A 129,513-nucleotide genomic window follows, 5' to 3' on the forward strand; every position below is an offset into this window, starting at 1 on the left:
ATATTTTGTTCGTTTAATACCAGTTTCACTCACATTTACATAATTTTACTTAGGAAATAATGCTCTGAATGGTGTTTCATGTTGACTCTATTTCTAATAATTCTTTTTTTTCCCTTAGAAACATCCTAATATTTACACATTTCTGTTAATGATCTATTATTTAAAAATCACACAATACTAATAGTGAAAACTTGAGTAGCTACTGTTCATTTAAGGATGAAACAAACTACTTACAAAAACACTGAAACTCTAGGTATTATTTAGGAAAAGGAATATTGCTTTAATACTGATTTTTAAACTCTATGGTAGCTGCACTACATTTCATATGTGCTTACCAGAGGGGAAAAAAAAAAAAATCAGGACACTAGCGCATCTCACAAACACTGAAAATGTAGGTCTGTAAGGGTCTACCACAGGATCAAGTGCACGTCTGTAGCATCTATAAGATCTTGTTCGTCCCTGAGGGCGCTTTTATCACACTTGTGTCTGAGAGCCAGCCTCAGAGTGCTTTATTTCACATTTAGTTTACGAGTACACACCCTTGTGGGGGCTCTACGGTCTCCATCACCTCGCAATCCAGGAAAGGGGCTTCAGGTGCGGGTTGTGCCGAAGGGCTCTCTGCTTTGCCTGGAGGGAGAGGCGGTTGGGCAGGACTCCATGCATACAGGGGCTCTGTAGGGAGGGATGGGGTGTAGTTTGTTTGATTGTCTGGCGCTGGAGGCCAGTCTGGGAAGCGGGCTGACTTGGTGCCGTACGTCAGGGACGAGCTGCCGGGCTCCAGAAAAGGGGTTAGGGTTTGGGTCCGTGTGAAGGGAGGGCTGGACAGGGGACTGCTGCTGTTCTGGGGGTCTCTGCAGTCCAGGGGAGGGGCGTAACCATCCTCTGCCAGCTGCATCTGGTGGAAGTAGGCCTGTACATGAGACTGCTTCTGGAGATAGAGCCTCTTCTGCTGCAGTCTGCACATAGGATTACAAATGAAAACGTGTCATAACTGAAATTCTTTAGGACAACTTCAGGACATCTATGAATGCAGTTGCTCCTCACCTGTGCTCCTGGAGTTGTTGCTCTAAAGTGCGTGGTGCAGCCTCTTTACAAAACATCTGCCCACTTCCAAGACCACTTGCCAACTGACTGGCCCTCTGGAAAAAAACCCAAAAACAAAACATAATTTTTTAAACATCTAGTTTAGTCATGAAACTCTAGATGGCACAGGCTAATACATTGCTTCATTGGCCTTTGCTGATTCTGCAGCCAGTGAGATTGCTCAACATTTAAATAGTCTGGTTCAGTGTTTGCTGTAATCTGGTCTTGCAGCATGCTATTAGAGTTCCTATGAATCCCTCCACCTTCCCCAGCTCCACCTGTCTAGATCTGCTACAGGATTTATCCATGCCTATTAATGCAGCAGCAGCATATCTTACATGCTCACATTAGCATGAATATTTATATGTATACCAATACGCTGATTACAACTAAAACTTTACATTTACATGCAAACCAATAGCCCCACAACTGAATGACATGAAGTTTTTTGTCTGTTTCTATTAGTTTATTCAATAATACATTAAAGATGTTATTCATGTTTTTAATTTCTGAAAATTCATAATTGAAAAAATCATAATGAAGAAAAAAACCCTAAAAAGAATGAAATTCTTGAAAAGAAAACCTCAAATAATTTGACAATCTTACATTATCATTTATTAGAAAAAAATATTTTAACAAATCTGCTTCATTCCTTTTTAATATTTGGAAAATGTTTGTCTGCATGACCAAAGTCATGTGGTCTAACCAACATGCAGAATCAAGTTCAGGTATTAAAATGTCATGTGGTGCAACTTCCCATAAACTTAATAAATATTTTTAAAGAACTCTCTATCTTAAAATAACTTAAAATATAAAAAAAACTTAAAATTCAGATATGCATGTTCACAAATATTCATAATGTATGGAAAATAAGCTATTACATTTTACTTGACATTTTTAAAATAATTAAATTTAAACTTTTCTTAAAAATGGTATACGTTTTTCAAAACCGTAATAAACCAACATGAACACAAAGATTACATTTCTAAAAGCTTGGCACATAATTTAAACCAGATTTTTAAAAGTTTTTCCTTTTGTTTATAGCGGACACTCTTATATGTAATTGACCGACCTGCAGTCGCTGAGCGAGGTACTGCGTCTCCAAACTCTGTCTCCTGGATAGCAAATAAGGGTGCATTTTGCCAGTGAATGATGACGTATCTTTTCCACTTAGACACTGGCGTCCTTCTCCCTGAAATTATTAAAGAATATGTTCTATATCAGCATAAATCAATGAGAACTGTCATCTTCCAAGTCAAACAATAAAAAATGAAAACAAAAGACACTTCAATATTCTATACTTTTCAAACTTTTTTTGAAAATAGTGGAACTATACTCCCATTCCGGCGTAATAATCAAGGAAATTTGCTGTCGTACCATGGGTGCAGCAGGCGCAATGATATTACGCAGCGCCTCTCACAATTGTCTCCATGGTTGCTGCTGCACCCATGTTACGACAGCAAAGTTCCTTGATTATTACGCCGGAATGAGAGTATAGTTCCAAGCCATATCGGCCTAGAAAATTGCAACTTTTCATTTCCCGTCGGTCTTAGTACACGATGTAACTACAGAAGAGTCAAGTTTTAAATAGGAAAAATATCGAAACTCTGGTCATTTTTTGGAGCGAGATGCTATTGGTCTCATCAGATTCAATGAACTATGCTAAAAGTGGTACCGCCAGACCCGGAGATCGGCTGAATGGATTCGAAAACGGTAAAACTCAACTGTTTAACTCCAGGGGAGTTGGAAAATAAACCTATTTTCAAAAAAAGTGGAGTGTTCATTTAAATTCAAAGGCAAAATACTTATATTTCAAAATGAAAAAATGGAAAACAAACTGAAAACAGCACAGATTACTGTCTGACCTGGTGGCTGAATGGATAGTCCTGTGGACTGATGGTGGGCTGACCGCCGCCTCCACCATCTCCTAACACTATCTGGGCTTTGTTCAGTTCCAGGAAGCCCTTGGTCCTTGCCAGGTTCTGAAGGTGCTGTCTGAATGCCACTAAACCTGTTAAACCATGGGTTCAATAAATACAACAGACTTTAGAGTCAGATGATCTGGTGGAGATATTCCTGCTGTACGGGTGGTCTGACTCATAGACTTGACTACTGCTATAATTAGTACAGAAGTGAATCACTGAGGTTATTTTCTGCTTTTAAAAGTAGTCATTATTCATAGAAGGTCAGATATCAGTCAGAATGAGGGTTATTTTATCCACTCACAATAAATGTTCCAAAACACTGATTATGACAAATACATGCCTACAGACAGTAAAGTGGTGGGCATGCTAGATTTTGTGCTTCATTCACACACATAGAAGAATGAATACAGTAGCCGATTTTTCTCTGTTTTGCTGTGTACTAAAGTGAAAAGAAATTTAACCAATACAGGGTCTAGAGTCTCAAGGATAACTTCTTGGCTGAAAATCACATGTGAAAGACACGTTTTTTTTTTTCTTTTTCACCCTAGTGAGAAAGAAGTACACTTTGCATACTTTCATTCTTATTACGAAAATAATATGCTTTAAAAGAATACTTGCGTACTAACTGAATGTAATGTTTTCTGACACTCAATTGCATGTTAATTGCAATTAAATGAAAATGTATTATAGTTAACATTTTTATTAAATGCAATTAGCTGAATTTAAGAGTGCTTTTTTGACCAACTTAAGTAGAACTTCTATTAAAATATGGTTAAAGTGTACTGCTGAATGTACTGACAAGCATTTGTGGTAAACTAAAATCTACTTTAATGTCATTTCTATTGAAACGTGTCATGTATTTAAATATATTTTTCATTTTACATTTGTCATGAAGATGCAAATATAGTACATTTAAAACATATTAAATGGTAATATTGAATAACAAACCACAGTTTACTTAACTTAAGTGTACTTAAATGTGTTGAGAAAGAGTTATGATAGTGTGCTCTCTTTAAGTATACTTAATTGGCCTTTTATTTCATTAATATTATGTATTAGCTCTAAGTATCTACAGTTATATACTATTAAGTTCATATCCTGTTGCCCATATGCTGTCCTGTTCTCCAAAGTAATTTCGCAAGCAGAAATGTAGTGTGCCCACTCCTTTGAGTTTGAGAGAAAGGTGATGGATGAAAAGCGAAATGAAAAATGATGTGCGCAAGAGAACACAAATCATCCTGACCTTGTGTGAGAGATGTGTCTGAAGCCCTTCGCCCCTCTCTGAAACTGACTAGTGAGTGATTATGAGCGTCCCGCCCCTCTGTGTTGAGCGGCTGCAGGGTGGGTTCGGGGGGCTTCATGCCGAGGAAGACCGGAGCTGTGAAGCTGGCAGGTGTAGTGCTTAATGCGTCCTTTAGAGCTGGATTCTCTTCAGGCAAGCTGAAGTCACTTTGTGTTGAACCCATGCTGTACTCTGAGTCCATGCTGCCGAGCGACGGGTTCAGACCTGTGGAGAGTAACTGAAGTTAAATCAAGTATATGGATGTAACAGTACTTATTAAAATGATTGGCAAGACTCAAAATGGAAGTTGAAGGCGACTTTGAAGAGCACATAAATCTTAGTTACAGAGAACTTTGAGAACTGCAACATAATGCATGGTTCACTTTACAATGTAAAAACAATAATCCAAGCCTCACTGACCACATTCCAGTCCAGACATAAACATAAACACATCTGTTTACCTGTGAATTCTCTGAATATGCACTTCACCTTACTGACTAGACTGCATTTTTATTTTGTCCTTTTGGTTATACTTTATCCTTTTTGTCTTAATCAATATTAAAGCTTTAATTCTTTCTTTTTATCTCTATACTGTAACTCTTTATTATGTAAAGCACTTTAAATTTGCTTTATAAATAAACACTGATGTAAATGTTCATGAGCAAAATCAAACTGTCTACCAAAAAAGGTTGAAAATTAAAAACTGAACTCAAAAAAATGAGATCGATATGAATGCAGATGAACCTGTTTGAATCATTCGCTTAGTGAGGTCTGATCGCGCTCTGACAGCGGCAGTGATGTCTCGCTCTCATTGAAGTATATGCGCGAGACATCACTGCCGCTGTCAGAGCGCGATCAGACCTCACTAAGCGAATGCTGAACGCGGTTGGACATTGTGGTGTATTAGAGTTAAAAAATAATATAAATACTGTTCGGTTTCTCGCACAAACCGATTGTTTCGTGTCTTATGACATCAATGTGTCGTCACGAGCCGCAGGGTTTAATTTGGACTTGTCTATGCAAGTTTTATTTACTCTTATAGTAGAAGTTCTCATTCACTCCTATTATTTGACTGACAGACGGCAACGGTTGGAGTTAAAAATCATCATTTGTGTTCTACTGAAGAAACAAAGTCACCTACATCTTGGATGCGCTGGGGGTAAGCAGATAAACATCAAATTTTCATTTTTGGGTGAACTATCCCTTTAATACTTGTTATTCCACAAACTAAGATGCATTCAATTTAATTAAAAGTGATTTAAAGTGATTAAAAGTGAAAGTGACTTTTGTATTGTAACAAAATAATTCTATTTCAAACAAGAAAATGCTGTTCTATTGAATTTTCTAATTGTCATAGAATCCTAAAAAAACAAAAAACGTATTGATAATAATAAGAGATGTTTCTTGAACACCAAATCAGAATATTAGAATGATTTCTAAAGTATCATGTGATACTGAAGACTGGAGTAATGATGCTGAAATGTATAATTACATTTTAAAATACATTAAAATACAAAACAGTTATTTTAAATTGTAATAATTTTTCACAATACTACTATTTTTACTGTATTTTTGATGAAATAAAGTCAAATAAAAAAAAAAAAACAGACCCCAAACATTTCAACAGTATTATATATATATCTTTAAGACACTAAATCAATATGTGTCTAGACTATAATTGCATTACCTCAACATACAGAACAAAATGCAGTGCTAACCTGTGATGGGCAGCACAGCAGGTTGGTTGGTGACCTCAGACAGTGTATGCCGGCGCTGACTGAAACGAGCTGTATGAAAGGCGGCTAGGGGCACAGCGTTCTCCTCCTCTGCCTCAATGCCCTCATCAATGGACGTCTCCATGACGTTGCTAGGCAGCGAGCCGCTGACTTTGCGGACAACGACTGGAGGGAGTGGGTCCAGTAAGCAGCCATCCACCTGAGATATAAATACACACACCGTGGGCAAAACTATTTTGGGCTGAAACAGCTCAGCACTCTTTAGGACATTTTCACTTTGCTGTTTTCAGATCTGACAACTGAAATCAAATCTGAAACGCAATAGATGTGACTTCTAGCTGCTCTCCAAGAGGCAAATAAGAATGCTTTGAAATTGATATGAAGTGAAGTTTATCTGTGAATAACAATTTAAAGTTGACTGAAATGGAAATCTATTTTTTAAATGCATTTTATAGCTCTTATTATGAACAATACATCAATTCATTGGTTCCATTTTTTTGACCTTATAATTTTTAATCAAAATGTCAATCTTCCACTGAAATGACAGACTTCTCTCTAGTGATGCATGCAGGACTACTCCAATGTCTATTTGTCTGCATAAACCCCGTCCCTTTCTTACAATCAACTGTAAGGTCACATTCACATCTGCCTCTATCCAGTCAAGTCCCCATCCTACATTTATTTATTTTTCAATAATCCATTTCATTTGGATGCACGTCACAATACAGAAGATCTGTTACTACTTCCATTACATCTCAAGTGTCATTGGGCCCTATTTCAATGATCTAAGCGCATGGTCTAAAGGCAGGAACACATCAAGCCGACGCCGACGAACTAGTGGTGACGAAACAGACTGCGGGGTTGGCTCACGTGGGTCCAAAGTTGCCCTGACACACCAAAGCGACGCTTGACAGCCGACGGCCAAGTAGCACGTCCGTTCTGCGCCTCCGTAAGATGAAATGCCTTTCCGTACCAGCAGGTGGCAGTATCTGAACAACCAATCAGGGTGCGAAAGCGAACTATGGTCGCAAGTTCCGTCGTTACCAATAGAGTTCAATGGGACTTACGACCATGGTTCACCAACGATGCTTTCGGGAAACGCACCCCAGAATGATCAGATGGCCCGACGGACCGACGAGCACCAACTTCAGCCGACGGTGCGGAACACACTGAGAAAACTTAGTCGGCCGACGAACAAAAACTGCCCGACGGCCGACCGTAGGCTTGGTGTGTTCCTGCCTTTAAGCACACGGCGCACTTAGGGCTTGTCCAAATCCACTTTTGCTACTTTAAGCAGGGCTCAACGCTAAGGATTTTTTGTACTGGCCCGGTCGGGCCAGTGGTTCAAATTTTTATTTGCCCCGCCAAAATTTTCACTGGTCCCACAACAAAAAATTTATAAAAGTAAAAGACAAGAAAATGGGCCTATAAAATAAGCATAGTTATTGTTTTCGTTGTCTTTGTTACACTTAACCTCAATAAAGAGGGTTATGACACCAAAAGCTACTAGATTAACTTAAATTTTAAATATTGTTAGTCAAATAAACAGTAAGCAATAATCAAACAAATAATCAAATTACGAGTAATAGCACAAATAAATAATCACAGCAGAACAAACATATACATGAAATAAATGGTGCTTTTCAAGTTTTTCATGTAGGTTTAAACAGGAGATTTTCAGGTACAGAAATTGTAATCTAATGTATAGCTAACTATATAACTATAGATTAAACTTTATTAAAGTTAATCAGTCAAGAGCAGTTACAGATGCATAAAAATGTTTTTAATGTCAAAAATATAAAACGTTAAATACTATTTGAAATTATAAAAAAAAAAAATGTGAAAAGACACTTTAAATGTGAAATAAAACCTGCCAGTAGGTGGCAGCGAATCACTGTTAATGAGCGAATCATTGAGATTCAACCGATTCATTCAAACAGCTGATTCATTCAGGAAGTGTTGCTCAGAGATGCAAAACAATTCTGGAACTTTGGAACTATTTTTGTTGGCGAAATACAGCGAAACAGACGATTTGGTGTCTAAAATGTAAATCACTTGATATTAACTTCTTGTTCATTAAACTGTACACTGAATAAAATCAATATCACATTTGTAATCATGCTAATATATGGAGAAAAATGGCGCTCTGTGTGTAATATTGGTTAACCATATTAAATGATATAAATATGAAATATATACAGGGGCATTTTTGCCTCTTATCTTGAATTCTGGGCCATTCTAAAGGCATTTTAATAGACTAAATCACGCAGTGAATGCGTACACTCTATATATGCAAGCGCACTAGTCTAACCTACTAGACTACATCACGTAGTGCATGCGTGCACTCAATGGGTGTATTTTTGTTTGTTTTGTGTAAAGTGAGGGACATACTCGATAATATCAGATCGTTAAATCAACAAGTACGATATCATAGATGATATATATCGCACACCCAACAACACTGGCCCGATCGGGCAAGTAACAGTTTCGTCTACTGTCCCCGGGCCATCGGGCAGTCCTTATTGTCGAGCCCTGTTAAGGATGGGAAAAATGGTCTAAAAAAGTTGTCCCTATTCTCTTAATGAGTAATGGGTGCGTTTTGGGCGTAACGTGCAATCAACCAATTGTCTCATCTCCAATTACCTTTACAAGCCAGTTGCGCTCATGCCATGGTGGATTTGCTATTTACATGGCGGAATTTGCAAGCAGAAAAACTGAACGCTTCTCTAGTGAGGAAATGGATCTGCTCGTGCAGAGCATGTGTACCTATAGGTGCATATTACTAGCACGCTCTTTAAATAACAAAACAAAACTTGCGGCATTGACTTTAGACCAGGTTTCCATTGGTCAAAGGTGCAGTCTATTTCAGTTGCCTCAAAATAGTAACACGCCAACAATGCACCTGAAGACACCTCGTTTTCAGACCAGCACGCCCATGGGCGCACAAATGGGTGCAAATGCATTTGCTATTTAAACAATATGGCACAGGAAGTGAAAGTGATAACTGCGTCAGGCTGAAACTAGCAAAAAACACTTGTGTCGCGCCTGGTGCCACATTGCACCGGGTGTATGATAGGGCCCATTGAGTTAACTATTACTTTAATAATAACAATTAAAAATATAGCTGCAAGCAGCAGTTATCGGGGTAATGCAAGCATGGCTGGGAGCTTCAGGGCAACTGCAACAATTAAAGACATTTTAAGATCATTTTAGTCAAAATGGCTGAAAAATCATAATATGATTAAATTGCTTATCACTTTTGACCAATAGGTGGCACTGTTAGCAAATTGATGTTGTGTGGTCAGTGTGAGCAGACAATGACGCATACAAAGTTTGGTTTCAATGTGGCAAAGTGTTGCAGTGTTAAAATGATCTGAGCCAATTTTGGTGAAAATCAGACAAAATGAGTTCGAAAAAGTAGGTTTCTCAGAAAATTCAAGATGGTGGATAAATTATCATAATGAAAGATGATGTCATAGAGTGCAATCGAATTGAGCCAAGGTATCAGAGGAAAAAATAACTTTGTTTCTAACCCTTACGGTTCAAAGGTTATTAGCGCAAACATGAGTGAAAATTTGGACAGTTGGTGGCGCTAGAGGGATTGAGTTAGAAACTCCAAAATTGCTGTGGTTAAAGTTCAGACTCTCCTCTATCAGTGTGCCAAATTTCATAACTTTCCTGTAAGCATTTCTATGAACTGCCATAGACTTAAAAGTGGAAGAAGAAGAAGCGGAAGGATAATAATAAGAACACTAACGATTACAATAGGTACAAAAGTGTATTTCTATTACTGGCCGATATTGCTTAAAATCAGTCTAATATTATTTTTTTCCTTAAATATCAACAATTACCATATATTTGTAGAGCAGATAGACATCAGTTATTTTATTCTACCTCCTCTTTTGCTCATAACACTGATCCTCTTAGACCAAGGGTTTCTTTATTGCCTGCTACAGACTGTGCGATTTTAGCAATCATAAGATCATTACAAATCACACTGTATGATATGGATCTAATAAACTTGGGTACGACATGTACATAGACTGTAAAATGAGGACACCTATTGAATCGTATATGCTACAACGCAAGTTAGTATAGAAGAATAAAACGGCATCAGCATTCGCTAGTGGCAAACAAATAGTGCAAGATGAATTACACTTTGGCAATTGTGGTTTTTATGTGCGCTGAAAAAAAGATGAGGAAGCGAAAGAGGAAAATATGGACGAGGTCATGGCTAGAGAAAAGAGGCCAACTTGCCTTGCCAATTTTGCAAATGGACCTTGACGTAAGAAGTTTTAGTTCCATGTCGCGTTGATTAATATGCCATTTCACGTTGCATTTTTATTGGCTAGTCAGTAGACGTAGGTCATAGCAGCAAACGCACTATGAGATGATCACTGTCAGAAAAGTATCGCAGGCTATCTTTGATCGCAAGACCGTAACAACAGCCGATTTTTGAAAATCTCTCACTGTACGACATAGGACCAAAATGCATGTTACGCCTCTTTTGTAAACGCTGTGATAGACTATGTCTGTGTCATCACTGTTTCATTTTTTCAAAATTATGTAATGCTGCTGTCAAATGCCCACAGGCAACCAGCAGCGTTCCTGAATTACAATAAGCCAGTTGAAATAAGTTTGTGAGAGCGTGACCTCAACATGTTTGAAGAGATCCCTAGATTGCCATCTGTTCAGCTCCACAGGTGCCGAGGCTAAATGAATGACTTATCACGCGTCCTCTTCTTCATAAACAAACATTTACATCTGTTCATTTGGCATTTGCTTTAACTACAACTCGCAGTCCATTCAAGGACTACTTTTATAAGTGTGTTTGTTCCCTGGGAATTAAACTCTTGACCTTGGCATTGCAAGCACTGGTTGAGGTACAGGAGCAAACAGAAAAAGACCTTTTGGAGGCCAAATTGGTATGTATATGGCAGAGTCCCCACAGGATGAGTCAACGCTGCACGTCAATTAAAGAAACAGTAGCTATGGAGATTGCCTTGCGACAGCCAAGGTGACAAATGTTGTAGTCACGCTTCTCACGAGTGGAGTGAGCACCCAGCACTGATCACATGGGTGGCCCATCACTGGCACATCAGGGGCATTAACAAAAACAGGGCTGTGGTGTTGTGTAACAGCAGGCTGCAAATAGAGGGATGTGCATCTGAAATGCAGTCTATATGTTTCCTCATGATCAATAAGGGTGGGCAGCATGATCAAAATCTTATATCATGGTATGATTACGTAAGTTATTTTTGCTGGAAATGTATTGAAAAATGGTTTATGTTTTAAATAATCATAACAATAATTAAATACTAACATGTTTGAAAATTCAACTTTTTTAAGACAAGTGCTTCATCTCATTTGATTAAAAATAGTTTAAATGATCATAATAACTACAATTTAATAATAATAGGAAGAATTTAATATTTGATTTTTTAAGACAATTGCTTCATCTCATTTTATTAAAAATAGTTATGTATTAAATAATAATAATCATAATTTTGGACAATGCAGTGAATTCAAGTTTTTAAAAAAGAAAAGTACTTAATCTCATTTTATTAAAAAAAAATAGTTTATTACTATATAATTTGGTCACACTTTAGTTTAGTCTAATTCTCACTATTAACTAACTATTAACTGTGACTTTTGCCCCAGTAAACTCCTAATTACTGCTTATTAGTAAAGTAAAGTTAGTAAAGTAGTTGTTAAGTTTAGCCATTGGGTAGCATTAAGGGATGTAGAATATGGCCATTCGGAATAAGGCAATAATATCTGTTTTATATGTACTAACAAAGCCAATATCCTAGTAATATGTATGCTAATAAGCAACTAGTTAATAGTGAGAATTGGACCCTAAACTAAAGTGTTTCCTATAATTTTTGTATTATATTATACAGCATTAAATTAATAATAACTAAATTAATTAATTAAAATATAATTATAAAACAATATTAGTAAAAAAGCGAATAGGCTTAGTTGCATCACAGCCACAAACCATGATTTGTGGCTCTGTCTCAGGTGATCAGGGGGAGGGGCATTCTCTTTCTAGAGAGCATTTGATTGGACAAAAAACTAGTGCAACATGGTTAATTAAAAAATATTGTCACTTTTTCCCAGAAGAGAAATTGAATTTTAAACATATCTGCATATGTTTACTTTAAGCAGTACACTAGTACTGCTAGTACTCAAAGCTACAAGACGTGGACTAATTGATTGAAACTCATTAATTTCATGTGGTCTTATAATACCCTTTAAATGACATATTGTTTCTTGTCTTGAATTGTTTTGAACACATCCCTTTCTATATTTTCACATTTCTTCATTGCACCTACGTGCACTCTGATAGCCAGGCAATCAATAATGTATCGGTGGGCGGAATGACCAAAATCTAATTTCACAATATGAGACATTTTATATACATCACAATATAGTTATTTTTCTTACTTCATTATATTTTTGTTATTTAAAATAAGTACAAAGAAGCAAACAATAGGACAAATACAAGAGAACAAAGGTACAGTAGGTTTATTTAACCTGTAGTAAAAAATACTACAGAAATCGAATGATCAAATGTAAAAATAAAACGCTGCATATTCTTCACTGTAGAGCTTAAATATAAATTGATTCTTATTATATTTTATAGTATCTATTTTTATATATCTTATATTAAAGATACAAAAGTTATTCAGTCAAGATCACTGAGTGATTTTCAGGTCTTTTGTTCTTTGATTAATGACACAATCTGTGTCTCATTTCGGAGGCTGCGTCCTCTGGAGGTCGCATACGTCATCAAGGATGTCTTATTTAAGAAAACTAACCGTAATAAAATTGACTGTTATTCTTTGTGAGGTGTAAAATACTGTAATTTCTTTCTTACTTTGAAATCTAATGGTTAAAGGTGCTAAAGAGGATGTTTTGTTTTATACATTTTTGCAATATTACTTGAAACTGTCTTTACTAACTGATAAAAGACTATTTATTAGGTGCACTGAAAGGAATAATATTAATATACATCATCTGTGCACGAGGTAGGGCCTTAAAAACATCAGCCAATCGTTTACGCGATCATCGCGTAAACGATTGGCCCTCTGGCCTGTCAATCACTGCCATTACGTTCCTTGTGAAAGACGTGCGCGGATTGGCCCTCTGGCTTGTCAATCACTGCCATGACATTCCTTGTGCGAGACGTGCGCGGCTGTGCGCTCCAGTAACTTTCCACACTCCACAGGCGCCGCATGCAATGTTTTTGTCAGAAGACAGGAGTAACAACTGCAGATTATGAGTTACCTGCAGTGAGTCTGACATAATGAATCCACTAACACGACACAGCGAATGCCGGTGGTAAACACTCGTGTTCCAATACTCGTGCACAAGTTTTGGGAGGCGTTCCCTCAAAATGAGCTGTGAAGGAGGGGGGTTGTTCTTACGCATGCACTCATTTCAAAAACTCAGTAACAGTCTTTGGTTTCTCAGTCGACGAAAAGATCCTCTTTAGCATCTTTAATTTTCTTAAATGAGACCGCCTCGATGACGTATGCAGCCTTCAAATGCGACCTCCGGAGGGCGCAGCCTTCGAAATGAAACACAGCTACAGACAGCAGCAGGTATATTAGGCTGCTGTCACTTTAAGACCTCATGCACGTATCAAATATACTGACAAACATCTGGTTTTCACCCAGCTGTCTGAGAGGTGGCTTTCTGTGCATGCACAAGTAGCAAGTAACACAAGTACTGTTTTTTTCCACTGCTTATTGCACATAATAGCATCATGCACATCTCTTTATTTTCTCATTCATGTATGCTTCTTAATCACTCTAAGGGTGTTCACACATGTAGTTCGGTTCTCTTGGTTCTTTTGGGCTGGGCCAAAAAAGAACATACACTTCCTGGTTTGCTTAATGTTCACACTGCCATTTTTTGATGTATGATTAGCGATGGAACTTACCAAACATCCAAAACAATGCTGTGTTCTGAGCTAAATGCGCTCATTTTTGTGTACATATGATGGTATTTTCACCAGATGAGAACTCACAAAGAGCTTATTAAATAGGTAAAGAGTCAAAACAGTGATGGGAATTCTTTCGTTGCACACAAAGATCTGCTGCAAGGAGATGGCATTTCCGACGCCTGTACCAAACAGCACTGGGCAACGTAGCTCCTATGACAAGAAAAACCAGGTATGCTTGAGCATTCTGTCCTTTTTAGTCGCATCTTGTGACCTTTTTTTTTTATGTTATGTTTTAAATTCATCTATTTGATTATGAAAAGAGAAAAACATGAGTAAGATAGAATACATCATAAGATGCGCAATATATCGGGAGACATAGAGTGAGTCATGATTTTGACCACTTCATTAAGTTTTGTTTTGTAGAAAGCCTTTCTTTAAAGTGAATTTCATTTTGTAAAAATTGTATCTTAATTTTAATCAATGTTTCATCAACCAATTGCCTGGATTTTATAAATAAGAAGCAAATATAGCAGAAAATATAATCATGACATGGAGGCGTCGGCGCGATCACTTGCACGTGAACTGGAGCGTCTTATAGTTAAATGAACCGAAACTCAGCGACTGCTTCCCTCACAGACATGAGAAATATATCTATAGAAAGCTTGAAATGTCCAACAAAATAATTTTTTTTTTTTTTTTAAATAATTTTTAAACAAAATAATTCAAAATGAAAAGAAATATGCTACTCTGATTATGTAATGAATGATTGAATCCGAATGAAATGTGCATTCTCTATCTAAGCGCGTCCACTATGCGGAGATGATAAGAGTCAGCAATGTCAACATCATCTGTGCAGCCGGCTTAAATGAACAACTACTAGTCCACTAGAAAAAACTTCTTTCACATATTTTTGATCCAGCATGTCACAAAGAATATTCTGGTTGAGCTCACGCTCTGCTCGCATGCTCTGACACAGACGCACACACATAGAGAGCATCGTACATTATTAGGCTATCAGTTTAAAATTATATTTGTGTATGACTAACCTGTACTATTTCTTTACAACAAAACGCTTTGCAGGTCTATCATCTCTAGTCACACACCAATCATCATCAGTAAGCATGTGTCCCGCCCCAACACACACACCAGAGAAAAAACTTTGCAGGTCCTATATGGCTGAGAGAGAGCTACTCAGATGAAAACCGCTTCAGTGAGCTCAATTATAGTAACAAGGCACTTTTTTGTCTGTAACGGTAACGCAGTTGTAACGGGGGAAAAAGTAATTTGTTTGATTACTCGTTACTGAAAAAGTAACGCCGTTTATTTATAATGCCATTATTCCCATCACTGGTTTAGATGTCTTTGGTCAGTGTTGCATTCATATTTCAGTCGAACTGCACCAGAGTTAGTTTGTAAGCAGACTAAGACTCACCTTTTCAGCAGTTTCGGTCCACTTATTTGGTGTGCCCTAGGGTTGGGATGGTAGCGTTCATACTTATTCACATGAACCGCAGTAACAGAGCAATGACACCAGGGTTCGTTTTATTCAAACCGAACCAAACCAAGTGTGAATATGCCCTAAAGTGTCAATAACTTTAAGTTGTATTGTGCTACACAAATATATTAACATACCGCAATATAAACGATATAGCAAAATCGCTGCCACAATGTATATTGTCATACCGCCCAGCCCTGCTACCACTGTATAAATGGTCCAGCAAAATCTCTGCCGATTGACATATTCCAGGTGTCACGAAGTGCATACTGTTATATTGCCTAGTCCCAGATATCATATAAATTCCCTTGCCTCTGTCTGAGTCATTCATTTATGAATGAGAAGCAAAGAGCGCTTGAGATAACTACACTGACGCAAAGCCCCAGTGGTGACACCAGCCGCTGAAATCATAAAGAGCGTTTTTTATTATTTAATATATATACGCAGGTGTTATTTTAAGGCTGAAATGCTGCTCAGATACTGCGGGTGAGTAATGAGGAAGAGATCAGGCTGACACGCAGGCAGAGGAACTTCACACGCTGCAGACAAAAGCTCTTATTGCCGTCATACAGCAGCGCCGATGAGTAACGCTGCTATTTAAAACAAGCAGGCAGAGCTTACGAAATATAGCCTCAAGCTCGAAAGGAGGATGAGAGATTTCTCTCTGTGCAAGAAGAATCCATTTAATAACCTTTTTTCACTCTTTGTTTTGGTGCTCACTTCAGTTGAAACATAACTGACCTTGGGAGTGGCCACGTCTTCCTCCATGAGCGTCTGATCTGGGGAAGCAGGGGTTTGTGGGAAGGTAAATGTGTCTGTGGTGGACTGCAGCAGAACAGGTGAACGCAGGTGACGTGCTGCCTGCGGAGGGACGCACGCTTGGGAGGGAACCGCCATGGTCTGTAAAATACCAATAAATATCACGGTATTGTTATTATGATGGTTCTACCTTTGTTACATGGACATGTACTTTTCAAAGTAGTCTTAGACTTTGTATATGTCTAAGTACCGTGGTATTACCATCTAATACTGCTAAAAGGTCTCAGCATTTACAAGCAACGCATTAAACCTTAAAAGCTTGTTTCTGTGGTTTACGGTCACAGAGGTTAAACTGAAAAAAGGATGGCTGGATTACAGATTTTGTTTCTCGTGATTCCAATATTTACATTTTTATACCAACGCCATTTCAATATGTCTGGGAAGACTTCACAGATGGGGTTACCTTGACAACAGTCTGCTCTGCGACGGTGCTAGGGCGGCGCTGGCTGGCGTGCAAACGCTGTTCCACAGGGAAACTGCTGCGATGCGCTTTCAACCGCTCCACAAGCAGGTAGTAGATAGCAGCAAAGTGGTTATAGCTTTTGTTCTGGAGAGACTGTGACAGGAAAGGCGAGAGTTTTTGAAGAGCAATACAGACAAGGAATAAGAACACTGGAAATGTCACATTTCTATCAGTATGGTTTGAAAATATTCTGAAATGCTCTTCTTTGGAGAAATCAAATTTGCAATTCAGAGGAGAATTTATTTTTAGAAAGGAAAACAATAAATGATAAAAAAAAAACACTACTAGAGTTCAGAATTGAAGAATAGGCTCAGGATTGTGGATTGAATTAAATTGGCCTCACTCATAGGAATTTGAATTGGAATAAAAACAAATTTAAGCACAAGTTTTGTGGCAAAACAAAGAATAATATCATTGTTTTTGATTATAGATGTTTTAAGTACAATCATTTTTTTCAAAATGTGTAATACAGTAAAAAATAAGAAATTTTAATTTTAAAAATAACAGATTTTAATTTTGACATGCAGCAACAACTACGTCTTCATAAATGTAATAAAAATAAATACTGAAATTGAAATTTTAATCTAATGATCAAAGAATATACTGAGCAAATCAGAGAATTTCAGGAAAAGAGTGATATTCTATAATGGCTTATAAAATGAGAAATTTATTTTATTAAATAAAATGAAATGTATATGAAATTAAATACTGTAATAAATACATTTCTGTAGCTGGCTATTTCAAACATCATTTAAAGTTTCTGAAAATAGCCCACATGATTTGCACATGAAAATTCTTTGAAATTTCATTCAAATTCAATTAGATTTTTTTTTATTTAATAGTGTTGTAAAACCAATTACTCACATCTAACATAAAACACCCTTTATTGCCAAAAGTGGGACACCTGCCTTTATGTGCACATGAACTTTAATGACATCTCATTCTTAATCTGTAGCGTTTATTATGGAGTTGGCCCACCCTTTGCAGCTATAACAGCTTCAACTCTTCTGGGAAGGCTTTCCAAAAGGTTTAGGAGTGTGTTTATGAGAATTTTTGACCATTCTTGTAGAAAAGCATTTGTTAGGTAGTGATGGCAGTGATGTTGGTGTGAAGGCCTGGCTCGCAGTCTCCGCTCTAATTCATCCCAAAGGTGTTCTATCGGGTTGAGGTCAGGCCAGTCAAGTTCCTCCACACACTCACTCATCCATGTCTTTATGGACCTTGCTTTGTGCACTGGTGCGCAGTCATGTTGGAACAGGAAGAGGCCATCCCCAAACTGCTCCCACAAGCATGAAATTGTCCAAAATGTCTTGGTATGCTGAAGCATTAAGAGTTCCTTTCACTGGAACTAAGGGGTCAAGCCCAACCCCTGAAAAACAACCCCACACCATAATCCCCCCTCCAACAAACTTTACACTTGGCACAATGCAGTCAGGCAAGTACCGTTCTCCTGGCAACCGAACCCAGACTCGTCCATCGGATTGCCAGACAGAGAAGCATGAGTCGTCATTCCAGAGAACACGTCTCCACTGCTCTAGAGTCCAGTGACATTACACCACTGCATCCAATGCTCTGCGTTGCACTTGGATGCAGCTGCTCGGCCATGGAAACCCATTCCATGAAGCTCTCTACACACTGTTCTTGAGCTAATCTGACGGCCACACAAACTTTGGAGTTCTGTAGATATTGACTGTGCAGAAATTTGGCGACTCCTGCACACTGTGCTCCTCAGCATGCACTGACCCTGCTCTGTGATTTTACGTGGCCTACCACTTCATGGCTGAGTTGATGTTGTTCCCAATTGCTTCCACTTTGTTATATCACTGGAATATTTAGTAATGAGGAAATTTCATGAATGGACTTATTGCACAGGTGGCAACCTATCACGGTACCATGCTTGAATTCACTGAGCTCCTGAAAGCGACCCATTCTTTCACAAATGTTTGTAGAAGCAGTATGCATGCATAGGTGCTTGATTTTATACACCTGTGGCCATGGAAGTAATTGGAACACCTGAATTCAATGATTTGGAGGGGTGTACTTTTGGCAATATAGTGTATCATATATCATATTTATAATTTAAAATATATGTATTTTCAAACTTTTATGTTTTTATCACGGTTCTATATCCCGTTTAGTAAACACATAAACACATTCCAAACCCCGACCAAGTAAAAGCTGATCAACTGACCTCAATAGTCTTCTGCTGGTCGATGCCTAGGCTGTGCATGAGTCGGAGCACCTGCTCACTGTGCTCACCCAAGCCTGATTTGCTCTCGCAGAGCAAACCCTGTCTGTACAGCACAGGCCGCTGGGACGGGACCTCCTGCACCATCCAGCGATGTTCTTTGATCTGACTCAGGGACAAACGCCTGGCTGGATCTAGAACCAACATCTTCCTGATCAGGTGCTCACAGTCTGAAACAGTATATATTAAATACAATGAGCTCAAAAGAGACGTTGCAGCCTTCTGAAACTTTATCTTCTGGTGTAAGCAACAATGAACTGATTACGTAGCATGTAATCCCCAACACTGTTTTTCAGTATTGATTCCAGATAATATAGACATTGTTTGATAAATGGTTAATAAATACCTACTGTATCCATGCCAACTCATACATGCAAGAACAGTCATATGATTGTGTTACTGTTTCTTCCTCACCCTCACTCATGAAGTAGGGGATGCGGAAACGACCCTCCAGGACCCTCTGTCTGAGGACAGGAAGGCTAGGGCCGTCAAATGGAAGAGTGCCACACACTAACACGTACAATACCACCCCCATACTCTGCATGACACACACATACACGGAAAATCAATAAATAAACATAAATCTCTGTCTAGGATCTAGCACAAAGGACCACCCACACACAATACAGGAAATAATAATTATGTTTTCAATCAATTAAATTACCATTAGTTGTTGACGCAGTTCTCTGTACTGACTGAGAGGACACAAATCAACAAATGGCAAGAATTTTGTCAGCTGTCTACATATTAGTTGCCCCCTTTTATGGTATTACCAAGCTTTTTTGAATATGATATTAGGTAATACCATGGTTTTGTGGATATGTATCATAATAATTTCATGCTGTTTTTTGTAGAACCATGTCAAGTTAAATCAAAGATTTTTATAGTGCTTTTATTAATACACACCACAAAGCAGCTTTAGAGAAAGTCATGGTGTTAATGTTTATAATATCTTAATATTTTCATGCCCTATAAGTCAAATTCAGCAGATTAGAGCTGGGCGATAATATAATTTACATTTTTCGGCAATACAAGCAATAAAGCAGTTGAGATTTGCTATATAGTATACATTGCTGCTGAAAACAAACAAACAGACAAACAAAACAGCCTAAGCTTGTTGGCTGTTTTCCAGCCTGGTCATAACTGGTTTAGCAGGCTGGTTTTGAGGGGTTTTGACCACTTTAGATGGTCAGCCTGGTAGCTGACCAACCAGCTAAAATCAGATTTACACCAGCTACATCCATCTTAAACCAGCTAAGACCAGACAACCAGCTTAGTCTGCTTTTAGGTTTTTTTTTTCCAGCTGGGGCTTTACATGTTTATACTGTAACCATGTAAATGACATGGTACATGAATATGGTACTCAATCCTATACCATTACTATGGTATATATCAAATTACTATAGTATTTCCATCTGATACAGTCAATCTACTGCCAGGCTCTTACCCAGATGTCCAGTTGTGGACCCTCATACTGTTGCCCCTCAAACACCTCTGGAGCCGCATATGGAGGGCTTCCACACCAAGTGGTCAGAGGTTCCCCAGGACGGAAGAAGTTTCCAAAGCCAAAATCTGTAGCAGATTTGGAGAAAAAAAAGGTCAATGCTAGCCCTCAGATTAGTATATTCATTCTGCTTGGAAGACTTAAGGTACATAAGCAAAATTTTACATGCAAAAAAAATCTGTTGTCTATTGTCAATAATGTAGCGATGTATGGAGCACAACTCGGACAGAAGTCACTTTCAAACCAAGCAGTTTTCTATTGGTCAGCACTGCAAATCTGCAGTCAATATTCTGATCATATTTTTTTCCAAGCACATTTGACCAATTCCAAACCACATCAATCTAAATAACTATTATTAATTTAGTATATAATCATTTATAAGTGATATATTAAGGGGGCTGATTGTTAAAATAATAATAATAATAATATGTATATATATATATATATACATACATATTCAGATAAAACCATCAGGAAGCCTTTAGTCTCCAGTGCCACCATTTTGAACTGCAACCTACTTGGAGTCTCCAGAAGAACAAGAAAAAGATGTCAGGTTCTCAGAGACTACGCTAAGGTAAAGAATCATGACACTATGTGTCTTTTATTCTAAACATTTTTTTTATTTTTTTTTACCTCTGAAAGAAAATCTGCTTAATGCAGTTAATATCTTTTCTTCTCAATCTGCATTTTGTGACCCTGCTGTCTCATTGATGTCTCATCCAATGGTCACACATACCTTTATTTTGCAATTTCTGTAACACTGCATGTTAAATTTGTAGCACGTTATAGCATGTTAAATTTGTCACTATTTGAGGGTGAGCAAAAACGCTTTTTTTATGTGTCCCTTTAAATGCATATGAGCTGCTGCTCTCAAAAGGGGGCGGAGTTTCAGGAGCTCATGTTAGCACTTAGCAGCGCCTCACATTACCTCATGCAGACTCACTGAAAAGGGTTTATGTAAATTCTAGGGTTAGTGATGTCACCAACCCGGGAAGAGGCTTGTTGTAGTCCTTAAACAGAGAATTCTTTCAAAGAAAATATCTCCGTTTGCATTGAACTTTCAGGGCTGTAACTTTGCAGATACTGTTTATGCTCAAGCAGCAACATTACACACTATCTTAAGTTAAAAAAGTGAAATCGCAATTAACCACCCCTTTAAACAAACCTTAATATAAAGCATTTTTCACTTCCAGCCCTCGTTAACAATTATATATCACTTATAATTGATTATATACAAAATTAATAGTAGTTATTTAGATTGATTTGGTTTGGAATTGGTAAAATGTGCTTGGAAAAAAAATATGATCAGAATATCGACTTGCATAATAATTATGCATGCACTGTATTTGTGGAAATCTTTTGTCCTCACGGGAAATTCCCAGTTGCATGGATTTCTATTGAAATGACTGGATTTCACAAAGGAAAGTTCGCAGAACAGTAGTAAATGTGATCGCACCTTTATATGTATAGTCAAATTAATGCATCCATTTTTTTTTAATCATAGAACTGTCACTTGACTTGTTGAACAGCACAAATAGTTTAAGACCCTATCTAAGTCACAATGAAACTACACGTCTTTGTCAAGCTTCCCCAAATAATTTTTACACTTTACACCAAACATTATAGGCAGCTGACTCATTGACATGCTGCTTTATAAGCCAGTGGCTTCTTAGGCGGCATTTGCGTTTGAAGGTACCTAACAAAATTGATTTAGTTCAGGTTTCTGAGGCAGAATATCGGTCTAATGATCTACAACAAAATAGAGAGAGCATTTTTGATAACCAAGCAAATATTTAATCATCACGATACTCATTTTTAGCAAGAAATTAAGGAAGTTAAGAGCCTGGTTGGTTTGGGATGAGCTATTCACCAAAGTTTGATACTTGGGGTTAAACTTCAAATCCCTAGCGCTAAGCAAGAAATGGTGTTATGCAGCCAATATGGAAACTACATTTAATCTGACAGATCTGGTCACTGGTGCAAACTAATATATGACACAAGTAATTGTACATATAAACTGTCCAGATGGCTGAAGAGATTCCTGGCTGTGTGTCAGCTCGGGGAGGGTCTGTGTCTACTCACAGACTACCAGCGGTGACGCATTTCCCCTGATCTTTACTCCTGGCAGATAATGGACAGGTTCAATTGTGTAATGTAATCTATATAATTTAAAGATTAATTGATGTACGTCACCGCTGATTGACGTAGAGTAATGATTGCATGGGGGCGGGAAGAATGAACTCTGAAGGCGGACATAATACAGGATATTGAACACATAATACAGAAATCAAATTCTAAAAGTAAAGAAGACAAAAGCTGTTGATTAGTTTGAGACTGTTTCAGAAAATAATGTAATGTGGACTTTTAGTTTGTAGTTTTGTCTAGTTCCTGTCAGGGATGGGCAAACTGGAGGGCCACTGTCCTGCAGAGTTTTGCTTCAACCTTAATCAAACACACCTGAACCAGCTGATCAATGTCTTTAGGATTACAAGAAGGCTACAGTCAGGTGAGTTTTTTAAGGGTTGGAGCTAAACTGTGGCCCTTTAGGACTGAGTTTGCCCATCCCTGCCCTAAATAGAACCTGGCTGTTTCTTAATTCAAAGAACACAAAGAACGGGCTTGCGTTCTTGTGGAGACCAGTCTTGCCAGGCAACCTTAAAAGAGCAAACACTTACGGACACGAGGATACAGAACGCATCCTTGTGAGAACTGAGATGTGCTGTGATCTTGTTGCTCAACTGATGCATTAAGAGCCAGGGGGTGAAAACATTTTGAATTTGAAGATCAAGGAATATTGTTCTTAATTTGTCTTCTGGCAAACATTTAAGTGTCTTCTGTTGCTTCTGAAGGGCAGCACTAAATGAAAAAAAAAGATATTTCAACAAAAAAGAAAAATGTGGACATCTTCATCCTGTTCAAAAGTTTTCACCCCCCAGATCTTAATGCATCGTGTTTCCTTCTGGAGCATCAGTGAATGTTTGAACCTTTTTTAATAGTTGTGTTTGAGTCGCTCTATTGTCCACAGTGTGAAAAGATGGATCTCAAAGTCATACAGTCACTGCTAGAAAGGGTTCAAATATGCAAAAAATGCTTGAAAATTGAAGAATCTGCAGGATCTGGAGGATTGTTCTGAAGAACAGAGTTCAGTTTAACTGCTCAGAACAAACAAGGGACTCATGAACAACCATCACAAAACAAAAAACAGTCGTGGATCATCCAGGTAACTGGGTGATTCTCACGAAACCATTAAAACACCACGGCACTAATGATTTTAAATATAAAATGTGTAATATAGTAATATTAAAAAGCATCAGGATAAAGACAATACTGTTCTCTACCTTGCACAATGTGTGATTTCAACATAAGAATTTATTATTTTTCAATTTTATTGCATTTTCTGCTGAAATTCTCATTACCGCAATGCGTCCGGCTGTGTTTGAACGTGTGTTATGTTGTAATTTAAACAAATTAACATAAAATAATTTAGAAAAAAATAATTGGATGTTTTACTAGATTATTTCAGATGACAGAAAAACAATTTACTGAATATTCATGTATAATAATAAAGAAGAAAAATTAGGAAAATGATGTGTCCATGCCAGATGTTCTCATCCTCCGCAACACTTTTTGAGGACTGTTTAAGCGCAGAATACAGAATTTAAATAGAGTTTGATTTTGAGTAGCCAAGCACATGGGCCAGTTACTTCAAGATGGCTACCAGGTAAGATCATCTCTTTATATCTCTCCAGTAAAATGTTAAATATTCTCTTGACAGAATGTTTACACGACATTTCGATTATCATTACCGAAACGGGTAGTTTTCTACATTTCGAAAATTGTTAGATTTACAATTTTTTATGAAAATGTGCTTTATTAAAGTCTAATTATATGCACTGAGTAAAAAAATAGCAAAGCCTTCATGGAGCCTCTATTATTAGCAAAACATACTGAGGTACCTCATCCTCCGCAACACCATTCTCATATACCGCAACCATTTAACGGCAGTTGCGGTAAAGAGAACTTCTGTTTCGGAAATGAGAATTCTTGAAGAAGCAAATGAAGTTCAAGAAAATCTTCAAGATGCTGCCCCAAAAGAACAGCCATTCTTGACTCAGCAGGTAAAAGTCCCAGTAAAAAAAAAAAAAAATCCAGTTTCCAATTTTGTCAAATCTATTTTAAAGTTTGACCGAACTTTCAAATGTAGAGGTCAACATTAAAAAGACGTAAATTTATAGTTAATTTAGTAGGAGCAACTTATATTATTAAAATATTAAAAAGCAAGAACTTAAAATGTCAGGTTTTATGGTCAGGTGCAACTAATAGGCTGCTGAACATGCTCAGATTGATCATGGATGATGCTCCTGAATAACTTTTTTTTTTTTTTTGGTCAAAATATTCAGAGTTATGATGACATGTTTTTTTTTATAATTCATTGTAACAGTTGTGTTTTGTTTCAAGTCACTATTAGAGTGAATAAGGTTATTTTCAGTTAAGTTTCCATTTCAATAAGTATAAATAACTGTATGGTGGTCTACACAAGGTAGAGTAACTAAGGAAGTTTCACATCATTTGTATTAAAGGGTTACTTCAGGATTTAGCATTAAACTTTGTATTAGTAGAATACCACCAGTATTTTCGAATTACCGTGCTTTCCCCCTTCATATCAGCCCGAGATGAGAGATTTATGCATTTTTATTCTGTAAAAAAGCCTCCGATGACGCAAAAATCGTCATTTTGCGTCATCGGAGGCTTTTTTGGCCAGAGGCTTAAAACTACAGCCAGTAATAGCAAGTAGTTCGGCATTTTTTCGCCACGCCCATAACATATGCGTTTGAGGTTACTCACGGACATAGATCAAAGATTTTATCAAAAGTGGGTGTCAGTTATATTTTTAACATTATTTTGTTATAGTCTGCACTACATCAGTGGTTCATCTCGCAAATTCATCGGTCTCTGCAGTCATCTCAACCAATACAGCAACAGGCTTTTGTGGTAAGTTAGCATAAACAGATAAATAGACTAACTCAGTTTTACAGAACAGTGGCTTTACTTTGATAACAGTCAACTTATATGCAACTTATATGTAATTGTCTATCTAACGTTACTTTGCTAAGTTTGCAGTTTCACTGCTACCTACAACACTACATATAGGGCAGGCTACTGTGTTATCAGAAATAAGAGTCTAGTATCAGCGAGTCTTACCTCTAGGCGAATACGCTTAGGCCGTGTGTCCACCAGAGCGTTTTTAGATGGTTTTAGGCGCTCTGCTTAAAACGTCCGTCTGTGAGCGCGCTGTGAGCCGTGAGAGCGCTTCTGCAGCGCAGCGTTTTTTTCCGTTGAGACGCTTTGTTGCTATGATACGGAATATCCATGGCACTGTTTACTTGTAAATGATTTTGCAGGAATTTGTTTCAGCCTTAGGCCGTGTGTCAATTTAGCACAATTTCGCTGTAAATGTATGAACTAACTCACGATTGTGACCGATAGGCGTGGTTTGGGCGTGGCCTCGCAAGGGCAGCGAAAGAAGTGCATTCTGGGAGTTGTTGTCTTTCATCCACATTAGTCAAAAATACATTTTCTGCCTTTTCTCAGTCTAGAAAGCTCCAAATTCAAAAATAATTTCACATTTCTACTACATAAATGACCAATTTTAAATACACATTCATCTTTCCAGGGGTGAAGTACTCCTTTAATGTAAGATTACTGAACTTAAACATTATTTTCAAAGCCAAACAACAGTTAAGTTAAAATAACTGTATAATTATAATTTTAATGTAATTAAGTTCAACTAACACAATATACACTATTCTCAAAAGTTCTAAAGCTCTTTTTTTAGTTTTTTTAGTTTCCAACTTGTATAAATATATCAATTTTTTTTACAGCGTAATGACATCAACTTAACTCCCCCCAAAAATGAGATATAGACACCAAGAGAAATAAAAACATCTACCCCAAAAGAATCACCCAAAACGAAGAAAAATAACACTATCAAAATTAAGGGCAAAGTTGCACAACACAGAAGAGAAGCTTCTGGACATGACTAAAGATACTTTAAACCTAAGGAAAAGACAGAATAGAGATCAGAGAATATTACCCAACAGCCAGAGAAGATTAATGCGCAGAATTGTTAGCCGCTTCTTCCAAACCTCTAAAAGCTTCGTTCGTCAGAACATAAATTAAGATATTTTGGATGAAAACCGGGAGGTTTGTGACTGTCCCATTGACTGCCAAGTAAATAACACTGTCAAAGCCCAGATGAAGTATGAAAGACATCGTCAAAATAGTCCATCTGCCATCAGTGGTTCAATCTGCTTCCTGGAAGCGCGTTCATGACTTCACAAGCAGACCACGACACATGCGTACAGATCACGCACAGCGTCTTCCAGCGTTCTCTGTCTGTACACTGGCCTCTACGTTAGCAGGTCACGGTGCATGCATCGTGCATGATCTGAGGCACGCTCGTCTGGCATGTTTGGTCTGTACGCATGTGTCGTGGACTGCTTGTGAACTCATGAACGTGCTTCCAGGAAGTGTCACAGAGGAGAAGAAAAAGTTTAATAAAGTCAATATTTTATTTTATTTGTGCACAAAAAAAGTGTTCTTGCCGCTTCATACAATTCAGATTGAACCACTGATGGCAGATGGACTATTTTGAGGATGTCTTTCATACTTTTCTGGGCCTTGACAGTGTTAATTACTTGGCAGTCAATGGAACAATTACAAGCCTCACGGTTTTCATCCAAAATATCTTAAATTGTGTTCTGAAGACGAACAAAGCTTTTACAGGTTTGGAATGACATGGGGGTAAGTGATTAATGACAATTTTCATTTTGGGGTGGAGTAACTTTAAGTATGAGTATGGTCGGAACTAAAAAGAGGCAGTTATGTGGGTCCATTGAGGTAATTACCTGCAAACTCTAAAAGAGAGAAGTTTAAGATTAAAAGATATGTTATTTATCTGTTATTTGATATTAGTATGTCCATATTTAATATCTTTAATATTTAATATATTTAAATCAAAATTACTGTTTGTTTCTCTTTAAGCTGACATCAACAAAAGCAGGCCTTATCTACATGAGAGAAGTGTCCTACTTTTGTGATTTTGCCTGTGGATGTTTCAGTCCAAAAGAGTTTGACTTCTGAGACAGTGGCTACATTTACATGCACCCAAATAATCCATTTGTAATCGGATTGACGGCTCAATCAGATTGAAAAACGTTCATGTAAACACTTAATCGATCCAATTGAACTCGATCCGAATGAAATTTCGATCGGATTGGAACTTTAGTTGTAAAGATGTATGCCAACAGACAGTAGCGTATATATCCCTTTATCATAATATTGGAAATCTTTCCGTTTTAAAACAAGAAGGGGAGCCAATGGATATCACACACAAGAAGCAACGTGCAAACTTTGCGCAAGAGTTATGCCGATGAAAAAGTCTCAACCTCGGTCAGTATTCACTACAGAAGGTGAAAGTAAACAGTGACGGAGCTGTCTGACGCTGCATTAACAGAACATATTCTCTCAGAGACGAATTTCAACATAATATGCTGATAACAGTATATAACTGTATTCCATTATTTCTCTTGTGGCCGTACATATAGGCTAGTGAAAAAAATGAGAATAATAGCATTTAGTGTTAAACAGGTTGTTTTTTTTAAAGTCGGTGCTTGAAAGTAAAGCTGCGCTCAATTTTCATTGATGACTGCAGTGTTAGGAAATATTATAGCCTACACTCTTAATATTTTTAATTATACAACGAATTATAGGTCTATAATAGACCTAAAAAAAATGTTTAAAACATTTTCAAAGATAGCAAATAGCCTAATCTTTTATTATCCTCACAGCACGTCTAATATTAATTTAATAATAAAAGAAGCCAAACCAAATAGTTATAGTAATAGACTAGAAGAATGTAACAGGCCTACATTAATTGGAAATACCAAATCCTCTTAATATTGCCAAGATTTGATGCTTTTGACAATTTATCTGGCTATCGTTGATACATAATCATCGTCTGTTGACGCAACCCTGGTTACCGCTTGCCTGGCAAGTCCAGAATGATATATCTTCTACAAGATATATCAGTCTGGTCAGTCCGCCCTCCGTCGCACCTCGAGTCAACTCCAAACCATACCGTGCAATCAGATTTGTTTATTTCAGTGACAGCTTCACTCTAGTGCGGCGAAAGTCCCTTCAATATCAACAAAGATTGTGCACGGGAGACCCGAGAGTTTGTTCTATTCAGCCGTGAATTCAGTTTTAAATGACCAAAAACACATTAATTATTTACTTTTCGCTGTTGACTCTCTTGTTGCTTTGCCAACGTCATATCCACCCTTCTCTGATTGGTTTTCTCCGCTTCCTGTTTGCTCGGATTTGCTCCGCCCTAGAAATTGAATTGATTCAATGGCCGACCAGACTCATCCGCTGGTACAGTGGTGAGGCTGGATTTTCCAGGCAAGGTTACCACAAATGTGATTGATATGACGACACACACGCAGAGCGCATGCTCAAACGTTTTAATCGGAATGTATATAAAACATGTATAAACGGATATTTGAATCAGATTACAATGTTTAGAGTACATGTAAACAGATCTGCAACTTGTTTTTTTGTTTTGAAACAACCACTAATCTACATTGAAAATAAAACTGTTTTGAACTTGAATGCATGATTGTGCAAATATTATGTTTTTTCTACTTTAAAATTAGTTTTTAACAAAATCTTAGACAAGAATACGTATTATCATTACCGAAATAATTAACCTCATTTCCGAAACCTATGTATCATTACCGCAACAGATGTTCATTAAATGTTAATTTAATTAATAGGAACATAGTACTTTGATTTTAAATGCATGTGCAGAATCTACAAATTATGTTCTTTCATATTTGTTATGTTATTTTGAAAATACGTCAGGTTTCATCGAAATATTTTAAAAAAATGGTTGTAAATTGTGGAAGGTGTTGCGGTAATGAGAGAAATTAATCAAAATAAAAAAAACTGTTAAACTAAAAATAAATATTATTTCAGAATTTCAAGTAACTGTGCATGACTGTTAATAATCCATTTTTAAAAATGTGAAAATATATTAGCTTTTCTAACAGTGTTGATGTTTTCAGACTGTTGCGGTAATGAGATTTTTTAGGACTTATTTTCGAAATTATGTTAAAAAAAGTGTTAAATGATAAGTAAAAGTTTTTAAATTAATTTTCACAAATACTCCAGACTTTGTTTCTAATGTCTGGAAAAAAAAAAGTAAATTTAAGCATTTTTTACATTTTCATGCTTGACATTTTTAAAATCAAGTTTTCGTGAGAATCACCCAACTACATACATTAAGAATCAGTGGTTCACATACTTTTCAACAGGGTTATTTTAATAAATTCAGCTATTCTTTTGTCTTGTGGACTATATGAAAACATCTTTTATGTAAAATATCTCACTCAGGACAGTACTAAATAAAAAGTAACATGCATTTTGTATGATCTCTGTTATTCTGTTAAAATTTTTCACATTTTCACAGATTCTGCAAGGTGTTCCCAAACTTTTGCATAACACTGTAGATTGTAATTTAGGCAAGATTGCAAAATGCAAAATGTTACAGTTCCTATAAGGCAAATCAGTTCACTCGCCGGCCATCTTGGTAATGCCCGCAGGCAGCCATTTTCTTTGTAGGTAAAGGCCATTGTCCCAGATGGAAACCTACGCCCTCACAATCTTCCTCCGAGTCCACACTCTGCACTTTCGGTCTTGTGGACTTACAACGGCTGCCGGGTACGTGTCTCTTTTAAGTCCACAAGACCGTAGGGTGTCACATTCATCATTTTAGGTTTCAGAAGGGTGCTCGCGAGCGCCCCATTTACGGCTGCTATGCATCCTCGATGCGCACTTTATGTGAGCTACGCAGAGTACTTTACCCAGCAGTCAAAGCGGCCTTACGTCATGAAAGTGCGGACTCAGAGGAAGACCGTCAGGGTTTAGGGTGCCATTTGGGACCGGGCCTTTGACTGCCGGGTAGAAGTATGCCACGGAGCTCGCCTAATCACACCAATAAGACACATTTAACTGCTACTTTTTCTTTTTTATTATACAAATTTGTAATTAAAATGTTTTAAATTATATAGCTGATCCAAGATGAAGAAAAAAACATATAGAGACTGGTTAATGGTTTAATTGAGTTCACCCTATCTGCAAACTACTGAAATTTTGAAAATGCTTCAGCACAGATATAACGCAATGAAGCCTTGTTTACTAAAATCATGTGACTTTGTATGCTTGATACATGTTTTGAACCACTAATTTAAGACAAAATATTCACAAAGGTTTTAAAGCTTCACAAGTTTCGAAAGCGGCCATCGCATATTGCGAAATCTTCAAAACTATTTGTTGAGATTACATATCAATAACATTTTCAAGCTGTCTCCATTGATCTACAGACAATGTTTCTACAAGTAAGGTTTTAGAAGAGATATCAACAGTATCTAAAACTGTGCTCAGCTTTGCCAAGATATCAGTCTTCAATGAAATGTTGGGTTTCAATATTATGAACTCAAACATTTCCTATAACTTCTTCCCAGACCAAATTATCTAAGATATGCTGTTCAAATTCATTTTATTTCTCTGCTCTTACTGTGTTAATGATTGTCTCAGTTTCTAAGAAAACTTTGGAGAGACATCAGAGAAAAAGTTGATATGCCATTGAAACATAACTGTGAACTCCAGCAATATCTGCAATAAAATTTCCCTTTGAAAAATAAAACAATCCTTTTAGAAATTATTCTGAAGAATGGAGGTGTGTTTTAAAAAGCCTCAGTTGTGATGAGAAGCACTTCACTTCTGTTATCTAAGTGCATGAGTGACACAATGGCAACGCCCTATAATGCATTTTCTGTCTCTCTCTTAGCTTGGTATGACATAAATACAGACAAACGATCTGGCACAAGGATCCATTCTCTGCAGTGACTGGTACTTATGGAGCACAGCATGTTGGAAGCCTCTCTGTCATCCTCCACCCCACCAGCGTCTTTGTACCGCAGTCATTACTTTACATCTCAACACTTCGACTGCATGCTTGAAAAGGACAAAACAAAAGTTGACTGTTTGCAGTGCAAATGCATGATGTCAGATCAGCCCAAAGTATAGTTCACTTACAGTGCGCGTGACTTGAATTTCCTCATCAGAAGAGTATGTGCGTACTGTGCGCGCACCGCTGGATTTTTGTAACCGCGTGTATTTGTACATTGTACAAGTATACATACGCATTTTTTTTTTTTTTGCAGTAATTAGTTTATCCACAAGGTGGCAACTGTGCCCTGGGGGCGTCGATTCACAAGGTAGTCAAAGAAAAACTGCATAAACAGAACAGACAGGAACACATGCAATCTACAGCGACAATGGAGGCCTACATAGACATTGAGATTGTGGAAAGAGGTTAGAAAGTACCCTCATTTGTACAACACTAGCATGAAAGAATACAAAGATGTTTACATGGGTTGTAACTCATGGCGAGAGATTGCTCAAAACTGCGCATGTGTCGACTGCCTGTGTAGTCAAATGAAGTATACTTTCCAAGGCTGTGTGTTCAACTGTGCAGTATACCAAGGGCTTAACTCTGAAACGGCAAGGCTTTTGGGTTGATCCCGGTCAACAGTTGTGAGAATTTACCAACTGTGGTCCGAGGAGGACAAACCACAAACTGGCAGTGGGGTGTTGGAAGCCCAAGGATCATTGATGCACAAGGACAACAAAGGTCTACCGTGGCACAAGTCACACAAAATTTAAATGATGGTTATGGGAGGACTGTCACAACAAACAATGCATTGCATATCTGCAGACCAATCAGTGCCTTTGATCACCCTTGTCAATCATTGAAAGCGCCTACAATGGGCACAGAAGCATCGTAACTGGACCTTGAGGAGGTGGAAGAAGGTCACCTGGTCCGATGAGTCCCGTTTTCTTTTACATCACGTGGATGGCCATGTACATGTGCACCGTTTACCTGTTGAAGTGGTGGCATCATGCACTGTGGGATGACGACGAGCCGGTGGAGGTAGTGTGATGCTCTGGGCAATGTTCTGCTAGGTCGTAAATGTGGCACATGCCACCTACCTAAACATTGTTGCAGACCAGGTACACCTCTTCATGACAATGGTGTTACCTGGTGGAATTGGCCTCTTTCAGGAGGATAATGCACCCTGCCACACTGTACACATTGTTCAGGAATGGTTTGAGGAACATGATGAAGAGTTCAAGGTGTTGCCCTTCCAAATCCAATCCAACTGAGCATCTGTGGGATGTGTTGGACCAACAAGACCATGGCGGCTCCACCTCGCAACCTACAGGACTTGAAGGATCTGCGGCTAATGTATACAGACATCACAGGACACCCTCAGGGGTCTTCTAGAATCCATGCCATGGCGCTGTTTTTGCAGCACACGGAGGACCAACAGCACAATAGGCAGTTGGTCATAATGTTTTTGGCTCATCAGTGCATATATGAATGCACATGCAATATATACAACATTGTTGAAACTTAATTCATTTTTTGCACAAAATTGACTCAAAATGTGACACTTTTGTCAACAGGTCAATCATTCACAGTTAAAGATGCAGTATGTAAGAATTCTGTCCGCTAGAGGTCGCTAGAGGCCTATTCAAAACAAAGGCGTAGCTTGATGACGCCAAGTTTGAGAGGGGAATCTTGGGACATGTGATCTCCATCTCAAAGGACGGTGCAAAAGAATAGGGATAGGACTTGGGAAGAAATCATGTTCATGGGTGCGATTATTAACGTTACTGTAGTATGAAGCAGAGCAGGACCGAGTGTTGTGGGAGCTGAACGAGGCCGCTGGAGCGATTGCGCAACACACGCCTCACGAGCAGCAGAACTTTTATTATGCCGCAGTCGCCGGTGCCGCTTTAGCTTTTCCGGTCGTGAGTATGAGGTAACACAGCTCTGTTTATCATATTAGACACATTTGAGAGTATTGAAAATGATGTTATAACGTTACTCTGTGCGTTCGCTCGGCAGCTGCTGTGAGACACTTGTTTGAGACACACTGCAGTAAGATGGATCGATTTTAGAATATCATATTAAATGCTGTGTTGATAAATGGCATGTAATTAATTTTAAAACGTATTGTATGATGGAGAAAATTCTGTATTACTGTTACTAAAAATAAAGCTGCATCTGATTATGCTATGTTAGCTACTTGACAAAATGGTGTTTTTCTCTGAGGAATGGTAAAGCATGGTACTCGCAAAACATCAAGAAAATTAGATTTAAACAATAAGACTAAACGTGTTGAGCTATATAACAACAATTAGTTTTCTGTCTATAAATATATCAAAACAGTAGTTCCCTTGTCTATTAAAATGTGTAAAGCGTCTTTGGTGTTCCCATGGTTTCTACAAAATAAAACCGGAAACCGAGGGTAACGCGGGTATGACGCAATTGACAGGCGACTCCTCACACGTCCCGGAGCCTTGGTTAAAATTGCAAATTTCTCACAATTTACAAATAGTTGGAAACATTTGGGATATTATAAGTACTCAAGTGAACAAAATATATAACACTGGCCTAGTGGTTTTTGGATATTTTAAAAATCTTACATATTGCACCTTTAATGAGTGATAAAGATAATCAAAATGACTAACTACTGGCCATTTAATAATCTGGTCGATATATCTCCCACTAGTATGCATCACACTTCCTCAGATACTCCAAACATCTAATAGTATTCACAAAAACTATTATGTAATATAATAGATTTATTTCCCAGGGCAAGTTCACCATAGCTTTGCAGTGTACAAACAGGGTTATGTGAACAGTGTACTGGATGAACTGCAAGAGTTGTGGTCATTTTAACGGTGCACGTCTGTGTTTGAGGAATGAACTAAATTCAGTTTGAACTGATGTCACTGAGTAAATATGTGATCCTCTGATAGACTTTGGCTGGCATTATGTATGTGTGTGTGTGTGTGTTTGTGTACTTTGAGAAAAAGATCTGATTTGACTTGTGGAATGCACAAAAGCCAGTGAGGAACAGGCAATTACACCTTTTTATTCTTAGATAAAGCAGAAAATCTTCAGGAAATTGAAGTAGCTGTATTCAGCTTTAAGCACAAATTAAATAAATGTAAAAGCATAAAAAATGTAATGTCTCATTACTTACTTCTAAGTACTTAATGCACTAAAACCGTTACTTAAAATAAACATTAACAGAAATAAAATTAAAATATTGAAAAACCTTTAAATTATTTTATTTCAGCTAGTTGCCAGGGAAACATTTCTCATGTTCATTTAGTTTAACTTGATGTACTAAAATAACTACAACTAAAACTGAAATAAAAATTAATAAAAACTATGATTAACTAAGATTAATGTTAAGATTATGTTAACTAACAAATTGAACCTTATTGTAAAGTGTTACCACAAAAACTAATATAAATGACAAAACACACAACAATAATACTAAAATTTAAAACGAATACTGAAAATATAAGAATAAAAAAAATAATTCAAAATATTAATAAAAACAATAATAGTATCACATATATGACAGGGTATAGTATATATGAGCTACTTGACATGAATAGCATATTATTTAACTTTCATTCACACATCATTCTTTTTGCCCAATCTAACTTTTTCATCTTGCACAACATGTGCTTAATCATTGCTAATGTTTTCCCTTGAAATTCAAGGTAAAACTTGAAAAGTGCTATTTCTGCGCCACTACCTGCACCGAACGGATTTCCTATCCAAAACACTCCAACCGCCCCCACAGCCACTAAACAGCTTATTACAGATAGTCCCGCCCCAAACTAACGCTATTGGTTGAGCCAGAAGTTGACATTTCAGACTGCTCAAACAAACAGAGCAATGTTTTGACAGAGACAGAGCTTACACTCTTCACAGAAGTCAACAAATTACTTGCTTCAGCATATTAAACAGGGATAGAGGAACAAATTTCAACATCAAGAAACGTTTAAAAGTGCAGTAAGAGACTTCTGAGAAACGTTGTTGAAAGTGGATCGAACCGAGAACCTCCACACACTTGTTGCCAATCAGCAGTAGGGGGCGTATACAGAGAGTGTGAGCAAGAGGGAGATTTGAAGAAAGACTGTAGAAAGAGTGATGATGAGAGACATTACAAAAGAGAAATGGTCAGAGGAATATCACTGGAAAAAGAGGGTTATGATCAGGCAAGAGCTTTAGGACCCGCGTTAACATTAGAAAAGCTTTCCAGCGCTGGAGAGACCCAAGCGGGAAGGCCTGAAAACAGACACAGAGGTTGTGTTGTTTCTGCTCCATACATGAGTAACATTTTGCTATGTTTCACAGAACAAAGATATGCTGTTGTTGTAATGTTAGCTATAGTAACAGGACGGTTTTGAGTGACATTGTTTGTCTGGAGCTGGTGTGCTGCTGGCGACTAACAACAAATGCTTGCTTGTATATACTCTTGTGTACTGTTTGTCATGTATTGTTCTTCCTTGTCGTTCGTTCATCATCTTCGCATTATTTTGCTTTGCCTTAGCTATGATAAAGAGACATCCACTCTTGCATTGCGTGTTTTTGCATTTTGAGGGCAGATCATTGATGGGAGGGGTGTGTTTGTTTGGGTTGATTTCAGACATCAACAGTATTTCTCAGAAATCCCTTACTGCACCTTTAAAGGGATAGTTCACCCAAAAATGAAAATTTGATGTTTATCTGCTTACCCCCAGGGCATCCAAGATGTAGGTGACTTTGTTTCTTCAGTAGAACACAAATGATGATTTTTAACTCCAACCGTTGATGTCTGTCAGTCTTATAATGTGAGTCAATGGTCACACAATTTATAAGAGTCAATAAACATGCACAAACAAATCCAAATTAAACCCTGCGGCTCGTGTCGTCACGAGCCGCAGGGTTTAATTTGGACTTGTCTATGCAAGTTTTATTTAGTCTTATAGTAGAAGTTCCCATCCACTCGCATTATTTGGCTGACAGACGGCAACAGTTGGAGTTAAAAATCATCATTTGTGTTTAAAGTCTGTTAGTATCACTGACACCTATCACAACACAAGGAAAGGTAGATCTCTTACCTGCTATCTTCATATTCATGTGAGCGTCCAGTAACAAGTTCTCAGCCTTCAGGTCTCTGTGAACAATATTGCGTTCGTGGCAGTACTCCACCGCTGAAAGGATCTGCCAGAACTTCCTCCTCGCATCCATCTCGCTGAGCCGCCCGCGGCTGGCCAGGTAGTCTGTGTTGCCAGACAGGGATCAGGTGTTATTGGGTCGTCATCTGCACATCCAGGCAACATGTCACAGTCATGAATTTTTCATGAAAATGGTATGCAGATTGTGACAATGAGCAGGGAAAGGGCAGGGAAACATCTGTTTAACTGTACTGGTCATAGTAGTCCTGATTAAATGCTGTATTGAACTTGACAAAAAGACAGCAGCAAACAAAATCTGTTTGAAGCTGAACAGCTGGGGCTCATCACACTCATTTGAAATCAATTGAAATGTAAAAGTAGTTTACTTCAAAATTAAATTATTAGTATTTCACCTTGAGATCTGCTTATAATCTTAGTAATGTTTGTTTAAAAAAAAAAATCTGAAAATTAAAAACATGCTCATTACATAAGCGTATTTAAGTCAGTGTATATATGAATTGCATTTTTAATATATGTGACCCATGCTGGCAAAATGAGTCGAAACGCGCACAGGCTAATTTCGAGCTACAGGCATAACAAGTGAAAAATGTCAATATTGGTCGAAATTGAGGTTTTCACAAAAATAAGTTCATTAAGCCCTCATCTAGTGATCCCAATGCTCCAAATAGCAATTAAACATCTAAAAGTATCTTTATTTGTACGTTTTCTGAGAGAAGTACCTTTCCTTTGACTATGAAAAATGTAGTTTTTCTCTGCTCGCTTCTCGACTACTGTAGAAGTTTGGTATCGTTGTAAAGCGCAACATTCCAACTTTGTGAATATTCATCATAGCGACCCAGCTAACCAAAATACGTGACTGTTACGTAACTGCAGCGTAATTTGGTGACCAAACTTTTGCCGTGGCGACGTAACTAGTTAAGTTGTGGCAACCAGAAAAGTTAGTTAGTAACTGTATTCGTACTTTTTGGTAATTTCATGACTTACTAACTGACAACGTAACTATGACGTCGGGCTGGACAGCATCGACATTTCTCCAGATTTCTCATCAGTTATAGCAACAAAGTTCAACAACTGCGTCAGATTGGTTAAGTAACATTACAGTCTTTTGTTAATATTTATACCTCTGTGATAATATGGTATCTTATGGTATCCTTAATCGTCTGAAATGTATGCTAGCAAAATGTTACGCTAGCATATATGTTTTTAATGATACAGAGTGCAAAACGTCATGAATGCTTTTATTTTATGTTTCGCTGTAGGCTATATCCTATGTTAGCTGGGGAATTCTAGATGGCATGAGATCTTTACTCACGCTGACTGACAGATCCGAAGCGTGCGAACAAAGACGTCTGACAGCGCGTGCCGATACACACATAGGCCTAAGTGATTTTGTTTTGGAACCTTCGGAAAACTTTAACTTGATTCTATCGACTTCAGACAGGTGTAGCTCAGTCATGTTTTGTCAGATTCCAACAAATTATATATCATTTTGAAGGTGTTTTAATGGAGAATGTGAAAATTACAATAACTCATTTGTGACAATTGGCTCATTGTGGCTCATTTGCTAACACGAGTCACATATTTTTGAATAAAATAATAATACAGAATTTAATTTTAGTCTAATTTTTAGTAATTTTATTAACTATGTGCTTTTGTCTTTTTTATTAAATTATTTTTTAAAATATTTCTATTTACCTTTCATTTCAATTAATGCGAACCATTTTGAACAGTTAATAAAAACAACTGGTTCGAAAGATTAAGGGAAATTGCATTCCTCATGCAAAAAAACCTTTAATAACATGTTATTTTCTCATGTCCTCTTTCATGCATCACAGGTGTTTGTGTAATAATACCTTTTGCCATGTCAGAGTGACGTGAATATGCAACCACCAGCTTTTCATGAATTTCAAATCCAACGAAAACAACCTGAAGCAAGCAGCATATATTCATTCCCTTCTAAAATGAAAGGCCAGCCTGTCATCCACAGCCGACCACACATTCAAAACAGGACCTGACTGTCAGCCATGCCTGCTTCAGATGCGAGCCGAGCACTGATAAAACAGCAGTCCTCTGAGTTAATCAGTCGACAAGGGCATGGAGATGCCAGTTGCATGCGTATGCATGTGTGCGTCATACGGCTCATGTGTTAGGGACATGTAGGAGACTTCAAAGGGTGCGCTGTGCATGTGAATGCGAGGCAGTGTGCAGTACGAGTGGGATGGTACGATACTGAGTTGACAGATGGCTTCACATCCCTATGGATTGACTATATGACAACGTGTAATTTGCACTCAACAGGTAGGATAAGGGAATTGAACATCTAATCTATATCATGCCCACACGTGATATTTAAACCCTTCTTGCAACAAAAATGGAACTCCCTTCCAACATCCAGAATGGAGGGAAATATGAAAGAAAATGACTGGTGAGCAGATCAAACATTAAAAAGCTAAGATAAAGTGAAATATATAGATATGATTCAAGTGAAAAGGAGGCGAGCAAACAGCTGACAAAAGTTCACTTAATCACTTCATTGGATGAATCGGTTATGGTAATCACTACATTTCTGTAGAATTTTATGTAAAGAGAATAGTGATAAAGAGCAACTTGATGGTCATTAACCTCCTCTCAGGTACAAAACCCTCAAAAACAGCAGATATAAAAATATCTCTACAATTACAATGAAAATTGACATCCTGAGAAAGTCAAAAAATACAGGGGTATTCAAGTTTCATAAGGGCCAGGCTCTAAATATACATCCAAGCAAAAGCCCAAACAATCAAATGTCCAAATTATGAAATTAATTAAGACTTGTGCAGTCACTGTAAATGTTCAGGTTGGCAGCAATAAGACATTGTAAAACAAAAAACAAACAAACAAATAAAAAAAACCCAATAAATCCTAGATAGTCTCTTAAAGATTTCAAATTTAAATTGTAAAATGCACATTTTCTTTGTACAGTATATAATGTATGTTGCTTCAAATCCCCCATTTCTCCATGTGGAGAAAAAGAACATGTTTGTAATTGTATTAATTTATGATAAACGATTCATAATCGGGGTGGAGATAATCTTGTGTTAAGAACTGGAGAGCAGTCCTAGTGACCTTTGATCTAAATCATAAATAAGTAGGGGTGTGACGAGACGGGTATCTCACGAGACGAGATGAGACTCGAGACTGAGTTCACGAGACGAGACGAGACAAGATTTTTTACACACTATTTTTAAGAAATCCTCAATGGCGAAATACGTGACTAGAAAAAATATTCTGCAGGTGTATTTGGAATGTTTTAGCTAATCATCTTGTAATGAATGTCATTTCAGTTCTACTTTCTGAGTATGAGTTATCATATGCAGTAAAAAACAATACTCAAGCACTGTAAAAGGTTTTGCCACAAACTCAACTGATTGACTTCTCTTCTGTATGATTTCAGTCTCTTCAGGCCTTACTGTACATGATTTATGAGCTTCTACAACTTTTGACCTCCTAACTGAACTCCTTTCCACAAACTGATCATAGAAATAAAAACAGTATAAATAAAAATGGTAACACTTTACAATAAGGTCTCATTTATTAACATTAATGTGTTAACCAACATCAACTAACAATGAGCAATATATTTGCTACAGTATTTATAAATCTTTATGTTAGTTAATAAAAATAGTCATTCATTGTTAGTTCATGATAGTTCACAGTGTATTAACTAATGTTAACAAATGAAACCTTATTGTTTGTGCTTAATAAGATTAAGAGAAAACTCTTATTCATTTTTATGGTAACACTTTACAATAAGTGCAACCATAATCGCTCTCTCTCAATATTCAAAGAGCAAATAAGACCAAATTGTTCTTTGATACAGAGCTGAGAGATGGTTACAACTACACTGCCCAGCCTAAAATAGCTTTCATATTGAGAGATATTTGCGTTCACCAGGGAGCCGTTTTCAAAATGCGGGGTATTGAAATCGTGTTTGAATGCGCGCTCCCGTTTACTTTCACTTTCAGCGATCACGCGTAACTCTGTAAATATGGAGCGGCGGCGACCGTTATCCAACTGAATTAAGTGTTTTTTATTTAAATACAAAGCAAAACGACAGTGGAGGCGTAATGTAAACGTAGCTGTGGCATAATTCTTTCCTAATCATCCTAACACTCTGTCATGGCAACATCACGAGACTACTTTTCGCCTCGACAAGAAATCTCGTCACATTTTAGTCTCGTCACACCCCTATAAATAAGTGACTAAATATTTAGCATTCAAATCAACTTGCAGTACACCTTTAAAGCTGCTGTAGGTAACTTTTGTAAAAAATTTTTTTTTACATATTTGTTAAACCTGACATTATGTCCTGACAGTAGAATATGAGACAGATAATCTGTGAAAAAATCAAGCTCCTCTGGCTCCTCCCAGTGGTCCTATTGCCATTTGCAGAAATGCACCGCTCCCGGTAAGAAACAACCAATCAGAGCCAGGAGGAGTGTCTTAGCAGTGTCAATCAATCAAGCTCGCGTGCGCGCTGATCTCACCCCTCCCATACACAGCGCCAGCGCATACAGGCTTCAAGATTACCGGTGTGCCGCAGCTTTGCTTATGGCGGAAAAACAATCCAAACTGTCAATTCCTCGAGTGGCACCTGCTCATAAAATAAAGACGGGTAAACGGAAAAAGACAGATGACGATGATAAAAAGGCCAAAAAGAAAGAATTAGATAGAGCCCGAAATAAAACGAGGGTAAATATCGGAGCGGCTTTTCCGAGGTGGAGGGAGCTATGTGTCCTGAACGGATTAAAAACCGATGCAGAGTCAGCCACATTTCTGCTTGACAAGTAAGTATCCCCGCTTGATTTGTTTAATTTAAGAACTACACAACTAAGATAATTTCAAAACAGGACTGACAAATTATGTATGGCATGGTTTCTTGTAGATTTCAGGTTTCAGGTTTCTTTTAGTTTCAGGGTGGTCCTTTGCATATAACATCGTTTTATTTCGCCATAAGCAAAGCTGCGGCACACCGGTAATCTTGAATTTGACGCCTGTACACTGTGCATGACAGGAGTGTGATCAGCGCGCACGCGAGCTTGATTGATTGACACTGCTAAGACACTCCTCCTGGCTCTGATTGGTTGTTTCTTACCGGGAGCGGTGTATTTCTGCAAATGGCAATAGGACCACTGGTAGGAGCCAGAGGAGCTTGACTTTTTCACAGATTATCTGTCTCATATTCTACTGTCAGGACATAATGTCAGGTTTAACAAATATGTAAAAAATATTTTTTTACAAAAGTTACCTACAGCAGCTTTAATGGACAACGTTTGACCACATCATTCATATGGGCAAACTCTTATATAAAGTGCAAAGTTGCATTGTTACTTAATTTAGCTTGTTATTTTTCTAGTCATTTTGTATTTTTAATCTAATTTTACATAAAATTAGTTCACTTTATTACAAATGACCTCAAGATTTACTCACTCTCAAGCCTAGGTGTATATGTATTTCTTCTTTCTGATGAACACAATCAGAGTTATATTAATAAATATCCTGACGCATCCAAGCTTTATAATGGCTGTGAATGGGGCCAATGAGATTGAAGCTCAAGAAAGTGCATCCATTTGTCATAAACGTACTCCACACGGCTCCAGGGGATAATAAAGGCCTTCGAAGGGATGCGCTTGTGTAAGAAAAATATCCATATTTAAAGCTGCAGTCTGCGATTTTTGGCCCTCTAGCGATTAATAAACAGAACTGCACGCATCTTGCGGAAGAACATTGTTGCCGGAGCTACTTTTCTCCGTGTATGTCTATGGCAAGTCACGAAGTTACTGTGATACTCTGCGGCGGGTCCTACCAGTCCGGTCTGAAATAGTCCAAATATAAACGCTTATAATAAATGTACCATAATGATTCAGGGTAAGACAAAAACACAGTTTGGAAAATGGATTCATGTTGTACATTCTCATTATATAATTTTTGTAAATTTTGAATACAAAAAAAGTTGCGGACAGCAGCTTTAACAAGTTATGAAGTAAAATATCTAGCTTCCGTTAGACTGCCTTTCATATTCAACTTACAAAAAAAGCATAACTGACATTGCCTTTTTTTCACAAGTTGAATACGGAAGGCATAGGACATTGCGCTTTCACTTACAATTTCTTCGTAAGTTGAATACGGAAGGCGGTCTGGCGGAAGCTATATATTTTACTTTATAACTTGTTAAATATTGATATATTTTTATAGGTTAAGCTTACGGCAACTTTAACTTAATGTTGCTAAACTGAATGTACAAAGCAAACTGTTAACTGAAATATCCACAATATTAAAAACACTGAAATAAGAGTGCAAGGTTTATCAGTCAAACAAATTCGTGTGAAATTTGTGTTCGTTACTTTAGCAACAGTAGATTCCTGTTCTCGTTTTCTTCCAGACTCATCATTGGTTCAATTCATTTTGTGAATGTGATTCGCACACTGCCTGTAATACATTATGCATGTACTCTGATTACTAAAGCTGATGGGATCACATTGATTTCCATAGTATGGAAAAAAAAAAAAAAAAAAAAAATACAATGGAAGTCAATGGGGTCCCATCAACTATTTGATTACCCATATTCTTCAAAATATGTTCTTTTGTGTTCAGCAGAAGAAAGAAATTCATACAGGTTTGGAATGACATGCGGTTGAGTAAACGATGACAGCATTTTCATTTTTGGGTCAACAATAAGTTGACTAAACTGCCTCCTTGTCGTCATTACTTACCTTTAACTTATGACATTACAGAATTGATTAACTGAAGTCAATATAAGCCAAAAACCTTAATGTCAATCCCTGAATGATGCTTTTTTTCATTTATTAATGTATGCTTGTATAGATAGGCCTATTTTATCACAGAAATCTAAACTGTACACTCTAAAAACTAATTCAGGGGACCTTTAGGCATTACTTAAATATATATATTGTTATGAAATAAAAAATCAAGTTCTGAAATGCTGTTAGACTTTTTACTTGTAATTGTTATTTTATTGAGCTTGGATGACACACAAATTATGCCTATTGATTCGATATACTATCATGACTTGTCATAGTTTAACATTTTCAGTTAATCAAAAATGTATTAAATTTTAAGTTCTGTTAATGTAAAATACAATCTGATGACGTGTAAACGTGTTTCATTGTTTTGAGTTGTATGAACACTTCTTTTAATTTAGACGAACTTAAGTTAAGTGAAACTGGGCTGGGATTTATATTTCCCATCATGCTTTGCCCATGGCACTTGAAAGGGAGAGTAAATGCTAAAATTAAGTGTTATATAATGTTTTTAGCACAAAATTAATGGTAAGGGAGATTTAGCAGTAATTAGTGTTTTGTTATGCTAATTTAGAAGAGTTTCTGTTAATGTGGGTTTTTGGAGATTTACCATCATGGTGACAAGCGGTGCTTGGTAAGTTCATGTTACTTAGAAATGCGTTCTATTGTGGCAAAAAAACGTCTTCACCTTACTTAAAACATTATGTTGGATCAACTCAAAATATTGCTTTGAATTAATGTAATTCTCCCAATTGGCTTAAGTTAAAATTCTAGTGGAAAACGTTACCATATTTTTTGTTGTTGTTGAACCAATGTTTTATTTTTTAGAGTGTAACGCTTTTGGTTGCATATAAAATTATGTTATAAGTTATGAGTGAGTTCCTACCTATAGCTGTAAATGGTCACCATGATATTACCAAGTAAGACATGTTCTTGGATCAAAATATATAGGGTGGGGAGCTACTTATTTTGCTATCCTGACGATTCACAGTGATTAACTACTGGGAAACAGTATTCCACACCATAAGCGCCAAATTATGTTTCTGCCGGTGGGTGCCCACGCTCCATACAATCAATTATACTTGGTGTTTTTCAATGCAATGGTGCACTTATGAATTCAAATGCGTGATCTGTCGCATTAGCATACTGCACATTTTGGCAAATGTAATATTCTATTGTAATCCACATACATAGAAAATGTACATACTGTACACTGCGGAAAGAGTATGCTATTGTAAACATAGTCACTGCACAGTTTTACTGCTGACTCTCACGGTATCTGCGCTAAGAACAAAGTACACTTGCCGTCAAATACAAGAAGTAGGCTATATTAACACAAAAACTGAAGACGTGCTGACAAAGTCACAAGGATGTCTCTGTAAATTATTATCGTATTCCTCTTTTTTGGCAGCAGCTGTCATATCATATTCTCTCTTTTGCTTTGTCAAACGCAACCTTTTACCCCTTAATGAGGCTATAAATCTCATTCACTGTCTTTCAAGTATGACTGTAGCATTACTGCATGGGGCTGTTATGGGTGAGATGATTGTTTCTTTGGTCACGTAGCTCTCATCTAAAACACCAGGACCTTTTTCCATTACAGGTGACACTGCTAATCATCACAGGACAAAAAATAGCTTCAGCTCAGCTCATCCATTAGCTTTAAGTGAGTGAATCAGTTTATAGATGGATGAAATATGCAGAAATGTGGTTTGACCATCTCAATCCACTGCAGGCAAGCATTCACTGCACATGCAATACTTAACAGTGTGGGGTGAATTTATGGATCACAATGAAATAACGTTTGTCTGCACATACAATGAAACGGACGCACTCACCAAATATCTCTCCATTTCTGGCATATTCTGTGACTAGATAGAGCATGTTTTTGGTCTCCATGACCTAATGAAAGAGAAGAGACGTGATTCTTATCCATTGCATGAATGTGGAATGTTAAGGCAATGCAATATTAATATCACAAAAAAACCCTGAAATCACAAGAGAACAAGAGACGGACAGCATTTTCACCTGTCACTAGTGTTCACACTTGGCTTCAAGTGAGAAAACAATTCTACATCCTTTTTTGTGTGTGATGCAAAGGAGGAGAAACAAACGTCATGATGGTGACAAGTGATTCACACTTAGTCAATAATATGTTATGGCTATTATTTTGGATATATAGGTGTAATATTCAAGTAAGCTATCTTTCTCTACATTGCTGTCCTATCTCTGAGAGCACTAGTACCACAGCATTAACATTGCTTTTGGACATATACCATGGCAGTGCCATGATAATTGGAGTACCATGTAAATATTGTCAAGAAGTTTTAAACATTTATGTTCATGATGAGGTTAAAAATAAATAAAAATAATGAAATGTTCTAGACAAATACAATATATACAATACCAAATAATACTATAAATACAATAATGTAAAAATTTTAATTTTTTTTTGTAAAATCCAAAAATGTAAAAGTTGTGTAAATTAAATAATTTATCTATCTGATAGATTATTATTATTGATAGATTTTTATTTATTATTATTTATAATAATATTAATAATGATTATTATTATTATTATTATTATTATCCACTGGGGTTGTTTTATAGTTTTGTTGATGTTATTTATTTTATAGATTATTACTATTTTTTAATTATTTTTATTTAATATTATTATTAATCAAAAATGTAAAAAAAATACTCTATAAAATAAATAATAATGTCAACAACACGTAAAAATAACACCAGTAAATAATAATAATATATATAATATATAATATATTATTATTATTATTGGTACTAGAAATACTAAGAATAAGTAATTGTGTCCAAAACATTGACTAGTAATGAATATTAAAAATATATTACAGTAATAATTATTATTAAATAAAAAATAATAACACATAATAATACTTAATAAAATAATAATGTCAACACTATAAAAATAAAACCAATAAAAAAAATAAAAAATATTATAATAATAATAATAATACAAACCAGATTGCAAAAAAGTTGGGACATGCAATAATTTAATGAATCTCATAAACTTATATTTTATTCACAATAGAATATAGATAACATATCAAATGTTGAAAGTGAGACAATTTGAAATGTCATGCCAAATATTGGCTCATTTTGGATTTCATGAGAGCTACACATTCCAAAAAAGTTGGGACAGGTAGTAAGAAGAGGCCGGAAAAGTTAAATGTACATATAAGGAACAGCTGGAGGACCAATTTGCAACTTATTAGGTCAATTGGCAACATGATTGGGTATAAAAAGAGCCTCTCAGAGTGGCAGTGTCTCTCAGAAGTCAAGATGGGCAGAGGATCACCAATTCCCCCAATGCTGCGGCGAAAAATAGTGGAGCAATATCAGAAAGGAGTTTCTCAGAGAAAAATTGCAAAGAGTTTGAAGTTATCATCATCTACAGTGCATAATATCATCCACAGATTCAGAGAATCTGGAACAATCTCTGTGCGTAAGGGTCAAGGCCGGAAAACCATACTGGATGCCCGTGATCTTCGGGCCCTTAGACGGCACTGCATCACATACAGGAATGCTACTGTAATGGAAATCACAACATGGGCTCAGGAATACTTCCAGAAAACATTGTCGGTGAACACAATCCACCATGCCATTTGCCGTTGCCGGCTAAAACTCTATAGGTCAAAAAAGAAGCCATATCTAAACATGATCCAGAAGCGCAGGCGTTTTCTCTGGGCCAAGGCTCATTTAAAATGGACTGTGGCAAAGTGGAAAACTGTTCTGTGGTCAGACGAATCAAAATTTGAAGTTCTTTTTGGAAAACTGGGACGCCATGTCATTCGGACTAAAGAGGACAAAGACAAGTTGTTATCAGCGCTCAGTTCAGAAGCCTGCATCTCTGATGGTATGGGGTTGCATGAGTGCGTGTGGCATGGGCAGCTTACACATCTGGAAAGGCACCATCAATGCTGAAAGGTATATCCAAGTTCTAGAACAACATATGCTCCCATCCAGACGTCGTCTCTTTCAGGGAAGACCTTGCATTTTCAAAGATGACAATGCCAGACCACATACTGCATCAATTACAACATCATGGCTGCGTAGAAGAAGGATCCGGGTACTGAAATGGCCATCATAAAGAGGAAGATGCGACAAAGAAGACCTAAGACAGTCGAGCAACTAGAAGCCTGTATTAGACAAGAATGGGACAACATTCCTATTCCTAAACTTGAGCAGCTTGTCTCCTCAGTCCCCAGATGTTTGCAGACTGTTATAAAAAGAAGAGGGGATGCCACACAGTGGTAAACATGGCCTTGTCCCAACTTTTTTGAGATGTGTTGATGCCATGAAATTTAAAATCAATCAGAATCAGGTTTGTAATAATAATAATAATAATGATAATAATTATATATATAGTCAAACCAAAAAGTATTCAAACATTTTTGATATTTTTTATATATTTTCTAGTGGGTGCAGGACACTATAATTCATTTATGTAAGTTAAGATAGTGAATTAAAGTAAACTGTGACATATTATACCCAAAAATTCTTCATACAGTGGACTACCTGGAAAACTGATAAAAATTTGGAACCAAAAATTATTCACTTTGACCTTACCATGTCTTGCTTATGTGTTATCTGACATAATTAAGATTCATTTTTCTGACACAGTTTAACTCTGAGATATTGTTATATTTTTTTAAACTATAGTGAATAAACTGTAATTATGAATGAAATGTTCAAGGTGAATACATTTTGGTTTGACTGTATGTATATATATATATATATATATATATATATATATATATATATATATATATATAAGGGAATGTTTCTTCATTTCATAGCACTTTTTTTGCCTGGTTGTGAGGTCTAGTGTTGGACTAATGACCATGTGGGCATTTGGTAGATTTCTATAGGTTACTGATATTCCCAGTTGCATCTGCCAAAGGAACAGTGAGCAGTGAACAGTGAATTTTTTTTAGAAAGCTCTATGTACAATACCAGACAGACAAATCACAATATGACCACTGCTCCTAGATTGGACTGCTGCTGCTGCTGCTGTATTTGTGTTGTGTAACAGCACAGGCAGCTGTTGATACTGCATCAGCATCCAGGCTCAGAGTGACCTAAAAATCTTACATAACATAACAACAAGACTAACCCTATAAAGCTCCCAGCTGAAACCACTGGATTCAACAGGCCTTATTCTCTAGAAAAACAGCAGTCTCATGGAACAAATGCTAATACAGGTAAGAAACAAAAATCACTGGGCAGCTGATGGGTTATCACAAATATGCAGATGAATGATCATGCAGTACCTGGTACAGCTTGATGATGTGAGGATGGTCCAGCAGCTTCATGATTTCCACTTCCCTGTAGATCTTCTCTAGGTTCACTGCATCTAGCTGGGTCTTGTCTATAATCTTAATGGCCACCTGCAATTCAGCAAATGTAAATGTTATGTATAGTGGGCTTTTATTTTGACGCCACTGACGCATGAATTATTTATGGTTTCTAGAAAAATAAAGGATTATTCACTGAGCTGCACTGCAATAATAAACAACAATACAAAGAAACATTACTAATTTTAGACCTATAGATTTCTAAAAAAATCAAAAGACCTCTAAGGCATACAGTATGCCATTCATGTATATGACTTTATAACTGTAATAAAGTTTTTTTTTTTTTTTTTTTGGCAGATTTCAATCTAACATAAAATCATTTTGCTCACAGATTGCTTCCTGTCTCATGTCTTTACAGCACCTTTAAAAAATTATGCAACTGCAACTGGATATACAGCTGTTCCACTTTTGCTTCTATGGGAGAAATGGTGGGAAGCTGCATGACTTGTTTGGTTTTATCTGAACTGATCTTGACTGTCACTCTTAAACTCAAGTTCAGAGTAAACTGACCCTGGCACAGCAACAATGTAATACTAATGTAAACTGATAACAGAGACATAAGGGCAGATCCAGTTATTTACAGAAAATAAACATTAAGCAATGCACAGTTTCATTTATTTAAAGTACTTTATCCAGGTAAACAACAACCCGAACATGCAAAATATGTTTTTATACTTATGATTTGCCACTATGCCCTAGATATCAAAGGTCACAGTTGTTTTTTTTTTTGGATCTATTAAGTTATTCAAAAATATATTTAAAAATGTAATTAAAATAAAATATTACTTAAATACACGTTTTCTGTAATGAATATGCTTTTTATATGATTTTTTAATTCATTTATTTTAAAGTCAAAAGGTCTAGGTGATGAAACTGTTTAATTTAATAGTCATTAAAAGGTTTCAAATTCTTGAAATATTATTAAAAGTAGTTTGGTAGTGAAGAAATGTAGTTTTGAAATATTAATATTTGTAATAATAAAGTCAGTGTGGTGTAACCAATATGCAGGAAGCCATACTGTTGTGTGACAAAAATCAGAGGACCCTATTAGAGCCTTTTTATATTAACTTTATATACATATATATATATATATATATATATATATATATATATTTTTTTTTTTTTTTTTTTTTTTTTTTTTTTTTGAAGCCGTGTTTTGTTCCAGTTAAACAGAGTTACCCAAAGAAAAGTTCTTGATATGTATTAGTCACACACTCACACAAACACACACACACACACACACACACACACACACACACACTCGTCAAATGTTGGTTACACTTTATTTTAAGGTGTCATTGTTACAGTGTAATTATATATTATATTATATATTATATATTATTATATAATTAACAACATGTACTTAGTATAGGGTTAGGGTAGGATAGTTGAGGGTTAGTTGCATGTACGTATGCATAAATTTCTGTATATGGTAAGGTATGTAACAAGGAAACTAAGTGTTACCCAATTATTTTAGTTTTTGGTTACACCACTTGACATGGTAGAAGTCATTACATTTTTATTTTGTACAACATGGTATAAACGTAGATCAAAACTGTATGAAACCAACACGAGTATCAACATATTAGCGCTTGGCACATGTTTGTCAAAAACAGCATTTAAAAAAAAAAATTCTTTATTTCTCATCTCGCAGATCCCATGTCACAGACCCAAACACAGCTCACAAAATATTTAGGTTTAACAATTACAGGCTACTCTTTCCCTTTCTTTCATTAACGATAAAAGTGAACATGCAAGTTGTTTCGATTGCGCAGAAAGCGCAAGTACACTGAAACCCTAGTGTGTGTGCGTATATCAGGCTACTCACCTCAGATTTTGTGATGCGATGTCTCGCCAGCTTCACAACTGCAAAATTGCCTTTTCCCAGCGTGCGCTCAATATCATAAAATCCCACGCGAACCGGAGCCCGCTGCGACGGCTTTTGGTCCTGGGCGGCCATGACCATAGTTTTCTGGTGAACTACTGGATAAAGAGGTGTGTGGATGATTTGGCCACCTTCACCTGCTCTTACAAATCAACTGAAGTGGCGGGTATGATTATGCTTCTAATGCCAAAGCTAAAATGCAAATGGGGCATATGGGTGCCAAAGGCTCCTGCACATTTCTTCGTTTCCAGATAAGGGCTCTACATGACTGAAATGAGAGCGCATTCCACTCTGATGCTCGGCATGAGGAATGATGTTCTGGCGCTCGACATGCATTGACGTCAGTGCTGAAGGGATTTTATAAAGGGGCGGATCTCACAAAGCGGCTTCAATGTCCGCGACCAGCATGTCACCAAGACAACCTTATCCACTGTGTATACGTCAATCAGCGGGTATTGCAATCTCTACAAACACTTCAACTCAGTTACGTACATTTGACCTTCAAAATTATTTAAATGCATTTTATTGTTTAGCATATATTTATTAAAATGATCCTGCACACTTCTTCAAACAGTTGTGCCGACGAGTAGGCTACGCATTTTAATTCATTTGTGCTGCATACGTTTTTCATAGAGGACTGATTTTGCTCAATACGTGCAAAAATAACTGTCATAGATATAAATAAATAAATAAATTTCACAGGGATAGAGAGCTCTCTCTCTATGTGTGCTTGAAATGCAGCTGACATCATGATATAGGCTATTGCTTCTTATTTAGAGTTTGTGTTGTTCAACACAAAGATGTCGACAAAGATATAGTATTAGTATTTAATTTAAATAAATATGTTTGTACATTTTTTAAAACATCTGTAGATATGTGCTGCTGGACTCTGAGCATGTTGTCAGAGAGCGACCCCTGCTGTCAAAAACGGTTTCTGCTATTACAGGTGCATCACAATAAATTAGAATATCATGAAAAAGTTATTTTCTTTCTGTAATTTAATTCAAAAAGTAAAACTTAAATTTATTCTAGATTTATTAGACAAAGTAAAATATTTCCAGACTTTTTTGTTTTCATTTTGATGATTACAGCTTGCTGCTCATCAAAATCAAAAAATCAGTATCTCAAATTATTAGAATATTTAATTTCAAGTTCTATTAAATTACCATTCTCAGGGTATAAATACTGGGTTTAGGTCAGTAATCCCAACAGCAGTCATGGGGAAGTCTGCTGACTTGACAGTTGTCCAGAAGACGATCATCAAGACCCTCTACAATGAGGGTAAGCCACAGAGGGTCATTGCTGAAAGAGCTGGCTGTTCGCAGAGTGCTGTGCCAAAGCAGGAAAGTTGACTGGAATGAAAAAGTCTGGTAGGAAAAGGTGTACAAGTGAAAGGAATGACCGCAGGCTTGAGAAGATTGTCAGGCGAACCCGATTTAAGAACTTAGGAGAGCTTCAAAAGGAGTGGACTGAAGCTGGAGTCAGTGCATCAAGAGCCACCGCACACAGACGTCTTCAGGAAATGGGCTACAACTGTCACATTCCACTTCTGAACCAAAGACAACGTCAGAAGCGTCTTACCTGGGCTAAGGAGAAAAAGAACTGGACTGTGGCTCAGTGATCCAAAGTCCTCTTTTCAGATGAAAGTAAATTTTGCATTTCATTTGGAAATCAGGGTCCCAGAGTCTGGAGCAGGAGTGGAGAGGCACAGAAACCATGAAACCAGAAGTCCAGTGTGAAGTTTCCACAGTCAGTGATGATTTGGGCTGCCATGTCATCTGCTGGTGTTGGTCCACTGTGTTTTCTGAAGTCCACAGTCAACGCAGCCATCTACCAGGAAATTTTAGAGCACTCCATGCTTCCTTCTGCTGACAAGCTTTATGGAGACGCTGATTTCATTTTCCAGCAGGATTTGGCACCTGCCCACACTGCCAAAGGTACCAAAAGCTGGTTCAATGGCCATGGTGTTACTGTGCTTGATTGACTGTGCTGACCTGAACCCCATAGAGAATCAAGAGGAAGATGAGAGACACCAGACCCAACAATGCAGATGACCTGAAGCAACCTGGGCTTCCATTACACCTGAGCAGTGCCACAGGCTGATCGCCTCCATGCCACGCCGCACTGATGCAGTATTTCATGCAAAAGGAGACCCAACCAAATATTGAGTGCATAGAAATGAACATACTTTTCAGAAGCCTGACATTTCTGTTTAAAGTATCTTTTTTTTTAAATTGATCTTATGAAGTATTCTAATTTTTTGAGATAGTGAATTGGTGAGTTTTTGTTAAATGTGAGCCAAAGTCATCACAATTAAAAGAACCAAAGACTTAAAGTACTTCAGTCTGTGTGCGCTGAATTTATTTAATACACGAGTTCCATAATTTGAGTTGAATTACTGAAATAAATGAACTTTTCCACGACATTCTAATTTACTGAGATGCACCTGTATGTTCTCTTATTACTACACATGTAACTATGACTGGTGATAAATTTGCCGAAATGTGAAAGTAAATATATTTAATTTCAATTTCATTCATTTGTTTTTGTTTATTAAGGCTTCATTAACATCACTGCATATACACATTCCAATATTTGCATATAAGAAACTTGAAGGCTGTTTGATCATTCATTATTTCACAGGAAAAGACAGTCTGCAAAAGATTGTCACAGTGTAATTAATTACTGAGCCCGATACAGCACATCCAGTAAAAGCAGCATAACATGGTCATGCGAATCAATCAGTGGGAGCAAACAAGCTATTGCATATCCAAGCCATCTCTGTCTGATTTGTTGAGCAGCTTTTGTTTGTACCACCTTAGCGTTCATCCGTCAGAGTTTGGCTTTAAAGATGCATTAAAAGTACACAAAAAGTGTTATTTTCGCATGTGTCACAGGAGCTTATGAAAACTAGAATATGAATAAACGAGAAAAAGGTAAACTACAGTACTGTGAAAAAGCCTTAGGCACGTCAGTATTTTCACCCCCCAAAAAAGGTTTTAAGCCATTTATTTATATCTTTTGCTGTAGTGTGTCAATAGGAAATATCCGTTCACATTTCCAAACATTCATTTTGCCATTAATTGTAATAATCCAGTGAGATTTTTTAATACACAGAGTCTGAGAACATGGAGATCAGAGCTCACAGTGATTACATGAGGAAACAGATGAAACTGAGACAAACTAAATCCAGGAGAACCGTGGCCGTGTCTCTAAGATGCTTGAAGAAACCTGCCTGCAAAGATAAAGTACTGTGAAGAGTTTTAGGCACTTTGCATTTAAAACAGCTCTTGTCCAGGTACACTTGGGCATCATTTTTCAGGTAGCTTTGGAGGCAGGTTTCTTAAATATCTTGGAGACACGGCCACAGTTCTTCTGGATTTGGTTTGTCTCAGTTTCATCTGTTTCTTCATGTAATCACAGACGGATTTGATGATGGTGAGCTCTGATCTCCATGTGGAGCACCGGCTGTTATCAGTCTTATTGTGTATTCAAAAATCTCACTGGATTATTACAATTAATGGCAAAATGAATGTTTGGAAATGTGAACGGATATTTCCTATTGACACACTACAGCAAAAGATATAAATAACTGGCTTAAAACCTTTTTTGGGGGGTGAAAATACTGACGTGCTAAGACTTTTGCACAGTACTGTACGTCTGATAATCATGACCCGTAAACTTCAGATGTTCTTGCACTGAAACTCTGGTAGAGAGTAAATTGATGGTAGCCTAGCCTAAATCTGCAGATTTCTGTGAATTCATTTATCTCATTCATTCAATACATTTTGGAAATGTAAAGCATGATACTGACACAGTCCAGTGAGTCCACACATATCCAAGCTCCTTTTGAGCTCTAGCGCAAACCTGATCTGATTACCTATCCACTTTTTTGCAACGTGGAAGTATGATATTTTTTTAAATGTGCGAGACTTCCGGTTAACTGGATAAATAACAAAGTGCAGTAAACGGTAAAACTGTTTGAGCTACAAACCAATGTGTTTATGATTATATGATAACTATAAAACATTATCCGTATATCGTATTATTATCCTTATATTGTAATCATTACGAGCACAAGTTTTAGACTAACACGTTTAACTGAATATATGACGTTAAAGGGTTAGTTCACCCAAAAATGAAAATAATGTAATTTATTACTCACCCTCATGTCGTTCTACACCCATAAGAACTTCTTTCACCTTCGGAACACAAATTAAGATATTTTGATTAAATCCGATGGCTCTGTGAGGCCTCTATAGACAGCAATGCCATTGTAACTTGACGAGAATAACGTTACTGTGTGTGCCAAAAAAACGAATCCCGAATCACTGATTTGATTCGTAAAGCTCCGAAGCAGTGTTTTGAAATCGGCCCATCACTATATTGTTGAAAAGTCGTTATTTTGGTTTTTTTGGCGCACAAAAAGTATTCTCGTCGCTTTATAATATTAAGGTAGAACCATTGAACTCAAATGAACTGTTTTAAATATGTTTTTAGTACCTTTATGGATCTTGAGATTTACAATGGCATTGTCCATAAAGTCCTCACTGAGCCATCGGATTTAATCAAAATATCTTAATTTGTGTTCCAAAGATGAACAAAGGTCTTACGGGTGTAGAACGACATGAGGGTGAGAAATTAATTACATTATTTTCATTTTTGGATGAACTAACCCTTTAATGAACCACATGTAGTCTACTATTTTATAGCTGTATATACTGCCATACTGATACACTCATCTCTGGCTGATAACAGAAAACATTCTAAATAGCAACACTGAAACAAGCACTTTCTATAAAGCTGTTTTGAAACAAAGTGTATTGTGAAAAGCAAACTTGGAAGATTTTGTAGAGGTAAAATTACTGGAAGGGAATGACACCGGAAGCCTTGCACATTCAAGTTTCAAATGACCACACTCATTCTTACATTAAATATCGATAATATTGGATATCTGGCACCAAGGAAATACTTGGGCAAGACATCAACAGCTATTATCATTCTTAACAAGAGAATACAGAGTTAAATGCTAATGTTCATCTTTCATATCAGTAGCCATATAACTCATCCATCCATCCCTGGTCTCTGTAGTATCTCCCGCTTCCACGGCCTTGGAGCGTGTCATACATATCGTTGGTCACAAAGCCGCTCTCAGTGCTGGCCAGTGTCACAAAACCACTTTCAGTGTCCCTGCCTGCCAGGTTGTCATAATCTCCAGGTGGAGTGTCTGGAGAAGAACCCAGGAAGGAAGTGTTCTTGATGTCAGGCCGTGTGCCGGCCAGGTCTGATTCATGCTGCCTTCGGATGACGTTATAGACGTCAGGGCTCGGGCTGTTGCATCTTTCTCCAGCGGCCCAGTATCCTGGATCCTTTGGAGGGGTCTCAGTCTGTTCTTTCTTCCTGCATGCATAGATTATGTTATTTGCTATCAAATTTAAAATGGCTTTCATCAGTGTAGTGAGTGGTGAAACAACACACCTCTTTGTGAACAGCTTAAAGCAGAAAACTCCCGTTGTCACAATCAGCAGCAGTAGAAGTGGTATGGTTGGCAGCACAATGTATGCGATATTGAGAGCATTGTCTGAAAGATATGCAACAACAGGATATTGGTTAATATGAAAAGTATACAGCCTATATACACTACTATTCAAGAGAGAAGTCTCCTCTTATGCTCACACTCAAAAAATCAATGTACTGTATTAATTTAACAGAATTTTCAGTATTTATTTTTTATAGGTGTTTTACCTGTACTTAGAATTTTGCATTTCATTGCGTTGTGTTTTAGGGTTAACGGAAATGATTTAGAGTTACAGTGTGTGTGTGTGTGTGTGTGTGTGTGTATATATAAACCCGATTCCAAAAAAGTTGGGACACTGTACAAATTGTGAATAAAAAAGGAATGCAATAATTTACAAATCTCATAAACTTATATTTTATTCACAATAGAATATAGATAACATATCAAATGTTATAAGTGAGACATTTTGAAATGTCATGCCAAATATTGGCTCATTTTGGATTTCATGAGAGCTACACATTCCAAAAAAGTTGGAACAGGTAGCAATAAGAGGCCGGAAAAGTCAAATGTGCATATAAGGAACAGCTGGAGGACCAATTTGCAACTTATTAGGTCAATTGGCAACATGATTGGGTATAAAAAGAGCCTCTCAGAGTGGCAGTGTTTCTCAGAAGTCAAGATGGGCAGAGGATCACCAATTCCCCCAATGCTGCGGCGAAAAATAGTGGAGCAATATCAGAAAGAGTTTCTCAAAGAAAAATTGCAAAGAGTTTGAAGTTATCATCATCTACAGTGCATAGTATCATCCAAAGATTCAGAGAATCTGGAACAATCTCTGTGCGTAAGGGTCAAGGCCAGAAAACCATACTGGATGCCCGTGATCTTCGGGCCCTTAGACGGCACTGCATCACATACAGCAATGCTACTGTAATGGAAATCACAACATGGGCTCAGGAATACTTCCAGAAAACATTGTCGGTGAACACAATCCACCGTGCCATTCGCTGTTGCTGGCTAAAACTCTATAGGTCAAAAAAGAAGCCATATCTAAACATGATCCAGAAGCGCAGGCGTTTTCTCTGGGCCAAGGCTCATTTAAAATGGACTGTGGCAAAGTGGAAAACTGTTCTGTGGTCAGACGAATCAAAATGTGAAGTTCTTTTTGGAAAACTGGGATGCCATGTCATCCGGACTAAAGAGGACAAGGACAACCCAAGTTGTTATCAGCGCTCAGTTCAGAAGCCTGCATCTCTGATGGTATGGGGTTGCATGAGTGCGTGTGGCATGGGCAGCTTACACATCTGGAAAGGCACCATCAATGCTGAAAGGTATATCCAAGTTCTAGAACAACATATGCTCCCATCCAGACGTCATCTCTTTCAGGGAAGACCTTGCATTTTCCAACATGACAATGCCAGACCACATACTGCATCAATTACAACATCATGGTTGCGTAGAAGGAGGATCCGGGTACTGAAATGGCCAGCCTGCAGTCCAGATCTTTCACCCATAGAAAACATTTGGCGCATCATAAAGAGGAAGATGCGACAAAGAAGACCTAAGACAGTCGAGCAACTAGAAGCCTGTATTAGACAAGAATGGGACAACATTCCTATTCCTAAACTTGAGCAACTTGTCTCCTCAGTCCCCAGACATTTGCAGACTGTTATAAAAAGAAGAGGGGATGCCACACAGTGGTAAACATGGCCTTGTCCCAACTTTTTTGAGATGTGTTGATGCCATGAAATTTAAAATCAACTTATTTTTTCCCTTAAAATGATACATTTTCTCAGTTTAAACATTTGATATGTCATCTATGTTGTATTCTGAATAAAATATTGAAATTTGAAACTTCCACATCATTGCATTCTGTTTTTATTCACAATTTGTACAGTGTCCCAATTTTTTTTTACAGTGGGTACGGAAAGTATTCAGACCCCCTTAAATTTTTTACTCTTTGTTATATTGCTAAATATAAATTATATTGTCATATGCTAAAATCATTTAAGTTAACTTTTTCCTCATTAATGTACACACAGCACCCCATATTGACAGAAAAACACAGAATTGTTGACATTTTTGCAGATTTATTAAAAAAGAAAAACTGAAATATCACATGGTCCTAAGTATTCAGACCCTTTGCTCAGCACCCTTTTGATCTAATATAGCCATGAGTCTTTTTGGGAAAGATGCAACAAGTTTTTCACACCTGGATTTGGGGATCCTCTGCCATTCCTCCTTGCAGATCCTCTCCAGTTCTGTCAGGTTAGATGGTAAACGTTGGTGGACAGCCATTTTTAGGTCTCTCCAGAGATGCTCAATAGAGTTTAAGTCAGGGCTCTGGCTGGGCCATTCAAGAACAGTCACGGAGTTGTTGTGAAGCCACTCCTTCGTTATTTTAGCTGTGTGCTTAGGGTCATTGTCTTGTTGGAAGGTAAACCTTCAGCCCAGACAGAGGTCCTGAGCACTCTGGAGAAGGTTTTCGTCCAGGATATCCCTGTACTTGGCCGCATTCATCTTTCCCTTGATTGCAACCAGTCGTCCTGTCCCTGCAGCTGAAAAACACCCCCACAGCATGATGCTGCCACCACCATGCTTCACTGTTGGGACTGTATTGGACAGGTGATGAGCAGTGCCTGGTTTTCTCCACACATACCGCTTAGAATTAAGGCCAAAAAGTTCTATCTTGGTCTCATCAGACCAGAGAATCTTATTTCTCACAATCTTGGAGTCCTTCAGGTGGGATTTCGTGTGTCTTGCACTGAGGAGAGGCTTCCGTCGGGCCACTCTGCCATAAAGCCCTGACTGGTGGAGGGCTGCAGTGATGGTTGACTTTCTACAACTTTCTCCCATCTCCTGACTGCATCTCTGGAGCTCAGCCACAGTGATCTTTGGGTTCTTCTTTACCTCTCTCACCAAGGCTCTTCTCCCCCGATAGCTCAGTTTGGTTGGACAGCCAGCTCTAGGAAGGGTTCTGGTCGTCTCAAACGTCTTCTATTTAAGGATTATGGAGGCCACTGTGCTCTTAGGAACCTTAAGTGCAGCAGAATTTTTTTGTAACCTTGGCCAGATCTGTGCCTTGCCACAATTCTGTCTCTGAGCTCTTCAGGCAGTTCCTTTGACCTCATGATTCTCATTTGCTCTGACATGCACTGTGAGCTGTAAGGTCTTATATAGACAGATGTGTGGCTTTCCTAATCAAGTCCAATCAGTATAATCAAACACAGCTGGACTCAAATGAAGGTGTAGAACCATCTCAAGGATGATCAGAAGAAATGGACAGCACCTGAGTTAAATATATAAGTGACACAGCAAAGGGTCTGAATACTTAGGACCATGTGATATTTCAGTTTTTCTTTTTTAATAAATCTGCAAAAATGTCAACAATTCTGTGTTTTTCTGTCAATATGGGGTGCTGTGTGTACATTAATGAGGAAAAAAAATGAACTTAAATGATTTTAGCAAATGGCTGCAATATAACAAAGAGTGAAAAATTTAAGGGGGTCTGAATACTTTCCATACCCACTGTGTATATATATATATACATTTTTATATTTTATATTTTTATATACAATATTTATTAATATATATATATATATATATATATATATATATATTTAGATCTATTTATATATTTATTAATTATATATATATATATATATATATATATATATATATATATATATATATATATATATATATACAATTTATTTCTGTAACCCCTTAACTGTCACTCCCATTTTTGGGTAATGGACCCTAACTTAAATTGTTTTAAATCTTGAATACTTGAGCACAGACTTAAGTTTAAGCGGAATCTTGATGGGCAAAACCAAACCAAACAAAGTTCTTGTGCCTCATGCAAGAATATTTTAACTTTCATTGACATATTTGATTCTCTGGTTGTCTCCGAAATATGTTTGCCTTTATGAACATTTTGAAGCATCAAAGTTTTGATTGGACTTCTGTGGGACAAAAAAATATCAGGTTACATTAAAATTTATTCATTTGTGTTTTGAAGATGAATGACCGGTTTGGAATGCCATGAGGGTGAGTAAATGATGACAGAATTTTTATTTTAGTTCTTTCGAAACCGTACAACTATGTTCATACCATGTTTAACTGAAAAAAATCCCAGTCTTTTGGACCCACTGTATTTAGGTATCTATGTCTTCAACCATGTCTGTGAGAAAAAGATTCACCTGGAGGTTGAGATACGACCACCCTCATGCCATCATCCTTCTCTGTGACAGAGGGGTCTCTGGGTATTCTGGGTGTTGGAAGAGCATCTGTAATATACGAGAATTAGGTTTTTGTGTATTATCTGGTGTAAGTTGAAAACAAAGAACAAACATACAAATAAACCAATAATTACAGACTTTCTCATATTTCACAAATGGTGTATTAAAATGAATCCATCCAACATTTAGGCCAGTGGTTCTCAAACTTTTTGACTCCAAGGCCCCTCTTTGTTCAAGACAATATTTGAAAGTCTTCCTGTCTAAGCTGATATGTACTTTTTCCCCATACTATGCAAGTCAATGGTGCCCCACAACTGTTTGGTTACAAACATTTTTCAAAATAGCTTCCTTTGTGTTCAGCAGAACAAAGAAATGTATAAAGGTTTGGAACAACTTGAGGGTTAGTATTTGATGGCAGAATTTTCATTTTTGGATGAACTATTCCTTTAAGTGCATACCGAATGTAATGTAAATCTACAATTAGTTTTGTTTTAAAATATACTCTTAAAATTTGAAGTACACAACAAGTGATATTTAATACAATTAAGAGCAGTTCTTCTTCACAAGGGTATGTTAACATAACTACATTTAAATAATGTTAAGACTTATTGAGGCCCCCTACTGGTTGAGAACCACTACATCAGCCATCTTTATTTTAGAAAAAAGAAAACAAAATAATTTGTACTAATCATGCAGAGGCTCTATATTAATATACAAATTAATACATTTTTAAAAATATCTCAAGCTTACCTTTAAATGTTTCATTTTCTGCAGGGACTGGTGCTGGAGGTTTATCTGAAACATCACATGATGACCATGTTATCACATACTGAACAGGGGTACGTTTCCCAAAGCAACTATTGTCACAAGTTCTGTCGCTACCAACAGAGTTTAACGAAACTTGCGATCATAGTTGGCTAATGATGCTTTTGGGAAACGCACAGTTCTTCTTGTGCTAGCTCTAATCAAAAATTGCTACTAGATCTGAAAATAATGCTACGAATATTAACTTTAAAATAAATTTCTACATTTTCTGAAGAATGGTAAATAGGACATAGGACATCTAGGATATTCTGTTCTCCAGATATGTGGACTCCTCTTCAGTGTGTAAGCGAATGGGATTTTTACGTTTTCTTATTGTTCACCAGATGGAAATCATAAGCCTGTTTGTTTTGGACAATAATAGCATGTCTCTCTTTACAAAGCTGCACTGTATTCAGTGTGTCATTCATGTCTGTAGCATAAACAGTTCTGGATGAGTTACGTGCAAGTTTAATGCTTAGTGTTAGGTGTCTGTTCAAATCACCAAACCTAAGTACTCTATAAGCAATATCATTAGTAAAATTAATTGACTGAGAAATCAATTGAATAAAATACGCCTTCCCAACCTTTGGTGTACTTGCAGATAAAGTTGTTTTTGGTTTCGCAATTGTCGTCATTCCACTGAAACATGTAAGGACCACCCTGACCCGGAGGAGCAGAGGGCTGATGATACATCACTACACACACCTCAAACCCACAAGAAGGCTCATCCCAGTGCCAGTTCCTGTCACACACACAAAACAATGAGGAAAAGGACCTACATAGGAAACGTGTAAGAAAACCATCAAATGTAGCTCTCGTCACACCTGAAGGTTGCTTGGCTTCCATCCAGCCAGTAGTATTGAGATGGGCAGTCTCCGTTTAACTCCTCATATTCTTGATCCCTACGAAGCCCGATCCAAAAGTCTCCATCCGATGCTTTCAGTTCATCGATGAAATTTTCAATCAGTTTTTGCTCAGTCTTTGACTCAATACTGAGAAGGTCTCCACCATCACTCCTGCAGGCTCGACTCGCATCTTCAAAGTTGAGTTTACGTCGACTGTCCTGAAAGTAGGCGATTTTATAGCAAGGCTTCTCAGTGCCACGCTTGCATATCTGTTGGCCTTGAGAGACACATTATAGACTTTAGAAAAGGAGTGTAAATATATTTAAATATATTGATTCATCCTGTGTACTTTTACTTAGAACACTTAAATGGATAGTTGACCCAAAAATGCAAATTCTGTCATCATTTACTCACCCTCAAGTTGTTCCAAACCTGTATGAATTTCTTTCTTCTGCTATAACATTCATATCTTCTTTTGTGTTTAGCAGAAGAAAGAAATTCATGCAGGTTTGGAACAACTTGAGGGTGAGTAAATGATGACAGAATTTTCATTATTGGGTGAACTATCCCTTTAAGATAAACAATTCTTTATTTAGAAAATGAAACAAAAACAAATGTGTTGTGATTAGGGGTGCGTCTCAGTCAGCTCCCTAGTTCAGTAGTCAGGGCCCTGATCAGGGAGTTGGCCATTTTGAAGGCAGTCTCAATTGCAAAATCCAACCAGTGCACTCAAACGTTTGCTCCCTAAAAAGTCCCACAATTCACTGTGAAAACCATGGAGCATTGATGCTCTTGGCAGAAGTTCTTAAAGTAAAATTCTGAAGTGCAAAACAAATCACGTGAGACAACTTACCACACATAATGCAAATACAAAATATAAACCTTTATTTAATTATATTTCAGCATAAACACGCATCGCTAAGAAGTTATTAAACATAACATAGCTAACATTTATTTATTTATGGCTGAAATGTTGCATGTATATGTAGCAAAGTATGTACTTTAAATAGCATTAAAAAATAACGTCGGAAAGATATCAGTGCCTGAATTCATGTACACCATATATGATTCACAACCTAGGAAGCTTAGGGAGCTGATTGAGATGCACACCATATCTCAGAAAGTACATGCAATACTTTTATGCTAATCTAAACCTTAAGAGATGTACATTACTGTACTCATGTAGGGATTTAGGCTACTGTACATGAAGTCACAGGGGCAAACCCATGGTGTAATGCTTTTTTAAAGTTACAACAGCAAAACCTTCAGCTAGGTGTAAATTTTTTTTAAAAAGAATAGAATTATGATATTTTGATTAATATCTTTACGTTACATTGGCTTCCTGTTTTATTTGCATAAATATGGAAATGTATATAAAAATTGTTTGCTTCACTTGATGAATTTATAATAATAAAGAAAAACAAGCCACATTTTGAAGCACTGAAAAGTGAGACTGTACTTCAAGTGCACTGTCAGTAAAATGTCAGTCAGATGTTAAAATGGCAATCTTTTTTCTCCAGAACACACATTTTCAGTTATGCGTTTGATTATTTTTCTAAAAAGCAATGGTTTTTGAATGTAAAAAAAAATTGGTTTTTCAATGTAAAAAAAAAGAGAAAAAAAGAAAGAATAAAAATAAATAAACCCTTAACATCCTGTAGCATCCTGAAACTAAGATTTTTTTTTTTTCCCAGATAAAGTACAAGTACCTTTTTCATGGCTAAAAATAAAAATGAAATGTAATTATGTTTCTGTTATGATTACATCTCGCTCTATGGATGGCATATAAATATACAGAAATGAGCTGAGATGGAGCTATCATTTAATTTAGAGAAAGCCATTAGTGTCTGCGGCAGAACATACCTCTGGGCTCGTAAATGTCTGCGCCGCAGGGAGAATGGACAACACATCGGGTTTACAAGTGGTGAACAGAGAAAACAGCCACTGTTAAAGCATCATCTAAAGAAGTCACTCACTCCCTATATTCAAGCATAATTAAAATGAATTAAACAGGAAACGAACGAGTCTGATTGTTAAGTGAGCGAAAACAACAAAAACAAAGTTCATGAAAAGCCTTTTAAAATAAAGAACAGTTTCTATAGTTTTTATTTTTTATATATAGGCTAAAGGTTGTAAAAGGGCACAAGTAATATTTCAAATTGTTACTTATTCAATTTAGCAAGCGTTTCCTCCAAATATTACATATTGACTTTAATATTTAAAAATAGGAAACATTTTCGTTCTTTAATGTGTAACTCACCGCCCAGAAGCTTTGACGCGCACGCGGAGACGCTGAATAAAAGCAACACGCAGCCACATTTTCTCATCAGATCCATTTTATCACCTTTGATCAAACTTCCATGGGTATTAAAAGTAATTTCACAAAGGCGATGGAATTCCAATAAAATAAAAAATAAGCATCCAACACGGCTTCATACAGTAGAAAACTAGTCACCTGTCCCGTTATCCGCTGAAATCTTTGTGAACATCCAGAGAGGCGGTTCACAGTGAGACGAAGGGCGCGTGACTGAACGAACACACACAGACGATCATAACACGTCATCAACTGACAGTAACTAACACTCCAGGGGCTTTTATTTGTATAGATATGAACAAATTACATAACAGTTTACAAGTAGCCTAAAAACAAAACATCTTATATGATATAGCCTACACATATGCTCCAGGTGCATTTCTTTTGTCTACTATGGTAAAAAGACACATTATGGTGTCCATGGTGTTTAATTTCATCAATATGTTTACTGGAGCTTCTGAACTTCTTTCTGGTCCTCATCCGCTGGTGATGAAAGTGTCTTTGGAGCCAATCTTAAAAAACAAAAAATGAAAAGAAAAAAAAAAAAACACAGATGATTTCAAGTTTTTCAAAACTGAAATTGGTTTAGGTAACACTTTATTTTACAGTGCCCTTGTTACACGTTAAATGCACTTACTATAGTAAAACATTATGCATAATTACATGCAACTGACCCTAAAACAAAGCCTATTCCTCACCCTAAAGTACATGTTGTTAATTAATATTACTCAGTAATTAAATGTATAATTACACTGTAGCATACTTTAAAATAAAATGTAACCTTAGTTTATTATATTAAAACATAATTTGATATTATTTTAGACAAAATACCTAATGCATTGATGCAAGCAAACAAGTTCATCTCAGCATTATCATAATATGTGTCGTGCTGCACATTTAACTTCCCATCTGCCACACAGGCTAATGAAAGTCTTCCTACATGACATAAAGTAAAGGATTTTGCAATGATGTATTTATCAGAAAGGGAATTGTTTTGGATAATAGGACAGGTAATCAATGTCGGTTTCAGCTGTCTACAGAGCAGAGTAGAAAAGATCAGACAGATTTCAGATCAATATCTAAGCCTCAATATAAGCTTAAGTTGGTTTTCCAATAACCCTTCATCACTGGGTCTGGAAATCAATTTTAGTAGGCTAAGAATCCATATAATAATGAAAATGTTAGAAACTGTCAGTAATTCCCCTCTGTCTCTCAAGCTGACATACCATTTTCTCCCTTACCAGTTTACATGTTTAAATAATACTTGGGGGTGAGGCCCTATGTGGTTTCTCTTTTATAATTGGATGTGATCTACAGCAGCAGCATCAGCAGTGAAACAGCTCCTCGTATGCTGTCCGCAGCAGTAAATTACTATTAAGCACACGATTACTCTATTGAATGCAGTAATACATTGCATTGCACAATCACCTTTAATTATAAAATGTTTATTGTGCTGGTATCCCGATGTAACAGTGATAGATACAGTGAAAAATAATTTGCTAGATGAAATTATAATCAGGTACAGTATGTTAATCTCTGACAGAGAAAAGATAACATTTTTTAGAGGTATACCTTTTTTCTACTGGGTTGCCTTTTCTTTGTTTGTGTTGGTAGGAAATCATCTCCTTCTGTTGAATATACAGCAAACCTGTATTAATTCTGGATGTCATTAAAAACAAGGCACTTCGAAATGATACTCACACACACTTGATGAGTCTCCAGAAAACATTCAACGCATGTTTTTATATTTTCAAAAAAAAAAAAAAAAAAAAAAAATTATATATATATATATATATATATATATATATATATATATATATTTTTTTTTAATAATTTATAAACTTTTTCCTCATAGAGACCAAAATGTTGTCCCCCTGACGTCAACGTTTGTTTGATCAAAAAATACAGTAAAAAACGATCAGTTTTGATCTATTTAATTCATCATTGCTGAATAAAAGTCTTAATGAACAGTACTAGTAATGTTTATTCTTTTTGGGGGGCTGGGATGTGATGTTATCCATCTCAGTTTAGATGTATAATGTATATTTTTCAAGTTAGAAAGTTAAGAGCCATTCCTCTTCCAGAACAGTGGCCAGGTAATAATAATAATATTATTATTATTATTATTATTATTATTATTAATAATAATAATGTTTAATTTATATAGCGCCTTTCCCAAGCTCAAAGACACGTTACAAAAGCAGTAACATAATAGACAGTTGATTCACATAATCATAAACAGTCATTTCATATAATCAATTAATCAGTTAAGTGTACAGTAGACATTTGACCAGTCTAGAGATAGAAATGATTGCAGTTGCATATCATTGTACAATTACATACAGAAAACAGAGATACATAACATGGTATTAAGTAACAACAGAAAAAGGATAGTGTCAATAAGTAACAAACAAAGAATAGTAGATGCAACATAAACACACGGAACAAAAATACTCAGCTGGTAGTATAGGATTAGGATAGTGTCTGTCTAAGAACCTGTTATGACTGATAGTATTGGGTAAACAAGAAGGTTTTGAGTTGTGATTTAAATACAGAGAGTGAGGTTATTGTCCTTATAGTGCCAGTGGTAGAGAGTTCCATAGTTTTAGGTGCAATGACGGAAAACGACCTGCCGCCCATTGAAGATAGATGAAATCTAGGTACAGTAAGAAGTTCACCCCCTGAAGATCGAAGTGGTCAAGGCGGAATGTAAGGAGACAGTAGATCAGAGAGATAAGGAGGAGCAAGGCCATTGAGTGATTTAAAGGCAAGCAGAAGAATTTTGTAAGTAAAGCGAAGATGACACAGGTAGCCAATGGAGGTTAAATAAGATGGGGGTAATATGAGCAGATCATTTAGTGTGGGTTATGCTGCGTTCCAGGCAGGTTTTTGAGCCCGTAAGTCACAACTTCAAATCACGACTCACGACTTTGTAGCGTTCCAAGAAAGTCATGCCAAACTGCATAAAAGTGTAAACAAACCAGCATGGTGGACTGTATGGGGCTTATGCTCATTAACAATTATTTCTATCGCCAAAGGTGCTTACTCCTTGCTTATTTGAGGGAAACAGAGGAGGAAAATGGCACATAAGGCAAGAGAAGCTGTTATTCCTTTTATTTTATGTTATTTTACCGTGCACTTGCTTAAACACCGCATCCGTAGGGGCTGCCATTGTTGTTTCGCGGGCTATGTGACGTCAGAACCCGTAACTGGGAATACATCGATCTAGTACGAGTTCACGGGTGGGAAGTCACGGGTTTGACTGCTGTTCCAGTGCACTTTCACGGGTAGAAGGTTGGAAAAACACGGGTTACGGGTTGCCTGGAACACGGTATTAGGGTGCAGCAGAGTTTTGGATGTATTGTGTGGCAAGGGGGGCATGGTTCAGCGAGGTCTGTGACTGGAGAGAGAGTCAATAGACAAGTGGTGAGTATAAGAGGGTCAAGTACAAATGACAAACACCTGTGTCTTGTTTCAGTAATTGGTGTTAAGAGACCATATAACCACCTGGGAAAGGAAGAGGAGGAGAGGGACTGGCTGCAGACCTGTGGTGCTGGACTGTTCATTGAGAGCTCTGGAGAGCGGGACGTTTGATTTCAAAGGACTGAGTTTGACAGCGCAAGTAGCGCGGATTTATGTTCTGTTTTGGATTATTGTTTATTGGAAATAAAAACCACGAGTCTCAGTCAAAGCCGACCCTGTCTTCTTCCTTCATTTTATTTTAATCGTGTTACATATTGTAAACAAGAGATGAAGTGCAATGGTAATCCAGCAAAAAGAGCATTACAGTAGTCGAGGTGTGATGTAATAAAAGTATGCACTAATGATTCAGCATCTTTTGGGGAAAAATAAGAACGAAGTTGGGCTAAACGGCGAAGCTGGAAAAATGCATCTTTAGAAAGTTTACTAATTTAAACATCCAGAGTCAGTGAAGGATCCAGAGTAATGCCTACATTTCTGACAGTAGCAGAGTAGTAGCATCAAGGTTGAAACTGGGAACATTTACTACATTTTTTGTTTGAGATGGGGGGCCAGTAATTAAAGTTTCTTTTTTGCTCAAAAAATTGGAATTTAGCTAGGCCTTTAGCTCATTAACACAGGTAGATAGTGATGTGGTCTGGTGAGTAGAATCTGGTCGGCAAGCAGTATATGCTATGTGATGCTGGTGGAGGAGAACATTTTCTTACTTGCTCCTCCAAAATACCCAAAAGTGTCTCCAAAGTATTTAGATCTGGTGACTGTGCAGGCCATGGGAGCTGTTCAACTTCACTTTCAAGTTAATCAAACTATTCTGTCACAAGTCTTGCTGTTTGTATTGGTGCTTTATCATGCTGATAAACGGCACCGCCTTCAGACTACAATGTTTGAATCATTAGGTGCAAATGGTCCTCCAGAATGATTCGGTAGTCCTTAGCAGTGACACACCCATCGAGCACAGTAGAGAATGCCATGATATGCAGCCCAACCATCACTGATCCACCCCTGTGTTTCACTCTGGGCACACAACATTCTGGGTGTTAAGCCTCTTTGGGGCTTCTCCACACCGTAACTCCCATGGATGTGGGAAAGACAGTGATGGTGGACTCATCAGAGAACAATACATGTTTCACATTGTCCACAGCCCAAGATTTGCACTGTTGGCACCAATGAAACAAACATTTTGCATTGGCATGAGTGGCCAAAGGTTTGGCTATTGCAGCCTAACCATGAATATTTATTCTGTGGAGCTCTCGACAAACAGTTTTGGTGGAAACAGAAGAGTCGAGCTGCACATTTAATTCTGCAGTGATTTAGGCAGCTGTGGTTTTATGTTTTTTTGGATACAATTTGGGTAAGAACCTAGACATCCCTTTCAGACAGCTTCCCCTTGTGTCGAAAGTTACTCCGGTTGAATGTGGTTTGTCCAATGTAGTGGTATGCCAATATTGCCCTGGATACCATCGCTCTTCATACACCACAAACACTTGCTGTCCTGGTCACAGATGAGCCAGCAAGACATGCAACAACAATTTGTCCTCTTTTGAACTCTGATATGTTGCCCATTATGTTGTGTGGATTGCAATATTTTATGTACTATGCTATCGCTCTGCTGCTTCACACTCTGACTGATTGGCCACTAGGCCATGCATATACAGTATCTTACAGAAATGAGTACACCCCAAAGTGAAAATGTCCAATTAGCCATTTTCTCTCCCCGGTGTCATGTGACTCGTTAGTGTTACAAGGTCTCAGGTGTGAATGAGGAGCAGGTGTGTTAAATTAGGTGTTATCACTCTCACACTCTCATACTTGTCACTGGAAGTACAACATGGCACCTCATGGCAAATAACTGTTGCTCTACATAAAGATGGCGTAGGCTATAAGAAGATTGCCAAGACCCTGAAACTGAGCTGCAGCACGGTGGCCAAGAACATACAGTGGTTTAAAAGGACAGGTCCCACTCAGAACAAGCCTCGCCATGGTCGATCAAAGAAGTTGAGTGCACATGCTCAGCGTCATATCCAGAGGTTGTGTTTGGGAAATAGACATATGAGTGCTGCCAGCATTGCTGCAGAGGTTGAAGGAGTGGGGGGTCAGCCTATCAGTGCTCAGACCATACGCCGCACACTGCATCAAATTGGTCTGCATGGCTGTCATCCCAGGAGAAGGTCCTCTTCTAAAGATGATGCACAAGAACAAACATTTTACTGAAGACAAACAAGCAGACTAAGGACATGGCTTACTGGAACCATGTCCTGTGGTCTGATGAGACCAAGATAAACTTATTTGGTTCAGAAGCGTGTGTGGTGGCAACCAGGTCATGGTCTGGGGCTGCATGAGTGCTGCCTGCACTGGGGAGATACAGTTCATTGAGGGAACCATGAATGCCAACATGTACTGTGACATACTGAAGCAGAGCATGATCCCCTCCCTTCGGAGACTGGGCCGCAGGGCAGTATTCCAACATGATAACAACCCCAAACACACCTCCAAGACGACCACTGCCTTGCTAAAGAAGCTGAGGGTATCTAAACCCTATTGAGCATCTGTGGGGCATCCTCAAACAGAAGGTGGAGGAGCACAAGGTCTCTAACATCCACCGGCTCCGTGATGTCGTCATGGAGGAGTGGAAGAGGACTCCAGTGGCAACCTGTGAAGCTCTGGTGAACTCAATGCCCAAGAGGGTTAAGGCAGTGCTGGAAAATAATGGTGGCCACACAAAATTTTGACACTTTGGGCCCAATTTGGAATTTTTGACTTAGGGGTGTACTCACTTTTGTGGCCAGTGGTTTAGACATTAATGGCTGTGTGTTGAGTTATTTTGAGGGGACATTAAATTTACACTGTTATACAAGTTGTACACTCACTACTTTACATTGTAGCAAAGTGTCATTTCTTCAGTGTTGTCACATGAAAAGATGTGAGGGGTGTACTCACTTCTGTGAGATACTGTATAGGCATGAAACCTTCAACACTATTGGCTAGTGTTTCAGTTTCATTTTTCCAACCCATTGTACATACATAGACTGGCCATTCTAAAAACAACTGACTTCAGTTCAACTTATATTAGCAAACTAGGTTTGTAAGGTACTCAGCAGGGGCTGGATAAAGCACCACTACCCCATAATAATCAGGCTGCTCCCCAGAGAGACATCAAAGTCTTGAGGAAGCCCACCCCCTCCTTTACTCTCCTCCTCTATAGGGGAGGATGCCCTAAGAAATGCTGAGGCTCTAGGGAAAAAGTGCTGAGGAAGGGAGAGAGAGCACTCTAATGAATGGGAGAGAAATAAAACACTTGGCTGTCTGAGGAACCCTGTCCTGCAGCATCCAAATATGCAATGGCTGTGTTAGCAGAGAACCTGAGATGAGGTTAAGGCTGATACAAACTGAACTGAGAGACCTGAGGGGATGCTTTAATTTAATGGGGCCAAGCACTTTATTATTCTTACCTTAATTCGCTCATTCCTCTGCTTTTTCAGAAGGGCAATAATCTGGTCTCGTTTCTTGGCCTAACACAAATATGAAATATGAATGAGATTTATTGCCAAGCATGTTTACACACACAAACATGTCTTGGTGGCAGAAGAAGCTTCCATTGTACACTGCATAACAATTACTGCAGTTATTTATCAACACCTACATTGATGCCCATCAGTAAAAGATGGTCCGTGATACATGTAATTGTGTCGAGTATAACAGCACTCCTGAATATGCAGCAGCTGTCTGAGTATATTCCAGCCGACAGCTGCACTTACTAAACAAGCCTCATAATTTTGATTTAATGCCCATAGTTTCTGGCTGCACTTTAATGTCATTAAATCCATTACATGCTTGTACTCTGTAACTATTTTTCAAGCCAGTGTCACTTTATGGCAGGTTAGTCAGTTATAGTAATGTAATGTAATGTAATGTCTTTGTTGATTATTATCAGCCAATGTAAACATCTGTCATTTTGCAGTCTGCTAAAACATAATTTTCCACATTGAAGTAAACACTACAATCAACATATGGATTGACATTAACTTTTTTGCTCACCAGCCACTGTGGCTAGTGGTTTTCCAAAGTGTCTAGCCACTCAGCATTTTCACTTGCCACAATTTTGACTGATACCATGGGGAAAAACTGCCATAAAGAAATTTTTAATATTATCTCATAATTTGGCAGCAGGTCTATTAGGGTGGGGGGTGAAAATACTGACGTGCCTAAGACATTTGCACAGTAGTGTGTGTGTGTGTGTGTGTATATATATTTATTATATTTCTGTAACCCCTTAACTGTCATTCCCATTTTTGGGGAATGGACCCCAACTTAAATTGTTTTAAATCTTGAATACTTTAGCACAGACTTAAGTTTGGTCTCCTTATAAAGGGGACACTTGGTAGATTATTTTAGAAGTGAACATAACATAAGGACACTTCCATTTCGATATAGCCTATGGTTTGTGTGACCTGAACCATTTATTTCCATAATGTTCATACAATTTATGAAACTAACATCCTATTCAGATGTAGTATGGGCAGAATGGCAGTATTTGGTTTGAATTCAACCTTTAACAAACATAAAAGACATGCAAAAAGAACAAGATTTTTCATTTTCATTGCTATTTGAAAATAAATGTCTGAACATGACTTATGAGTCTGAAAATATTGTTGCGAATCAATAAATTATTGTTCCTCTGTCATTTGTCTTGGAAATCAGAAAATAGTGTATAGTTTGTCAATATTATTTTAAGTTTAGACTAAGATATTATTGTTTTAAGTATATAATTGCAAACGTTCTGCTAGTGCGACAGTTAAGGAGTTACAGAATTTTTGAATTCAGCCTCAAATGCTTCTTTGACAGTGCAAAGCCAGATTTTACGTATATGTATAACCCTTTGATGAGTGATGGGAATAAGGTTGATTAGCTAAGAGCAATCTAATAAAATGGATCTGTCCTCCAGAGGGCCATCCATCTTGGGGTTTCCGGGTTGATTACTCACAGAGTGAATGTAGACATTACAGAAAGGGCACTGCCCACTGAACTGCTCTACATGCTATCTTCAGATGCAAGGAGATGAATGACGGACCAAATTGTGAAGAACACATTAAACACCAGTTTATATAGAATATGGAAGGCTAGAGTATACAGCACATGGTAGAGTTGTTACAAATGATTCCTTTATATAGACGGTCACATGTAATTACTTACTCAGACGTTACGCTGAAGCTTAAGATCATGCTGGAAAACATGATCATCAGGTTTTAAGCAAACTTGTGGAATTAATGCACACCGATTCTTGTTGAACATAACTATTTTGCGAGTTGGCAGTTTTGTATAAAATTGTACAATGTGAATTGTAGTAAAACGTTTGATTTTTAGACAGAAAGTAAGCATGAACATCTACACTAACACATAAGCAGATCATATGAAAATCTATGAAAGAGATGAATTCATATGAATTAACCACCAATTCGCCAAAACATAAAAAAAACTTTTTTTTATGAATTGCCATGAGATTGTGTTGGCAGCTTGAGTGCTGCTTTCATTAGGGGGGACATAAGAATTAAGGGTTTTTACTTTGATTTTTCGCGGACAGACAACAACATTGTCAAAATGATCCCTGTTCACACGGATCCGCAAAAACGATTAAAAATGCTGTATTATGCTGCCAGGCCAGTAGTTGGCGATGTCACTTTGTAAAGAAAAACTACGCACCTATAGACTGAACACATAATACACATGCGCATGATGTCTCAGTTTTCACAAATTTGCGTTTTTGTAGTTACATGGAGACGGTATCTTTTCAAAAACTTGCACTTTGAATCCCATTTTCAAAAGTTTGCATTTTCAGGCCCCCAAAATGCAGTTGTCGTGTAAATGAATGACCAAAATGCATAACATTTTAAGTTTTTAGCTGAAAACGATGTTGTGTAAAGGCCCCAGTATTCTTCAAACAAAGTTCTTTTTCGTTCTTTGTTTAGGGGTAAAACGAAGTTCAAAATGCATGACCAGCGATATACTGTAAACGAACATCTGACACCGCCCACACTGATGAGAGCGACGGTTAGATGAATATGTAAATACGTGCTGCACTTTCTTCTCAGTAACAAAATAAACAACAAAAATGAGAAAACTGCAAGCATTTTTATAGAAAGCATAAGAAAAGCATCTGATCATAACAACATTGGTATGTTAGCACGAGTAGCGCTCCAGTCACGTCACGTCTTCATATAGCACTTTATTTAATAGATTGCTTAAAATCAAGCAGCTTTACAGTATCAAACATGGAAAACAGTGTTAGTGCTTCATTTTTTTACAAGCACAACTTCATTTAGTACTATAAAGCAGCTATCCAGTGTGTTCATGTTTTCACCTGTGGAGATCTTACCTCGACGAACTCAAACACACGAAATGAGTCAAAGATGTGGTCCACGTGAGTGAAGGCGGAGTCTCAGCGCACACCTCCTATTACGTTAATGTCACTGACCAATGGTAGTACGAAGGTGTTTTGCAGCTGCAGCGAACTTTTCCTGAAAGTTTGCTTTGGCAAGCCGTTTTGAACTTCCAAAAAGAACTTCGTTTTGGCCTGATTTTGTTTGAAATTATGTCACATCAGATCGTTCTTTGATTTCGTTTGAAGTATACCGGGGCCTTAAATGGCCCCTAAAGCCCTGGATACACTGCAAGATCATTACTTTATCACACTGTGCGACATGGATCTACTAAACTTGGGTACGACATGCATGTAGACTGTATGATGACGACACCTAATGACTCGTAGGCTACGATGCAAGTTTCTATAGCATAAAACGTCATCAGCATGTGCTAATGGTAAACAAAAATACCATGTTGAATCACACTTTGGCAGTTGTAGTTTTTATGTGTGCTGAAAAAAAGGAAGCAGCTGAAGAAGAAGGGAAAAGAGCTTGAGGTAAGCAGTTTTAAGTTTTAGCGCCACGTCGCTTTGATTTCATGTCACGTTTTTATTGGCTGGTCAGTAGACGTAGGTCGTAGCAGCAAACACACTGGCCCTCATTTATCAAACGATCGTACACCATAAAACTGTGCGTACGCTCATTTCCATGCAAAATTTGGCATTTATCAATATGAGCGTGAGCGGTGACTACGCTCAAATCTCATGTCAGGTCTCAGCTCGTGTACGCACATTTTTGAGTCAGAACTGAAAACATTTAGTTTATTTTCCTGACCGTCAATCACTCACTAACCGATCATTAACCATTAAATGAAACGGTTAAAATGTCAAATTAAAATTAAATTAGAATAGATGAGTGTCTTAAAATACCACAAATGTGGTTTTTGTTTTTTGTTTCCAGGGATTTCGCTTTGGATGCGCAAATGGCAACAACAGAACATAAGGATTCACACATCATACACCTGCAATGCAGAGAAAAACAGAATAATATAGCCTACAAGGAATAAAAAAAAAGGACTACACAAAATATATTTAACTGAAATAATTAACAGATTAACAAAACAAAAGAGAACAACTGTGCATCAAGTATAGGGCTAGTACAGGCTACGCTCATTTGATGCATTGTATTCGTTTTCTTTATTTAATTAAAATGTTTATCTTTATTTTATTAAATCCAAGTGATCGCGCGGGCGCCTCACTCACACGCAAGCGCAACATATCGTTTCAAACGTTGCTAATTTTACATTTTAGCCATTTATCAGCAAACTAAAATGCAGACAAAGTTAATACTCCTCAGTTTAATGGTCTGCTATCCAGTAGGCGTGCGCAACGCCCAACCAAACACATTTTTGCGCATGTGAAGGATGATGTTTTCATGTGATTACTTACTTTTCATGGCCGGGTTACGTTTCTCTGTGTCTTAAACTATAGGCTTCAAAAATTGGGGTGTGATATTTAAATTACGATTGTTTTCAGCTGCCACATTTATCAACACCCGTTCATTCATGCGACAGAATTGGCCGCATGCGAAAGTTTAATGAATCACACGTGAGCATTGTTGTTCAGATGTATGCTGGTTTCTACGTTCGTTTGATAAATGAGGGCCAGTGTGCATTGATCATGCTGATTTTCTGACACTGTCAGAAAACTATCGTAGGCTATCTTTGGTCGCAAGACCGGGAAAACAGCCATCTTTGAACCTTTCTCACTGTACGACATAGGACCACCGATTAAGAACCACGATCACAGAAATCGCCACGATTGTTTCACGATGGCAATCTTTTGTCTGGAACAGCCAAAAATTGTAAAGTGTATCCTGGGCTTAAGACATTTTTTCAATTCGACATTCCATATACTGATAATATAATTTGCAATTTAAAATAATTATTAAAAATAAGAAAAAAATAATGTACATTTTACCCCAAAATTGTGATAAAAACAAAATTTGTGGACTTACATGCATTACATGTCATTTACCATTGAAGAACTAAAATGTCTCTTCTCTAATTTCAGCTTTGTGTCACAGTAATGATCTTCTTCTATGAATAAATTCAGAATATCATATTTGGACATTTTGCATAACCACATAATAATGACCAAAGTTTTAAATAAATCTTAATGCACATCAGGTTCTGTGGCAAATGCGGTTTCCTTCTGTCTGTAAAGCAAAACAAGTTTCTTGTCCCAGCATTGCCCCCCAAAAGGAACAAATCAATGCTTCCTTATTCTTGTACGCAGTTGAATTGATCTGCAAGACCAATGATTTCCTGCTAATCCGATTAGTAGATGTGGTTAGTGCAGTGTTGGGAGAGAAAGTAGCTATGTGGAGAGATTCATCACTGCACAAATGTAGGGCTTAAGAGCGTCTAAGCAGGCTCTTAAGGATTCTGCCTGCTGGATAGCATTACAACTGACTCCTCTGCGAGAAAATTTACACGAGTCAGACAGCGATGGAAACCTTTAAATTAAATCTGCAAACTTATTGGATACCTCTGTTTGAAAGCTCAGAAAAGAGTACAATCAATCAGCATAACTCCCTGGTAATACGAAGCACAACATATCAGGTGCTTCAACAGCATAAATGGTGCAAGGATGCATTACTGTACAACATCAAAATTTAAGGTTATGGGTGTGTTCAAATTCCTAGCATTAAAGTATCAGCACTGGTAATAGTGAAGCTTGCTGTAGCACCATTAAAATCTCTACTTTTATACTAATTTTATTAAAATCTCAACTTTTAAAGTTCTATTTTATGTTGTTATCTTAAATTATCTGTGATGCTCCTCAGATAGACTACTCGTTCTGCTAATGCGGTGTGCTGAGCACTACTTTAAAACTGCAAAACCTGCCAGATCCACACTTAGAAACCCTGCTGATCTCAAATCATCTTTCATCAGAGATCTATAACTGGCCTCCACAGGCTGGCTCATTAGCTTTTTATGCAGCAATGCACTGTCTAGAATTAAAGATCACAGCAAAGGGAGAATCAAGACAAGCTGGGGGAAACTAGTCCACAAACCTGATCACATGTGTATTTTCAACAAACTGAATAAAACAGCTGTTTTTTGTGATGTAAAACAAAAAAAAAATTATATCAAATATTCTGTATTTTAACAGAATCATGTAAAAATGAAAACCTATGCAATGCCACTAAAAACCAAAGTGAAACATCCTCACAATTTAACAGATCTGGAAGGTTTTTGCAAAGAAGAATGGGAAAATATTCCCAAGTCAAGATGTGCCAAGCTGATAGTCTCTTTGGACAGGAGTCTGAGTGCTGAAATAAAACCAAAGGGTGCTTCAACTCTATTAGTTCAGGGGTGTGCACACTTATGCAGAAAGCTATTCCAAGATTCTTATTTTTATCTTTTTTTTTTTCTCTGTCACTTTGGTTTTCAGTGGTATTGCAAAGGTTGTAATTTTTAACAGGGGTCTGTAGACTTTTTACAGTATATTCACCTTATTTTTCAGGTAAGAGTGGGCACGGGCATTTGTAAATTTAATGTGTCTTGCTTCCGGTGTCATTCGCTTCCAGTTATTTTTAGTTGTATAAAACAGCTCGATTTGCTGCTTGATATTGCAAACTGGTATTTCTTGCAGTATTATTTTAATGTATTGTCTTAATTATAAACACGCTGGTTTGTAGTGCAAACAGTTTTACACTTTCATATTCTTCTTGTTATTTCCCTATAGCAGCTAATAAATTGGAAGTCTCACACATTCACAGAAAACACTCTTCTTCCGCATTGAAAAATAAGGTGGCTAGATGTGTAGTGTACTGAGCTTGTGGACCTGCCCCTCACATCTGTGTTGCAACTACCTTAAGGAAATGTCATATTGGAGCTGTGGTGCAATGGTCAGCACATGTGCTATCAACATGTACAGCAAGTGCCACTGTCTTCATGAAAAAAATATTTTTTTTTTTTTTTCCTTCTCCAAAACACGTTGGCCACAATTATTGGCACCCCTAGAATTTTTTAGGAGTAAAATATCTCTGAAGTATATTCCCATTCATATTTACATTTTTTTAGCTCACCAGGGTGATCATGAACATGAAATTGTTCAGCCATGACTTCCTGTTCCACAGGAGTATAAACATGAGGAAACACAAAGGCCAAATTCCCTTAATTATTCATCACAATGAGTAAAACCAAAGAATATAGTTATGATGTGCAGAAAAAGATTGTTGAGCTTCACAAAATAGAAAGTGGCTGTAAGAAAATACCTAAAGCATTGAAAATCCCCATTTCCACTATCAGGGCAATAATTAAGAAGTTCCAATAAACTAAAGATGTCACAAATCTGCCTGGAAGACGATATGTGTTTAATCGTCCTAATGCACAGTGAGGAGGAGAGCGGCCAAAGACTCTCCAAGGATCACAGCTGGAGAATTGCAGAGATTAGTTGAGTCTTGACTCTCAGAAAGCCTAAAAAAAATATCAAAAGGACCTACATCCCCACAAGTTGTTCGGGAGGGTTTCAAGAAAAATCCTCTGCTCTCATCCAGAAACAATCTCCAGCATATTCAGTTGTCAGACAAGACTGGAACTTCAAACGGGACCGGCTTCTATGGTCAGATGAAACTAAAAAAGAGCTTTTTGGCAGCAAACCCACCAGATGGGTTTGGTGCACACATGGATAAAAAGTGCCCCATGCCCACGGTTAAATATACTGCTGGATCTTTAATGTTGTGGGCCTATTTTTGTGCTGGAGGTCCTAAACATCTTCAGATACATGGCATCATGGATTCTATCAAATACCAACAGATAAAAAATCAAAACCTGACCGCTTCTGCTAGAAATCTTATAATGGGCTGTGGTTGGATCATCCATCGGGACAATGATCCAAAATAAACATCAAAACCAGCACAAAAATGTGTAACTGAGCACAAAATGAAGCTTCTGCCATGGCCATCCCAGTCCCCAAATCTGAACCCTAAAGAAAATGAGTGGAGTGAACTGAAGAGAAGAAGCACCAACATGGAGCTGGAATCTGAAGGATCTGGAGAGATTCTGCATGAAGGAATGATCTCTGATCTCTTGTCAGGTGTTCTTCAAACTCATCAGGCATTATAGAAGAAGACTCAGAGCTGTTCTCTTGGCAAAAGGAGAATTGAATAAAAGGGTGCCAATAATTGGGGCCAACAGGTTTTGGAGAAAAACATTTATTTCATGTGATTTCCCCCCCCACTTTCAATTCTTTTCCTTCAATGAAAGGTTAGATTTTTGCTAATTTTATAAATTAAAGATCAAAAGGATAAACAATGCAGATTTATTTTTTACAGTCATCTATGATCATATTTATCAAGGGTGCCAACAATTTTGTCCATGACTGATATATATATATATATATATAAAATGTTAGGTGACGGGTAGGTTTAGGTATAGAGTAGGGAAGGACGATAGTAAATTGAGTCAACATTTAGTCTCATATAAAAGATTTTGTCCTTGTGGGGTTCTATATATAGTGTTTACATAGAATACATTTACATATAATCACTATCTATGTGTGTATATTTCTGCTGAGGGTAAAAAGGGTTGTATGGTAGAATTCAGCAGAATAAAACACAGTATTTTTATTCAAAACAGTTTAATGAAGCTGGTTTGTTAACATCAAACTCATGAGCAGTGCCACTGAGGCCTCACCATCTCCATGTATTTCTGTCTCTCCTCTTGCTTTTGCTTCATATAAACATCCTGCTGGATTTCATCATCCCTCTCTACCAAGAAAACAAACAGGTCAAAACAGATTACATTTAATAATAACACAATACAATACACTTATGATTAATATAGGCTACTATACTTACTTGACCATGACTCTTGCTTTGAGGCAGCATCTGTGGCTACAAATAAAATAACAGAAGATCATTCTTCTTTATCTTATTTTATTTAAATTCCTTTCATGCTCCAACACAAATTTGGAACAATATTTGGAGCAGTGGTCTCAAACTCAATTCCTGGGGCCTGTACCATGAAAGTAACTTGACTTTTAGCGGTGTTCATGATAATTACTTAGAATGATTTTATGATTTATATATGATTTATATTATATTTATCAATTATATATATACACACACACACATATATATATATATATATATATATATATATATATATATATATATATATATATATATATATATATATATAGTATTATTAATCCATTACACAAGCGATTTTAGTTTAATAATTTTAGTTATGTTACCAACAAAGCCGGATTGGAGTGGTTTGGTTTTGTCAACTCGAAACTAATCCTATAACCCTGAGTTTGTTCAACTACCATCATGGTACAGGCCCCTGGAGGGCCACAGCTCTGCACAGTTTTGCTCCAACCCTAATCAAACACCTTATCTAGCTAATCAAGGTCTTCAGGATTACTAGAAACTTCCAAGCAGGTGTGAGCTGGAGCTGGTTGGAGCTAAACTCTTCAGAGCTGTGGCCCTCCAGGAACTGACTACAATTTACAGTTTACGACAAAATATAGGCTACTTTTAAGCACATTGCCTCTAATGGTCCAATTAGAAAAAGCACTGCAAGCACAACATTAAAGGTTTTTATGCGTTTCACATCTCATTCATACAAGTTTGCAATGCACTTAAAGACAATTGGCACGTATAAAATACATTTACTGAACGTTACACTTACAGTGCGGGGTCTTCGCAACTTTTAACCGCTGCCTGATGTCAGCAGAAACGAGACGAGACTCTATTGGAGGCTGTAAGGAAAGGGAGTTCCAGAAAACCTTCGCATATGACACATCTTCTTGCGACGCTCCATCAAACACTGTATACAGTTTTTCGATTTCTGCAAGACTGTCTAAAACCTCTTCGTCAAGTTCTTCAGTCATTAGCGAGCTTTCTGTTCTAGCCATTGGTAACCAGCCATGTGAGGATGTGTTACGGTTGCCGTGGTGACTAAACGCTCACTAGTAAACGGAAGTGCGGGAATTATAGTAAGGAAAGAAGACAGGCAACGCTGCAAAATATTCATAGTTTTAAAAGTAATAAAATAAAAATAAAAAATATTAAAGAAAACGTTCTCTTTTAACAGTAAGTTTAAGTTAGGCGAGACAATTTAACAGACAATAATGTTTTTATGTAATTACTTAGCCTAATTGTAGAATGTAGCTAGAACTTGATGCACAATTTGTTTTGAGTAAAACGTATGAATGATCAAATAGTTTGCAATGATTTTGCAAAAAATAATTTTAAGAATAATTAATAAGAAAATTAATAAGAATAATTTTGCAAATCTGTATTATACCCAACAAGACAATAGCTAGCCTACTCGTTATTGTGTAGCCTACATGTTTTTGTAAGAACTGAATTATAATATAAGATGAAAAACAGTAAAATGGCGTTTCATTCTAGTTGTTTCTTATTATTATTGTAATCTATGTTTGTTATCTTGATAGTGTTTTGTCTTTATGTAAGTGTGCACTGTCTAGCCTACATGTTTATAACCCACAGTTCATAGAAAGCAATTTTGAAATGTATATAGCCTAGCCCATGCGGCCTGTACCACCTGTACTTTTATTATCAAGGACAAGCCAAGGTTATATTATATTTTAAGGTACAAATCATAATTAAGCAGTATAAAGATATATTAAATTAATGTGACATATAGGCCTACAGTTAAGTGTAAATGCAGGCACCAAAATAAAAACACTTTTTACAGTAAATATCTGCCCATCACTGCAATTTCTTAAATGTAAATTTAAAATTAACTGTAATTTTAAAATTATTATTATTATTATTTTTGCGGAGGAAGATTTTTTTGAACTCAAAAGTTGTCAGCTGACAAATTCAAATGTTACTGAAAAAAATATTTATAGAAAAACAAAGCAATAGCCTACCGCTAACTCTAATCTAATCAATAGACAAATTAGAACAAAGTGTGATATGTTTCACTTTATTTTCAGATGAATGTCACTGCAAAGATCACATATAAAACACAGCAAAAACAAATTGTTGTTTTACAACTGGTCTTCACCTGGTAGTGAGGTTAGTGATTACTAGCTATAAGGATTGTAATCAACTAACTACACTGCCTGATGACCACACAGTATAGTCTCTGGCAGGGTCCATTTCCATCACTGCTTTATCCTAATGTCTCCTGCAGAACCTCATGCAGAGTCATGCAGACCTGCATCTCACAAAAGCTGTACTTTAAATTACAAATAGACCAATATGATACATAAACACTGTCAAATAATTCTATCAGCTCTGTGTTTCCTTGTAGGTCGTTGTGTTGGCAGTATGGTTAGTGATTGTAGATTATATAAAACAATCAGCTAACAACACTGCCTACAAACCAACCCCAACAGGTTAATATATCAGCACATTATTCTGTTTGTAGGCTACTGCATGTAAACCTAAAGGGAAAAGAAACAGCAAAGTCAGCAAAACAAATAATAAATTGAAATAGGCCTGTAGGCTAAAACTATAATTTATGCTACATACCCAAAATCGAAGAAACAAATAATATCCACTGATTAGTAAGATATAACAAATATTAGTCTTTCAGTGAGAAGTCACCTGACGGAATGCTTCTGCACTCTCAGGTTTGTGTTCATCTGCTGTTGTTACGACCCTGCTGACGTCACATCTCCAGGTGGGGTTCAATGTGAATATCTCTTTTTAAATTATAGGTAACTTTACCTGCCAAATAAATCGATTTATAACTAGCTGCACAAAAAGTGAGTCAGTCTTACCTGAAGAATCTCACCGGGAGCTCTCTCTCTCTGTGTTATCATCTTTCAAAGTGCCCCTGCTTTGGATTCCAGCACACGCCGTCTGTATTTATAGCCAGAGCTGATATTGTGTGTTTAAATTCAGCGCCCTCCGAGGCGGGAGCCGCTTGAGCGCGAACTACGGCGCTCACCGCTGCGGATACTGGCGCCCGTTCTCCCAGTCAAATACAGAGATGCGCGCCGTACAAAACCAGTGGAATGTACTTAATTAACTTAAACAATATAATAAAACATCTTTTCAGGTGATTGATTGCGCACTCCCCCAAACCCTGACGTGAATTGTAATTTGTATTAATCTAATTTAGCTATTCACAGCATAGACAGCATAGGCCTAGTCTTTGTAATTTTCAGTGAATTAAAACGATATTTCACAGATAAACATACCGTTCACTATAGGCTGTACAATATTAAGGTCCAATATTAGCCTTTTTTTTTTTTTTTTGAAAGATGCAGTGATCGACACCCAGACTGGCCGACTAGGCTATCTCACAGCATATCATTCTTATAATTTAGTAATAATAATACTACTAATAATAATAATAATAAATTCTCCCACCAACTAGCCTAACATTGCCTAGGTCGCTAGCCTTAGGCTGTTTGCTTGTTTCCAAGTAATAGCGACTTTGAATGTGCATTCATCTGTATTTCTTAACGGCTTCAAAGCTTATGCAATCATATTGTAGAGTCTGAATGATCTGTTTATTATCCACAGTAATATAAGTATACATTGCTCAGTCGTTACCTGTTATCATTCCTTAGGTTGAAAGAACAAAAGTCAAGCGTAACGAGGCTTGGAGACAACAAACTGCCTCTGAGGCTCATATCTATGTAAACACTGAAAACTAGCTATGTTGTTAGCGGTTGTGAGGCAATGCTATACACAGTGTTTAGTGGACAATGGCTCTCTGGACTAGGTTACCAGAGAGACCATTTAGTCCACGTGAAGACAGGTCTAGGCTTGCCCACAAGGACTAAGTTAAAAAAAAAAAAATATCACCACGTCCTTGCAGGCCCAAACTGTTTCTAAGGAACAAGTTTGCTCAACTGTTCTGTGAAGCTAATCAAATCTCTTCTGTATGTTCTTTATATGATCAACATCTTACTAAATTAAGAATGGGTCTGTCTAAAAACAACCCGTTATCATGGTAATAAATGGGAGCACAGGCAAAAATTGATTCACACACATTTACAATAGGCTACCTATTTGTATATTGGTTCAACATGGCATTAAATTTAGGTGACATATAAGTTTAATTTCTTTGGTAGTTCACACAATGATTAGGAAAAGTTCCTCTTTGTTGAAATTAAGACTAGTGATTAGTAAAGACATCATTTTGAACATTATTAGTTCCTCCCACAATTTGATACACCTGTTAAATCTAATTACAGATCAGCACATCCTGAGACATTAAAAAGCTGACTGATGTTGAAAGAGTTTGAAATTCTAAGTTGTGGAGCCTAATGTGACTTTGCATAGCTGAAGCGAAACACCAGCGTGGCCAACTTATAAATTGTTTGTAATATAAAGCAAGTTTATTTGCTTGTATTTTTTTTTTATAATAGTGTACTTTTAAGATTTTTAAAAATCAAAACCAAGTTAATTAGCTTGTCTTATTGACCCACCATCTCAAGATTTGACAATGAAGGAAGAGATTGCAGCAACAGTGTTTTTTATTGCAAGACTAGCAAAGAAACATGGTAAACTGGATCGCGTTCGGAGGGAGAAATTTGCTGTGGAACTAACTTCAGTGCTCTTTGAGAGCTACAAAAGTCATTGGTACCCAGAAAAACCAACCAAAGGACAAGCTTTTAGGTGAGTAACCTAATTTTAGCTTAACTTCTGAAATTTAAGTATAAGTGGACATTAAGTGTTTGGAGTAATCAAGGGATTTTTTTTTTTTTTTCTTAGGTGTTTAAGGATGAACAAAGCTCAAATGAGAGACCCAGTTATTGAACGTGCTTGTTGCCAGAGTGACATTGTTTATGAAGATCTTGGATTACCAAAGGAAATGACCATTTGGGTTGATCCAGGAGAGGTGTCATGCCGGTAGTGCTAAATTTGCTGGCCTATCACTGAAGTGCATAATCTAGAGTCGTTTTGATGACTTTATTGTACCACCGCAGTACTTCCAAAAGTGAAACTGTTGTTCATTCTCTTAAAGGTATGGTGAAAAGTCAACCCCATTTTGTGTTACTCAGTTTGAGGGTCAAAAGAGAGATGGGGAGTTCTCCCGTAGGATAAATAATGCTGTGGAAAGGGCTTCATCGGATTACCACTCTGGAACCTCCTCTGATGAGGAGGGAGGAAACACCAGCATGAGCAGTACCATGAGCAGCACCGCGAGTAGCAGCAATAGCAGCAGTCTTTCCGTTCCAGAGCCCAAATGCATTCCGACAGTCTCCAATCCAAACAGTGTATACCAGGTAACCAAGTCCTAATAACCACTTGTCAGTCCCTTAGAATGTCTCTAACACTACTTGTTGTGCTCTTAAACTTGCACTGCTTTAATTGCTGCTGTTTTCCATCTATAGTTCAGTGAGTTTGGGCAGCCCCCTCCCATGCAAAACTGGGGGACATACCCTAAAAGAAAACAATATGTTGCTGATGGCTACCAGCAGCATTCTTCAGGAGGACCATACCCACCTCATAAGAGTTTTAAGGGCTACAGGCCCTCCTATGCTTTCTCTGGCCCAAGGGTCGATCGATATCACTGGGTCAGCAAGAACCGCTCTTAGACTTTCATTTTAAAACCAAAGTGTATCATTTTGTTGTTCAGCTATGCAGGCATATGTGAGTTATTGAATAACTTAAATGTAATGATTTAATAATTTATGGAGTCATGTGGCAATGCCATGAATGCACTTTTAAAGTTAATTTTATTAAATGGTTTTTGTGGAGTGGAAAAGACTTTCTAAATAAAATCTATTTTAATAAAACTTGCTTGTGGAAGTGCTTGAAGTTTATGCTGATGCCACTAGATGGTGGCAAATATACACCATACTTTTTGGCAAAGCAGAATTTCTTCTCGCTTGTTCAATTCCCCACTTTTACGTTAACAACTGTTGGTGTTGACTAATACTAAATGAGATGGCTTGTTACTCTGGTTTAAAAACCCTAAGTTCTTTTCCCTTCAGATTTAACTACATTGTGTACTGAATCTCTCCAATATCTAAATGAATTTTGTGTTGTACGATGTCAAATCAGTAGGATGTAAAGTGGGAAATGTTTTGCTAATCTTTCTCCTGGGTGTATGTTTCCAAACTTTACGTGCACTAGCAGTAGTCCTTCTGTTAAAGTAAAATGGGGTGTGGTAGCCTACTAGTTTCAGTCCCCCTGTAGCCTATGTTTTCAAGACTCCTCTAAAAGCCCTAATGAATTCCTGATGCCTGAGAGATTTAAATATTTACACTTGTCTACAATCCAAATCCTGTAGCATGAAATGTTTTGACTGGAACTGACTCAAATGTCTCTCAGATTGCGCCTTCATTGCTCATGTGAAAAAGCACTGATTTGCCTCATTCTGGGCTTTTGTCTTCAATCTCTATTAACTGCCACCAAGTGGAAAACTTACTAAAAGTAGTGTGTGTGGGCATTACTTGATTATTGCATCTGCATGTAAACATGGTTTGTTAGACTCTTAACTGCACATCAGGGGTGCCTGCATGATTCAGATTAAATTTAATCAAAGGTTGCTGGGTCACAGCAGCTATTTTTTTAGTTGTCACATATCTTTGCTACACTGTAAACACTGTACTTAACTATAGAAGTTAGACATAAGTTCTCAGTTGTAATTTTATCTCATCTCTTTAATCATTGACAATTTGGTGTAATAGCTGTTCAACAGCAGGCTATATAAATAAAATCCACAAAAATGAAAGACATTGGCGAGCAAACAAAAAAAATGTAGAAAGTGTGCTCCACCATGCTCGTGTTTTATAACGCCTGGTGACGTACACAATCTTTGTGTAGTTTGTGAGTGGTGCTTGGCTCTCTTCGTGAGAGATGGGAATCAAGCCTCTGTGCCTTGCAGTTCCGGCCCCACATCTGTTGATTCATCGTGATTGGCTGCGTTTGCAGATGTATTTATTGGAGGAGCTTGAAGGGGTTTCCTTTGCTTCTCTCGCTAGCTCCGTGGCTCTCATGGCTGATCCAGAAGCCCGCTCGGCAGCTTCTTCAGGATTGACTGAGTCCATTTTACTCGCCTCTAGTTCCTCCTCCAATCATTGCCCTATATATGATGAGCTTGTGGAGCTTATGACTTGTGCTATGGCCAGACTGTGCCTAGACAGGTCTAGCCCGAGACAGGAAGTCACTCTAGATGAGGGATTCCTGCTGGATCATAAACACCCAGCTCCAGTGAGCCTTTCTTTTCTCCTGAAACTGCACACTGAGGTGTCAGGCTTGTGGAGGAATCTGTATTCATCCCACATAGTTCTCTCTAATTTGAGTTACGTGAATGTGGAGGGGCTATGTGAGCAGGGATATGGGAAGATGTCCCTGGTTAAAGATAATCTGGCCAGATATTTCTCCCTGGGGTCGTCTTCCTCATTGAAGGCTCCCTTTTTGCCCTCAAAACAATGCCAAACAACATAGAGGCTGGTGGGCAAAGCATATGTGGCAGATAAAGCTGGCGGTGCCCTGCACACCATGACCAACCTCTTTAATGACCTGGATCAGGGTAAGGGATTGTCCCCTGAAGAGGTTGTGCCCCCTCAGAATTTTGAGCCAAATGGATTTTGAATGCAGCTTCCAAAAGACAAAAATTAATTATTTTTTTGTACATTTGATACGATAACACAGGTGTGATAAGAACATTCAGTGCGGCATGTCATCAAATGCTAAATTCAAATATGCGTTCGCTCTTTGGCTGGCACTGAACCAGAGGTGGACGTGCTCACCTGTCATGAATCACATCCACAGCTGTTCAGTTTTCAACCATATAATTATTTTATTTTTCCGATATTTAAATACACATAGTACTAGCAAAAAAAAAAAAAAAAAAGTTTGTAAAATACACACATGATGTCTAAGTGGCAATGTTTAATCTTTTCAAATAGCTATAATTTTGTGACATGTTTTATATTAGATACACACTGTGCACGTAATTATAAAGTTAACTCAATTCTTTTCCTAGTTCATCGGCCACTTACTTACAAGTCTTTTTGGAGAAGTGGATAAATGTATGCCTAGCATACCTATAATGCCATGTCTAACGTAACTCCTTCCTTCCCACTAGATGGCGCTGTTCGCCATAGGTTGAGTTAAACTACCTTCGAAAAAACTTTATTTGTTATGCTTCATAGCATCAAGCGCGCAAAGCACAACAGCCATGTTCCCGTTCTGCACAGCAGAGAGATTGCGTGCTCCAATTGCATTTGTTTCCAGTTAGTTGTGTAAAGTCCCCTGAGAAGCTTTGCTTGTAAGTTTATCGCTTATAATTGTTATTTAATTGTGATAGTTGAACATACAGTCTAGGCAGACTTTCCTGACTCTCTCCTACAGGAGCATCAATAAAGATTGAGCTGGACTAGGACCTGGGACCATGAGCAGCACAGCGAGTAGCAGCAATAGCAGCACTCTTTCCGTTCCAGAGCCCGAATGCATTCCGACAGTCTCCAATCCAAACAGTGTATACCAGGTAACCAAGTCCTAATAACCACTTGTCAGTCCCTTAGAATGTCTTTAACACTACTTGTTGCGCTCTTAAACTTGCACTGTTTTAATTGCTGCTGTTTTCCATCTATAGTTCAGTGAGTTTAGGCAGCCCCCTCCCATGCAAAACTGGGGGACATACCCTAAAAGAAAACCATACGTTGCTGATGGCTACCAGCAGCATTCTTCAGGAGGACCATACCCACCTCATAAGAGTTTTAAGGGCTACAGGCCCTCCTATGCTTTCTCTGGCCCAAGGGTGGATCGATATCACTGGGTCAGCAAGAACCGCTCTTAGACTTTCATTTTAAAACCAAAGTGTATCATTTTGTTGATCAGCTATGCAGGCATATGTGAGTGTTATTGAATAACTTAAATGTAATGATTTAATAATTTATGGAGTCATGTGGCAATGCCATGAATGCACTTTTAAAGTTAATTTTATTAAATGGTTTTTGTGGAGTTGAAAAGACTTTCTAAATAAAATCTATTTTAATAAAACTTGCTTATGTGGAAGTGCTTGAAGTTTATGCTGATGCCACTAGATGCATCATAGCATCATGCACGCAAAGCACAACAGCCATGTTCCCATTCTGCACAGCAGAGAGATTGCGTGCTCCAATTGCATCTGTTTCCAGTTAGTTGTGTAAAGTCACCTGAGAAGCTTTGCTTGTAAGTTTATCGCTTATAATTGTTATTTGATTGCGATAGTTGAACATACAGTCTAGGCAGACTTTCCTGACTCTCTCCTACGGGAGCATCAATAAAGATTGAGCTGGACTAGGACCTGCTCTCAGTTGTTGCCCTCTCTGGGTTTATTGTAGCTTTAAACATGCATATCAATATGGTTAATTTTAAGTTCCCCCCAGTTATTAGCTGCAGGGGGGTTTAAAACAATTCCTGTACAGATATCGTTATGAGTAAATAAGACCTTAAGGGGGTGAGAGCTGGTATATCCAGGCTCTCACTCTCACTGGTTGCTTCCCCAATAATTAGACTGCACCTTAAAACAAGGGGGTAAGCTCCCCTTTTCAGGGTAGATTAGATATATTCCTTTTTTGAGTAGAACTTGGCACATGAGAACTGAAGCGTACTAAGTCGCAAGAAGCAGCCCTCTCTCTCATCTGTTGTTCTCCCCAGTCCATTGGATTGGGTATTGAAGCAGAGCTATGCTCCTTATGAATGTCTGCAAGGTTGAGATTGACAGATAAGGTCTGTCACACTCCCCAGTTCATTGAATGGGGGGTTAAATCAGTGTTTTCCTCCCTGGCACGTATAACTATGAGTATAGAGCCTGACAGATGGAGATGTAGGGGGTTGCACCCATTCTCTCACCAGTCATCTTCCTCAGCTTTTGGATCTTAAAGCGTGGTTAATCTGGCTATAGGCTCCCCTTCTAGGGTTGAATAATATACTCATTGTTTATATGCAAGGACCAGACAGATAAGAGGTGATATGATCTAAGCCATGTCAATGACACTTTGAGGATGCCTTTGCTTGATTGAGTCTGAAGCACATGTGTCAACTAGTCTAATGGCGAGACGGAACTTCACAGGCGGAACTTCACTGTGTTCCTCATGGTTCCGGCTCCACTGCTGCTGAGGCAACATGGAAGCTGAGATCATGGAGTTCGCAGATGGATCTCTCAGAGTGGTTAGAGACAGGCACCGCTCTTTCTCTGCTTTAGCCAGGGGAATCCAGCACTCTCTGGCTGGTATCGGAAGCCCGCTCTGAGGCTTCTTCTGCCCAGGGGGAGAGCCAGGTGCTTCATTTATCCGGCTCTGAGGAGATGGATGTGCTGAGCATCAAGGAGGAAACGCCACCTCAGCATGTGAGGAGCTGGTGGAGGTTATTTCTCATGCTGTGTCAAAGTTAAACATTGATTGGCCAACTGAGAAACAAGACGCTCGTCTGAAAAGCAAACTGGACAAGCGCTGTTTGTCATCAAGCACTACACCCCCACCATGGGGCCTTCCTTTCTTCCCAGTTCTGCATAATGAGTTCCAAATGTATCTTGATGGATCCTGCAATATTATAGAAAAAGGTTACAAAATCCAGTTTGGTTCTCGTCCACCACGATTCAACGGGGTGCTACACATGGTAATATATCTCGAGTAGGCGCTGGTGATGGAACAAGAAGTAAAGTACCTGCTAGCGAAAGTAGCTATAGAATGGGTTCCTCCACCTGACAGAGATGTCGGTACTTCAGCCGGTATTTCATTGTTCCCAAAAAGGATGGAGGGTTGCGTTCTACAGTATATTAGATCTTTGTCTTCTGAATCGTTCAGTCAAGAAGCCCAAGTTCAAAATGTTGACTTTGAAGCAGATTGTGACTCAAATCAGATTTGAGGACTGGTTCGTCATGATAGACCTAAAGGATGCATACTTCCATGTCTGCATACTTCCATGTCTCCATCCTTCCACAACACAGGAAGTTCCTAAGGTTTGATTTTGGGGGTGAAGCATACCCATATCGGGTTCTTCTCTTCGGCCTAGCTCTATCCCCCCGCACGTTTACGAAATGCACCTCTGGTGCTGTTCAGACTGCAAGGAATTCATATTCTGAACTACAGAGATGACTGGCGTAATCTAGCTGAGTTGGAGCAGATGGCGTTTTGGCATCGATGTCGTTCTCACTAATGTAAAAAAGCTGGGGGTTGAGACTGACAGACAAGAAGAGTGTACTTTCTCCAATTCAGAGGACCACTTTTCTCGGTGTGGTGTGGAATTCAGTGACTATTCAGGCTGTCCTCTTGCCTGCTCGTGTAGCTGCAATCATCACAGTCGTAAGAGACAAAGCTAGGCCAGTCACTCACTGTGAAACAGTTTCAGAGACTGTTGGGTCTGATGGCAGCTGCGTCCAATGTGATACCTTTTGGCCTGCTGTACATGAGACCCTTTCAGTGGTGGCTCAAGACCAAGGGGTTTTCCTCGAGGGACAACCCACTTCGTATGATCAAGATCATGCGCCTTGATTATGTGGTGGAAACCTTGGTTCTTGTCCCAGGGTCCTGTGTTAGAAGCTCATTGTCATCATGTCACTCTCACGACAGATGGTTCTCTCACGGGATGGGGAGCAGTAATGGTTGGCCACTTAGGTAAGGGTCTGTGGAGGAGTCATCATATTTCGTAGCGCCTAAATTGCCTGGAGATGATGGCAGTGAAGGACTTCCTAAGAGACCTAAGAGGCCATCATCTGCTTGTTCGCATAGACAACACATCTCAAACAACATGTCGAATCGGCCGAAAAAAAAGCAGATGAGGACCAACTTTAGCCGACGGTGCAGAACAAACTGAAAAAACTGCCCGATGGCCGACTATCGGCTTGGTGTGTTCCGGGTTTTATGCTGAAAAAAATTGTCATTGGATCAAAGTAAAAAAAAAAAAAATTGCTAAAAATTTTTTTCTACTTAAACTTGTTAAAAGTAATCAATTTATACATTAAAAAAACAAATCAAGTTTGAACAAACCTGAATGGGTCCATCTTGGTTTTCAGACATGCATACTGGAACGCAACTCCCAGCTCCGACATCTGACTTCTGAGTTAATTTAACAAACCATTATTTGGTAAATGTGTTTCCATTGTAGATTATGTGCATGTCTTCTTCTGTCTCAATTTAGCACATATGATTTTATGCACATTTTTAAAATGTATGCACATATTTCCATCCAGCATTTTTTATGTGATATCCCAAAATTTGTATAACAATAAGTGGATGGAAACATGGTATGACCCATTTCAGATGTGGCCAAAATGACAACATTAGTGGTTACATATAAATATATTTAAAAGTTTGATTAAAATTACTACTAGAGACAATTCAGTAGTCACTGGATATTGATAGGGAATATAATGAAAATATAATGAAATACTTTCAATTTATATGATGCTTGCAAAAATTATATTTCACCAAAATATAAAATACATGGATGTATTTGAACTGCTGTAAGTGAAGAAAGATTTTTGGATGGCCTTTTGGCGTCTACTTGCTGGGAATTAACTATACACTAAACAGAAACCAAATTTTGACCCCTTGTTGTGGCCCAACATTGTAACATCGACTCAACCAATGGCGTGACTTGGGGCGGAACTTGCCAGAAAGAGTTTTCAGTCTATCCAAAGCAGGACAAACGGTCATTGTTTTTTTCATTTCTCTGCTTCAGATTTATCAGGCATGCTTGCAATATGTGGTCTTGCTTTCTGCACATACATATAGGTGGAGGCTGCAGATTTAGCCTGGTAAAAAGTATGTGCTGCATTGCATGTTTATGTGGTGACCTGAGGTCAAATCTACTGGAGTCATTTCCCAATCCTACATCCCCCTCATCATCCACCTCCCCCCATCCCTTCCAGTCTACTCTCTCGCTATCTTTGACAATAAGAAAGAGGCCAAAAAATCTAACACATCCAACATGGTTTTAGGTTAACTTTCTGTATCATTGTCATGGTATAACAAGAGCTTTCCAGTGACAGTTGTTATTAAGTTCAGTGATGGTTTAACCTTAAAGACATAATTTTTTAATTTAACATGCTAACTTCTGTTTTGAGACAGTTTTAACTTGTCTTACATATGTTTACTACAATAGAATATCAGAAATATGTTTTCAAGACTTGTAAAAACAAACTAAACAAATTAATTTTTTTAGTCCTATATGTATTTTTTTAATTTAAAAATAGACTAGTGCTAGTGTCTAACGAGTGATTTACTGTGTAATTAACTTTCTCGCAGTTTTTTGTTTAGAATTTTCAAGTGACCCGATCTTCATTGCTGTTATCATACATTTAAATTGAACAAAAAAATCAAATACTCAAAATCATGCTTTCTTCATTATAATTCACATTGCTTGTAACAGAGAAAAAAAAAATCACTTCATACACACTGGCGCTGTGCCAAATCCTGCTCGGAAATATGACTCGCATTTCCTGAAATGGGCCTCATTGTTGAAAAACTATAAGAACAAAAACCCATACATCTATCCAAACATCAAGTGTGTAAAGCAAAACACAAGTTAAATTTATTCAGATTCACCCAAAAAAACAGCATTCAAAATCCATCCAATACATTGATGCACTTAGTACATGATTTATTTAAAACAATAGTCACATTGAGCTGAAATGAGAGCTGGAACATGACAGTTTATCACACATTCTCTGACACATTCAGCTGTACTTGTACTTTGTTTAATTTTTCATTTTAAATCAATTGGCCTTGGTTTACTGAGCAGATAATAATACTAAATGTACTTATTTATCATTTTACCTGTAATACATTTTGCAAAACAAGCTCCGTTTCAGACATGCATATGCTTATGTGTGGGATCCTAAGCCTAACTTTGGTAACCAGGATTTGTTTTCTCCCATGTTAAATATTAGACAAATACATATAGAAATAAAACAATTATACCTAAAGCAATAGATTGGGGAAAAAAAGTACGAAAAAAAATTGAATTGCAGAGATGTGAAAATGAGCATTGTAGAACAGTGCAGACATCATTGTGCAACATGAAAACATTATCCTCCTGTAGTGGAAAGAAACATTGCATTGTCTTCAGTTTAGTAATCAGACAGTCTTTTGGGGACTGATATTTCTGAGCCTGGTGATGGTGGATTGTTAAGTGGTGTATCATTCAGAAGAAAGGAGTGTTCAAAATCAGAGCTGCTGTAACGCTGTTCCATTGACTCAGAAAGAGGGAGGGACTCGGGCAGGAATTTCAACCAAGGGGGCCCCAAAACAGACAGCTGCCAGGGTTCTCTGCTTGTAATTAACAGAACATTCTAGTCCAGTTTTCAAAGAAAGAGAGGAACTTGCTTTGTTTACAGTTTTTTTTTTTTTAATTCACTTTGGTACTATTTTTACAAGGTGTACATTTTCAAAGCTTTTAGTGTAAAAATCCAAACTGATGACACTTGTAACACAGCTAGTCATTCTTTCAAAACCTGATGGGAATATAATAGGGGGAGTGCGGGGCACAAACTAATGCGGGGTTAGTTGTAAAATGCATAGTTTAAATACTTCCACACACGCTAGCATGAAGAAACTTAACATATTTACTAGTTGCCATATCGACAATATATAGAGAAAAAATTGTGCCAAAATTCTGAAATATTTGGAAGATATCACTGAACATTTATTTAACAATGGCAAAAGTAAATTTCTTACTTAAGCTAATTTTTCATCTATATTTTTGGTTTATTTAAAATTAGACAAATCTGATATTATTTAAACTCCAATCTGTTGTTTAGCAGTTTGGGTAGTTCTTTAATGCTTCTCTAACTAGCAGAAGACACTAACCAGGTTTAAAGTCCAGTTGCACAGATAGGGTTTGTTTTAACACTGTGTTACAATGTGCCCCGCTATTAGAACTATACTATTCTATACAGTTACGATACAACTGGCATAATCAACTTTTATGAATGTCTGTTGAGAAACCATGGAAAAAAGGTGAATAAAGACTGAGAGGAAGAACCTGAACATTCAGAAAATATTATTTCAAGAAATGTACAGCATTTGTACTGTCTCGTTCTGTGAGAGTGTTCGCTGTCAAACCACAAAATTATTTAAATTTGAATTTCTAAAAAAATGCCATTATTTTATATGAAAAAAAAATGTCATTATTGACAAAATATTTTAGATTGCCATGTACATATTTTTTAAATTAAATCAGATAACATTTTTAGTTGTCATATGGTCATGTTACAATGTGCCCCACCTATGGGGCATGTTGTCACATTTCCTTTCCCTTTCGGGAAAAATAAAGAAAAAAGTATACACTGTCAAAAAGCGTTAGGTTGTGCCCCGCTCTTCCCTACACTTCTATTCAAAAGTTTGGTGTCACTTTTTTTGTTGTTTTTAGAAATTTTATTCAGTGTTACATCCAAGGACGTAGTAATAATTTGTTTTTGTTGTTATTCATGTGAGGAGTGTTACTGGAATCTGTACCTCTCCCTGTGCTTGCTTCCCTGATACAATAACAGTGCTCACCTGTTTCCAATCATCTATGCAGGCCCTGTCCGCGCACTGATTGGTGCATGCCCCAGGGACCTCAAGATAATGATGCAGAGAGCACTGGAGAAGGCAAGACCACACAGCATTTGAGATTTTCCACCCGCCAATCCCAGACAATTTAGCGATCCTTGTTAGTGTGTTGGATTACAACGTATGTGGCACAATGTGCATTTTTCTGTTGAAGAAATCTGTTTATTTGAAAGTTTTGGGTAATGTTAGAGTTTTCTCCTGTTTAGTGGTTAATCAGGGAGTGAGGAAAGTTACCTGATGTTGGATTTTCTTTCTTCTTTCTTTCTTTTTCTTTCTTTCTTTCTTATTTTTTTCTATTTTAACACTGTAAAAAAAATCCCGTTGTTTCTACGGAAAAATACCGGCAGCTGTGGTTACCAGAACAATACTGTAAAAATGACATCAAACCGTAAACATACTTACGGAGTTACATGTGAATTTTACATTTTAAATATGTATATTTAACATTGGATTTCAGTACACTGTAAAAAAAATCCCAGTAAAATTTACGGAAAAATAACATATTTCATTTATTTAACTGATATAATGTTAATTTACCAACCTAATGAAGTACTAATATCTGTTTTGTATCTTTATAATACACTGACAGTCACCAAACACAGTGGTGATGAGTCACATGATGAATCAAAGTTCATCACAAGCAGATTTTCCACAAGCTGAGGAGGACAACACTAACATATAGAAGGTGCACACAGTGTCATTCACACACACACTAAACACCATCATGGTAACACACAACAATTTTAAAAATGCAATAAACATTAATTTAACAACATTAGATGTAACATAAAACCCTAATGTACATAACTGATTAGAAAAAAATGAGAAAAACTAAGAAGAAACAGAGTTATTTCAACAAAAATATATCAAATGTGAAGTGTCACGCAGGGAATTGTGGGAATGTCAATTTACGGTTTTTCACTAAATTTTACAATGAATTGTTATTTTTCACTTTCAAAAACTGTGAATTTAACGGTATTTTACCGTAAAATTACATTAAATGTACCGTTAGATCTATTACAGTTATTCACCGTATATAGTACGGAAACTTTCTGTAAACCAATTAACAGTTTTTCACCGCAGCATTTTTACAGTCTTTTACTGTTAAAATCACGGTAATTTTTTACAGTGAATGTTTATTCCCCTGTTTGTTTGGATCCTCCTCCCGAGGTAATGTTTTATTTTATAAAAACGTTATTTTTATACCATTTCAGTTGTTATATATGAAAATAAAAGGCAGACACGCCACTTTGAACTCAAACCTCAATGTTTGGTTTTACACTTTATATCGATGGTCCACTTTAGACATTCTACTAACTATAAGTAACTTTGCAACTACATGTCGACTAAAGCCGGGTTCACACTGTGCGATTTTGGCCACGATTGGGTCATCTGCGACAAATTTTGAGAATCCTAAAAGATTCCTATAATCCTAGGCTAAAATCTGTAGTCTTTGATCGCTAGTTTGACATGTTCACAGACAGCCGATTAATGACCGTTGCGATCAGATTTTACCTCTGACGAAATTCTGGCAGTGTCAGTAGATTTGGCACACAGTCCTGCAGTGTGACTACTCCTACGACGAAAGTCAAATTGTCTTTGTTTTTCAAGATCAAAATTAACGCTAAAGATGTCTTTGTTAGCCGCCGAACGTGTGTGGGTTGATGATGTAAAACTCCGGACGAGTTTTCATGCGCGCGTCCGTTTTTAATGCGTCTTGACTGTCGTACAGTCTGACATGCGGCTGAGATCCCGCAGTGTGACATGAGGATCATGAACGTACAGTCTGACAAGCAACAATCCTAAAGGACTACTATAAATCGCAGTGTGCACCCGGCTTAACTCATTAATTTGCAACTGAATGTCAACTCTTTGTTACAATGGATTCTGTTCTTGTGTTTGTTGTGGGTGGGTTTGCATGTGTTTTAGTTCTGTTTCATATGTTTGTGTTCATTTCCATGGTTTCTCATTGATTTGATTATGATTTGCACCTGTTGTGCATTTTTTTTGATTAGTTTGCTTTGGTATTTAAGCCCTGTGCTAGTTCAGTGCCTGTTCTCGTCATATTTTGCCAGTTGTTCTGTTCATGGTTTGGTTTTGTTTGTTAGTTTGAAGTTTAATAAATCATTACTGCCAGCAATTAGATCCTGCTCATCTCATCTTTGCACATGACACTTTCACTAGAGTATTAGTAGGCTTTTAGGTTATCTTTAGTAGTATACATTGACATGTACTTGCAAAGTTATTTATACACTGTAAAAAGTAATACGCTATATCTACTCCACAAAATTTTGGAAACAGATTACAAGCAATATTTTTAATTAGATTCAACAAACAGAATTGAGTTAGAATTAATCAAATTAATTCCTTAAATGTCAACCATTTAAAATTAGTAAAATTTAAGTAAAATTTAAACAAAAACATCTGAATAACAGACAGACATCAAAGGTGAATTAAGAATTTATTTTTTATTGTCAACATTGAAGACACCTGATGATAACAAGCAAAATCATTGAAGGAAGGAGAAACACAAGAATTAATAGAGGTTTAGATGTTGATGTTTATTTTATTGAAAATGTTTGGTCACTATTATGGTGATCAGTGTTTCATTGAGTTGGGCAGTTTGACTCTTTCCTTTTTATGTCAGTTTGTGGTTTTTGTAATGGTGTTTGCCAATTTTACACTTTTTAAATGGTTGACTTTTAAGGAATTAATTTGGTTGATTCTAACTCAATTCTTATATGTTGAATTTAATTAATAATATTGCTTGTAATCTGTTGCCACAATTTTATTGAGTAGATAAAGCGTATTACTTTTTACAGTCAGTAGAATGTCTGTTGGGGGACCATCAAAATAAAGTGTAAGCAGATAACACAGACAGTCTACTAATATTCTAATGACTGGTAGTTGACATGCAGTTGTAGTTAGTAGAATGTGGCTTATTGAAAAAAGTGTTACACAGATGTGTAATCCAAAGATATCAAAAACTCTATTTTTATTGGTAAGAATTTCACTTCACCCACTTTCTTTAACATTAAATAGATTCTCGTCTTTCAATGAACGTAAAATGAACTTTGATGTTTCTTCTTTAATCTGTGCTCAAAAAAAGGTGCCCTTCAAGGTTATTGTGCAGTTGTGTGTTTAGAAACGCACTGTATCAACTGTACCCACTGTAGAATTGTGTCAGATGCTATCAAGTCCCACAGATGTGGAATGCAGAATACATAAGGAGAATACATTTAAATTTTCAGTCAAGCAATGAATTAATGAATAAATGAATGAAATAATTATATTTTATTTACCGACAACAATAGGAAACATGATTAAATGAGTAAAAGAATGAATACAAGTAACCATCACAATACATAAATACATATACAAGTCAACAACACATAAAACAAAGCTTTATTCAAACTTACTGTTCTAACAATCATGTATTTACAGGTGGTGAACCCCACATCCTACTGCCATCTCAACACAGCTGTGCCAATTTTGCGTCTGACCACCATGCCGACGTTCGCCTGTCTTTGCCATCCATCATGTCCCTCTCTGCTGCTCTTCTCAATGGGGACATGAAGTTGATCCAGAAGATGAGGAAGACCATGATGAATGATCCTCTTGAACTCAACTTTGAAGCAAGAGTGTTAGTAAAGTTGCTGGTTCGATCTCTGCAGCGGTCACCACCAGTGTGTCCTTGAGCAAGGCACTTTACTCCAGGTTGCGGGATTGTTCCTGTAATAAGTGCACTGTAAGTCGCTTTGGATAAGGGCATCTGCCAAATGCATAAATGTAAATATAAATAAATTTAAATGAGATTTTTGTAAATCCTTTTTTTGAAAAGCTGTTTATTTCTTAAAGTTTATTTCTTCTAGCTACTACTATAATATAAATGCATACATACATTTCATACAATTTCTATTTGGGGCCTTAAAGGGTTAGTTCACCTAAACATATACATTCAGTCATTATTTACTCGCCTTCACGCTTCAATCCCTGTTTTTTTTTTTTTTTTTTTTTTTTTTTTTTCAGAACACAAAAGATAATTTTGGTCAAGATTGTCTTGCTGGTTTCTGTTCATGCAATATCAGTCAATGGAGCCTGACTTCCAGAAGCTTCATGACATTATTTGATAATGCTTTTGAAGCTTCTGAAAGTCGTGCTTCATTGTATGAATAGAAACCAACAGAACAAACTTGACCAAAAAGCAGTCATTTTAACAGCACAATGTCATTTAATTTCTGTATTAGAAGTAACAAAATGATCTTTATTTTATTTTGTTTCAGGTTTTCCCCTTTTTTTCCACAAATGCCACTGTTTCCTTGCCTTGCAGGCACTGCTCCATCACAAAAGTTCTGCAGCAAATGCACAGAAATCAAGAATAAGAAAATTGCTGTAATAAATCTGAAAAGTAAAATAAACTACAACTTTTTATTAATTTCTGTAGTATACTCACTCAAAGCCTTTGATGGCAGCATTCCTTCATTAGCCTCTCTCCACCGGATAAACACACATAAACATACATAAACATACACATCCCTGTAACATTCAGACAAGATTCAAGTTACCTTTGAGATTTAGGTGATCAATACTACATTTAAATTGTTGAGATAGTTGCTGATGTTAACTCACTTTTTATCCAACACAAATGTCAGATGTTAAATAGACCTTTAGTAAGTGTCTTTAAGATGAATTTGTTCTATGTAAATCCACTTTGGATATGTATATGTGCTTACTGGAGCTCCTCTGTTAGCTATACATAATAAAACATATTTTTACTGCAAAATCACAAATATACTATACTGTTTAGCGTCTTTACACCTTCAACAATTCAATAGTTTACTCTACAGTAGATCAACAAATGCAATTTTAACACAAGGATGCTTGTTTTTGGTTTGTAACACTTACATTTCAAAACACCCACTTCGCTTTTCTCCTCCATGTTTGATTATGATGTATACTCTCCTGTGGCCTCCTGGGAAGGCTGAGATAGAAAAGTATCAATTGATGAACACTTCAGAATCTGGGCGGAAACAGTAGGCCATCAGAGAATTTCTTGCCTGCTGTTTAATGAATACTGAGGCTTCGGACATGCTACTCTTTTTGACGTACTGTTTTCTCCTACTGTTGTAAGTAGGCATATTTGAATGCAACATTAGTATATGCATGTCCAAATCTTGCGAGAATTAGGACACCACCCAGGTATTTCTTACCTACTCTTTTAATGAATACTAAGGATTTGGACATACTTAGGGCATACTTATTAGTTTGCCTACTGCTTTTTGCCTACTATATAGTATAGGGAAGTTTGTGGTTTAGAATGTGGCCACTGTGTTTCTATTTTCTTCAGTGATTTTGCTTGTTAACAGCAGGTGTTCATCATTAATGCTAAATCATCACTAAATTAATCGCCTAATTATCTCATTAACTTTAACACTACTTCAGTGTTACTTTAACACTCTGTAGAGTGGGACCATAGCTGTGTCCCAATTCAGGGGCTGCGTCCTACAGAGGTCACATCGGACGGCTGCATACGTCATTGAGTCGGTCTCATTTAAGAAAAGTAACCGTCAGACTGCAAAGTAATAAAAAAATTACACCTCACGAGGAATAATAGTCAATTTTATTACGGTTACTTTTCTTAAATGAGACAGACTCGATGATGTATACAGCCTTCAAATGCGACCTCCGGAGGACGCACCCCCTGAATTGGGACACAGCTCTTATGTACTCCGAGCAGAGATGATTTAACTCTGGGGAAGTTAGCTGTCACACTTTTTACTCCTGTGAATATTTCTTAGAATGGGTTTATTGGAAGTTAACTTGTTTCTAAAAAAAAAAAAAAAAAAAAGCTATTGTGCATTTTCAAGGTTATTGTCTAGGGGCCGTATTCACAAAATATCTTAAGGCTAAAAGTAGCTCCTAATTTACAGATTTAGGAGAAACTCTTAAAAATAATGGCCGTGTGTGTCAGTCTTAAATTTTGGACTCCTAAATTTTTGCTCTAAGTGTATTTCACAAAGCATTTTAGAGATAAAACCTGCTCCTAAATCTGTGAAACCTTAGGAGTAGTCAAGAGGACTCCTAAGTCACTAAAACCAAATCACAAATAATCCTAATCCACCCAAAGACACTGTACATCATTGAGGCAATAGCGATAGAGCCTTAGGTGCTGAACCTTTTCTTGTGCAATGCATATTTTGATTTATAGATTTGAATACAATAAAATGCCAAAAATAAATCCTTAATAAATAAATAATGTACTATTACCTGTGGCAGTTGTTTTCACGAGTTCACACTTACAAATGTAGAATAGAGTAAAAAAAAAATTATATAATAAGCGTTTTTGGCATTCTTGGAATTTATTTAGCCCAAACTCCAAGCTTGGAATTTATTTAGCGTAAACCCAGAGTTCGCCCCATATCCCAGCTGAGAGTGAGGAACGGGGTGGCAGAGGGATGCAGAAAACTGTCGAGGTAAGGCGTGTCGGCTCTCGTCTGTGTATATATACCTCCACTTGAGCTGATTAGATGGACCGTTGAACGCGCTCCTCCAAAAGCATAATTTGTCACTTTAATTCTGCAATCTCTGGAGACACAGACATGTAAGAGGCAGACAATTTACTGAACATATAGTTTAATTAGTGACACTTAGCCTACATTTTAAAATCTTTATTTCAATATGGCATCATTTTTATTAAAAAAATCTTTCTTTGAATATGGCAACAGTTGTATTTTAAAACCTTTATTTGAATATGGAAACATGATATCTCATTCTACAATATTTCTATGATTAAATCGCTGACAGAGACTCCTCCGCCGTCAGCCAATCACTGTGGGCATAGTTAGTAAGTGTGTTGACATCATCCAACCCCGCCCTTACTCTTAGCTTAAGACTTCTGTCTATTTCTTAGTAAGAATTAGTGAATAGGTTTTAAGAGAAAACTCTTAGCTAAGAACATTTATTGCTATTTAGGAGAACTCTTAGTGGTAAGATAAAATGTTTTGTGAATACGGCCCCAGGAAAATAGTTAATTGATTATTAAACAAGATCAGTTAAACAAGTTAATTGATCTTGAGAATAAAGTTCTTTAAACCATCATTAACATTTTGTTGACCTTATTTTTAAAAACAAGTAGACAAGTACATAGATGGGGAGGCAAGTGTAACTTTACTCAATCGTGGACTGAATGAGTTATTAAGTCACACTTGAATGCATTTACTGCACAAAATCATTTGCCCTTATGTATTTCTGTGTAAGAAATGCATAATTGTAACTGCATTTTGTCATAACACTGCATTTTGTTTCACATACATCATTAATTCCACAAAATTTGTCAGGCTACACTTGCATCCCCTAGAAGTAAAGACAAAAAAAGTACTTTATTTAAAGAAACTTTAATATTTTTGAATGTAGCCACATTGTTTAGAGTTGAAAATATATTTTATCATGAGCCTGCTAAAGAAGAGAGAGATCTACATGATGTTAAACATGAAAATAATGACCTGAATGTTGTCAGGTAGATCACAGGTAAAATAAAAGAGGTGGTCATGCTAAATACATAAAATTTGTTTAAATAGTTTGATGGAGTATACAGGATTTACTTCAGTACCCCAAGCAAGAAGAGACAAAGAACATCTTGATTTATTGATTTACTCATAAAAATATTGTAGAACGAGGTATCAAGAAAGGTCAATGAGCCAGAATTCGAACTCGGGTCACCCGAGCTGCCCACAAGGCTTTCGGCGCTGACGATAGGATATTATTTTCAACTTGACCACAATGTTTTATTCCCCATCATTCAATACATTTTACCAGTACATCAATTAACCTTTATGTTATAACATCGCAGATTAAAATCTATAAATCAAAATATTTATTGCATTAAAGAAGAAAAGGCTCAGCACCCAAGGCTCTATCGCCTATTGCCTCAATGGTGTACATTGTCTTTGGGCAGACTGCTGAGGCAGATTGCTGGCAACAACCATTTTAGAATTGTTTGTGATTTGGTCTTAGTGACTTAAGAGTCCTCTTGACTACTTCTAATGAATTTAGGAGCTCGTTTTAGCACTAAAATGCTTTGCAAAATACTCGTGCATCCTAAATTTAGGACCCATTATTTTTAAGAGTTTCTTTTAAAAGCGATGTTTTATTAAGATTAAGATTAAGATGTTTTGTGAATATGGGCCCAGATTTGTGATAACTTTATTAAAAAGAATAATATGAAATGTTTTTGAAAAACAATCTACAATCCTTGAAAAACGTTTTCAATAAACTTTTTATCGAAAAAATATATTTTTTTTTTCAATAGTAGCAGTTAACATGTTCTGCTCATGTACTGGTCGAGTGGGGTGGGGGTGGGCCTTGACAAATTCCGTTGATTTATGTAATAATTAAGAAAACAATTAAATGTGCTCCTAAGGATAGTGCAGTAATGCAGTATTGACATCAGGAACAGTTTTAGGATTATAAGGAACAGTTACAGTCCTAAAGGAGGAGACACTTCCCATTCTCATTAAAATTTAGTTATATAACAGAAATGTGGGAGGTTACTTTGCAAACTGAGGTTTTGTAATTTTAACTTACTGATCTCTGATAACTGATAAAATGAACAACAAGAGTGTTAAGAGACTGACTTTTAAATGGTGCCGGGATGTATCAAGAAGATTTTATATGAAGCTGTGCTTTGACATAGAACTGTGGCCTATTATTAAGCTATTAGTAAAACTCACCACAGACCAGAGAATAAAATTGATCATGCTTTGTCAGTAGCAGAGTGAAAACAGATATGGAATATCTGTTTATGTATAGAAATGCCTTTCCACTGCTGTTGCAACTCTGGATGTCCGAGTACAAGAAATTAATTTGTACACAAGTATCTGACTGACCTGCGATCTCATATCACAGAAATATCTATGACCTCACTTCTGCAGACTGTGATGAAAAATTTTAGACAAAGTAGATGGATGAAATAAATTTTAATAGACATTGATGTAGTAGTGACATAAGAAAAAGTACATACTTGAGTGCATGGCAATATTTTACATATATAATAGAGAAGTTACTTGACCAAAGCATAAAATATGAGAACCAAGTTGGTACATTTTTATGGCTTATTAAGTATGTAAAAAAATACTTGTGAATAAAATGATAGAACATAATTGGAGAAAACCATTACATACACCATTTACCATTTATATTTATACATGTAAATGTTTAACATAGTTATGTGATTATGGTACTTTGAATACAGCGCATCGTAAATGTACTTCATTGTAAAATGACTAGACTAATTAAAATGAAGATTTCATTAATTTGAATGAGATTTCATTACATTATCTGTCATAAAACATCATTCACATGTATGAACAATTTTTTGCTTTTTTAAACAGATTTAGTTTTAAACTTGGGACTTTTACAGTTTTCAAAGACATTTTTTAACTAATCAAATTTATATTTCTGTAGCATAAACCCCAAAATATAAGCAACTTTGTGTGGCCATTGCTTATTTAATTTTGAAGCCACAGCTGGTCTTCATCATCTCTGGAGTTGAGTAGTGAAGTTCAGTGATGTTTGAATAGCAAAAAAAAAAAAAATTCCTTCACAAGCTTGCTTACATTTTTTTTTAAATCACTAGCATTACAATCACCAAAATTAAACCAATGAGCCCCAGCACCAGTGAAGCAATATTCAGGTTCTTTGCTATCCTGGAGGACTCTTGAGCTTTTCCAGCATCTCCAAGAGTATTAGCATTGTCTACCTACAAAACAAAAATATTAATAAGTGCAGAATATGAATGTGTGATTTTTAGTTATTGATAGCTGTTTTTTAAACAAATTGTAAGTGACTTACTCTGCATGAGTAGACGATTGCTGCAATTCCAAGTGGCAAACAGCAACAAAAAGTGTTGAAGATGGACCAGGCAAGATAAGTGGGCTCATTCCTGGGGGATGTATCCATTTTTCCAAGCTCCATTGATTTTGTTTCCATATTGACCAAGCTTCAGGTTTAGGTTCAGAGTCTGTGCAGGGTGGGTCAAGGCGCTGGTTTAAATAGAGTGGGCTGTTGTCAGAGAAACAGAAGGAAAAAGCCAGGAGAAGGGAGGGTGTAAATCTCAAAAAAAAAAAAAAAAAAATCTTTGTTTTCTCATGGAAGTTACCGGCCATATCAGGTTACTCATTAAGCCGTTGCATAGGCAAAAAGGAAATTTGGGAAATGCAGTTGTTGAATGCATATTTATTGTGCATTTGTTAACTATTACAAAAAGACTCTTGTGGATGTTTTGTTGTTTTTAAATAAATAAGTTGCTGTATGTACGAGGAGAGTGAAAATGTCTTGTTCAGACTAGTTAGTATGGCACTTTATATGAATATTATATGAATATATAGACATTTAAACTAACATCTGAAGACTTAAAGGAGATTTAGTCTTGACTTTTAGGGTTCCAGACTCTCATTTCAGGTTAGCACTAGGCATGGTTGTGGTGCGGGTAATAGAGGGAGGGGGTGATGGGGTTGGGGGTGAGGGGGTGGTGTGGGGGGCTTGATGATGGTGGGTGGGGCTTAAGGAAAAATGTAATAACTGTACTGGATGCTCTTTTCCAAGTCTTCTCCAACAACATGATAGCTTTGTTAGGAACAGACCCGTAAGAAAATGCTCCGATAGGAAATTATTCTATCCATAAGAGCTTATTGGAACAGTTTATATTTATTATGAAAGGCTGCATTTTGCTTAAAAAAGTTGCATTTAGGATACCTTACCACTACCCACATTTCTGTCAGAAAATGTAAAAATATAGTTCATATATTGTTTAAATTTTTCATTAGACTTTAGGGGTTTTCAGCTCTGGCCCTTGAGGGTCACTTTCCTGCAGAGTTTAGCTCCGACCCTAAACAAACTCACCTAAATAAACATATCTAGGTCTTCAGGATTACTAGAAAGTTATAGGCAGGTGACTGATCAAGGTTGGAGCTAAACTCTGCAGGAAAGTGAACCTTGAAGGCCAGAGTTGAGAACCCCTGCTATATAGGCTTAATATTATACGTACAATTTATAATTTATATAAGAGTAAAACACTACAACCAGGGATTTTCATAATTTATTTTAAACTTATTTAGTGATGGCCGTTTTCAAGTCGTTATTTTGGTTTTTTGGCGCTCGTCACTTTATAAAATTAATATTGAACCACTGTACTCACATGAACTAATTTAAATATGTTTTTAGTACCTTTATGGATCTTGAGAGAGGAAGTGTCATTGCTTCCTATGGAGGCCTCACGGAGCCATCGGATTTTAACTAAAATATCTTAATTTGTGTTCCGAAGATTAATGAAGGTCTTACGGGTGTGGAACGGCATGAGGGTAAGTAATAAATGACAGAATTTTTTTTTGTATTGTGAAAAGAGCTATACAAAAAAATCTGAATTGAATTGCTTTAAATCCACACAGTTTTTAAAGCAGTAGTTGATTATAATTTCAGTTTTTTAACTTTAGTTAGTGAGTAATGTTGCTGTTTGAGCATAAACAACATCTGCAAAGTTACGACGCTCAAAGTTCAATGCAAATGGAGATATTTTTACTTTTAAAGAATTTTCTGTTTAAAGACTACAACAAATGGCTGGTAGGGACTACAACAAGGTTCTTCCTTGAATTTACATAAATCCTGGCCCCAAGAACACACAACAAAGTGGGTGAGGCCATGTTGGGCTGCTTTAGAGAAGAGGAAGAGTTGTTGTTGCCATGCTGTCATTTTACACCGGACTGCTTCACAAATGAGGGTCAATTCAACGCTGGATTTGTACAAAAGATTAACATGACGGCACATGCTAGTCGATGAGTTAAATAAACTCCACAGCAACTACATAAATTTATTCACTAACCGTTCAGAAACATCCAGATGCATTCTATAAGTTGTAACTTAACACAAAAACAACGTGTTTTTGATCACACCCAGGGACAGATTTGACAAGCTATAATAAATTATCTGAGGGGTATTCTGAGCTGAAACTTCAGAGGCACATTCTGGGGACACCAGAGACTTATGTTACATCTTGTAAAAGGGGCATTATAGGTCCCCTTTAAAGGGGATAAAGGTAGTCACCATGTCTTCCAATAAGTGAATATAAAAATTAAACACATTTAACTTGACCTATTGCTCATAGATCCCTGTTACCATAAACATACAAATCACTTAATAACTTAACTGGGCCCAACATTACAAAGGCCAACTAGATGGAACTGAGCCATTCCAGTACCAACCCAAGTCCTTTCGGTTTAAGGGTTTCTGGCAACTGGGTGTTACCAACGGGAATTAGCCGATAGTGAAGTTTACGACTAACATGATGCAATTTGTTTCTGCGCAAAGCTCCTTTTGGAATTGTATCATTCTATTAGCTTGTCATAGGTCTGAGATTACACAGCCATCCCTGAGCTCCTTAATGCCTGCTATTTTGGAAGGGATTGCTAAAATGACACGTAGATACATAACGTTTCCTTACACTACTGGCCAATATCAAAAGGCAATTTGCTGCAATGTCCGGTCTCCCAAATGTAATCCGCACAATTGACTAAACTCATATTGCTATAAGGGCTCCACATGAGAACAAATTAATTTATGTGAATCAAAAACATTTGCATTCAATAAATGTGCAAGTTATATGTGAGCCCAATTTGATTCTGACAATTTTTGTGGCACGATGGCCTGGTTCAACACATGACTCGTTTATTCATTCATTTATGTGTTTAGTCTATAGGTTTGCGTGTTTGAGTGTGTATGTGTGCAAAAGCTTGGTCTTTTTTTAAAAAAAGTGATATTTGCCAAATTACTTTACTGGTTCGCATAATACAGAAAAATTTGTTGTGTCCACGGATCTATGCGAACTGGAATAATTTTGATAACGTTTTATCTATACATAGGGAAAGGAAAGGGAAATGGGCCTAGATTAGTTGAAACGTCAGGGCTGCGTTATCATCATGTCTAGATGCAGGTCCTTTATCTCATCTGGATACGGCCTGGATCTGGCAGGCTGCCGCAAACCTCGGGATAAACAGAGAGAGACTAATATTAGTGTAGACGCCATTCTTCTTATGATATAGCGAGTACATCAGGTGTTATGGGAAGTGTTCCCAGTTCCGGCTGACCTATGCAGCCTAACAATTTACATGATTTGAATTATAGAAGCAGATAATGGTTTATGTGTATGCAAGTTTAAACAGATGTGTTTTTAGTCTAGACTTAAACTGACAGAGTGTGTCTGCTTCCCGAACAGTGATAGGAAGACTGTTCCAAAGTTTAGGTGCTAAATAGGAAAAGGATCTACTGCCTGCAGTTGATTTTGATATTCTAGGTATTATCAACTGTCCAGATTTCTGAGATTGCAATACACGGGAAGGACTATAATGCATTAAGAGCTCGCTCAGGTACTGGGGAGCTAAACCATTTAGTGCTTTATAGGTAAATAGCAAGATTTTAAAATCTATACAATGTTTAATAGGGTGCCAATGTAGTGTTGACAGAACTGGGATAATATGGTCATACTTCCTGGATCTAGTAAGAACTCTAGCTGCTGCGTTTTGGACCAGCTGTAGTTTATTTACCAGGCGAGCAGAACAACCACCCAGTAGAGCGTTACAGTAATCTAGCCTTGAGGTCATGAACGCATGAACTGACTGTTCCACATTTGTCATTGAAAGCATATGTTGTAGTTTAGATATATTTTTAAGATGGAAGAATGCAGTTTTACAGATGCTAGAAACATGGCTTTCAAATGAAAGACTGGTATCAAAGAGCACACCCAGGTTCCTAACTGACGACAAAGGCTTAACAGAGCAGCCATCAAGTGTTAGAAAGTATTCTAGGTTATTACGTGAAGTTTTTGGTCCAAAAATTAGAATCTCCAGTAAGGAATTACTGGTCATCCAATTTTTTATGTCAGCTATGCATTCCATTAATTTTGTGAATTGGTAAGTTTCGTCAGGGCGCGAAGAAATATAGAGCTAAGTATCATCAGCGTAACAGTGAAAACTGATGCCATGCTTCCTAATGATACCTTCCAAGGGTAGCATGTACAGAGTGAAAAGCAACGGTCCTAGTACTGAGCCTTGCGGTACTCCATATTGAACTTGTGATCGGATCGTTTACTACTACAAACTGATAATGGTCAGATAAGTAAGATTTGATCCATGCCAATGCAATTCCACTAATGCCAACATTATTTTCAAGTCTATTCAAAAGAATATTGTGGTCGATAGTGTCAAAAGCAGCACTGAGATCTAATAACACTAATAGAGAGATACAACCATGATCTGATGATAAGAGCAAATCATTTGTAACTCTAATGAGAGCAGTCTCAGTACTACGGTATGGTCTAAATCCTGACTGGAAATCCTCACAGATACCATTTCTTTCTAAAAAGGAACATATTTGTGATGAAACTGCATTTTCTAGTATTTTGACAGAAAAGGTAGATTCAAGATCGGCCTGTAATTGACTAATTCTCTAGGATCAAGTTGTGTTTTTTTAATAAGAGGTTCAATAATAGCCAGCTTAAAAGTTTTTGGTATGTATCCTAGTGATAATGATGAATTAATGATATTAAGAAGAGGATCTAGGATCTCTGGAAGCATCTCTTTCAATAGCTTAGTCGGCATAGGGTCTAACAAACATTGTTGATTTTGATGATTTAATAAGTTTAGAGAATTCTTCCTCTCCTATAGCAACGAATTAATGGAATTTTTCCTCAGGGACACTACAGTACACTGTCTGATGTGATACCGTAGTAGACGGTTGCATGGTTATAATTTTCTCTCTAATATTGGCAATCTTGCAAGTAAAGAAGTTCATAAAGTCATTACTGCTGTGCTGTTTGGAAACATCAGAAGTTGAAGCTCTATTTCTTGTTAATTTAGCCACTGTATCAAATAAATTCCTAGGATTGTGTTTGTTTTCTTCTAAGAGATTTGAAAAATAAGTAGATCTAGCATTTTTTAAGGCCTTTCTGTACTCAATCATTCTCTCACTCCACGAAATGCGAAAAACTTCTAGTTTTGTTTTCTTCCAGCTGCGCTTCATTTTTCTGGCAGCTCTTTTAAGAGCCCAAGTGTGCTCGTTGTACCACGGCCTTGGATTAGTTACCTTAATCTTCTTTAAGCACAGAGGAGCAACTGCGTCTAATGTGCTGGAAAAGACAGAGTCAATAGTTTCTGTTGCAACATCAAGGTCTTCTAAGCTGTCTGGTATGCTAAGGCAATGAAACTGATCAGGAAGATTATTTATAAAGCAATCTTTAGTGGTAGGAGTGATGGTTCTACCATATTTATGGCTGGGTGGTGGTTTTGCAGCCTTGGCTAAATGTAGTATACATGAGAATAAATAATGATCTGACATGTCATCGCTCTACTGCAGAATTTCAACGGCACCAATATCGATTCCATGTGACAATATTAGATCTAAAGTATGATTACGACAATGAGTGGGTCCTGACACGTGTTGTCTAACTCCAATAGAGTTTAGAATGTCTATAAATGCCAATCCCAATGCATCTTTATCATTATCTACATGGATATTAAAATCACCAACAACAAGGACTTTATCTGCAGCCAATACTAACTCTGATAGAAAATTAGCAAATTCTTTGATAAAGTCTGTATGATGCCCTGGTTGCCTGTATACAGTAGCCAGCACAAATGTCAACTTACAAAACATTACATAAAGTACCATCACTTCGAAGGAATTATATTTGAATGACTTTTGAGTAATACTGAAGATATTACTATAAATTACAGCAACACCTCCCCCCCTTTGCCTTTCTGACGAGGATTGTGTTGATAATCATAACCTTGAGGGCTAGACTCATTTAAAGTAATATAATCATCTGGTTTTAGCCAGGTTTCTGTCAAACACTTCAAATCTGTGATAATATCATTTACAATAAGTGCTTTTGAAGAAAGGGATCTAATATTCAGCAACCCAAGCTTTATTATTTGTTTATCTGTATTATCTCTGTTTTTTATTTGTTGAACATCAATACAATTTTTATCCTTAAATGGGTTTGGAAGTCTTTTGTATTTACTAATTCGGGGTACAGACACAGTCTCTATGTGATAATATCTTGGTGAAAGTGTTTCTATGTGTTGGGATTTATTTGACTTCTGTGACGTGAGACGGCTAACAGACGGTTGGTTTAGCCAGTGTGTCTGCTTCCTGACCTGGGCCCCAGTTTGTCATGTTTCAGCTAAGACTATGTGCCATATTACTAGAGAGAAGAGCAGCACCATCCCAGGAGGGATGAATACCATCTCTTTTCAACAGGTGCCCCAAAAACTTTTCCAATTGTCTATGAAACCTATATTATTCTGCAGACACCACTTAGACAGCCAGCCATTGAGAGATGATAATCTGCTAAATATTTCATCACTCCGACGAACAGGAAGGGGACCAGAGCAAATTACTTTTTCTGACATCGTACTTGCAAGTTCACACACCTCTTTAATGTTAATTTTAGTGATCTCCGACTGGCGAAGTCGAACATCACTAGTGCCGACGTGAATAATAATCTTAGAGTATTTATGATTAGCATTAGCCACCACTTTTAAATTTGCTTTGATGTCAGGTGCTCTGGCTCCCAGCAAATATTTGACTATGGTGGCTGGTGTCTCTATTTTCCCGTTCCGTGTAATAGAATCGCCAATTACTAGGGCACTTTCAACAGGATTCTCAGTGGGTGCGTCACTGAGTGGGAAGAACCTGTTTGATGTTCTAATCGGAATGGAAGAGTGGTGTTTTCCACGGCTAGGCCACCTCTGGGTGACCCAACTGCCCTGCTGCACGGGCTCTACAGCCGGAACGATCAATGTACAGACTTCACTAAGCTTTCACTAAGAGTTCACTAAAACAAAGCACTACAGAGCTACAGATGCAAACTATTCAGCAGCGAGGCAGAGAAGATCAACGCAAAGGTTCATTTTTTAATATAGATGCAATGTCGCACAACACAACCCTTTCTGTTTAAGATCGGCTGCTATGACAGTGATTGCATCAGTTGTGTCCCTTTGTATTTGAAAAACGGCCTCAGTCAGCACCTGGCTACTTCCATCCGTGCCATGCGGTCGAAGTGCACTCATGCTGGGGACCTTCGGACACTCCAAAGCTGCTGCAGACTTCATGCCGGGAGTCTCCTCTTCACCCTGTACTCCCCTAGCCTCTGGAAGAAGAAGGACACAACAATGCCCTATTGTTTTAACTGTGCACACATGCAATAAAGTGATTTATCTGGTTCCTGTGTCACCACTATAGGGGGCTTTCACACCAGAAGAACCTTTTCATAGTTCCTAGAACTATTGGCTGAAGATACCCTATTGGCTGAACTATTGGCTGAAGATTTTGCCGTGTTCGCACCGCAAGAACTAGGAACAATTTGAATTATAGGAACTCCTTTTGGGGGAACTAAATTAGCCCCTACTTCAGAGTAGGGTCTAAACCAGCACTATAGGAACTATCAGTGATCATGTACTAGAACTATTCAGTGCGAAACCCCTTCAGTGCCATTCTCGGCTTTCTGGCTTAGGTTCACTTTAACAGGGATTCTATGCGCCTTTTTATAAATGAGGCCCCTGGACTTTCCCCAACCCTCCCCATTACATGGCTTGGGACTTACATGCACACACGCATTCACACCTACAGACAATTTAGCATTTCCAATTCACCTATACTACGTTTTTGGATTGTGGGGGAAACCAGAATACCCGAATGAAACCCATACATTACCCACATATAATTTTGACCTTTGCATTGAAAATGGTAATTACATTTAAAAAATGCATTGAATTCTAGTTCTTTTAATGATCTTTCTTATTCACTCTATACTTTCATAATTCAGTGAGTTGTACTGGCTTTATCATCGTTTTTATCATCTTAAAGATGAAGATCACTTAGTATGTGAAAGATAGTATTGTTGGAAAATGAATTATGGTGAGGGCAGGGGGATCACACTTTCCACAGTTCCCCATTGTGTGGTGTACTGGCAGTGTTGTATTACATGCTTTAGCCATGTCGAAATGACAAGAGTAGACTGTTTTGCATTGACAGAACTGCATAGAAAATGTTTGCCTCAAAATACGCAGTAGAACATAGAAAAATGGCTGATATTTTTGCATCTTGCACCAAAGTAGAAGGACTAATTCTAATTTATAATGAACACTTCTAAATGAATACAAGAACATAGACCAGGCTTTAGTTTTCATGTTTTAAATTAATGCAGCATGTTTAGATTTCAGTCAATCTTGCAAACCCTTGGACTATCAGGTTTAATCTGTACTGGCCACATGCAGCCAACTGCCAGAAGCATGGTGGAGGGGCCTCAGTGTTTGTTTTTGTTTAAGTATATTTAGATGATTCAGAGCAACAGAGAGCAACAGAAAATTCAAGAGGAATGTAAATACACTGAAGAAAACATGGTGTTGGATTAATTTTGAAACAATTTTCACTCAGAAATCACTAGTAAATTTCACAAATAATTACAAAGAAACACAAGTAACACATTTGATTAAACTTGACATTTTGAAGTAGAGAGACTAGTATTATCTTGTAAAATATACTCCAATAATATGGTTTTTATTTACATTTATGCATTTGGCAGACGCTTTTATCCAAAGCGACTTACATTGCATTATACTATACATTTTTTGTATCTGAGTATGTGCAATCCCTGGGATCGAACTCATGACCTTGGCATTGCTAGTGCCATGCTCTACCACTGAGCTGAAATGCAGCTTCAGCTGCTTTTTTTTTTTTTTTTTTTTTTTTTTTACATTTTTACAACTTTGAAAAAATATAATTTTTTTAGAGTGTAATTTGTTGCAGAGTGTCATTAACCACTCCCTATGTATGTTCAGGACATATTTTGTCAACTTTCAAACTGGCTGACTTTCTAAGGCTTATAGAGAAACCAAACTTTGACCCTTATGCACAAATAATTTAAAGCCATTTATGTCAAAACTTTAGAAAAAAAAAAAAAAAAAGTTTCTACTAAACTTTTAATGTATTATTATTTCTACATTTTTAACAGTTCAGTAGCTGCAACAGATTACTTGCTTCTATCTGACTGGGTATCATTGTTTCAGGAAGGAAGGAGATTTGAAGATAATCCAATAAACAGTGAAACAAACCTACATGATAAACAAAATGCTAAATTAATAGGCATACTAAGACAATAACTGACAAACAAGAACTCAAAAACCAGGGATATATACACAGCAGATAACGAGGAATAAACAAGGGACAAGTGAACATAATCAAAACCCATCACAACCAAGGAAAACAGCAAAATAAACCTAGGATATATGAAGACAGAAACAGGATGAAACAAAAATTAAAACAAAAGTCTCTGGATGACACAAAGGAAATGTGACATTACCCCTCACCCAGTTGGGGACTCTTGGTGCCATAAACAGAAACAACATCACCTACAAGTGGTGAAAGGGGGTGATGATGAGTATCAGGGGATGGGAAGGAGGGTCAGGACCCCCAGGCAAAAAAAAAAAAAAAAAAAAAAAAAAAATCCATGGAGGGACTGGAGGAGAAGGCCACGGCAGAACAGAATCAGTAAACAGAGTAATTTATAACATTAACAAGATGACTCGTTGAATTCATTTTGGGAGCAACGGCTGAATGTATTTTTAGCAGTGGTGTATAAAGTACTCGAAAACCATACTTGAGTAAAAGTATAGATATCTTACCAGAAAATTACTTTGGTAGAAGTTAAAGTCACTGTGTCAGGCAATAACACGGATTCAGTTGCAGGTAACAGAAAAGTTTATTTTTGCTCTCACTGAGCGCAAGGGGAAAAAGAAAACAAAACAAAAGAGAGAGAATGTCTAAAACAAGGTCCTAGCGTCGCTTGTGACGCAGCATGGAAGTCACTCTGCCCAGAGCGTTGACAGTGACGCAGCGTCGAAATCTCACCAATTCTCCAGGAGAGAGCGTTGAGATTGCGGAGAGGGGCTGGAGCGATGCATCCAAGTCTCAACTGACACAAAGAAAGGGCAGGGAGAAGAACAAAAAGGTCTGGCAGAATGAGAAACAACTGATCAAAACAAAAGAAATAAAACAAAGCAGCACTTGGAGTCTAAATACACAATACAGCAAGACTAGACAAACAAGAGAAGGTCAAGAGCGAAGCGTTGGCTCAAACATACAACAACGGTCTGACAAAAGACTGAACACAAGAGGATCTAATATAGGGGAAAGCTAATGAGGGATAAGTGGCAACAGGTGTGACAGAGAACACAATTGAAGATAAGAATAACGAGTGGGAGGGGAAAAACGCCACACTGACAGCAGAGCACATGGAGAGCTGTCAAAACAACAGATCAGCATGAAGACAACAGGGCACGCAGACACAGGACAAGACAACAAAACTGGGCAAATCAGACCGAAGTCATGACACATTAGAATGTTTAGAATGTTACTTGAGTAAAAGTTTTAAAGTGTGTGATATTTTTTGTACTTAAGTACGAAAAGTATTTTTTTTATATTAAACGTATTGAAAGTAAAAGTACAAGTAAATGTAAAATGCAAAAAGAGCAAAAAAATATTAAAAAAAAAGTTCTATACACAGTTTGAGTGGCAATATTGTGTTCAGTTTTAACTTTCTTACATTTTGTTTCTTTGAATTAAAAAAATTGTTAAATGTTTATTGTAATTTTTAAATATAAAAAATACTGATATATTAATTATACATTGATCGTTCATGTTAATTCATAGTGCATTATAACTAATGTAAGAGACAACTTTAAAATGTTAAAATGTAAATGTTGAAATTAAAGATGAACAATTTTATTAACCTTATTTAACCCTTGTGCAACCTTACGGACATTTTTGTCCATTTCAGTTTTGTTTTTTGTTATAAGTGTGCCTTTGTTAATGCCAACTACATGAATTTTGGCTCAGGTGTTTATTTTTATTGGAATTTTAATATTTTACCCTCATTTCCTTCAAAAAATCAATTTTACCCTCCGTACAAAAAATACTCACACTCAGGACCTTAAAGGTGATAGAGAGGATCTTTTCGTCGACTGAGAATCCAAAGACTGTTACTGAGTTTTTGAAATGAGCGCATGTGTCAGAACAGCCCCCTCCCTCACAGCTCATTTCAAAGGAACGCCTCCCAAAACTCGTGCACAAGTATTGGAAAACGAGTGTTTACCACCGGCATTCGCTGTGTCGTGTTTTTTGGATTCATTATGTCGGACTCACCGCAGGTAACTCATAATCTGCAGTTGTTACTCCTGTCTCCTGACAAAAACATTGCATGCGGCGCCTGTGGAGTGTGGAAAGTTACTGGAGCGCGCAGCCCTGCACGTCTCTCACAAGGAACGTCACGGCAGTGATTGACAAGCCAGAGGGCCAATCCGCACACATCTCTCACAAGGAACGTCACGGCAGTGATTGACAAGCCAGAGGGCCAATCCGCGCACATCTCTCACAAGGAACGTCATGGGAGTGATTGACAAGCCAGAGGGCCAATCGTTTACGCGATGATTGCGTAAACGATTGGCTGATGTTTTTAAGGCCCTACCTTGTGCACAGATGATGTATATTAATATTATTACTTTCAGTCCACATAATAAATGGTTTTTTATCAGTTAGTAAAGACAGTTTCAAGTAATATTGCAAAAATGTATAAAACAAAACATCCTCTTTAGCACCTTTAAAGGTGATAGAGAGGATTTTTTCGTCGACTGAGAATCCAAAGACTGTTACTGAGTTTTTGAAATGAGCGCATGCGTAAGAACAGCCCCCCTCCTTCACAGCTCACTTCAAAGGAACGCCTCCCAAAACTCGTGCACGAGTATTGGAACACGAGTGTTTACCACCAGCATTCGCTGTGTCGTGTTTTTTGGATTCATTATGTCGGACTCACCGCAGGTAACTCATAATCTGCAGTTGTTACTCCTGTCTCCTGACAAAAACATCGCATGCGGCGCCTGTGGAGTGTGGAAAGTTAATGGAGCGTGCAGCCGCGCTCGTCTCTCACAAGGAACGTCACGGCAGTGATTGACAAGCCAGAGGGCCAATCCGCACACATCTCTCACAAGGAACGTCACGGCAGTGATTGACAAGCCAGAGGGCCAATCGTTTGGCTGATGTTTTTAAGGCCCTACCTCGTGCACAGATGATGTATATTAATATTATTACTTTCAGTGCACTTAATAAATAGTCTTTTATCCGTTAGTAAAGACTATTTGCAAATAGGCATTCATTCTTTCGGCAAGGCTTCAAATTTTACATTTTTACCATTTTTTACTAGATTGTGCCAACTAGATTTTTACTAGATTTTTTCATAAAAAACACCAATGGAATTATGTAAACAAACCAGCATTTAAAGGGTTAAAGTTCTTAAAATTAATGAATGTTTGGTATCTATGGAAAGAACAGACGCTGGTAAAAAAAAATTGACATCAGTGAAAGTGGAAAAAAATATTAATAAATCATATTTCTATGACAGTTTTTTGGCATGGACATTTTTGTCCATTAAGGACCTAAGTGTTAGTTTTTAAAAAAATCTGACACTACATAAAAAATATAAATGCCTCAAAATTAATGTTGCTGTTCTTCATTGACCCACCCAAGAATCTAATAAGCAAAGAAAAAAAATTCTGCTTAGCATTTAGTTTATGAAAATAAACTACTATTTTTAATTTTTTCATAAAAAAACACCTATGGCATTATGTAAACAAACCAGCATTTAAAGGGTTAAAGTTCTTAAAATTAATGAATGTTTGGTATCTATGGAAAGAACAGATGCTGGTTAAAAAAATTGACATCAGTGAAAGTGGAAAAAATTATTAATAAATCATATTTCTATGACATTTTTTTGGCATGGACATTTTTGTCCATTATGGACCTAAGTGTAACTTTTTTTTTGAATGCACAAGGGCTAATGTTTCAAATGGACTCTTATTGTAAAGTGTTACCATTTCATATAAATCCAAACAGTCATGCTTAAAAATTACCATCTTTACACACAAAAGGCATAGCATAGGTCTATTATATGTATACTTTCACACATTATTTGGTTCTATTTTAGAAAACTTGAAGATTATATAATCAAAATATGTGTTACAGTGCCGATAAAAGAACTGAAATCGGATACATTTCTGATTTGTTATGTTTCTGTCGCTGTATGATGAGAATACAGTTTAAATATGCAACTTCGCTGCATAATGAATGTATAACAGCGAACAAATTTATATAAATTAATGCAAATGAATGGTAACAATCGTGACATTAAACAGTTGGTGTTTTGTCACACTGTTTCTAACCGCTTGAGGTACTACTAATGCCTCGACGGCAAACATACTACTGTTTTGTTGTCTGTTTTAAATCCGTTTTTTAAGTGTCCCGCTCATGGTCCCGCTCTGTGCAGCGCGCAGCCTCACGTCACGTGTCAACCGCGGTTGCGCGAGCACTTGTTTGCACATGCTTGCTTGTAGTCTCTGTTCTTCCGACTTTATTTTGTAGTAAGTAACGAAAATGCGTCAGAGTAAAAGTATACATTTTATTTTTAGTAAAATGCTTGTATATAAGATTTGTATTGACAAAGTTCAGAGGCTGTCATATATGTGAATCAACTTACTTTGTTGTGTATTTTCAATATAAAAAAATAACTTTCATATTGATGGATTAATTGTATTTTGAAAAAAAAAAAAAAGTGTCATGGATTTATTGCATTTTGGGGGAAAAAAACAATCCGTTTTTATAATAAACCTTTTAAAATCAAAATGTAGATTGGAATTTTTAATGTTTTTATAACCAAAAGATGCTATGTGAAAGTTTGAAACAGAAAATAGTGGTTTTCATCTTGCCACTTTCTTGGTAAAGAAAACCAAACTCTTTATATATATATATATATATATATATATATATATATATATATATATATATATATATATATATATATATATATATATATATATATATATATAAAGTAATATATATAATATATAGTTACCATGTATTTAAATATTGGTGGGGCGGGGGCTCTCACTGGCGCCCCCCAGCTGTTTGGACCCTAGGCGACCGCCTAGTTTGCCTATGCCTAGAAACGGCACTGGCTGTATCTCTATGCTTGTGTTTCATAGTCTTTAATACTAGTCTTTAGTGCTCTTTAATGCTATGACAAACCTTTTATTAAAACTCTTAATTTGGACTTTAAGCAGGTGAAAGTTGAAAATCAGAGTAGAAAAGCTGTTTAAATTCATGTATTATACATGCATTATTCAACTCTGCAGTTCAATAGAATGTTCCTGAAGAATGGCACTGCAGGAATCTGATACATGCTCTGTTATAGATAAATGTGCTTTTCCATATTGTTTTGAGTCAGTCTGACAGTGAATCTATTATTTATGTAGCAAATTCTTTTTGCTACATAATGTCTTTATTGAAAGAAACGTGGTCTGTAAATAACTAATGTTCAGATAACTGGGTTCAAAGTTGTGTAACAGGATGAAAGTTGTTTTGAGGCCAGTTTTGCCTTAAGGCACACCAATTCTCAGTGATTATTTAAGATGAGCAGCTTTGGCACACAGTCTTTTTTTCCAAATAAACTCAAGCGTAAAGCTTACAGATTTCTATCAGGTGCTATGTGCACTTAAAAAAAAGTCTTTCTACCCAATGTATCCAGCTGTTTCATATGAACAGCAGCATTCTAGACATGCAGGAGAAACAGCTTTGGAGTTCAATCCTTCTGAAACCTTCTGTATCTGCTTGTGTTTTATAGTCTTTAATGCTAGTCTTTAGTGCTCTTTAATGCTATGACACTATACTGTAGCTCAGCGGTTCCTAACATTTTTAACATTTGTTCAACAAATTGATATTAAATACAACCCATATGTGTAATTAAAAATATATTTAAACTTTAATAAAAAAATTAATAAATTAAATGTTTTGTTTAATTATTAAAAATCAATATAATTCAATTATTAGAGTTCAAAATATCGGCTCTTTATAGTAAGTGTAAGTAAAGGCAGATGTAATTCACACTGAGTGTAAAAATGTGCTGTTTGCACAAAATGCTAGTAGAAAGTATTTTGTACACTTAGGTAGCCTACATTCACACAAAGAGTACATGGAAATGTCATGCTATTTGCATTAAGGGTAAACTGTCTGAGCAATTGCCAAAACAATGTAGACAGACACTGCAAAAAATATTTTCTATGTAGTAATGAGCTGTGCTATCTAAGTCATTCCAGGAGGGGGCACAACAACCTTTAAATTCCTTAGAAAGTTCACCCTCATTGAAAGATTGAAACAAAGAGGGCTGTTGTATTGTAAATGATATGCAACATTCTTCCATTCATTTCTTCTACACAATAGATTAATCAGTCGTTCTTGTTTATGTTGTTATGTTTGACATGTTTATGTCTCAGCTTCCTGCACATTTGTTTACATTTGGGGAAAATGACCAAAAAGAGTCTGTTAAACCACGGTGAAAAAGGCTTTTATAACAGAGGGATAGGTTAAAACTTTGCCAGTAGTAGAATTCACCCTCTGTATTGCAGAAAAACATGGTGGAAAGACAAAATCCTTGCATTTTTCCACTGCTGACCTCTTAAAAATTGAATTATGCAACCAATAACACATTACCATTTACTTCCTTTGCAGCAATAATTTGTTATCCCTTGATAAAGTTAAATGTGGTTACACAATGTATAACCTTTAATAAAACTCTTAAATTGGGCTTTAAGCAGGTGAAAGTTGAAAATCAGAGTAGAAAAGCTGAGAATTCATGTATTATACATGGATTATTCAACTATGCAGTTCAATAGAATGTTCCTGAAGAAATGGAACTGCAGGAATATGTAGCAAATTCGTTTTGCTACATAATGTCTTTATTGAAAGAAACCTGGTCTGTAAATAACTAATGTTCAGATAACTGAGTTCAAAGTTGTGTAACAGGATGAAAGTTGTTTTGAGGCCAGTTTTGCCTTAAGGCACACCAATTCTCAGTGATTATTTAAGATGAGCAGCGTTGACACAGTCAAATAACTCAAGCATAAAGCTTATAGACTTCTATCAGGTGCTTTGTGCACTTAAAAGAAATGACTTAAAAAAAATGCACTTAAAAGAAATGTCTTTCTACCCAGTGTATCCAGCTGTTTCATATATGTACAGCAGCTTTCTAGAGGAACAGCTTTGGAGTTCAATCCTTCTGAAACCTTGCCTTTGTTTCAGTGAACGCCTTTAATTTCCTTCTCCAAGTAATATTATCCTTTATCGGGGATGTGCTTTGTGTATTGGCCAAAGGGCTTATTGCCTTGACCCACTGTATGTTTTTGTTGCATTGTCTTAAGACATAGTCATAGTAAGACATTGTCTTAGAAGACACTGTCATAGTTCTTATACTGTCAAAAATTCTACAAAATTTCTTAAATAACGTTATTATAATCCGTTGATTTGCATTGATTTTCATGTCACAGTGCATTAACTAATGTTTACAAATACAACTTTTGATTTTATTAATGTATTAAATGTTGAAATGAACATTAACTAAGATGAATAAATGCTGTAGAAGTACTGTTCATTCTTAGTTCTTGTTAACTAAAGTATAACTAATGAAACAAAATGTATATATTATTTTAAAAGATTGTTTTGCCATATACTGCAAAAGGTATTTTACTTGATTTCTGATGCTTTGAACTTAGAAGCATTAGGATGTGAGGCAGAACCTATAAAGACAAAAAATACAGTATAATATTAAGTGTATAGGAGGTGGTTTAACATCATATTATACTGTATGTAATTTTAGTGTAAAACACTGTCAACTTTATTGTATATTACACTATAATGAAAAGCAGTAAAAATGCATTCTCAGATGTCCCTGTGTGATGCATAACATTATTGTGTACTGTATATATATATATATATATATATATATATATATATATATATATATATATATATATATATATATATATATATATATATATATGTCGAAGGCATTGGTTCTCAGTTCTGGTCTTGGCAACTCACCACTCACATTTTGTATGCCTTTCTTATCTGTCACACTCAGTTCAGTTCGTGGAGTTCTTTCCCAATGAGCTGATGATCTGAATTAGGTGTGTTAAATAAGATATAAAAAATGTGCAGAGTGATGGTCACCAAGGCCACAATTGAAACCACTATGATTAGTACTTCCTCAAAAGTGCTTATTGTAGCAGCCTGACTGAAAACACAGTTTTGTTTCTTTGTTTCTTATAGGCCTGCTTATACCAACATGAATTTTCTGTTTAGATCAGCTAAATTGCTCTTTATTTATGTCTATTCTACTCATTAGGACGGGGTGGCTAAAGTTGGTCCTGGAGAGCCACAGTCCTGCAGAATTCAGCTCCAACCCTAATCAAACACTCCCGAACAAGCTAATAATGGTCTGAAGGGTTGCTAGAAAGCTATGGGCAGATAAGTTTTTATCAGTGTTGGAGCTAAACTCTGCAGGACTGAGGCTCTCCAGGACTGGAGGTCGCCACCCCTGCATTAGGACATTGATAGGAACTATGGTTTCCAAGAGAATTTTATTCACAATGTTATTAGGTGTAAATAGCAATTATATGATATTTACACTAAGTGACAATAGCAGCATTTTCTTAGCGATATGCTATTTACACTAGGTGAAAATAGTGATAGATTCTATTTACACCATGTAAAAGTATCAGTTCTTTGCTATAAGAATAAATAGTAATTAGATGCTATTTGCAGATACTATTTGCACCTCAGTATTGTTGTACATTAATAGGATGCAATATTATCATAGAGTGTAAATGATTATATTATTTAAAATTATTAAAAATTATTAAATGAGAATAAAAACCTTTCCTACACCTACATCCCTACCCAATAAACACTTAATATTATTAAACACTCGTTAGCAGTTTGTTTCCACTTTTAGAATTTTTTTTTTTCATTTTTATTGAAAATAAACGCGAGCTCGACAAAAGGCAGATTCGAACCCGCGTTGATCACGTTAAAAACCACATCTGCAAGCCTTACTTGCTACTGCTGCACCACTAAAAATGTTGACTTCTGTGCATCCTTTTTAAAACTTGAGTGGTCCAACTAGACAATGGTGGGCAGAGCTAGTGTAAATAGCGTTTGTCAACAAGGGACACTGTTTGCACTTAGTATAAATAGAAACTCCGAAAACGGCAAGTTCACAATGAGGGTGCTGATCCCAACAGGATGGGCCACATGATTTACTTGCATCTAAAACCATCCAAAAACTGTGATAAGCTATATTTAGTAGTCCTCTTAAGCCTGTTGATGAACGTTTTTGTCTTAGTTATTTAAGAATAAAATGAAACATTGGATTAAGTATTTAAGTATTTTAAATACACAAAATACAAACCATTACAAACTGCATTTGACGTTTTTGTCCAGCTAAATATAAATAAAAAAATACTCAAGTAATACATTTTTAAATGTATATTTAATTGAAATACTGCCCATGTCTGAGTACAGAGACAAGAGAGCTGGTTCCAGATTCATCTCTGCAATTCTATGTCACTTAGCTAAATAGTCTGTTCCAAGTCATAGGCAGGAACACACCAAGCCGACGGTCGGCCGTCGGGCAGTTTTTCTTCGTTGGCCGACTAAGTTTCCTCGGTGTGTTCCGCACCGTCGGCTGAAATTGGTCTTCGTCGGCTTTGTTTCGGCCTATTCGACATGTTGAATCGGCGTTGGACCTCGTCGGTCCGTCGGGCCATCTGATCATTCTGATTGGCTGTTCAGCTACTGCCGCCTGCTGTTTCGGAAAGGCATTTCATCTCACGCAGGCGCAGAACTGATGTGCTGCTTGGCCGTCGGCTTTTTAGCGTCGGTTTGGTGTGGCAGGGCAACTTTGGACACAGACGGTGCCGACGTGAGCAAACCCCGCAGTCTGCTTTCGTTGCCACTAGTTTGTCGGCGTCGGCTTGGTGTGTTCTGGCCTATAGCTTTGTGTAACAACAGCAACTATCAGCATGTAACCAAAAGTGTGAATCGTTGTCAAACTTTGTTTGAAGTTTATTGGAAAAGAGAATAGAACACTTCTTTGTAAGCAAAAATATTTGTTGCATTGACAGCATGCAAATGTTTGTGTTTTTCTGAACAGACACATTAACAGCCGTTGATTCAAATGAAAATGTTTGTAGCACTGAATTTTCCCACTTAACATTTGTCTTGTGTGAACAGGCATTATTTTTGTGTATCGTGTGTTCCACAGACGTTTCTCTGGAGCTCAAACAGTAGAGCATGGCACTACCAATGCCAAGGTCATAGGTCTGATGCAGGCAAAGTAAGAACTAATAAAATGTACACCTTGAATGCAATGTAAGTCGTTTTGGATAAAAGCATCTGCCAAATGCAAAGATGTAAGTTAAAATGTAAGAAAGTCATACAAGTTTGGAACAACATAAGGATGTATAATTGAAGATATGTTTTTTTTTTTTTTGGGTTGAAAAATTCATATGAAGGGTCAAAAAACAGATTTGAGAGCTGCCATTTTGTGTGCAATATTCTTTAGATGGTCCGTGAATAGACTGTTGAACTCCAGTGCAACTTTATTTGATTAGAATCAGCAAAACAAAGATACAAAGAAACCTAAAATCTCTAAAACTAAATTGAACATTTAACACCAGATGAAACACTACAGAAAACAGAGGAGTTATACATTTGTTATACATAGACTAATTAGACTAAACAAGGGACATATGGAAATAATAAGGCAGGACAGAACAAGAAACAGGACAATTTCAAAAAGTTCAAATGTACATTGACAGATTTCTACTAACTTTCCCCTGTTATTTTAGACAGCTGAAGACATATTTTTATCGTAGTTTGTAAGGCAGAAAGCTTCTCTCACGCCTGTCAGCATCGCCCTATAGGCAACTGTTGCTACAGACGTTAAGGAATGTAACAAGGCGTGCATCACCACTGGAGAGTAGAAAAAGGCTCAATAAGATGAGCTATTCCTATCTCACGGTTCTCTTCTCTTCTTTGCACAGTCAAGTTAAGCTTAGCCACTGATGGAACAGGAAAGTCTAGTGGTACTTACACCCTTGCAACAAGCATCCCAGACAGAGCCTGGGATCACAAACCTCACTTCATCTACAGCACAGAATTTTTATTTAGTGTTTTATTTTGCCACATAAGCCATTCTTTTCAATTACTGAATGTCTCAACTCGAAGTAAGAGATTCTAGTTTCAGTAAAGGTGCAGCCTTTCCTCCTTGAGGAAATACAGTTCCAGTAACCATGGATTTTCTCATTGAAATCTGGATTTTTTAAGGACTGTTGCCAAATGACAGCACACACAAGTTATTGAATGCTCTTTCAAGGCCCTCTGTCTAACAAGGGCCAAATTGTGATGGCTAGACGACTGGGTCAGAGCATCTCTATAACTGCAACTCTTGTGGGGTGTTCCCGGTCTGCAGTGGTCAGTATCTATCAAAAGTGGCCCAAGGAAGGAAATGTGGTGAACCGGTGACAGGGTCATGGGTGGCCAAGGCTCACTGATGCACATGGGAAGCGAAGGCTGGCCCATGTGGCCCGATCCAACAGACGAGGTACTGTAGCTCAAACTGCTCAAGAAGTTAATGCTCGTTCTGATAGAAAGGTGTCAGAATACATAGTGCATCACAGTTTGTTGCGTATGGGGCTGCATAGCCACAGACCAGTCAGGGTGCCCATGCTGATCCCTGTCCTCCGGCCGAAAGCGCCAACAGTGGGCATGTGAGCATCAGAACTGGACCACGGAGCAATGGAAGAAGGTGGCCTGGTCTGATGAATCACGTTTTATTTTACATCACGTGGATGGCCGTGTGCGTCGCTTACCTGGGGAACACATGGCACCAGGATGCACTATGGGAAGAAGGCAAGCTGGCGGAGGCAGTGTGATGCTTTGGGCAATGTTCTGCTGGTAAACCTTGGGTCCTGACATCCATGTGGAGAGGTCAAATTAGTGGAGAGGTCAAATTAGTCCCTTGGTCCGTGAGAGTCTCAAATGGAATCTCATTCTGTCCAGTGGTTTTCAGTGCTGGTCCTAGAGACCCACAGCTCTACACAAAATTCAGATCATCAGCTCATAAGGAGAGAACTCCATGAACTGAACTGAGTGTGTCAGATACGAGAGGCTTACAAAATAAGCAGTGCTGTAGGTCCCAAGGACCAGGATTGAAAATCACTGCTCTATACTAGAGAACATCTGGACTAAGGCACTGATAATAATTGGTGTTGTAGCAGAATAAAGCAGGGAAAGCCTTAGGGAACTTGATGGCAGGGTGACGGATAACCAGGATAAACTGGTACCAAAAGCTACTACTTTTTAATGGGACCACATTGTCTGTGTAGATCACAGGTAATGGATATAGATGAGCTTTACCTGGTCAATAAATAATAGGGATGCACCGATACCATTTTTTAAGGACAGAGTACGAGTACCGATACTTTTTTTCTAGTACTCGCCGATACCGATGCCTATACATTTATTAATTTCTCTCTCTCTCTCTCTCTTTTTTTTTTTGATGTTGCAGTTTTCCAAGCACAAAACAGTGAGACTAATAAATGTAGGACAGCTTCTTTATTATTACTCTAATGACAAAAGTAATCATTTTTATGTGCTTGTCACAAACTTAAAGAACAAAAATTTCACAGTGTCCAATAACCTTCAAAGTGCATAATTACCAATATATATAATTGTTGTTATATAAAAAGAAATTTACAAACAAATTACAAACAATACAACAAATACATTAGAGATACAAATTAAATAAACTTGTTTTTCTGATACAGTAGGTTTATTTACTATGTATACATTTTTTTAACATATTTTGTTGTTTTATTAACATTAATGACAAATATAGGCTACGGTCCCTTTAAGACTGAATCCATGGACACTGACACATATCCTGTTTTCACCCAATTGTTTATGTCGACTTAAGCCATAACTGACTGTATTTACGTGAGATACTCCACACAATGAACATTTTGCCAACTATGTGTGCATTTGACCATTCAGGCGCAAGGAGAACTGATCGCGTGCTGTCTGAGAGAACTGAGATTGCGTGCAAGAAAGAGAGAGAGCGCATGTGAGAGAGAGAGAGCGATTCTGGTCTGTGTCATTCAGCGTGATTCCACCTATCCCACCTTCACTAATCGATAACGAATTGTGATTGAAAGCATACAGTTTGCAATGTGTGTGTTGTCACCATTAATTTTGAAGTATTTCCACACCCCTGAGGCTGACATTGTTTCTGCTGCTGCCGCCGGTGTCTCTGTGCATGAAAAATTCTGCCAGTTACGTCACGTGAGGTATTTGGTATCAGGGGTATTTTTACGAGTATAAGTATAACATGAGCTTGGTATCGGCCCGATACCGATACTGGTATCGGTATCGGTGCATCCCTAATAAATAACACCGGTTTCTGTCAAACTGTAGAGCAATAATAGGCCAGTAGAAACATGAGCTGATATGAAGGTATGTCTTCTGGTGGCATAGATGACATGATGTATGGAAGGTGAAGTATTATTGACCAAACCCTTTTAGGTACCAGAGAACGTTTTCTATACCTTCTATACCTGGGGTATCCAATCCTGTTCCTGGATGACTTCCTACAGAGTTTAGCTCCAACTTGAGTAAAATACAACTGAACCAGTTCATCAAGATTCTCTCCAAGGGATGTTGTTGATTTTCTGAAGTGTGTCTCAGGGGAAATGTCAAACTTCATCAGCACTGCTTACTTCAGATTCCATGAATTTGGCTAGTGTAATTTAGTTCTCTTCAGCCTCACTTTCTTAATCTAAAACAAATTTGATTAGGTTTTGCTGCATCCTTTTCAAGTGTCTTGTTCAAATTTATGTTAGCATGAGATTGTGATTTAACCGTGATGGAAATTATATCTAGTCTTTAAATATATGTCATGTAGAACTGGCAAACTAAATACTTTTTTCATGATTACTTAACAGTTTTTAGGAAATATGATAGTAATGTACTTAGTGTCAGAGTTATATTCAGTTAGTTTGCTGTCATGGACTTCTATTTATTTATTTTTTTATATTCATCACTTATGTTTCTTTGTCAGAAGAGCCACCTTGCTGTCACCTGCCCTTATGACAGTGAAAGCCTGAAGTCTCTGTTCTGGATCAGGGCAAATTACCATCATCCTGTTGACCTCGCAGACACCACTGGACTTAACTAGAAAGAAGCAATCATCCGGTGTCTGGAGAGTGTCCTTCTTTGATCGAGGACACAGCCAGATCCAGAGCCCGAATCACCACCATCAACTGTGGAGAATTCGTGTGAGTCCCCTGCAGAGAGAGAGCTACCAGAGCCCGTATCAACCAGAGCCGAGGACACAGACAGAGCTGGCCCTCACCCCGGAAGTGGAGCTCCATCGTGAGTCTGACCAGGGGTGTGAGCCCGTGACATCAGTGGACAAGGGGATAGTGAAGATGGACAATGAGGACAGGCTGATAAACTTCAGTAAGGAGGTATTGACTCCCACCCTATCCCACCTGGTACCTTCATCATGGCTGTTTCTGGACAGCACTGAACTAAGTCTCCTGAACTAAGATTTCTTCATTTCATCGATCTGCATGGACTGTGTTACACTTACCGTTATTCTGTCAAGTTTTGTGGCACCATGAGGCTCACCCAGTCCTCCA

The 129,513-nt window shown here is 37.2% G+C and overlaps 4 protein-coding genes and 1 long non-coding RNA gene across 9 annotated transcripts; 1 reads left to right on the forward strand and 4 right to left on the reverse strand.

Moving 5' to 3' along the window:
* Window positions 1–256: 256 nt before the first annotated feature.
* On the reverse strand, window positions 257–51,101 carry sik2a (salt-inducible kinase 2a). 3 transcript variants are annotated; one of them, XM_048190034.1, is made up of 15 exons: window positions 50,710–51,101; window positions 48,798–48,914; window positions 45,327–45,390; window positions 36,611–36,772; window positions 20,453–20,577; window positions 19,420–19,543; window positions 18,949–19,175; window positions 16,698–16,850; window positions 16,217–16,375; window positions 6,009–6,225; window positions 4,252–4,515; window positions 2,949–3,094; window positions 2,156–2,275; window positions 1,045–1,139; window positions 257–956 (listed from the first exon to the last, which is right to left on the reverse strand). In XM_048190034.1, the coding sequence occupies exons 1-15, from the start codon at window positions 50,845–50,847 to the stop codon at window positions 521–523; spliced, it is 2,547 nt and encodes an 848-aa protein (XP_048045991.1). In that variant the 5' UTR covers window positions 50,848–51,101; the 3' UTR covers window positions 257–520. The 3 variants fall into 3 exon arrangements, with proteins under 3 accessions (XP_048045991.1, XP_048045992.1, XP_048045993.1); XM_048190035.1 differs by lacking the exons at window positions 45,327–45,390; window positions 50,710–51,101 and having other exon boundaries at window positions 36,611–36,813; window positions 48,798–48,899; XM_048190036.1 differs by lacking the exons at window positions 45,327–45,390; window positions 50,710–51,101 and having other exon boundaries at window positions 48,798–48,887.
* A 4,314-nt stretch (window positions 51,102–55,415) lies between these two features.
* On the reverse strand, window positions 55,416–64,595 carry layna (layilin a). The gene is made up of 8 exons (XM_048190037.1): window positions 64,432–64,595; window positions 64,035–64,052; window positions 62,151–62,448; window positions 61,911–62,068; window positions 61,273–61,317; window positions 60,484–60,570; window positions 56,245–56,347; window positions 55,416–56,166 (listed from the first exon to the last, which is right to left on the reverse strand). The coding sequence occupies exons 1-8, from the start codon at window positions 64,505–64,507 to the stop codon at window positions 55,815–55,817; spliced, it is 1,137 nt and encodes a 378-aa protein (XP_048045994.1). The 5' UTR covers window positions 64,508–64,595; the 3' UTR covers window positions 55,416–55,814.
* A 153-nt stretch (window positions 64,596–64,748) lies between these two features.
* Window positions 64,749–82,355, reverse strand: hoatz (HOATZ cilia and flagella associated protein). Its single transcript, XM_048190040.1, has 6 exons — window positions 81,028–82,355; window positions 80,190–80,225; window positions 80,026–80,099; window positions 71,415–71,474; window positions 66,058–66,113; window positions 64,749–64,997 (listed from the first exon to the last, which is right to left on the reverse strand). The coding sequence occupies exons 1-6, from the start codon at window positions 81,251–81,253 to the stop codon at window positions 64,931–64,933; spliced, it is 519 nt and encodes a 172-aa protein (XP_048045997.1). The 5' UTR covers window positions 81,254–82,355; the 3' UTR covers window positions 64,749–64,930.
* Window positions 82,356–84,523: 2,168 nt separating this feature from the next.
* btg4 (B-cell translocation gene 4) lies at window positions 84,524–89,292 on the forward strand. Of its 3 annotated transcripts, XR_007184744.1 has the most exons (5): window positions 84,526–84,947; window positions 85,044–85,181; window positions 85,297–85,558; window positions 88,638–88,773; window positions 88,882–89,292. XR_007184744.1 is itself a non-coding variant. In XM_048190039.1 (4 exons), exons 1-4 carry the CDS (start codon window positions 84,775–84,777, stop codon window positions 89,083–89,085), a joined length of 777 nt encoding a protein of 258 aa, XP_048045996.1. In that variant the 5' UTR covers window positions 84,524–84,774; the 3' UTR covers window positions 89,086–89,292. The 3 variants fall into 3 exon arrangements, 2 of the variants coding, with proteins under 2 accessions (XP_048045996.1, XP_048045995.1); XM_048190039.1 differs by lacking the exon at window positions 88,638–88,773 and having other exon boundaries at window positions 84,524–84,947; XM_048190038.1 differs by lacking the exons at window positions 88,638–88,773; window positions 88,882–89,292 and adding an exon at window positions 85,667–86,071.
* A 15,488-nt stretch (window positions 89,293–104,780) lies between these two features.
* LOC125266156 lies at window positions 104,781–106,212 on the reverse strand. Its single transcript, XR_007184455.1, has 2 exons — window positions 105,674–106,212; window positions 104,781–105,581 (listed from the first exon to the last, which is right to left on the reverse strand). It is a non-coding gene; the product is annotated as an uncharacterized LOC125266156 (long non-coding RNA).
* Between the last annotated feature and the right edge of the window lie 23,301 nt (window positions 106,213–129,513).

The sequence above is a fragment of the Megalobrama amblycephala genome, linkage group LG4, assembly GCF_018812025.1.
Source record: "Megalobrama amblycephala isolate DHTTF-2021 linkage group LG4, ASM1881202v1, whole genome shotgun sequence".
Lineage (NCBI taxonomy): Eukaryota > Metazoa > Chordata > Actinopteri > Cypriniformes > Xenocyprididae > Megalobrama > Megalobrama amblycephala.

What these genes read in the sequence shown, in the direction of transcription:
- hoatz (XM_048190040.1), bottom strand. Translation starts at nt 81,253, where the DNA reads ATGGCTAGAACAGAAAGCTCGCTAATGACTGAAGAACTTGACGAAGAG. An exon ending in AGTTGCGAAGACCCCGCACT is followed by an intron (nt 80,226 to 81,027) that starts GTAAGTGTAACG and finishes TTTTATTTGTAG; the next exon opens with CCACAGATGCTGCCTCAAAG. An exon ending in GACAGAAATACATGGAGATG is followed by an intron (nt 71,475 to 80,025) that starts GTGAGGCCTCAG and finishes TATTTGTGTTAG; the next exon opens with GCCAAGAAACGAGACCAGAT.
- layna (XM_048190037.1), bottom strand. Translation starts at nt 64,507, where the DNA reads ATGGATCTGATGAGAAAATGTGGCTGCGTGTTGCTTTTATTCAGCGTC. An exon ending in GGTCGTATCTCAACCTCCAG is followed by an intron (nt 56,348 to 60,483) that starts GTGAATCTTTTT and finishes CATATCTTTCAG; the next exon opens with ACAATGCTCTCAATATCGCA. An exon ending in TTTAAGCTGTTCACAAAGAG is followed by an intron (nt 56,167 to 56,244) that starts GTGTGTTGTTTC and finishes CTATGCATGCAG; the next exon opens with GAAGAAAGAACAGACTGAGA.
- sik2a (XM_048190034.1), bottom strand. Translation starts at nt 50,847, where the DNA reads ATGGTCATGGCCGCCCAGGACCAAAAGCCGTCGCAGCGGGCTCCGGTT. An exon ending in CAGAAATGGAGAGATATTTG is followed by an intron (nt 36,773 to 45,326) that starts GTGAGTGCGTCC and finishes CTGGCAACACAG; the next exon opens with ACTACCTGGCCAGCCGCGGG. An exon ending in ACCAGCAGAAGACTATTGAG is followed by an intron (nt 16,851 to 18,948) that starts GTCAGTTGATCA and finishes TTCCTGTCACAG; the next exon opens with TCTCTCCAGAACAAAAGCTA.
- btg4 (XM_048190039.1), top strand. Translation starts at nt 84,775, where the DNA reads ATGAAGGAAGAGATTGCAGCAACAGTGTTTTTTATTGCAAGACTAGCA. An exon ending in ACCAAAGGACAAGCTTTTAG is followed by an intron (nt 84,948 to 85,043) that starts GTGAGTAACCTA and finishes TTTTTTTCTTAG; the next exon opens with GTGTTTAAGGATGAACAAAG. An exon ending in CCAGGAGAGGTGTCATGCCG is followed by an intron (nt 85,182 to 85,296) that starts GTAGTGCTAAAT and finishes ATTCTCTTAAAG; the next exon opens with GTATGGTGAAAAGTCAACCC.